The 144179-nt window shown below is 42.1% G+C and overlaps 3 protein-coding genes and 1 long non-coding RNA gene across 15 annotated transcripts; 3 read left to right on the top strand and 1 right to left on the bottom strand.

The window, feature by feature from the left end:
• The first annotated feature begins 15830 nt into the window (after window positions 1–15830).
• On the top strand, window positions 15831–17890 carry SLN (sarcolipin). The gene is made up of 2 exons (XM_068670378.1): window positions 15831–15983; window positions 17245–17890. The coding sequence occupies exon 2, from the start codon at window positions 17351–17353 to the stop codon at window positions 17444–17446; it is 96 nt and encodes a 31-aa protein (XP_068526479.1). The 5' UTR covers window positions 15831–15983; window positions 17245–17350; the 3' UTR covers window positions 17447–17890.
• Window positions 17891–35421: 17531 nt separating this feature from the next.
• ELMOD1 (ELMO domain containing 1) lies at window positions 35422–77289 on the bottom strand. 6 transcript variants are annotated; one of them, XM_068670366.1, is made up of 13 exons: window positions 77143–77250; window positions 61801–61950; window positions 61189–61283; window positions 52200–52345; window positions 52026–52054; window positions 50718–50815; window positions 47113–47242; window positions 44388–44521; window positions 43098–43166; window positions 42788–42811; window positions 40267–40317; window positions 38916–39049; window positions 35422–36768 (listed from the first exon to the last, which is right to left on the bottom strand). In XM_068670366.1, the coding sequence occupies exons 3-13, from the start codon at window positions 61203–61205 to the stop codon at window positions 36596–36598; spliced, it is 1005 nt and encodes a 334-aa protein (XP_068526467.1). In that variant the 5' UTR covers window positions 61206–61283; window positions 61801–61950; window positions 77143–77250; the 3' UTR covers window positions 35422–36595. The 6 variants fall into 6 exon arrangements, with proteins under 6 accessions (XP_068526467.1, XP_068526468.1, XP_068526464.1 ...); XM_068670367.1 differs by lacking the exon at window positions 77143–77250 and adding an exon at window positions 74803–74904; XM_068670363.1 differs by lacking the exon at window positions 61801–61950 and having other exon boundaries at window positions 77143–77289.
• On the top strand, window positions 77262–80931 carry LOC137850353 (uncharacterized). 2 transcript variants are annotated; one of them, XR_011092502.1, is made up of 3 exons: window positions 77262–77378; window positions 79761–79856; window positions 80028–80931. It is a non-coding gene; the product is annotated as an uncharacterized lncRNA (long non-coding RNA). The 2 variants fall into 2 exon arrangements; XR_011092508.1 differs by lacking the exon at window positions 77262–77378 and adding an exon at window positions 79224–79277.
• Window positions 80932–86120: 5189 nt separating this feature from the next.
• ALKBH8 (alkB homolog 8, tRNA methyltransferase) lies at window positions 86121–134549 on the top strand. Of its 6 annotated transcripts, none has more exons than XM_068670353.1 (13): window positions 86122–86261; window positions 87717–87912; window positions 89258–89401; window positions 94476–94716; window positions 95815–95946; window positions 96636–96731; window positions 98210–98314; window positions 100804–100874; window positions 117742–117848; window positions 123705–123859; window positions 124693–124958; window positions 132657–132806; window positions 133871–134549. In XM_068670353.1, exons 3-13 carry the CDS (start codon window positions 89267–89269, stop codon window positions 134438–134440), a joined length of 2028 nt encoding a protein of 675 aa, XP_068526454.1. In that variant the 5' UTR covers window positions 86122–86261; window positions 87717–87912; window positions 89258–89266; the 3' UTR covers window positions 134441–134549. The 6 variants fall into 6 exon arrangements, with proteins under 6 accessions (XP_068526446.1, XP_068526454.1, XP_068526455.1 ...); XM_068670354.1 differs by lacking the exon at window positions 86122–86261 and adding an exon at window positions 86307–86910; XM_068670345.1 differs by lacking the exon at window positions 87717–87912 and having other exon boundaries at window positions 86121–86261.
• The last annotated feature ends 9630 nt before the right edge of the window (window positions 134550–144179 follow it).

The following is a 144179-nucleotide window of genomic DNA, read 5'->3' as shown; positions in this document are numbered from 1 at the left end:
TTAATACCCCTGACATTCTCTGGCAGCTGGGGTTGTACAGGATGAGGCAAACTGGGATGTACCATGCCAAGCAAAATCCATGCAAGCACACCTCTGGACCTGCCTCCTGGTACTGCCTCCCTCCCACCAGGCTCATTTTAGGTTCTGATGTATAAACTAGGCTGAATGCTGGGTGGGAGTTGGCTTTTTAGCTCGCAGAGAAGGGGGGCCTCCCTCTGCCTGCATTAGCTTTCTGTAGCCAGGATGGTTCTGAGGTGCAGTGTCTGCGTCCCGGTACAAATTTCCATCTGTATAACACTGCACCCTTTTATAAGTGCTTGAAAATAGAAGTGGAGCTATGAATGATTTGCCTCCTCAGTTACACATTTATTAGCCTCACTGCACTGCAGGCAGGAAAAATGCCATAAGATGCCATAGCCTGGCTGCCTGAACTTGCCTAAGTAGATTTAGCTTTCTACACCTCCAGGAAACCATCAGGTAGACTCCTCAGGCACTGGGCAGTTCCCCATCCCCTTTAGCAGCCTTCACCCACTGTGCCTCATGCTCTGTGCCCATCTGACCAGCCCTCACTGACCTCAGTCCCTCAGAGGTCTGGAGCACCAAGTGCTGCAACAGCCTTCATGGAGATTTATGGAGAAAGCAGGAAAAATGACACAGCAAGCCTCACTGGCAAGAGGGCAGCTGCTTTATACCTGGAGCTACTCATGCTTGCTAACGGCTCATGGGGAACAGGTAGGCCATACAGCAGTGTTTGAGAGACCTGGCTTAGTGGTGTCACCAGCACATGCACAGAAGCCACGTTTATCTCCTGCAGATTTGGGTGAAGCAGGTTGTTCACTGCCGTGTGCACCAAGCCAGTGAGCACTATTTTAAAAATGGTCGTCGAAGTGTTGAGAGGCTGACACCTTGAAGGGTCCCATTGGCACGTTGTTTCCAACAGGCACAACAACAACATTTGGGTAACTGAACTCCTTCGAGCACTGGCACGGAGTTGTTTAGTCTGGAGAAGAGGAGGCTCAGGGGAGACCTCATTGCTCTCTACAACTCCCTGAAAGGAAGCTGTAGGGAGCTGGAGGTCAGCCTCTTCTCTCAGGTAACCACTGATAGGACCAGAGGGAATGGCCTCAAGTTGCACCAGGGGAGGTTCAGGTTGGCAATGAGGAGACATTTCTGCTCAGCAAGAGCAGTCAGGCACTGGGATGGGTTGCCCAGGGAGGTGGTGGAGTCACCGTCCCTGGGGGTGTTCAAGGAGAGGTTGGACGTGGTGCTTGGGGACATGGTTTGGTGGTGACATTGGTGGTAGGGAGATGGTTGGACCAGGTGATCTTGGAGGGCTTTTCCAACCTTAATGAGTCTATAATTCAGTAGCACAAGTCTGTTCTCAGCCCAGTGGTGCTGACATTGCAGGCCATAAGGATGCTGAGGCTGTGCCATGGCTCTGTCTTCTGCTGCTCTGGCTGCCCTGGGGCTGGGCCATCAGTCTCCTCTTTGCCTGTCCCAGAAAGATTAAACACCAACATGGGAGGCTGGATAAATCCTCAGTCCAACCTGGGAAGAGGGAATGTTCTTGCAGCCTGCATGAATGCATGAAAGCCAGGATCACAGACAAACCTCTGCCTGTTCTGAGCGAGTGGAGGCCTGGCTGGGTTCAGCACCTGCTCCCCAGGTCTGCACCTGTGCCTGTTGCCCATTTTGTGTCTGACCAGTGCTTGGCACAAAGGGTTTCTTGACTACTTGCCTTAGCACTGCAAACCAGCAGAAGAGCGCAGCGTACTTTCCCTCAGAGTCACTCTCTGCAGCAGGATGACCTTACGGTTCTTCTAGTGCCCCATTAATCCCAGGAGATGACATCCTATTAAATGTCCTTATCACGTTCCAGAAGTTTATTTTGCAAATATTTCATGGGCTGTAAGTGGAGCAGCTGTTCCCTCGCGGCACCATTAATAGCACAGACCCTCTCCGCTGTGAGCCCTGTTCCTGCCCTGCCGCAGGGCTGCCTCCGGCCCGCTAGTCCCCTGCGTGATCGATGAGCAGAGGTGCTGCTGCTGCCCCAAGCACAATTTTACACTTTTCTTTGTATCTCAGTCCCAAAGTAGCCAAATAAAGGTCCAGGCACGTCTGCTGTGAGAGGAGACCTAAGCAGGGAACATGATTATCTGTAAGGAGGTGGCAATGCAACCTGTGCTGAGCAGTCGTTTCCATCTCAGCTCTGGGGACTGTGTGAGAGCTCAGCATGTAGCTTGCAGGGCAGAAGGGAAAGGAGGACATATCCTCACTGCACAGCTCTTCTGCCATGGCTGAGCAAAGCCAAGAGGGCAGGCGGGTGCTGCAAGGCAGAGGCTGACCAACCTGGTGTGACGTTAGTCCTGTGTGCTGCACCTACTGAATAAAATAGTCCAAGGGCAGTTTTGGGGCCTGTGGGCAGGAGGCAAGGCCTGTGGATCTTGGCCAAGTGTGTGTCCTGGGTGTGCTTGGATCACAGAGCAGATGGGGCCTTTGGGACTAGTTGGGAGCACAGAGGCAGGGGCATTGTTTTGGCAGGGGGGAAATCCCAGGGTCTGGGGGGAGCAAAGACCCCCCTCCCTGTGTGCCTGAGGGCTTTGTCTAGAAAGGATGAGCAGCAGAGACACAGGCCTGACAAATTTATGGGTAGGTGAATCCTGTCCCATTGCTTTTTTTTTTTTTTTAAACCGGTGCTTAGCTAAAGTTTCATCAAGCCCATAAACTGGGATTTGCACCTAACCATAGTGAAAGATAAATGTCAGGTGTGGCAAGCTGTGCTTTGTCCCAAAAATGATGTTAAACATGAGCTGATGTTACCAACCTATGCTATGTGATGAGTACCTCCTGCCAAAGAAATTAGTGTAAAGGCTGGGCTGTCACATCTGTCCAAAAGGCTTAGCTCATGACACAAGGAGCTTGCCTCCTGCAGGAGATACTTCTGCTTTTATGCTAAGCCTGCTGGGACTGAGATCAAGTAATACAGCACCTCTTTTCCCTCACTTTCTGTGTAATCAGTAACCTGGGATGGGAATCCGGAATATCTGGATAAAATAAAATAAACAGGGTATAAAAAAAACACCGAGCAGTGAATCTAGAAGAAGTTCAGAGCTGACGAACACCGAGTCCTGAAAAGGGTTCTTTTGATGTCAGAAGGCTAAATTTCCTTCCCTCACAGAGACAGGACCCAGTGGACAGCAGGTGCTCCAGGGAGGCTCTCAGAGTGGGCACCAGTGATGCTGCAGATGGATGGCTGTGATTTTCATCCCCATTGTGCAGTCAGAAGGCTGGTCAGAAAGCTCCTCACCCTCCTGCAGCATCTGTGGTGTGTGTGACTGGGCAACAAAGGCAGTGCTGAGATGCAACCCCAATTCAAGACAAGATTTGTAGGTGGGACCAGAAATATTTCTTGCTCAGATTACAGTTATTTTACAGGCATAGGCCAGCTAAAGTGCCAAAGGCATTTATGAAATTCATGGCTTGAACAAACAAGATAACCTGGATTTGGACAGATATGGAGTAAAGAACAGAGGAGATATGTGAGGAAGGAAAACTGCCCAAATAACCCTGATTTTAGAAACAGTCTCTGAAGACTGAAACTCTGTTTGTCTTTTTGATCTCTCTGCTACCATGCTTTTAAATAGGTAAGAGTCTGAGTTTCTGCTGAAGAAATGATTTTGATGATGCTTGGTAAAATACGGTAATTTATACAATCATGGTGTTATTTGCAGTATTCTGGTGATGCCCCAAATCGCATGCATTTCCCTGACCACTCCAAACCAGCTCTGCTTTCCCTGCCTAGTGCAGTACCGTGAGAAGGCATAATGGTAAATCCCACTGTAGGTATCGCTGCTGACCAAGTGCAAACTGGCAGTGGGTTCAGTCCTGTCCAAAAATACTTGTGGCTGGATGCAGAAAGCTCTGTTGCCTGCCACTGTTCCTTGCAGCCATGTTTCATGCACCCTCTTCGTTAGGGTGCTGACAGGACAAGACATTCTTCTTCTTCCAAGTCAGATGCTTTGGGGATGCACAGGCACATGTAGCTGTGCCTTTGAGGGGGGGCAAGCTTGTTTGCTTAGAGTATCCCTTGCATCCTTCCCCCCCTTGTCCACACACACACACATGTACACACGCACACTTCTGCATTGCTCCTTGGCTGACATTTCCCAAGCACCTCCCCTTCTCCCAGGGTGGTCATACCCAAGCCATGAGCTGGCAAACCTCAGAAAACAATTGGCACTGAAGCAATCATTTCTTATTACAAGGAGAACTGTGCAGAGAAAACAACATGAGCTAGCACGGGGCGTGTGCCCTTGCTGCCCATGTAATCATCAAACAAGCATCAACCCCTGCCAGTGTGTCGGGGTAGAAAAACTGAACTTTATCTCAAGATAATGAAGCGACATCCTGCTAATGTTTCCTGGGATAATGAGTTTCTTGTCTGACCCAGCACCGATTGCCACTTGTCCCCAAGAGTGCAGCGGGCCCTGCAGGGGCTCTGCGGAGGATCAGGGCATGGTTCACTGCCTGTTCCTGCTGGTGGCAGAGAAGCTTTCATTAGCTAGGGCTGGCACAGGTCAATGTCATGTCATCCAGCGTCAGCAGACTGTTAGGGGCAGGTGGTTACAGGGCGAAGAACTGATTTTGTTCATATGACCAGGCCAAGGCAAGGAGTGTACCGACCTGTGTGCCTGAGCCTCTCTGTCAGAGAAGTTACGAAGGAGTAGGAATTCGGTCTTGCTGCCAGTTCAGCCTGACCTCCAATCTGGAAAGTGTCTCCTGTGATCCACACAGACCTGGAAGATGACAGATGACACCTCTTGTAGTGAAGAAGAGCTGAAATGGGCTTCAGAGAGGGGCAGATGCCAGAGGTGCATTCAGCCAGCGTTGTCAACACAGCGCTTTCAAACAGAGCGTGTTGGAACCACCTGTGCTTTCACCCCTCCCAGACAATACAGGTCAATCACTTTCCTGCTGGTCCAGGTCACCATTTAGGTGTCACCATTTAGGTGTCCATTGCTAGGTGTCAAAGCTCAGACTGCTTTACAGTGAAATAATGGGAGAACATAATGGCCAGCCCTGAAGGCCCAGTGCGGCCATCTGCCCATCTTCAACAGCTCTCTCAGTTCTTCTGTGGGTTCATCATGGGCCTCCACCCCTCCCAGTCCGAAATTACCACACCGCTGGTGATGTGTCCACACAGGCAGCCTGACCTGCCACCCGCCACACTTCTCCTTACACACCTGAGGAGATATTTGCACACACTGCACCAGCTGAAGGACACAACAGCCCTCGGTCCCCTTTTCACTCAGTTTGGCCAGCATGCAAGGAAAAATAGATGTATGGCCAATTTTTCCTTCTAGTGTCTGCTCTGACAGTGGGAAGTGGGCTGCCAGTGTAGGTAACTGCCTACACCAGTAGGCAGTCACTGATGGGACCAGGCCACTTGTAGCACCCTGCCAAGGGCAGATCCTGCTGCTACTTGGCACGGTCTGCTGAGAGCACCTTGCACATGGAGAGGGAAACAAGGGAGGTGCTCTGGGAACATCTCAGAGTCCCTGGGTTTCCAGGCTCACCCTTCCTGGAAGCTGGCAGCCCCTCCAGAAGGCCAGCTACAAGCCAGGGTGGAGGGTGGCGGCCTGGCACCACCTGCCATAAACACCGGTTGTGTGCTGTCTGTTCACAGCTGCAGGGCTGTCTGTGGTTGGATTCAAAGCTGCAGGGCTGTCTGTGGTTGAATCCAGGGAAAGGTACGCTGACAGCTGGTTTGGTTGCTCGCAGATTTGATTTTACTGGTTGCCTAATCAAGCGTTGGGAGTGTAAAGCACTCCAGAGAAGGGAATGAATGGTAATGTGTTAACAGAGGGTATGGTGCTGCCGAGGAAAGGTATGTTGGCTGAGCAGGGAGCGGATGGCCTTGTTTTTCCCTTATTTGTATCACACTGAAGTCTGTAGGCACAAATGTAGGTGTCTGTGCACTGCTCACTTGCTGCTCTCTGTCTGCAGTTGTATACCCTCAGGTAATGAAGCCGCCATCTGCTCATGCTGAGATGTGTTAATTGATTTTGTAGAAAGCAAAAAGTGGATTTAACTGTTCACCAGTGACGCACGAGGTATGGTCGCTAAGACAGGAAGAGGGCAAGGGATATTCATCAGAAACAAAAGAGGAAGGTTAACCTTAGTATTGTATCTATTGAGTGTTAAAAGACTTTGCTCCCTGTATGTTCCGGGCCAGCAGTCCTGTTAAAAATCACTGTCCATTCTTAACAATTGTATTGCAAAAAGCCCAAACACATCTAGTAAAACAGATGGGGAGGACAACATCTAAATGGCTTGTATCAGTTTATATCAGATGTGGGTTTTGACCAAGCAATAGGAAAGAAGCACTGGGGGAGCCCAGACTGAGGGTGCTTACTTGGGCTGCTCCAGGATCTGGATGTTCAAAGCTTTGTGTCTGGGCTGGAGCCTGACAGTCCCTAAAGCTTGGCTGTATTAGTGATAGCCTGGAGCAAGGGTCTGGGTCCTGGAGTGAGAGGGGTTGCTGGATTGTCTAGGGTATCTGTGTCTGGCTTCTCTTTTATTCCATAATTGTACTGAAACAAAACAAAGCAAAATAAAACAAAATAACAACAACAAAAACACACACACACACACACAGAAAACACACGATTTCTTTTGAATAGTTATGTACAAAATTCCGGTCTGCATAGTCTTGTGCCAAGTTTCATTTCAGATTTGCTTCCATTCGCTCAGGGTAAATGACTGATGTGATTAGAAAGTCATCAGAGACCTCTTGACTCTCTTTGGCTGTGTATTAGTACTTCAAAGATGGAAGGGTGAGTCAGTGCTGAGAGGGGATCTGCTCCTGCCTTCCCTGTGGTGTCACTGCAGACATATTAGCTTTGCTTGTCCTAAAAAAAAAAAAAATGAAATAGGGCTGCCATGCACTTAGGGCTCATTCCTGGCCTGGCTAAAACCTGTAGCAAGATTCCACTTGAATTCAAGAGAGAAGAATGAGATCCTTCATGGGCTCATTAACACCAAACACCCCTAGGTAGGAAGGAAAGCTGATTAGGCCATGACTACTTAAATTAAGGTCACGTTTGCTATCTTATTTCGTACTTTTCTCAGGAATCAACCACTTATTTGGGTTGCTATGGTTACTTGATGCTGTTATGCAAACCAAATTCAGCCTATAGCTGGAATGGTGGATGTGTGCAATTTGAAAACTAAATACCACAAACACTGCATTAATCACTCCAGCACTCCTCTGACTGCCTTGAAATCATGAAAACAATACTGTTTGTACTGAGGGTTGTCTCTCACTTGGTTTTAGTTCACAGAATAAAATATTTTAAGATGAGGATCATGACTTTTCTCACTGGAGCGAGGCTAGTTTATATTGGCCTTGTGTTTGGCTTAATAAATAAAATAGAAATATAAATATCAGCATCTCTCTGCAGAGGGTCTTTATGAATGTGGTGAGCCAGAAAAAACATATTTTAGCCACCACTTTATCTACTCATTACTTCCATTTACATTCTTAGAGTGCACTACACCTTGCAAAAGATTTGTTGTATTGCCCCTGTCTCAGGCATCTCCTGCTAACTCAAGGGTCTTGTCATCCAGAAACTCAAACTACTGTAAAAAACAGTTTCTAATCAATAACTGTTGAACTACAGTTCTACTTCTAATCAACTACTGTTGAACTACAGTCACATTGTGGCTCATGTTATGAAACGTTTACAGAGATAAACTTCATTTTTTTGCTTAAATTCAATAATATTCTTGATTCTAATACAGATATCCAGCCTAGTCTCTATGGTTTGAGGGCTGGCCCTGGAGCTCATCCCTACGTATCCTCTTTGCAGCCCCTCATGTTTTCTTGCAGTACTTCCTGGCTGGAAATATGCTGCTTCCACCTCTGAGATTTACAAATGCAGAAGCAGGGCAGGCGCTTTCTATCTGGTATTTTATTCCCCCCGGTGGAATGCGGGTTAGGGTTTCAGCTTGCTGGCTCTGTTTGCACACTGCTCTGAGTGCCCCTAGGGAAGATCACGGTTTCCTTCCCATGTACTTAGGTTTGGGCTCTATCTTCTCATGGTGGATGTTGTATTATATAAACTGCCCACTGCTGGCTAGATGATCTTCCTGATGATCTTCTAGCTGAGGGAATGACATCCCACCGTGGTGCTGTTTCTTTCTTTTTTCTTTTTCTCATCTAACTAAACCACATAGTTCAGTCCAAGAGTTCCCTGTTGGTGTTTGTGAAGCGGTGAGAACGGGAGGAAATGAAAGCTCATGCTAACAGGCAGAGTATCACCCAGAACTTGTTCCTTATTTGGCTCCCCAAAGTTATTTAAGGGCACAGTTTTGCTAGGGTTTAGCTGGAATTTCAGAGGTTTTGCTTTGTTGGACTTAGGTGGGGCTGCCTGAGGTTTCCCAGGCGTACATGGAGGGAATACCCGCAGACTCCACTCCTTTCGGATAGTGTATTCAATGCTGTGCTACCTCTCCAGCAGCCCCTGTCCTTCAGGACAGCCCCCAGCACCCCACCTAGGCATACCCCATTACACGCCTTTATAGCCACCAAGAAATGGTTCCCACTTCTTTGCGGCTGCTGCAGCTTAGCTATGTGGATTTGGGCAAGATATCATCCATCTGAGGAGAAATAATTCTGCCTTCCTGAAATGCAGCACCTTCTCTATAGCATCCGTTTTGTTCTGTGGCAAATACGAAGCGTCTTCTCCCACAGAGAAGGAAGAAGCACCGCTTTGGGTTAAGGACATCCATGCAGGCTTGCACGCTGGGTCAGAGCTAGGCCGTGAGCCTTCAGCAGCAGGTTCATCCACCCACAGCCCCACAGAGCTGCACAAACACTGCAGGCTGAAGGCACCAGGGTGTGTTGGAACAAGGGCTGGTGGCTACCTAGTAACTAAAGGCAAACCTTCCTCACAGGGACTGTTTACAGGCTGCCTTATAAATGACTCCGGAGATTTAAGAACTCACACGACAGCTGTATCAGCTAGAGCTGAGAGCTTTTCACATAGCAGTAGTGCTGATATGGTTGTTCACAGAGATAAAAAATATATTTCTATGCAGTGCCAGGACATAGTTTATTAAAGACTCACTTCTTTTCATGTAAGAGAACTAAATCAGGCTGTGGGCACACAGACACCTCACTCTGGGGTAGGATGAAGGGAGAACCTGCTGGACATCGGCAGCACCTCATGTCCTACTCAGAAATAAGCTCACAGTAACCTGCCCTGCTGTCACTGAGATAAGCACCCTGCCTGTGCTTATACAGCACAGCCTCCCTTGCTGCCTTGTGTCCATTCCTGTGCCAGGGTGGCTGGACCTGTTGCTGGAGACTTTCACTACTTTAATAGCAACAGAGGCATCAGTCAGTCTTGATATAAGAGCACTGTAAAGTTTCACTCGAAGTATTCCCTTAATGTGATACCATAAGCAAACATGAGTTATAGGGAAGTACTTCTTTACTTTATCAGTGTATCAAGCACAGCAAACTCTCATATTCGTCCCAAGGAAGCATCCTGGTGTAAAGTTCTCATGCAAGGCCCGCTGACAAGAGTAGACAGATGTCCATTAACCTCAAAGAGCTTTTCGTGAAGACCAAAAAGATTTTGGCTACCAGCTCCAAAAGATGTTTGTGAAACCCTACGATGTGTTAGGTTAGCAGGTCAGGAAAGGCTGACATTAAGGGTGTCTTCACACTGCTTGCCACTAGCAATACTATAGACCTCCCAGACTGAACGCTATATGCTGTGCAGCTGGGAAGATCTGCTGATTTTCTTAGCCTGAGACTGCAGTAACCACTCTGGTCTTCTCTCTGCCAGGCATGTGAAGTTTGTTTGAGCCTTAAAGTCTGTGTATGGAAAGCTGCTCTTCTCTGCCTGTGCCTCTGACCCTGCTGCAACGAAGATTTTCCTTCACCACCTGTGAGCAGAAATCAGTTCAGAAAACAAAGCTGATCGTATTTTCACACATTCTCCTCCCAGTACAGATCCTGATATCAATGCCTCTCATGCATTCGTCTGCTACACTGCAGGTTGTTTTTCCTCAGAACAAATGCCGACTAGATTATTTTTCTGCTTCCCTAGCGCTCTGTATTTGTGGGTGGAAGTCTGCCAGTTCAAACATACAACCTGGAGATTGCATCTGTTGCAGTAAGAAACTTTTACTGAACTGGCAGTTATCAGAACCGTTCTGCCCCTGAAGATGTTGCTGGTGTGGGGCCTGCAGCCACAGGGATTGATCCTGCATCTGCCTGCTGTGTCTTCAGCTCCAGCTAGCAGCATGTTTTAAGCTCTAACACTGTGGAGGAGAGTGGCCACGGTAACCTACTTCGCTGTGACCTTGACCCTGGTTGCTGAAATTAGCTTTGCAGAAAGTTAAGCTCAAAAGCCTCCCCATAGCTTCAGCCAATGCTGGCTGGGCAAGGGAGTGCAATGAGAGCATGTCCCAGAGCACAGTCCTGAATCCCCTGAAAGCTTTCAGTTACCTTCCAGGAGAAATTCATTATCTTCAAGGTCTGATGCTTAGCATCACAGGAGAAGTTGCCTTTCAACATTTTTCTTTAAAGCCTAGTGAAAAACAAAGGCTGTGTCCTAGAACATGGCTCTATTCTGAGCAAGTGTGAGTGTATTCAAGCTGAGAGGTAAAATACAACCATTTTGGCTAAGCTTTCTACAGCATTTCCACATTATTTCACCTCTGATATTCAGTCTCCTAAATGTTTTTCACTGTCCTGATTGTCCTAGAGGTGACTAGGTCATTGCTATTGCAGGTGAACTGGAGTTTTCATCACTCTTGGCCTGACATTTAAAGCAGCTTGAAGACAGCAAGCTATAACAGACTAAAACTGAAGCCTCCCACTCTTTCATCCTTCTCGCCTTACCTTTCTTTTGTGTTGCCTTAGAAGCAATTTTAAGTTGTCCTCTTTCCCCATTGTGTTCAGGGCTGCCTGTGACCTTCTGTGGGTCCAAACCACCGACCTGGGCTCACTGTGTTACCGTGTGGGTTTGTAACTTGGCTCGTAGTACTGCAGCTTTTATCCAGTTGGAAATGTTGGATTGAAATAACAAAGGAATGTTTTCTGTCTCATGGCTTATTGTGAAAAGAAGTCTAGAAATAATAAAGCTCAAAATGAAAACATTAACTTAATGAAATATAATAACAAGTCTAAAAATAAATAAAATCTGACAGAGAACGAGAGACTGTGATCTGGCAGCAATTATAAATGTGTACGTGAAGTGACCCACACTTTGGCTATTGCAATCTTCTCTAAAACATTTTTCCTTGTTATCCTGGACTTCTCAGTTCATATTCCTCCCACGTAACTGTGGAGATATAACAGCTAAATACCTTGCACGCCACTGTAAATATCTATATTGTGTGAAATGAATTGCCAATTGGAGTATTGTTTCTCCCCGCTGACTGCAGTGTGATATTTCATCTTAGAAGTGGTTAATCCCACTCACCAGACACCAAAAAATTGTGATGATTCCCTGTTGTGTTCCCATTGAGGTTCGGCCTTGCTAACAAGCCTGCATGAAGCAAAGCTCAACGTGAATGAATGACTGTGAGAGAGAGTGTTGTGATCATTAAAATGTGAAAGCTTTATGGACATTTTCAGTGATTTCCAGAAGGACAAGATTGGTGAGCTGCAAACATCAACAATATGGAGCACTTATGCTCACCATGCCCAAAACATAAATTCTGAAGGTCTCACAGGGCTGCCATCTCATCCTGGAGACACTGTCCGGATGGACTTACATTTTTCATCAGTGAAGTTCCCTAGGAGCTGAATGACCTGCAGTGGCAGTTAGCTCTCTGCATCCTTCTCACAGGGCTGTGCGGCCTGGAGGGAGAAAATAAATGCATCCAGATTTCTACCTCCCATATGTGCCTGTGACTGAGATGGATGCAAAGGTAGTTGGTAATCCTTTTGTGACTGGGTACTCCAAACATCTAATGATTTCCCCTTTCTTTCTGCTGATCTGATGTTCCTGCCCACTTTAGGATCTGTTTTATGCTTCAGCAATCTGAAAAAAGCACACTGGTGATAATGTACATGTCATACAGACACAGTAATGTCTGTCAGACTCTCCTCATCTGCTGGATAGGCAACTCTATATATGAATAATATGTGGGATCTCAGGATAGGGACATGGTGTGCCATTGGTTTTGGAGGATGTAAAGTCTTACTCCTTGCATTGAGGAAGGAGCTCAACAATGTCAATGCATTCAATTTTTAGACCTCTGCCTTTTAGCTAGGCTCATGCTTCCTGTTCTCCCAAAGCTCCCTTCAGAGGTAGTCAGTGCTATCTGTGGGATTCAGGGATGCTCACCCTATGGCAGACTTCTACAGAACGCAGACAGCCTGCACCTACATAGTGTGTGTTTTTCCTTCACTGACTCTATTAAGGGAGCCTCTGGTGACCACTTCTGCAGGAGTCTCTGCTGTGGGTCCTGCACCTGCCCAGCACTGTGGCAGGATGCTGTGGTGGGTGTTGTGAATTCAGCCAGGACCCTAAAAGTGAGATGTGGCAATATCCAGACTCTTTAATATGTCTTCTGCCCAGTAGCTTTTTGCATTGGTGGTGCCCAGTTAGAAGTAGTGTAAATCAGCAGATTTAAGATATGTATGTGGGCTATCTGCTGACCAGACTTAAGTGATGTGTGTTCTCAGGTCCCATGGTGAGATGTGATAGTTATGTATGAAATCACATGCTGTGATTACAAGTACAGTATTCTGCTGCAAACTCAGTTTCATACATACTCAGATATCAGTGTTTTGAGTGGGTCTTCTAAGAACATACTCATGATTACAAGAAAGAGTAGGTGCCAATTTAAAAATGAACTGATTATTAGTAGATTTAATATATACACATGTTGCATGTAGTGAAAAAGGTAATGATGAGAGCCAAAACGAGCACAGTCTGCTCTGATTATATAAGAATGGTTTTGAAAGATTATGTGCTACTTGATTAGTGGGCTAGGAAGAACTTGAGATAGTCACAGCAACTTTAAATATAGACCAGAGCCTTAAGTTTGAGTATGTGAGGCATGAAGAGGGAGCTTTGGCACAGGGCATGTGAAAGTTGAGAACCAGATCTGTCAGAAAAAGAAGGAAAATAAAAGTGACAACAAGAAAAATATTTAGCACGGTATCTAAACCTCTAGGGTAGCATTTAAAGTAAAGCCATTTAATTCGTTCTCCTTTTTTTTTTTTTTTTTTTTTTTTTTTTCCTGCTTTCTGCTTTCCTAATCAGTATTACATAACTTTACTAAATAAAACATCCTTTTAAAGATATGACCATTAAAGCTTCTGGGCTCTTTGTTTGTAAATAGCAAGGTTATGGATTTGGGGATGGTTCAGAAGAGTCAGCCTCTGGCAACTGCAGAGTCTAATCCACAGCGTATTGGAGTTAGATGTTCCAGGCACTGGCTGGGTTTACAGGCAACATCCAGGCAGGCCCCACAGCTCAGGTGTGTTTATTGGTAACCCCTATTCAGTGTCATGCTTTTTGCTCACAAGTCTTTGCGAAATAAATGTGTATGCATCTATATCTGTATGTATATAGGAGCATTCTCTCTGATGGCTTCAAAAGTATGTGTAACATACTAGTCTGGCTCTTCTAAAGCTGCTAGGGACTAGCTTTGTCCATCAGAAAGTATTTCCTAGCTAGTAGGGTCTCAGTTTTAGCAAATGAGCTGCCTCCAAGTTGCTGATAGGTTGAAGAAAGTTAATTTCTCAGCTATATGGAATATTTGAGCTTGCCATTTCATTTTTGCAATGTTAGAAATATTGAGGATGTTGTGTAAACAAAGAAATTTGACTATGAACAAGTTCTCTGGTCTAGGTCTATTCACCCAATGAACTATCACAGCAGCAGAAACAGGCCCTGATATTGAAGGGACACCCTTCACACAGTATGAGCAGTGAGGGAGCTATAAACCCAACCCTGTCTGTAGAGCCAGTCTGGAAGTCCTAATAAGCCAAATCCTAAACATTTGAAGATATTCAGTCAAAGACATTATCTGAAGATATTCAGGCAAAGACCGTTTTATATTTGTTTTGCTACATTTCATATCTAGCTATTGTGGATGAAGTCTGAGATGGAGAGAGTGCTGGGAGAACATGTGGACACCAGATGTTCCTGCTTACTTTGGGCTGAGGGGAGCATTTTGAACCTGGATTTCCCAAATCCCCCCCCACAGGACACCAGCAAAAGAGGAAATCAAATTTGCTCAAGCCTTCCCTAAGAAATCAGGATGTGGTGGCTCAGCCCAGCCCAGCACACATCACTATAGGGCCTTGCAAACCTACATAGAAATCTAAGACCTGAACGAAGAATGGGTTAAGCTCCTTCCTCTGCATATTTTAGCATAGGACTCCCACTCAGCATGTTGGCTTTTGCAGCCCTGCTGCTTGGATGTCTAAGAGGGCAGTAGAAAGGCAGCCAAGCCAACAAGAGGGAAGGTTTCCATGGTACTTGTCCACCTCCTGCCTCCAGTGATCATGTGGAGATGCTATTTAGGGAGCTCACCCAGCAAACACCAAGCCACCCTCCCCTCCACTCCCCCCGGCCACCCACAACTATTTGTTTTGGTTTATTTTTCCTGGGATTGGTTTCCAGCCAGCCAGGCTCCCTCACTGGGGCATCACGGTGACGTGCAAGGTGCAAGGGGATGGGTGAACCCAGGCAATGGGACCCTCCCAGCCAGCCTTGATACTCCCATGCGTAAATACACAAAAGGCATCAGAATCAGGAGATAATCTCCATACTGTACACCGGGGGGGTTTGGCAACGAGGATGAGGGACAACTTTGAGGCTAGCTTTACACACTTTGACTTGACTGGGATCCTCCTGCCCAGCCAGCAGCAGAAGCTGACCCCTCTCTGGAGATATTCATGTTATTTATCTGAGGCAAAGGCTCCGAGCACTCGGCCCAGGGAGACCTGTGGCAGCACAAGGCTGCACTCTGCTCCTGACTCAATCTAGCCCACCCTGGTGAGATACCCTGTCATCTGTATTGGTTTAAAGGGAACAAATTGCCATTTCCTTTTGTTTGCATCTACTACAAGCTCTAGCGGTGCCGTGGGCAAAGATAAGGTTATGTGGGGATTCCAGCTATCTGGGCTGCAAAGCGGTGTGCCTTCTGGGAAGAAATGCTGCAGGGCAGCAGAAATACTTCTCTGTCTGCTCCAGAGTCTGGAGCATTAATACCAGCATGGAAAATGGATGAGGGAGGAACATGCAGGTGAGTGCGGATTCTAAAGCGAAGGACATTGTTATTCAAACTTCCTTGTACCAAACTTTTCTATTCAGCAAATGCTCATGGATTTCCTTACACTGCATTTAAATGCAAAGCATGTTTTGCTCTTCTTCAGCTTATTTTAAAAGTGTATGCACCTGAGAAGCTGTTGGACGATAAGGATAGTATGCAGTTGTAAGCAGGAGAGCAGCAGCCATACTGTACGTAAGAAGTTAACTGTGTGGGCAATTGGAAATGATCTTCAGAGAAGCTGAAATCAACACACAGGTTTCTGCAAGTGGATCCTTCTTTCCTTCTCCTTTCCCCACGTTGGGTGTGAAGACACCAACGGGCCCCAAGAATCACCCTGTAAAATCCCATTGCCTCCGAAGGGTTGCCCATAGCCCTGCTCTCTCCAGGAGAACTAATGTGAGTAAATCAGCCCGTGGACCCCAGAGCAGAAAAAGCCTTAACCAAGTCCTGCAGCCCAGCTTAGCCCTTTTAAAATATTTTGGGGGTGATGTCAGCACCTTGGTTGCCAATGCACTTGTTGCTCTCCTCCCTCAGACTACTTTAGTTCCCAGAGAGGGACGGGGCATCCAGACCGAGTGGGAGATAGGCAGAAGCTGAGAGGAAAATTATATCTGCAGTGACCCAAAGCCCCAGAGGCAGCACCGCTGGGCTCCATTTACCTTCTTAAGGTAAAAAAACAACATCAACAACCTTGGCTTACTTATTAGGTCAGATTTTTCTCTTTCCCAAGGACACGGGAGGCTGGCAAAACAGCCTGGGAATGGAGGAATTTTGTTAACTGCATGCACTAGGCTTTTAATATTTAATCTGCAAACTAAAGCAGTTTCTATTTAAACCTTCTGTCTTCACTCTGGTATGGTCCCAAGGCTTCTCTTGTTTGCTCTGTAGATGTTACAGCCCAGTCTAGCTTCTCTTCTAAGATTTTGGTTGTGTGGCTGAAATTCTTGGTTTGTCTAGAGATTATGTCTCATTTGTTTAAAGGTTTTTGTTTTATTTACCTGGCGTACAGATGGGATTAGTGTATGTCATTCCTGATAAAGTATTCTAATTTCTCTGCATGAACTTCAAGAACATACAAAAATCAAAACTTGCTGTGATGAAGTAATTGAAAAGAATAACCAACAAAAGAGTTTTTGAATATGACTTTGACTGGGATTTCTGGAAGTAGGATTTCTGGAAGTAAGAGACAGGATTTCTGGAAGTAAAATACCTATAACAGCTTGAAAGTGCAGGAAATTCAGAAGATGCTTGCAAAAATCCTATTTCATCCATAGGATTTACTTATAAAATTTAGGAAGTTCTTCAGAAATGAGAACATTTAACCTTAGGTTCTCCTTGTACTTTTAGTGATACTGTAAATAATTCATTGCTTTTTCTTCTAACTTTTACAGAAGAGGCTAAAATTCATTTTTCCCAAGCTGTAGTATTTCTGTGCAAAATTTTATTTACAGAAAAGATTACTTGAAAGATGTTGGAAAAGCAACTGGGGTAAAAATCCTAGAGATTTATTAGCCTTCCTTTATAGAAGAACAGTTTCAATTATTTTCTTAAAAAAAAATAAAATATGCAAACAAATATAGTAGTTTAGTGAATGTTAAACAGTACTATATTTATAGTGTATATCAGTTCAAATAATAAATGGGGTTTTGGCATTATTCATTACAAAATGCACAAAGCAGAGTGACTTTCCAGGGACTGCTCACCCCTGTGAGATGTGTTTTGGGGTAGCACTGAGAGACTTTCTTGTCGAATGCTGGAAATCAAAGAAGGTGATAAGCTTCTCGAGATAGCTCGTACTTTGTAGCATTCACAGTGCTTACTAACTTCTAGGCGCAGGAACATTTATTCATACCAATATATACAGCTCTGCTGAGCTTCCTGCCTTCATACATCTGTTCTTCACATATATATATTTTTTTTCCTTAAAAGAGCCCGTGACCTGAAGGCTGAGCTCAAGGACGCTCCCAGATAAGTCCCCGAAGGCTTCCCTTTGCTCTGCCTGCCGACCTCTGCCCGCCCCTGAACATCCCCGAAAATGGAGAGATCCACACAAGAACTTTTCCTCAACTTCATGATTGTCCTCATTACTGTGTTGCTCATGTGGCTCCTGGTGAAGTCTTATCAGGAGTAAAAGACAATCAGAAACTCTCAGGGCTGGTCTAAGCCTGTGTCTGCAGACACCAGTGACACCCACTGCACACCTCTGTGATCAGCTTTTGGTCAATTCGGGATGCCGTGAATATTTTTTTACTCTCTCATCTCTGTTGCCTGTGCTAATGTTTGTAATGGGTCTATGATGGTGTAATTATTTTATTCTGCAGTGATCCAACTGTAAAATGCAAGATCCTTAGGAAATGTCCTATGTGGCTCTCCCCCAGTGGCCATGTGAATGCTGTACCCCTCTGCCCACGGTGCTGGCTTCTTTGGCGTCAGGGTAGGGTATAAACCTGCAGCATGCAATGGATCCGTCCGTGTTAGCCGGTATAAAAGGCACAGGCTTGCTTAGCAGACAGGAATGTGAAACTTCTGTTTTTGCTTGCTCTTGTTTCACTTAAATAAAGAACATGTAAACCCATTATTTTGTAGCTTTCCTGGTCTGACAGCTGTTCACTGGAAAACCTGATAGGTGCAGCATGGTACATCACGAGGTCTGGCAGTTCGCTTGTTCCTCCCACCCAGATTTTTATCTGCACTTTATCAAAAATGTCTGTAGAGTAACAGTGCCAGTGCTGCAGGTTAACTGATGTTTAGCCACATGAATGAGCTGATTCCAGCTGTTCCAGCAACTTTTATGCCCAGAGTGACTTACACAACCTATGCTGTGGATGTCGACTTCAAAGAGACTCTCTGTCTCGTGGGGACATTGTCAGATAATTGCATTTTCTGAAGCTGGGTTTTGGATGGGGATTCCCAGGGTCCTATTTTTGGCCAAGCTATACTTGGAGCCGTGCCTGTGGAGAGGAGCTGACGCCGCGGTGCTGCTGCAAGGGGGTGGCGGTCCCTGGGGGCCACCATGCCATGCCAGGCATGGGGGCACAGCCTTCCTGCTGCCTGCCTGTCGTGCTGTTGTCGCCTGCTAAAAAATCTGCAGCCAGCTTGAAGAGCCCAATGTCCTGCAGTCCCTGTGAAATCAGTGGTTAAAATTGGTGGCTAAAATCAGTTGTAAACAGCTAAAGTCATTGACTGAAATCAGTGGTTAAGCTCCCCTTATGCATTCCCCCTTGTTGTTTTAATGGCTTCAGAGACTGAGCTTCTTCTACAAGCAGATGCTTCTTCACCATCTGACCAGCTGGTCAAAAGAGGTGATTCTTCACTGTATTTAATGTTTGTGTGGCCTCACCTTGAACACTGTGTGCAGTTCTGGGCCCCACAACAAAAAAAAATCTGGTATTCTATTCTATTCTATTCTATTCTATTCTATTCTATTCTATTCTATTCTATTCTATTCTATTCTATTCTATTCTATTCTTCTACTCTACTCTACTCTACTCTACTCTACTCTACTCTACTCTACTCTACTCTACTCTACTCTACTCTACTCTACTCTACTCTACTCTACTCTACCCTACCCTACTCTACTCTACTCTACCCTACTCTATTCTGTTCTGTTCTGTTCTGTTCTGTTCTACCCTACTCTATTCTTTCTACTCATTGCTGGTGCAATGAGAAAAATCAACCCTTGTTTCCTCCTGGCTGTGGCTATGGCTTAGCAAACCTCCTCCCAACATTTCTGGGGATGACAAATTTTCTGTGAGAAAATTGAGACATTGAAATGAATTCACAGCCTGTCTCTGTGACCCACCTTGCACCAGATCCTGCTGTAATTTCTCTAATTTACACGGTCTGCTTGTGTGCATAGGCTTGGTTGTGGCACGCAGCAGTGGCTGGCGAAGGACATGGAAAAATCTATTTTTAAATATGGTGAATACTTGATAATTCAATATCAAAGACTCTCATCTTTCACAGGCTGTGACTCCTTACTTCAGCTGAATGCTACATCTTCAGCCAGCATTATCAGACCTCCCTTGAGGTTTAAAAATGGATCTTCAGGTTCTCCCATGCGTCACAGCTTTCAACAGGGGCCTCACCACTGTGCTCCTGTCCCACCTGGAGGGCTGAGGCTTTTTAGCCAGTACATGGCCATTTGCCAAGGAGAGTGATGTTGTGAGCACATTTGGGCTCATCACAGGCTAGCAATGAAGAAATTGAAGTGTTTGGGTCCCTGGCTGAAACAACGTTGGCTGGGACAGTCACAACTCAGGGTGAACCTGGCCATTTTCAGGTAGGAAGAAAGTCCTTGAGAGTTTGGGGCAGTCACAACTTTTAGTCATCAGTCTCTACATTTAACAAGAGTAAAGTTAAACACTCCAAACCACATGTTGGAAGTGCAAATACTAGTCCAACTATTTCTGTTTTCAGGCATTTCTAGTTTTTAAGCAAATTTTCAATGAGAAAAGGTCATTTCCCTACATTAAGTTCTGTCATTGGCCTAAAACTGAAGAAAATGTAAATTCGATCATCAGTAACAGAGCTGGATGCCCTGATGTTACGGCACTGTGCTGGTCCCTAGGCACATGAGACCAGGGCAAATTCCCCAGTTTGAGGGACGCTAATGTGGGTGCTTGTTGTGCCACTGGAGTCTCAAACTCCCTCCATTATCTTCCTGCTTGCCAAAGATGCCTGAGAGGAGAGAGGCGGCTCTGTGTCCCCCTGGTTTCTGTTACCAGCTCTTTGCAGCCTAAGGGAGATTGAGAACACTGGGGCACTTCTGGACTAATGCTGATTTGCCTTTAGTTTGTTGGTATAATTATTTCAGGCAAAACAGATACTTAAATTATGCTTAGGAGTTGCTCTCTGAGCAGCCTGTTCCAGTGCTCATCCACCCCAACTGTAAAAAAGTGTTCTCTTAAGCCCAGATGTAATATCTCCAGTGTTCCAGTTTGTGCCCACTGCCTCTTTTCCTGCCACTGGGCACCACCAAAGAGAGCCTGACTCTGTCCCCTTTACACACCCCTTCAGGTATTTATAGATGTTGATAGGATCCCCCTGACCCGTCTCGTTTACAGGTTGAACAGTCCCAGCTCTCTCAGCCTCTTCTTGTATGACAGATGCTCTGAGCCTGAATCACCTTCTTGGCCCTTAGCTGGACTCTCTCCAGTACATCCAGGTCTCTCTTGTACTGGGGAGCCCAGCACTGGGCACAGCACTCCAGATGAGTCTCACCAGATCTGAGCAGAGGGAAGGATCACCTCTCTGGGACCTGCTGGCAGTGCCCTTCCTGATGCAGCCCAGGAGGCTGCAGGCCTTCTGCTGCAAGGGCTCAGTGCTGCCTCATGGTCAGCCTGGTGCCCACCAGAACAGTAAGGACCTTTTCTGCAGGACTGGGTGGCCTCAGCTTGTCCTCATGTGTGGGGTTGTTCCCCTTCAGGACTTGGCATTTCCCTGGGTTGAACTACATGAGGTTCCTGCCCGCCAGTTTCTCCAACCAGCCCAGACCTCTCTGAATGACAGCACACCCGTCTGGCATGCCAGCCACTCCTCCCCTTCTGTATCATTACTTTACATCTTTATGTACATAAATTCTTTACATACATACATTTGCATACTATAAATCATTTTAATGAACCCATAACTATTTTAAGCCGCAGACTTCCTTCCCTTCTTTACAGTCAATCACACGATATGAATGATGTACCATGAAAAGTACTTATTATGCAAGCATAATAAGTATGCATGCTTGCATAATATGCATGCTCTTGGAGTTTGTATCTATATTATATATATAAATACATATAAGTGTTTGATGTGCTCTTAGATTTATGTAGTGTGTATAGGACATGAACATAGCACAGTAGTTCCTCCTGGGGAGGACTGTGAAGGCAACACTATACTCACCCTGCTTCCTCTCCCACCCCACCTACTTTGGAAGAGGGCACTCTCTGTGCCACCTCAGAAACTTCCAAATTCAGGCAAAACTGTGCCTGCTGATGAACTTGAACTGACCTGAACACGGCACTTTTTTATTGTGGTATTTAAGTACACATGAATTAGCCTCGCCCAGAACCAGAAGTTCAGTAGTGGCGTTTCCATTCACTTTACTGGGCTTTGGACCAGACCTTAGCTCTCTAATTTTAGATGTTCAGACTTCAGAAGTCTGGCTATGAGCCTGGTAATTCAGAACTGCTAAGCATTCAGCACTTCACTCCACAGCAACTAGAGGCACGGGATGTTCAGTGTGCTCCTGGGAAAAATCAGACCACCAGTTTTGGTGCCTGGATAACAACTTGGGAACCAAATGTTGGGCACCAAGATGTTAAACTTTGGCCAGGTATTTAAAAATTGTTCGATAGGGTTTACCAAAATGCTTCTGTCAAAAGTGATTTTAGCCAAAACAGGTTCCTCTGTGTTGTTTACAAGAGTGTTTTTCTCAAGGAAAATTAAATTCCAGCAAAAACATATCAAAAATCCAGCAAATGCTCCCCAGATTCTTCTCAGCCAGATTGCCTGTTGTTCTCTATCCTTAGTGAAAGCAGTTAGACATTTAGCCCACATGCATTCAAATTTTGTGGTTCCAAGACAGTAATGACTCCAGAGTACATCACAGTCTATCCTCTGCTGCCCTACAAGTTGTAATTATGAATTTCAAAGTCCTCCTTGTAAGACTTACCCCATCCTAGTTGTAAGGACTGCTAGTTTCAACCAATGCTGTGCTTGAAAAACAACTGTATCCATATCGCATTGGCTGTAGGCTGTGCAGCTTGTGCCCCTTTTCTCCTCTGTTGCCCAGGCTCCGGGTCAGGCAATGTCTGTCCTGGGTGAATTGACCAGCAACTCTCACGGTGCACCACCTCTGAGTCACAGGGCAGGAAACTGAAGAGAAAGGAAAGAAATGATTGACACTGAGGAACAATACTTGCTTCTAAATTGCTTGACTACAAACCATTGTTTTCTTGCTGACATGTTTTAGTTTGCAAACACTCACTCAAAAGTGAATTACCCATGGAAAAAAATGCACACTGTGTAAAATCTGCATGTGTGTGTTCAGCAGATGACATAAAAAAAAGGGAAAGAGCAAAACCAAGATTCTCATCTGTGTCAAGACAGCATTCCTCTGCGTGCATATAATTTTCCTCTGGACCAAACCAAGAAAAAGTTGAGCATGTATAACTTCCTTGCTACATTGCAAGTCCAGCACTGTTCTATTTATACAACTGCATTTGGCAGTGTCCCAGAGGCAACAGGGGCTCTTGCAATTCAAGAAGCACTTTGCACAGTAATTATCTATATTTTACTGGTGCAAGAAGCTAGGAAGGATCAAGAAGACTGACAGCTGCTGACACTTTGGGATTCCATTGCGGGGGCTCCTAAATCATTCTTCACCTCCACAGCTGAGCTGGCTCGCCCCTTGGGCTTAGGGCTTGCCCACAGATCAGCCTCTCACAGGTCAGGGCTGGAAATGCCTTTGGCATCCTTCCCTGCCGTATACAGCTGGTGCTCAAGCCAATCAACTCTGACCTCTTAGCTTAACAGTTCAGCTGTCAGCTTCTAAAGAGAGATGACAGCATTTTCAAGCAGGCTCCATTATGCTTATCAGCTAATGCTAATCTCTGCTTGCACTCGCTGGGCTGTTCGGTGAGGGAGGGTAAGGAAACATCAGTTCAGGCAGAATGAATGGTGTTGGTCAGTTTGTGCCCGTGTGCTTTCTGTATTGCACCAGCACTTGCCAGCCCTTCACTGCTACGGGTGGATGAGGGCGATGAGTAATAATAATTCAGCTTTGGCAGCCGTTGTTAGCTAAATGAACACATATGCTTCCTTTTACTACAGCCTGCACTGAAGGGTCCTGAAGGATGTTTACTCAGTGCAGAGATGAGACTTTGTGGAATCATAGAATCTTTTTGGTTGGAAAAGACCCTTAAGGTCACCAAGATCAGCCATCACCCAACATTACCAAGTCCACCACTAACCATTACCATGTCCCTAACCACCACATCCACACATATCTTGAATACCTCTCAGGATAGGGACTCCACCTTCCCCAGGCAGCTGGTTCCAATGTCTGAACACACTTTCTGTGAAGAAATTTTCTCCTAAGACCCAATCTAAACCTCCCCTGGTGCTACTTAAGTCCATTCATCTATTGGCTTTTTATACATCCCCTTTTGTGTCCCCAGAAGAGAAACCAGAGCTGCATTTCTCTTTCAAATGGCTGTTTTCCTTGTCTTCCACTTCTCCCTGCTTGGGAGCCAGGCAGTGGCTTTTATCTTTTGTCCTTATGGCAGTGGTACATGCTCAAAAGCACTATTACACCCCTCAGCTTCTCTGTCCATGGCTTACAAAGTCCTCGAATATGTGTGGCTGAGATGACATGAAGGTCAAGTTGGTTGGTCAGGATGTTCACACAGGCTCAGATATCTAACGGTGCTCTCACTTTCTTAGAAGGACTTAATTTCTCTCAAAGATGTGCACTGGAAGAAGGGCTCCTGGAGAGGATCCTGCCTAGTGCTTATTGAAAGCTACACTTTCCTACATGCACTTGGCACAGCTCTGCTTCTGCACATTGCTGTGACAGACCGGCCTAGATGCACGCAGCAAAGCATCTAGTGGGAATGACCTAATTCTTTAATTAGGACTATGGAACATGCTGAGCAATAAATAATCTGGAATGGATTTCGCATGTACCTCTTTTCCCTGCAGTGTTTGACCATTCTGCTCTTCAGCTTCTTGTCCACTGAAATCTGTTGGCATATCTGAAAGCAGAGGACACCATTTTTTAAATACCTGCAGCACAGTTTCGCATGTGACTGCTGGTTTCACTAGGGTCATTTTGCTGGCCATTTTCCCAGAGGATTTTGGTGGAGCTGGACCTGTTTACATCAGACAGAGACCAGCCCATTTGTGTTTTTCCAGTTCTGATCTGCTCTCTTGCCCAAAGAAGCTGTGGATGCCCCATTCCTGAAGCGCCAAAGGCCAGGTTGGATGGGACTTTGAGCAACGTGGTCTGGTGGAAGGTGTCCCTGCCCATGGCAGGGGACTTGGAACTAAATTATATCCAAGGTCCCTTCCAACCCAAGCCATTCAGTGATTCTCTGCAAAAGTCTGTTTTAGCATCACCTAGAAGGGATATATCAGACTTAGTTTTAGTTCTTCCACTCAAATGCATGTTTGAACAGAAGAAATTCACTATATGAAATCTTATATCCTAAATTTATTAAACTATATTAACAAATGTAATGAACATAAAAATTGGAAACAATAATCCAAGGGAGTCTTATATATAAATGTGAGCTAATAGGTTCTAAAAAGTATTAGCCTATGAACAGAATAAGTAATAACAAATATTATTATTTTTTTCAGTAATGAATTAAATTCTATAGTCCTAGTAGGACTTTAAATCTAGCTCAGTTTTTTTTTTTTTTTTTTTTTTTTTTTTTTTTTTTTTAATGGTATAAAAATAAGTGAGCTCAGAAGCTAATAAGCACTGGAAGCATGAAGTCTTAGTTTTTTCTCTTCATCTTAGGATTCTTCCCTATTTAACCTTACCTCTGGGTATGTCAGCTGTATTTTCAGTTATGGACCAGCATAAAGATTAAACTGAAACTATGCAATGAGGTTTAGTCAGCTCTATATCATGATGAAGCTAAGTAAATTCTCTCATGAGAACAGTAAGCAGGAACCTGTCACACATGCTCCCTTTTACCGCTGTGGTTGTGAATTTTGGCTCTTTCTTTGTTGAGGCTGTACTCACCTTCGTACAGAAAATACTGAAGAATCCCCTACTGGCTTGGGGAAAGCTTGTCTGCATAAAAAGCCAGCCCCAAAGCTATACTACTCATCTTCTAGAAGCAAAGTCATGTCACACTGTGTCCTCTGATGAAGAACAGGATGGACATCAATGAATTTCTGGTGGGAAACACAGCAAACAGCCATTTCAACAAATGAAGGACTATTTAGCCAGTATCAGATCAAGCCAAAAGGTAAACACGCTTTTGCTTCTTTTTTTTTTTTTTTTTTTTTTTTTCTGGAAATATTACCAATTACAAAATGAAGTTGGGTAGACTGGAACATCTGGATTAAAATTGGACCCAGCCTGTAAGAGACATGGTAACCAGAAGGCAACCAGTCAGACACTGTAATAACACAAATACCAGAGGGACAAAGATGATGTCAGTAAGGAAGTGGCAGCATACATTAAAGAAAGATTTTGGTAAATAAACTAACTGTTCCCAAAAATAATATAGTACTCCACTCTAGTCTGACATTTCTAATCTAAACAGAAAAAGTGCAATTAGCCCTGTGCTCTCAACCAGAACATGGCATGCTAAAGGAGACCAGCAGGGCTGTAATGCAGAAAGCGCAGAGGTCATGGAGATCTTTGGTGGGGAGGCATCATATTGGGCTCTGAGTCAAGCTACATTTTTAAACAACATAAATGGTTGTTTCTTGGGCAGTCAGACGTCACAGTCATGGCCAGCACATGGGACCAGGATCAAAATGTTACTTTTGAACAATGATGGTTTGAGAGTGACCAAAGTCCATGAGTAAAACATCCTTATGGGAATGGGAAGGCAAAAAAAAAAAAAGAATCAACAAAGCACAGGAAGGAATTACAAAGGAAATACTGCTGTTCAAAACACAGAAACTGCATCCAGATTGGAAAGACTGAAAAGAAGAGAGGGAAATTAATTACAAAATCATAAGGAGGGCAAGAAATAGATGTTGAGAAATAACAGGCCAGGTGCATTAAAAGCTAATATTGAAAGATATCAGGAAGAGAAAACCTGCCACAGAGACTGCAGGGTCTGCAGAGGATAGATGTAGAATGGTAGTGCTCAGAGAATATAGGTTTAATACAGGAAAGGTATATTAATTATCTGCAGTAGTTCTCACTGTGGAAGGGCTTAGGGGGGGTTGCACACTATAACTTTTATCTGCAGGTGATGAGTTGGAGAAGTGGTCTCATCCAAAGGGCCAGAAATCAATAGAATAAGCAGTCATATATCACAAGGACCAGATGATGTTCATCCGTGATTTTCAAGAAACTCAGATATGAAATTGCCTGCCTAGTTACTGTGGAGTGTAATTTATTGCTCATGTCAGACTTGTAGCAGAGGAAGAAAAGGTGGCAGATGAGATATCAGTTTTTAAGAGGACTACAGAGGATGGGTGGGGAGTTACAGAATGGGAAGTTTCATTTCCTTGTTGGAAAACAAAACTAAATAAAACAAAAAAAGCAAACAAAACCACAGAAAAACAAAGAAACTAGCAAAACAAAACAAAACAAAACAAAATAATCAAACAAAACAAATAGAACCCACAAACACAGAAAATGTATAGCATTTGTAGGTATATAAGTGAAAAAAAAATCAGAAAGGCTTCTGTAAGGGAACATCATTCTTTCTGTATCTCTTAAACTCTGAAAGAGTCAGTGAACATGTCAGAAAAAGAGAAATGATCAATACATACATTAAAAATAAAAACAAAAACACAAAACTAAACTGTCATGGAGTAGAAAGGGAAGTTCTCCCTTTAACTGGTTGGAAGACAGAAAGAAGGTAGCAATGAAGAGTGAAATTGCGTAATGGAAGGAGGTCCATAAGGGACTGCATTGTTTAACATGCTTATAAGTAAAGCAGATGAACAAGAAGATTGAAAAATTTGCTGTTGGCATAAATGTCATGTAGTGTTGTCTCAATACCAAATGACGAGTAACAAAATGGTAGATGATGTTTCAGATTGACAAACGTGAAGTAGGTCACCCAAGGAGAAAATCTCTTCAACACACAGATTTATGAGCATGGCAGATACTGGCACACAAGAAGGATCTAAGAATCATTGCAAAGAGCTCCCTGAACACATCAGCTCCATGCTCAGTGTTGGAAATACTGCAGAGAGGGGCAATAATAATGATAAAAAAACACTGTGACAACTTCAGTGAGAACAAATTAGGTAGACTAGGTCTCCTTAACCTGGGGGGGAAAAATGACTGAAAAAAAAGGATGGTAGCAGTAACAAGTAAGGCCATATGGACCGGCTGTTTCTCAGTCCATCACATAAACAGCAAAAGAAATAGGGACATATAAAATGAAGAAAGGCATTTCTATGAGCAAAATTGAACTGTAAAACTTGTAAGTACAAGATGTTCTGAAAGAAAACAGTACAAATACGTTTTAAAATGTTTAGACAAATCTGTGGAAGAAAAAAACCCACACAACTATAAAGAGCTATTAAATATAAGGACAGACTTACTGGCTCCACAAAAAGGTTAAGCCACAGATTGCTAACACTGAGAAGGTGTGCTGAAGAGTTGCTGAAGAGTTATTTCTCCTGGTTTACCCATCATCAGAGCAGGATGGGAGCTTCTCATTGCAGCAGGGTGAGGACTAGAAGTCAGAGCCCTTCCCACCACCCCAGCCACAGAACAGGCCAGACTGGGGGCAGCCCCAGCACAGGGCACCAGGAACCTCACTGGGGACAGGGCCACACCACAAAGAGGAAATTGTTAAGAGGTACAACAGCCTTCAAATATGTACAACATAGCAGCAAAGAAGAAACCGATAAACTCTTTTCCATGCACAAAAAAATGATGGGCTTGAATGTTAGCAAAGGAGATTTCCAAGCAGTTTTCTTGAAGATTAACTGACAGAGGCTATAGTTGAGTACTGTGCTACACTGTTGAGAGATGTGGGGCTACCAATACCAAAAGGCCTCTCAGAAGTTTTTAAGAATGTGTTGGCCAAACATCCACCTGAAATAGTTAGAGCTGTCCAAGCTTGGAAAGAGACACCATCTCTCACAGAGCTTCCACTAAAACACATAACAAAAGCTACTCTTCTTGAAGTGCTTGGAAGGTCACAGTCCCCCAGCCTGGCTCAGGAGGGTATTTTACAATGGGGAAGAATGTTTGTAAAGTGTTGCTGCAATTTACCTATGTGAACTAACAATGAGTGTGTGAATAGACCAATCTGAACTTTTTAAAATGGAATTTGGAAAGTGTTTATGTGACTAGAACAGCATTTCCCAGCATGGAAAATGCTTGCCCCAGGGAAGACAAGTGCTACAGAAGTTTTATTTCCTCCAGCCTGATGCAGCCTCCTCAGGCCTCAGTGTGTGGGAGTTTTTCTCCACGGTGAAGGCAACATGGAAAATTGAATGCAAATCTCCCCAAACCATTCCAACCCCCTTAAGGGGCACAGTCCTAGCATGATTGACAGAGTCTGATTTCCACCAGAAAAATCAAGTATAAATAATTTGATGAATGGTGTTTTCTTGGAGGGAGTTAAGAAACACACCAAATTCTTTTGTTCCAGCAGTCAACCATCAGGAAGGGGCCAAAACAAAGATGTAGATGATGGGATGAGGGGTGGCAGGCGGTCGGGGTCCCGTAGGGTCCCATAGGGTCCCGCAGCCCCAGCAGCGCAGGGCGCTGATACCAGGCGCTGTCCAGGGTCCTGAAGGGCGCAGACTGGGGATGTGGGTTGGAGACATAGGTGGGAGAAATGTCCCCTCTGCTTGGGGATCCAACTTTTACACCGAGGCGCTGCTTAATGATCAGGTCCCAAGTGTTGCAGAATGGTGGTGTAATAGCCTTACACAGGACAATGTCTTCCGTGATGTGTATATTGTCTATTGTCCAACATAAACTTCAGCTGTGGCAGAGAATTAGATGCTAGAGTAGATGTGTCAAGATAGAATCATAGAATCATTAAGGTTGGAAAAGACCTTCAAGATCATCTGGTCCAACCACCCCCCTACCACCAATGTCACCCACTAAACCACATCCCTAAGCACCACGTCCAAACTTTCCTTAAACACTCCCAGGGACGGTGACTCCACCACCTCGTGTTCCAATCCTGACTGCACTTTCTGAGAAGAAAGATCTCCTAATTTCCAACCTAAACCTCCCTGGTGTAACTTGAGGCTGTTCCCTCTAGTCCTAGTAAAGATCCTACCCAAAAGTTTTACTCACCAACCATAAATCACTGCATTCGTCTCTCAAAGAAAGTCCTACTTGGTTGCTGTTGTTTTAAGAAGGCTTTCTCACGAAAGCAAAGAAGGAGAAATTGGGAATTCAGTTCTCTCCCAGCTTCTAATGTAATTTAATCCTGGCTTATTTTCCGTTGCAACTCATTTTTCCCCAAAGTGATAAGTAGGTGTTGTTTGTCCACCTATTGGGATTCAGTTAAACTGAATGCCTTTTGATGTGCAAAATATTGCTTGCCCTGGCGGGAACAAGGTTATTGGTAATCAGTCATACAACACCATCTTGCTGAAATACATTCATATTATGTGGGCTTGTTAACAAAAATTTACTCTCTCTAAAACACAGAAATGTTTTCTACATGTCATTTAATATGAAGAAAATCAATTTATTACAGCTGCTTTGATCCTAGGAGCAGTGAGCTGTGGTACGCTGGAATTAACCCCTGGCAGAATAGAAGTTCCACTGCCTATGAAGGTAATTCATCACTCCTGGTTTCCAGCTGCCTGTGGGTATTACAGGCTCCCCCCCCACTTTTTTTTTTTTTTTTTTTTTAAGGCAGGGACATGGTCTTGTAAAAATTTCTGCTATGTGCTTATCAACCTCTCAGAATTTTAAGCATTTGATATTAGTGTTAAATTATTGATTACAGTTTCAATAGCATCACAGATAACCTAACCAAGATGACATAGGCTGCATTGCCTCCCACAGTGCTCTACCCCAAAGGCAAATCTCTCTCTGGGAGGAAGGGAACCTCTAACTCCCATCATTCAAATGTCTAAGAGCTGTCATTGCTATACCTGAAAAATAATGGAATAGAACTCTGCATAGAAGTTAATTACCATTATGTGTGAGACTCATAGGCAGTGATTATAGACATCCATAATAAATTTAAGAGAATCACAAAAGATACTGCTGATAGACAGTGATGTTTAATTTGCATTTATGGGTGCAAATTAAGAATATAGAATAAAACATTGAAGTGCCAGCATCTCTCTCTATTACTTGCTGTTCAGACAGCTCTAAAATGACTTGAACTGCTGCAGGTTCCCAAGTGCCTCTCTACAGCTTTTGGATCTCTACTGGAATTAGAAAGGAGTTTAGTGCTCCAACAGCACTGACATTTCTACATGATAACAGAGTCACTGCCTGGTTTTTCAAATAGTCTCCCAGGATACGAATACTTAGTTTAGCTTTTAACACAAAGGCATTCACACCACTGATCAAGGGAGATGTTCTGACCCACTCAGTAGATAGCTGATGTTCACAGCTCCCTTAGATCTTTCTCTTCATCCAGAAAATGAGGGTAGAGCATCATGTTGGGAGTATAGCTTTGCTGGGGCTCAGGGTCCCCTACTCTTTGCTTGCTGGATTTACCTCTTCTGGCCAGATTTGGAGCCAGCCTAAATCTGTGCAACTTCACAGCAGGCAGACATTACTTACACTGAGGCCTGTCTCAGGCGTAAAATAAAATAAAATAAAATAAAATAAAATAAAATAAAATAAAATAAAATAAAATAAAATAAAATAAAATAAAATAAAATAAAATAAAATAAAATAAAAAATAAAATAAAATAAATAAAATCTATTCTGTGAGCCAGAAGAAGCTGATTCTCCTCGGAGAGAACTTGGTGGGAGTCTGAATGTGCTTTAGGGGCAGAACAATCCTATGAACCAAACTAGCAGCTCAGCTAGAGAAGCTCTGCTTTCCCAGTGCAGCCACATGCCTGTTCCCCTTCCCCATAGCCCTCATGAAAGGGGCAAGACAGTTGGAGGCAGCAGCCTTGAGATGGCCAAGCTAAGAGCAACCCTCCTGCCTCTGGTGTCACAGTGGCACCCTGCAGGCTGGGGCAGGGCAGGATGTGAGGAGGGGGCTTGCCAGATCAACTGCTGTCTCCTCAGACCTCTAATCCTGTAGTTCTTTTTCTGCTTTTTGGCCACAGTTAGTGACACTCACATCCACCACAAAAACGTCTTTCTGCCAAAAGTGTGCAAGAAAGGGTGAAAGGAAGAGAGGCTGGAGGGGCAGTGGGGGTAGAGACATTAAAACCCGAAGCAAAGTGTAAGTCCCTTGGCTTCAGTTTAAACTAGTAAACCCATGTGGATAGAAAACTGGGGGAAAGCAAAGGGGCAGATGATGACTTGGTCAGATGGCTTGGTTCTTGTCAAGAGGGTGCCTTGGTTGGACAAGGGCAGGTGACAAAGGTTAAGGAGCTGAGCTGATTTACTGCTGTTGAGGTCTTTTGTACTGATTTTATAGGATGTACTCACTACTGATTGGCCTGTGGTGAGATGGGAACTGCACAAGCACTTTGCTGATTGGACTGAAATGAATCTGCTCAGAACAGAGCACATCACCAGGGAAGATAGAGCAGAGCACTCAGCTGCCAAATGCCTTTGACACAAATCACCACAGCTGTTTTCTCAAAGTTAGTCTGGCCTTAGTTTCTGAGACAGTCCTCTCCTGCCTCCCACTTTCCTGGGCATACTGCCTTGAGTCCAGTGGAGGATCCTTTCTTTCCATGGGACTCTTCATGGGGCTTTGCCATTTTTTTATTTTTATTTTTTCCTCCTGCTTCAACGTTTTCTCCTTGGTTAATCATGTTTGCTCTGACAGTGAGTCACAGAGCCCTCTCTACTCCAGACTTTCATCCTGATGTCCATATTGCAGTTCCAAGTTGTTCACAATTTCCTACCCCCCTCTCCCCTTCTTAAGCTTGGTGTGATGACAAAGCTCCTTCCCACTGTGGAGAACATTCCCGTCTTGTCTTTAGACCATGACCAAGGGCTCCAACTTTGCCTCTTAACCCTTTTCTTTACATCTGGGCTATATCTACATCTTGTTAATGCTTCCTGACTGGCTTCTCTAGAGAAGCACAGCCTTTCCTATTTATCCCCAGAAGTGAAACTTGCCCCCAAGTTGTCCTTGTCTTCTCAGGCCCTGGAACCGGCAGTGTTGCCATGCTCAGTCCCATTCAGGATGCTGGCAGGCAGCCTATGCAGAGCTCTCTGTGTCAACCAGACCAGCCCCATGTTAATCAGACCTGCCTCCATATGAACCCCTCCTTCAACACACACTTCAGATTGCGTTTTCTGTCAAGGACCTCCCCAGCCAGGCTGTCCTCAATTCCAGCATGTTACAGGAGTGGGCTCTGTTGTCCACTGCTTGTTTTTCACAGTCATCTCCATGTCCCTTTCTAGTTGCCCTTGCAATTGGGAAAAAGAGGCCATAAATATAGAGCAAGCTTCCTTGCGTCCCATTCTCCAGCTCTGCTTTGCTGAGCTCCCAGCTGTAGGTGTTAACCCCAAGCTCCCCTATCTTGCTCACTTCCCTTGTTTCACACTGTAAGCATTTTGGGGCACAGACCACCTTTAGTTACATGGTTTTACAGTTCTTCAATACAACAGAGCTTAAGAGGCTCTGAGAGGTCTAAGAATATGGCCACACAGATAAATCCTCTGCCATTCTCTATAGTTCTTTATGATCTAAGCCGCTCTACCCAGTTCTTGCTCGGAGCTTTAAAGCTAAATCTCTTTTTCTAATTATAGCTCCATATAGGGAAGAACAGTTTCCTTTACTAGAATAAGTAATGACCTGATTTCTATGCATGCTGCTCACAGGGGAACGCACAAAGCCAGTCCTACTATATTTCTACATGATCGTGTAGGAAGACTCCTGTCTAATCTTTGGCAAGTCTTATAGGAAGCCTGCACTGCTACAAACCAAGGAAAACAATGAATAATTCATTTTCTTATCTGTTTCAGGATTGTTTTCTGCAAAACATCTATTTTAATAATTTATGTGATTTTTAGCTGCACCATGCTGTAGATGCAAGTGCATAGAGGCGATACATTTTGTTTTTTGCAGCATAGCCTGGAGGATTCATTAGTGCAAAACTCCAGGCCGTATTGGACTAAAATCCAGGTAAGGACTTAGAGGTGAAAGTCAGGTCCATTAGCAAGCTACAGAGAAAATAGGACAGTTCTCTGAAAATCAAAGATTATCACCATCATTCTCAGAGACCTCTTCCTATGATGCCAAGGTGGTCATATGTTGACGATGTCAAGGTCATCAAGAGCCAACTGTAGGACAGAAGGAAATACAGAGTTCCCAGATGTCCCAACAGTGTTTGCCAAACACCTGAAGTTAGCATTTATAAAACTGCATGTGATTACTGTTACAGCCTGTAACTGACTGACCTCAGCCAGATCTGTCCAAGTGCAAAGCTGCAGACCGAGGTTTCCTCTAGAGCTCACACAGGAACGACTCTGATTTCCAAGACCCCAATGGATAACCCTGAAATGCTGACTGCACTCATGGATGGATCAAAACCACAGGTCACATTATGACAGAAATGCACAAGTTAACAAATGAGATGTTAAAAGCCAACTCTAGCTCACGAAGGGCAGGATCAAGAAGGAACCGATGATACAACTGCAAAAAGGAAAGCTGCACTTTGCTACCGCTGGTTCTTTGGTTTAATAGCAGCAGACCCGGGCTCATTAACCCAAGCATCAGCACTCTGTTCACACACCTCCTGCTCCACCTAAGAGCACTTCTTTCAGCTGCTGACATGAAACATGCTGACGCTCTCTGCTTGCAGCAAAGTGCTTCAGCCAGCACTGCCGTGCAGAGCACCCAGCACAGACCACAAAGCAGGTACAGGTGTTTATAAAGATTGTTCTTCTTTTAATGAGGACAGTGAACTAATGCTCTTTACCCTCTACACCACAGGAAATTTTCCAGTCCAGCTTCCGTGCTGCTGCAGGAGACAGCCAGGAGAAACATTTCTCGAAGCCTCACTGCATGAATACAGGGAACTTTCTCTACTGCTATAAACGTGTGCAGAAATACACCAGCTGCCTAAAAGCTACTCTGCTCTTAATTAAAGCAAAACCTGCACCCTGCAGGGAGTATAAACACTAAGTCTACTTTACTGAAACAACTTTTTACACTTTTTTTGCCTCTTATTTTCTCCTCTCTAGAGAAAGCAGCAACCAGTTCCTCACAGGTCACAATTGGGAGATATATTGGTAGTAGAATGAATTATGATTTTATTCATTTATTTCTAAAAGAACAGTTCAGTTTTTTTTTTTTTTTTTTTTTTTTTTTTTTTTTTTTTTTTTTTTTTTTATGCTTCAGCCTGGGGCACAGCCACCAAGAACACTCTTTGCCCCAGTTTTGACAAGGACCTTGAGAGCAAGGATGTCACAGGCCACAGCTAAAGCACAAGTGGGCAGTAAAATAAGCTCCACAGGGGAGCAAGCAAGAGCTCTACAGGAGAAAGAACTTCACACATAGCTTCATTAAATCCATCTCCCTGCAAGACAGGAAGAAAAAAATCACCCAAAGAAGCCAGATTATAGTGACACAATCTGACATGGAGCCACATGACATTTGCTGATTTTATTTGAAGTTGACACCCTGGGAAAAGGCATAACAACTGAGAAGATAACACCAGTAAAAAGGTAGCAGGGGCCTTCACGCCAGCTCCATGAACTTCCATGCAAAAGATTAAAAATAAACCAGTGCAGACTAATGTGATGCGGAAAGAATTTATGTCACAGAGATGGGGAAGGAAAGGTGAGAGGGTAAGATTCAAAACAATGAAAACTGTTGTTAGAAAATGTTATAAGCATCAGGAGCGATACCCAAACCTCCTGTTTTATGTATTATTACCATGTATTATTCACAAGCTAAACATACATGCTTTTTTATTCGTTACATTTTCATATAAAATATGCCATAGTTAATCTCTTTAACTCTATTTCTGAAGTCATTGGAGAAGACTAGTTGTTGCAACAGCCCTAGAGTTCAGTTCTCAAAGAACACAACTTTTTAGCCCTGCAGGAAAAAAAAAAAAAAAAAAAATCCCCATCTCCCATTTGAGCTAAGAAGTTTCCCAAGAAGTATAAACATTCCCCATTGCTTTATTTATTTAGTAAGCAATGCTCGAAGCTATAACCAGAAATACTAGAATGAACATGACCCAGGTCAATTTAAACCACTCTTCAGACTCAGGAAATACCACAAAGCCGTCACACCCACTTTGAACTGATCTATTAAGAGTTACTTACATCTGTATTACTGCCCATCCCCAAAATAAGACACGTAGTGCTTCAGATTAGAATGACATATAATTTATTCATATAATTCACAAGTAGTTGGACACTACTCAAAGTTTAATCTCCATATGCAAGTGATTTACACAAACATAATACTAAAATTGCTTGCTTAGAAGGTAAAAAATACCATGGGTATGAAATGCCATGGTAGATGCTGTTCAATATACTACACATTCTTTGTGTCAGACACTTTCACTCATTCATGTTTTTAGAAAAAACGTGGTTTGCCATTTTTATTTTATTTTTTTAAAGTAGTCTAGGAAACTTAGGTGGTTTTGCACTAAACCTTCTAGTCAATTACTTCTCCTAGTTCTTATGAACTGAATTGACAACCAAAGCTACAGTTTGAGTAGTTCAAAAAAATATATATATTCATTTCTGCTCCCCTGAATTCACCAAGCATGGTGTGATCAAATCACATTGCCTTCCAACATGTGACACAGAATAGTAACCCCGGTACAGCCAAAGGAACATGCAGGAATTTATGCTTCAGCATGGTGGTGTTGGTGCCGACAACCAGTAGCTGCGAGTGTGTTTGCACTTCACTAGGAATGTATTAGCATCACCAGATCATTTGGTATTCATGTAGCTGTGGAGTCTGATTGTAATTCTGCATAAATCTCTTACTGAAACTTGTATCTCATAAGCCTCATTAATTCTGCATTAAGCATATATGGCTGTGTGGAGAAAATTGGACTTTAATGTGTTTGTCTGCATCAGATTAAGTTACACACATTATCTTCTAGACGAGGTCCAAACATATATTTTGCTTGAAATGCCAATAGTTACCTTAAAACATACCAAGAAGTTAAAAAGCTTTCACAATACAAGATCCAGCTACTTATTCCACATATACAAAAACACAGCTAGAGAAATACATTTCAATTGTTCAATGCTGAATTATGAGGAAAGTCTAAAAAAATAGAAAAAACTCTGATACCTGGACATCTATTCAGAATGTAACACTGCATAATGCCGCAATATGAGCACCCATTTAAAATGAGAAATCCCCCAAGAAGCATAAGGGGATCTAGTACTTGTGACAAAAATAGATGAATACTGCACCAAAAACATGCATACAATCGCCATGGTCTTTCAGTATGCTAGTGATGGTCTAAACAGTGACCTAACACAAGAGTGAGACAGTGTTCCCAAATAAAATCAAGTGAGTAACTACATATTGATTAAACTTTCTGATGCAGCAAAATGAGGGCACAAAGCCATCTCAGGGTTCTGGAGCTGTTTCAAGATTCGCTTGTGAAATTTCTCTCTGACACGGTTGAACTCCATTATATCCAGTGGGTCCTCTTCAACCCAGAATTTGTGGAATTCATGCATTAAGTAGCCTACAAAAAGAATAACAAAAAACAGATGAGAAATAAATACAGTAAAGATTACAAAATTAAAGAAATACGCAATTAATAACTATGATGCACACAAAGAACTCTGGGCACTGAGGTCTGAGACTTCATGAACCTATAGCAGGGATAAGATTAAACCCACCTGCAAAACACCTGCTCCAACACCATATATGACACAGCTTATGAAACTAAAACATCTGGAAGTGCTTGCTGCCATAGCATTGGCATTACACATGCTGGACGTTTAACATAACAACTGCAAATTCATTTCAGGAAAAACATCTAATCTCATACTTATGTTTCCTTGATTTGGGAATATTTCCCCCTAAAAGAATTTTAGGGAAACTTTTTAGAAGGCTCACTCAGGGGCAAACTCAAGGCTTGATGAACACTGGCAGAACTTCTTCCAATGATTACAAGAAATCACTAAGCATCCTGACATATGGATGATGAGCTATTAATGTTATTTGGCCATGTTAAATGATACATGAACTAGAACATTAAACTAATGAGTAGGAGAAGATACTACTGATGATATTCCACTGGCTTTTTGTTTATATTGAAGTTCTGCCTCACTGATTTTTCCTCAATAGAAACAGCGCTTAAGTGCTTACTCTCCACTAAAAAACACATACGGGTAAGTAACTAACAGTTACAGCTTCCTCATACAGTTTTACTTGTATGTGCATGACCTTGCAGGAAGGGTTATTTAACATTTATGCCCATGATCCTGGAAAGACAAGCAAGGTGACACACAGAACAACTAGCTTTGGTAAGATATCCTTGCCTTAGGAAGAAGTTTGATGACAAATTGTGTTTAACACACACGCTTTTACTGAGGCCTTTACCCTCTTAAATTTTGTGCCACCCTTGGGCTTGAAGAGGAGCCACCACCAAGAAAAACCTTACAGACAGTACTATCCAGTGAACTGGACACAACCTCTTGATCCCAGCACCCACAGCAGATGAACCACTGAGGATGCATAACCTTTCATCCCAATACAGCAAAATTTGCAAGTTATCTGTGCTTTCAAGAAGCAATGGCATTTGTTGTAAAAGGGGCTTAATTGCTTTTATTCATTTATTTCATTATATCCTAATCTGAAACAAAAACCACACATAACTCTAACTTAAATTTCACTATTTGCAAAGTCACATTTTTTTCCTTTCAACATTAATTTGATAAGATTTATTCAAAAGGTATCTTAAGCACATCTTCAAATCTTAGCAGATATTTAGGTACTTATCTGTCCTTTATTTATCAGGCTGACCACTGACAAAGACAGTGTAAAAGCTAAATTGCTGAAGCTTCTACCAGCCAGTGTATCTAGGGCAGCAACCCAGAAGCCATCACAAGAAGGGACTTCCCGCTGCAGTATGGAATCTGCCCATATAAGGTTCTGGGTGAATGAGTCTTGAATAGCAACCTCAAATGCCTGCATTATTTAACAGAAGATGTGCAGGTCACTAATATTCGCTATCTATGCAGTCAATCAATAAAGAGTATTAAAACAGCAAAACAAAAAGGTCTGCTACCTAAATAGCCAACTTGAAAAGGTTTAGTTTTGTTTTTAATTAATAGGGAAAACAGTGCATCTTGACGTCTTATTATCAGTTCCTTGCCTACATTTTGAAAAACATTAGAAATGTAGCATCTGGTGCAGTGCCCTTCTGGCAAAGATGCACAGTAGGTCTGTGCTGTAGAAGGGATGCTCAATTACAGGGGAAAGGGCTGGGAAAAAAAAATAATTCCCAGCAGGACAAGTCCACTGAAGGGTGCAGTGAGGCACTTGAATGTAGATATCTTAAAACAGATGGATTTATGGGGAAAATACCCTTAGTTTCTTATTATTTACCCTTAGTTTCTTATTATTTAAAAGCAGTTTAAGCAGGTAGGAAGGCATTAGTTCAGGCCCTTTGTTTTGTTTTACTCCCTGGTTTGATGGTGACATGCATCACAACTCAGAAGTGGATCCAAGTACTCTAAAGCCAGGACAGTAAGACCAGCACAACACTATTTGTGCTGTGTCAGCCAATTTACAGTACTCTTATCTGCAAGGGCAGGAAAAAAAAAAGCAGGAGTACAAAAGTAGGAGTTCAAACTAGGTAGGTATCCCCCCCTCATCACTTACAGAAGGTCTGCTGAAAGTGGGTGAGTGTTGGTGCCTCTGGAGCAACATTGTAGAAGTGGGTCTTCAGAGCTCCACTCACGAGCAGGTTATATGCAAGGTCTGTTATGTTAATACCCACAATAGCAAAAGAGTAGCTGGAAGAAAGAAAAACATTTCTTGAGAGCTTGTCTTCTTTCCACAGGCTATAAGAAACTGTCACTGACATTGCAGGTTAGGTCATACTGAGGTGTATTGACTCTCCCTCTTGTGAGCTTCCAAGTGTGATGGAAAACTACAAAAACATTTGTCCTATCTGCTTTCTACTCTCTAATGGCAGTGTTTCCCTAGTGAAACATATGGTCGAAGTGAAAACAGGAGTTTCATCACCGTGCCAGTGTTCTCAGTGGAGCAGCACAGATTCATTCCTATGAAATGAAAACAAGCCCCGGAGTCCCTGGACTCACTTCTGATACAGGGTAAGCACTCCACACGGTGGCTGTGCCTGCAAGGTGACCTGACACTTGCTGTTTTAACCCATCTGCCCAACTGGAATTCAGTACGCACAGTTAGGAAAATAAAGGTTTATGCAATTGATCCCATGATGATATTCATATGGCTAAGAAGCCTGTGAAAGAGATTTAGCTGAATCACCTCCAATTTCTTCCCAACAGAGAACTAGCTACACAAGCAAAATCCTAAATCAGGGCTTGCTAGGAACAGAAAAAAGGGTATCTAACCTATGAACCAACACCCTGTCCTGCTAAGACAAATGAGCAAGGAGAGTATATTTAGGCACAGTAGAACTCAGAAATTAGAAGTTCTTTCTTAATTTGTAAACCTGTTGCATAAAGAGCTCAAGATTTCTGGCAATGACCATTTCCCAAGAAAACACAGTAAAGCAAACTTGCTTAGTTTTTGGATATTTCTTGAGGAAAAGAGTCCTTAACATAAGGCTTAACAGCAAGTTTCACAGAACAATGAAGTACTGGCATTAAAATACTGCATTACAGATTCTCAGTTACACTCAGTTATACTTTCTTGAAAGCAGATCAGAAACTGCCTCTGACAGAGAGACAGGTGAGACTTGATCATATTATGCTTTAAGAAGAATTAAACAGATATTTATAACTGCACTATTCACAGCATGCACAAAAAACCCCTTTTATTTGCTACAAGATTCCACCCCCTACTCCCAATTTTTACTTCGAAGTAGGTTTATCCTGAAATCTTTGATCAAAATGAAGATATGGTTAAGATGATGCATGTTAGCATGTACACTGAAAAAATCCTTAAAGAAGTAACCAAGCAATACCCTGCTCCCTTCAAATATGCAGCATCAGTGTTAACTGTTGTGTTCCTGGCTAAAACTTACCCAATTGCCTTATCAAATTTTTTCTTCTCCCATTCAGCTTTGCTGAATTGGCTGGAAAAAAAAAATCCAGATATTAACATGAATTGCTAGTTGACAGATCTCCTTCCAATTTCTTTGTTATTACAACATTAAACACACACAGACTATATGTTTTACTTCTGTTGATAGGGCTAATCCTCTTTAACTCTGCTTCTGAGTGAATCGATTCATATAGGGAGACTGGACATAGCTAGAAATATGTAGCTTGGTTTATGGCATCACTAGTAAACTTGGTAATGATGACAAAAGCCTACATCACTGCTCTCAGTAAAAGCCAGTTATTTTCTATATTGGCCATAAAAATAATCCACCTCAATTAATTTTGAGCTGAAAAAAACAGTATACCAAATTCCTTTCAACAAATGTATGATGATTTTAGCCTTCATGTTCTCAAAGATGTGCATGACATTCATCACTGGAAATGCAATCCACTTGAGGAGGCAAACACGAGCTTTCTATCGCAGGAGTATTTTTAATGTCCCACCAAAATAGAAGTCATTCAACAGCCAAAATTAAGGAATTTGTTGTTTAGCACAATAATGCAAATGTTTTCGAGAATACAGAAGATCCCCTCCCATAAAACAGGCCTGGAGAGGGAAGAATTAAATTTGTTGTACAACATTAAAAAAAGAAAGCTGCATGGTGCAACCATCAGCAGCTGATATTCTACTAACCAGGTTTTACCTGTATCTACTCAGAGTAAATTTAGAAGAAATCACTGCCTGCATTTATCACCAGCTATAAGCAAGCAAGGGACTGACCCTCACCAGCTGGCTAAGGCTTAGAGTCTGGTGGGAGTTTTGTCTTTATAAGGCAGCTCTGAGATTGCAGGCTTTAGATCCCAAATTATACATGTAGGCACTTGTGTGCAAGTGTCCTTCTTGACTATACTTGAATTACAGTAAGCTTATATTATACTAAAAACCATGCCCTGAACTCCAGGCAAGTAAAATATTTAAGAATTGTTGCCTTTAAGTATTAAAGATGCTGAGAGGTTCACACCCATCCTGACCCGTTACCAGGTGATGCATGTTGGAACAAAATTTTGCATCTTACATGGCTTGGTGTACAGGATTACACCAGTCTATGCTTATTCTCTAAAAACTTTGTCATTTTTGTAGGTTGTGGCATAACATCTATAAAAAACCCCCAAGCAAGTGTTGAATAATAAAAGGTGGCACACTTAGGATGTGGACAAGCAATGCAGTTCAACAAAAATAGAAACTACATTGATCATTATCACATCAGAAACCAGCACTGCTGCTAAGCAACCACACCAGGAAAACACCACAGGCACCACAAGCAGCATCTAATGAATGCTCTTTCAAGGGGTAAAAATTGCACATGCTCACACAGAACTGCAAGATGGTCCTTGGAAATCATAGGAGTGGAGAACACTGATGGGATTCTCAGCCCTGACAGCAAATATTCAGCACCTGTGTAGTATTATTTTCCATGCAAATCTTGTGTTCAGTTAAACAAAAATCTTGGCAATTTTCTATAATGCTTTTTAAGCATTGTGAAAACTCCTATTCATCACGGCACGTTAATTAAAAGCACCAATTAGCAGCGCAATACATAAAGAGAAGACCAAACCTGGGGGGGGTTGCAGTGAGAAAATAAATGTGAAAATATAAAAGGAAATTCCAGACAAACTAAATTTGAGGATTTAAGTCAAAGATCAAAGTCTATTGCACTTCCATTCCCCTCAACCCTCCAAGCACTTTTTGTCGCAGAATTAGCATTGGTAACTCAACCACAAAATGCTGGGGATACCAAAAGCTATACAGGATTCAGATGTAAACACCCTACTATGGGGGTATTTAGCACTACTGGCAGAAGAAGAGAGGAAAAAGTATTTTGAGACAACTGATTACCGTGGAACTGGCTAAGAGGCACCCATTCCCCCAGCAATTATGGAATAAGTCTTCTCACAAATTGTTGTTTGCAATACCAGCTTTTTGGCACCTGAAAGTACCCGATCTCTCAGAAATCAGGACATTGGACTAGCCAGATTAGACCAGTCATTAGTCAAGGTAGCCAAAGTATGTGAATAATAAAGTGGATTTTCAGCTGTGCTAATAAACTCTTGGCATAGAGTGCTTTTGATTATAAAGCCAGTCACAGCTGCTGTGACCATATTTGCACTGCTGAAACACCTCCCCAGAAGTTACCCCAAATCTGTTGGATTTGTTGGTTAAAATTTATTACTAAATAGCTCTTAAAAAAAAAAAAAAGTAGTGTCTTGGCTACAACAAGCAAGGTTGATTTTATTCTTTATATATTTTAGCATAGTCAGATGTACCCAGCCTTGAACCATTAGCTGAAGTTGGAATTAACTCTGCAGTGTTTAGAGAAAGGAATGGGAATCTGTGTTGCATTAAAGCTGTTCAGTTTATAACACACTAAATTACAGCATGGTTTGATTATTTACATGTAGATTCTTACAAAACTAAGAGAAAAGAAAAAAAGAAAAAAATACCTTAGTTCCTTCTTAGAGACTTCCCTTCATTATGAAAAGACAAAAGAATTAAAACAAAGGTAAATAAAAAACATAAAATCAATTGAAATCAGAAATTAAGTGAAAACATTTAATGCTAAGTTTCACTATTTCTAATATCCAGTATACAAGTTTCCTCTTGAATTTGATCAGTTTTCAAGATCAGCACTTGAAAACAGATAGCACGTGGCAATACTCACATGTCCAACAAAAGGAAAACACAGTCCCCTTCCCAGAACAACAGCCAGTACAGTACTCTCTCAGATTTTTCTTTTCTAGGCTAAAGCATTACCTGTATTTAGGCTGAAGAGAATCAGAAAGAACTTGCTGGGCTACCTCAGTGTCCCATTCGGCAAAATACCTGAAGAGAGATGTTTCAGTTAAATTGTTAAACTTTGCCTTTTTGTTTAAGTCATAAGCTGTCCATACATGCCAGTGCCAGGCCCTTTAAATATCACTACATGCACTATGCAGAATTAGTAACTTTAACACGTTAAATTAATTCAACTACCCCTCAGACCCCCAAAGAGAAAGATAAAAGCAGCCTGAAATGACAAGTGCAATCCCATAAGCTGCTAGTGAGTGTGGGTTACCAGGCTCGCCTTTCTGCCCATCCTACAGAAGATCTATTGCTTATTACTAGCGCGTGTTGACTGCAGAACTCAAGATAAAGCAGATCATGCTCTTTGATCTGTCAGATTCACTAAGCAAGATAGAAGTCAACACAGCAGACTGAAATATGTGGTAGGGAGTCACATACAGTGGAAGTTCAAATCAGGCTCTAGAGTCCAGATCCTTCACTTGTCTTGGCTAGAGAATGACAGTCATTTATTTATTTATTTAAAGTGTCCCTCAACATAGAAAAACAGAAAATATTTATTCCCCTGTCCTGCCATACCAGGGAGAGGTTATTTTTAGCAAACTAAATCTTGCATCTGTTATCTGCAGCAGATACAAGGGCTGGAGGAAATAACAGGGACCAATCAATTCTTAAATTGCTAGCTCTAGATGACACCAAACACCTGGCCTGCATGAGGCAGAGGGAATATTTATGTAAACCTCACTGCTTAATATTGGGTATAGAAAAAATTTAAAAAGCAGTCCAGCTATAGAAGTTTGCCATCAGTGGCCAGACTTCAAGTATTTTACTTAAGAATTCAGTATAAAAGTTCCAAATCAAGAAAGATGAGCAGTGACATAACCCTCCCACCTACTCACTTCCAGGGCATTTTGTTTAAAGAGATCCTCCAGATATTGGTGAAAATATATTTTACAGTTTCTCTCCTGTGGGAAGAGCGTTAACTTACTGTGTTAGATGGAGGGGGAAAAAAAAAAAGACTTAATGAGCAGTATAACCTCGTTCAATGAGAAATACTAAAAGAAGAGGGAGACCCTCCAGAAGAGAAGTCCCTCCCTCAAAAAAAAAAAAAAGGAAAAATAAAAGTTTTTTCAGTTTTTGATATGGAGTCCCTAATGCTTTTCAAAGTTTTTTTCCTACAGACTTGCTAAAAAAACCTGCATATAATGCTGCTTTTCACAACTTCAGATGCACATAAATACATCTCTAAAGGAGCATACTTACACCAAGTTATATAATCCCAGCAGACCCATCCCTCTGAAGTCTGTTTTAGGATCATCACCTTGGAAACCAATTTCACACCACTGCTTCGAAATCCGAGCTTTCAGTGGTGAATTGGGCTTCAAGCATTTCCACAACTAGGAAGATCACAGGTAGAATATAATTAAGCCTCAACACATTGGCATGACTTTCTTCTCTTTAAAGCAAGGTAAATTCTTGTGTAACAGATCTGTATTGCTATTCCAGCAACCAGAGCAGCAAAACAAATGAAATTCCTGGTGGTGAGGAAGGTTGCAGGGGGAAGCCTAACCACTCAAGTTTTGCAGCCATTTCAGCCCTAGAAGGTCCTTCTGACTTTATCTGCAAGCACAGCAACATCTCACACAAGGACTTATTTTGATCGTGCTTTGTGTATCAAACTAGAGCCTGCCTCCATAAGCACTGAGATAGGAACGGGCTGGAAGTTGGTTGTAAATCACTGGCAGAGAGGCAGGCAATCAGCCCTCAGGTCCCTAAGGCTCTGCAGCAATCTTTTCTCCAGCATCTTTTGCAAGTCTCCAGAAGGGTAATAAATCGAGGGTGCTGGCTTGGCTACCACAGAGCTAAAAAGCAAATTAGAGAACATAGAAAGAAGAAAAGACATACAAGAACAGCACTTTCCACCTTCGTTTTTAACTAAGGGGTGAATCATTCATTGATTTCACATTAAAAATAAATAAATAAAAAGGAGAAAGTGATTTAACAAGCCAGATCCTCAGCTAGAATAAATCTACTTAGCTGCACCGGGCCAGTGACTTAGTGCCTAAATATCATGTTGCTAGGCACCTAAAAGCAGCCTAAATCGACACCTGACAAACACACCTTTCTGCACATCTTATGTGCCATATTGCAAACCGATGCTTTCCAGAGTGTATTGAGAAATCAGGTGTTACCAATAAGCTGGTGAATAGGGCCTCGGGACACTTAGATAAAAGATAAAGCCTACCCAATGGAAAGAGCAGTATGCACATTTCTCAAGTAATCCACACAGAAGTTGTATTAATTTTAGCAATTCAGACTGCATTTAAAGTTGAGTACCTTTAGAAAGTTAAAACTTTCAATGATTTCACTTTGTTGTGACTGCATAAAGCATCATGCAGTGTTTAAATCATATTTAGTGTCTTCCCTGTTCATCCATTGACACTAAACACAGTATTATTTATTAGTTCAATCACATTATGTTAATCTTCCTCTCATTCATAAATTGCCCTCCTGGTAAACATGAATAAATGATAGGCATTAGGAACTTGAATTACCCATTGCAGAGATCACTTGGCAAAATACCTAGAAGCAAAGAAAATCTACTGGCTTATTCTTCCCCAGTGTGGACTGGAAGCTGAATTAAACCATTGAACATCTTTCTATTTGACATGACAATTAATTTACAGCAGGCTTTTCACTTTTGCAAGTGCTATCGCACAGGTTACACTGAAGACAGATGGAGACACTGATACTTCTTTCAGGATTAGGAATTTTACAACATAAGCTGCACTGTTTAGCTTCCCTTCTGACAAATGCTCAGGTTTTACTCTGCTTTTGTCTTTAAATGTTACGTGACTACACATCACAGCTACCATTTTCAGGAGCAGCTAAGAACCAGGTCCCCAAATGCCAGGTGGCAAGAAAAGAGCCAGCTCCTCAGTGCTCCTTACCCATGATCACCTCACACCCTACTTTTTGCATGCTGGGCAGTGCAGGTGCACAATGTGTTTAGGAATATTTTCCTGGAGCAGGGGCAGAATCAAAGGAACTGCTTGAAGTTTTCAGTACTTAAACTTGCTTTATTTAAAAACAGTAAAAACAGATTTCAGTACTTTTATTTAAGAACAAAACCTGATTTATTTTTTATTTTACGACCTCTGACAGTTATGTAAAAAAAACATTTTCTGTACAAGTTAATGTATTCACTATTCTTGCAATTTCTCTGAAGCATCTTGCACTAGCTATGATCAGAAGTAGGATCAGAAGAAATACCGGGGCTTTCTATTTGACTATATTCCATCCTCTTTATTCTCTCCTCAGTTTCTTTCCAATATAAACAAGCTCTCTAGCTCTCTCCCTGAAGCTTACAGCTTCAAGTCCATCTTCCTCAAAAAAACACTTATCTGGTGCTGTGCCAGGTTTTCCTTAAAGCATGAAGTACAACCCAATTGGTATGGTTTTCATTGTTGTTCACATATTACCTAAAGAATGGTCTAATTTTCTTTTCATTTGAAAATACATTTGGTAAATGTAAACGTGCACATTATTTCCCACCCTGCCATCGTACACTGTGAAAGCTAGCAGCTTATCAATGGGATATATGAACAACGTCTTCAAAAAACACAAGAAACTGAGGAGAAAAAAGTTTATTCTCATTATGAGAACTTGAGGAAAGGTGAACTGAAGCAGGACATGCTGCTGTTTTATCCAGAGCTCAGCACTGAGCTGTTGCCTGCAGTAAGAGCTGTATATCCAGCACCTAGACACAGTTCAGCCAAGTGACACGTGTTCATCAACAGGGACCAAGCTGCTTGCCTGCCAGGTGTTACACCCAGACTAGATGAGCATGCTGTACGGTCTGATCTCAAAGCAGGTACATGATGGAGGGAGGTGATACTATCTCCCGATGTTTTAAGAGGTTTATAAACTAGCCCTTTGGAGCTGGCATGAATAAAGGACGCCTTATCGGTATCTCTTAAGCACCTACCTTCAGGAGCATTTCCTCATGTTGCGGGTTCTCTGAATCGTACGGCTCTCGGCGCAGCTTTTCAACCTCTACAACCAGATTCCTGTACCCGACGATCTGCAGCAGGCAGGCCTGAAGAGATACTCCCAGCCTGGGGGTGGGAGAAAAAAATATAATCCAACTAAGTCATTTGCAACCAAGCCACAGCACTACAGCATACGTACCTGTTTAATTCACGAGTAATGTTACATCAATGAATTAATAATCCAGTATTTTATTTACTGCCAAAGACTTTCCAGGAGATTAGTATTATATTAAATGAGGCCTTGTGAAAATTATAGTCTTATTTAGTGCCCTACTTTGATCAAAAAATATGGATTTTTAAACTTGAAATGGTGAATTTCTATGTAGGGAAGTCTCATAAGTATACACAGCAGCTTTCAAAGCCTATTACAATCACATCACTGAATCTTCACCCCCATTCAAATGGCAGCTTCCCAAACAATGCCCTGAGACCAGTGAAGTGAACTTAAAAAGGAAAGGGGAAACTCAGCAAAAAGCTAAAAACATGCATTTTATTTCCATGCCGCCTTAGCCTGCATAAAGAATATTAAGAAAAAAAAAAGTAACAGTTCAAAGATCTGCCTCTAGGTAAACTTGTTTTTTGTTGGACTCATGTTAGGAATCACAATAACGGCTCTTTTCATTATTATGCAGATCAACCTGATGCATCCTTATAAAAAACCCGAACTTGGCTTTGAAGACTTTAAATTACAATTTGTTCAGTTTTAGTGTTTTTTTTTTTTTTTCTAATAAAATGCAAGTTATAAGCATGTCAGTTTTATATTACATTTGAATATTCAATTATGTATAGGAATATGGCCTCGATTTTTTCCTTTTTTATATATTTTAAATAAAGGCTAAAATGATCCAAATGCCTTGTATAAATTTGGAGAACACAGATCTATATCCTCACTGCTTGTTGGAACACAGGCTGTGCTGATATCAAGCTGCACAGATTACTTATCTGCCCTATTTGGTACTCTGAAATAATTTGTTTATTCCATAACACTGTTAAATTTTCCTTAGCAGAAGGATTTCGACTGCTTATCTTCTGAGATTAATCCACAGAATAAGAGATATGTCATCATTAGGCCATTTCTCTTGCCACAACTGCGTGCTATTTCTGTCTGTAACCCTTTTTGAATAACCTAAACAGCATTTCCCCCCTTTGGTGTTTATTTTTTGCATGCTTCACTTGCTATACCCTACAGTTTTATAGAAAGGCTGCATTTCAAAGGAAGCTGAGAAGCCAGACAGAATTGCCGTAGTGCATCACTAAGCCATGGCCATCATGTTTTTAACTACTTAATAACCTCACGGTAGTTCAGAGCAAAACATCATAAGCAGTGGAAAAGCAGAGCAATTTTATATATTAAAATGTTGTGCTTAAGTTCCAAGCTGAACACCATATACTAAGCAAGCAGTATTGAACTTGCTATTTAAAGCCAGTCAAGTACTCAGTGCAACGCTCTTCATGGAGGAAAGGGAATTTCTTCTTTCTTCATGGAGGAAGAATTTCTTTGTTTTGTTCATTGGGGAAGGGAGCTCTCCTCCTTCCCCAGCAGCTCTGAGCAGAGGATGCAGATGAGCTGCTGCTGCCTCACACCACCTCCTGTTGTCCCTGTGCTGGCAGTGGTGGTTCTCAGAGTGCAGGAGCAACCTGCTCACACCCCCACCCCATGTGGAGCCTCAAACTGGGAGCATTTCACAGGCTGCTCCTGTAGTTGGTGCAGATTGCACGGGTCACCACCTGGTTATTCAACCTACTCGCTCCCACCACCAGATATACACACTTAGCTCAAATGCGCTGACAGAGGGAAACTACTCTGGGCCTCCTCCCCTTCAGATCACAGCAGCCCATTGCTGTCAAGAACAGCTCGGAGCAAACTTGCCTGGGATGCTAGCTCAGCTCTGCAAAGATGCTACATGAACAAAACTGACTGCACACAGATTTGTGCAAACACATAGCATGACACATCCCCATGTCCTTTCCCCAAGGAGATTTTAAGTCTCTGCTATGCAAGGGAAGGCCAGAGCTTCTCAACAAGACAGCTTGGATGCAGGTTTTTTGATGTTTGAGACCAGGCAAACCAATGGATTTTCCTTAATCCTGCCTAGAGAAATAGCTGACCTGCTTTTGCTGAAGTTTCTCCAGAAGAGTTTTGTATAAAGTAAGTGCCTCACATGTAAAGCTGCAGTCCAGATGACTGCAATTTAGTAGAACTATAACAAAATGTAAAGGAAGGAGCAATTTAGTGGCAGGGTTTGTTTCTATGCATGCAGCACTACCTTGCACATCCCAGGCTCACATTCCTCACTGTTTTGAAGAGATCAGAGAACTAAGAGAGGAAGATGCCATGGAAGCAGGCACGGGAATGAAAGACAGTCCTGTAAAACACTGAGCACATAATTTCTTGTCCAAAAAAAATTAAGCATTTGTTCTGTGCTTGGCATATGAACAACACCTGGATTAAATAAAAAATATCAAGTTTTGCTTTCTTATACGAGGACCAGAGCACTCAAATGTAACCTAGTTCAGGGGCAAGATACAAGCAAGCACCATTCATCTGTATCCCTGATCTCCCTCTCTTGAAAGACAGCTTTTACTCAGAGGCCAAAGGCAAAGCCACAAGAAGATCTGATGATCTCTGGTGCCACACAAATATTATTTTAATGAATTTCCTGTTTCTTCTTGGCATTGTTCCACCCTGTTACCCAAGTGTCCAATATTGACAAGTGAGTACTTCAATTAGCCCAACTGCTAATGCTGCGGTTACTAAGGTCCGCAGGTCAGGCTCTGAGCTATGCACATTCTGCATTTTTTTTCTGATATGTCACCCTCACTAATTTTTCATTGTCGATTCCCGCCCCCCCCCCCCCCCCCACAATCTGAATTTCAGCTACCAGTGTCCTGTGCAACACTGAGTATCTAAGATGTGGAACCCTCCTCCTTTGCCCACTGAAACACAATTTTTATACCAATAACAGAAGTGTTACTACATGCTCTTGAAATACGTGGTTTTGAATTTAGTCATTTGTTGTTAACTTCTTACCACTAAGATCTTGTAGTATTAAAAAAAAATAAAAATCATATGTGTTGTGTTGGTAAACCTTGTGTTTTAATAACTCAAAGCACTTTTAAGACAGAAGCAATATACTGGTTTGCCAGTTACAACAGACCAATTTCTTCCCTGCCCAAAAGGCTACCTACAGCCTTGCTAAGAAGCCATCACTGTCACTTCCACGATCACCTGCCTTGGCAGTATTTTATCCCTGGGCAAGTGGTCCCCATAAATCAACGCATCAACAATGTACTAAGCATGATTCAGGAAGCAGCTAGACAAAGAAACTCAGGACTTGCCTATTACAGTCCCCACAAAAGATCGTTCATTTTTCCATCAGCTTTTTGACAGCAAAGCTTAAGCTGTAGTTTTACACTGAGAAACAAAATTCATCTTCAGATTGTGTACCAAAATAGCTATGAAAAAAGTTGTCCACAGACTTGGGTACTGAAAAGAAATCAATAATTCCCCATTTATGTCATAAGGAAGTCATGAACTTACTGTGGATTTATATCTGGGTTAATCTTTTTCAGCTCCATGATGTCATCTATAGTTTTTTCAATAGCATCAGGGTGAACACTTACTGAAGTTTGCAGACGCTAAAAAGAGGTTTTAAAAACATGCATTAATTCTTATGGAAGCTATTGTTCAATGAAAGGTAACAATGGTAAATTTAATACACAAAAGCTTCTAGCTTAAAAGCCCCGAAGAGCCAACTCCATATGGACACCTTTCCAACGTACTCAACCCTAATGACTAGCTTCAGAGCACCATCCTCATGTGAGAATTTGAGCTGCTTCCCCATGCCCTTGGAGCCAGTTATGTCCGCAACAGCTATTAGCAAAGATGATCTGCATTGTGGCTTTCAGTTGAGAAGCAGCTTCAAGCCACCCACTTCATTAGTGGGATTGCTACCCTTCATTTTGACAACCCCCTCTCCCAACATACTGCAGTAACACAAATGCATTTTTTCCTTCCTCTTGCACATCATCGCCTTGAAGATACCTCCAAAAGTTCAATATCAAAAAGTCACCATGCCTTCCAAAAAATTAAAGAAGAGTTTTCTGGTGCTCTGTCTTAAAATTACATAAATTTATACTGCATCTAAACAATTTTCTTATATAAGAATCTGCCTTTCTTATTGTGCTAAAAGTACATTTGGAAGTACCATGCCAAACTATAAACTATGTGACACCATTCTCATTAGTGTTGAGGTAAGCTTTTCAACAGCACTAATTCTCATACCAAGGAGAAATGAATGCCTGAGTAATCTTAATGCATACACAAACATTTTTTTCAGATGAGTGAGAAGCATTTATATTAGTACAACCGGTGCTATAGCAAAAGGATGAGTTGAAAGTCTTGTCCATTAGTGTATTTAACAAGAAAGCAGAGATCTAAGTTGTCTTTGCAATCTAAGTAACCCTGACTTCAACCTCTTTTTATCCTTGCTTTAAAGGCAAAGAAACAAAAAGTTGTGAAGTCTGTAAGTGACTGACTGCAGATTACAGAAGTTTTAGATAGGAGGAGAAATCCACCTAAGAAACCCTAAATCACAAAACATCACCCTTGTTTCTTCCTTGGTTTGTTGCTCCCTTGCTTCCCCCATTGTGCTGCTGGGGGAGCACAGGACACTCCCCCCAGCTTTGGGAAGCCACCTGCTGTGATGGTCACAGCATCTCCTCAGTAGGAGATGCTTTTAACGTGAGACCATATCAGATTCTACAGTGATTTTGTAGGGTGAGTAAACAGCTAACTGAACAAACTACTGGATACAACAGCAAAGTTGAACTGAGATCTTTCACTCACCTTACTTTTTGAACCTTTCAGTGATGCCTCTGTAAGAGAACAGCATTTGAAATTAGAGCGTCAGACAACTTTAAATGAATCCAATATAAATTTAACTTATTATTCCTTAAAGTCATACTATTTTTAGCACATGCAGAAAGGTACAAAGGCATGCAAACTGATTTCTTCAGTTACCTATTTTCATAGTTCTGGCAGCTCCAGGCTTTGTGTTGTAACAGATCCTTTGCAACTCACATCGCCCTGTTAGTTTCCTCACCACAAATTTCAGGCAGCGCCACAAGAACTTGCAGTAGAAGTACAGGCATACCTGGATAAACATCCTGCTCAAAAAAAAAAAAAAAAAGAAAGAAAGCCTGATAATAAGACTTGAGCAGATTTTGTTTAGACAAAGATACCACCCAAATAGAAGGTACTTCCTCACCCCAAATTCTCATTGCATAATGGCAGCTTTAAAGCAAAAGCAGCAGTCACAATACAAACATTTATCCTAATAAATGTTACAGGACCAGAGACTTCCTGAGGTTCCTCCTGGCCTGAATTATTCTGTCATCTTATGAAAGACTGAAAAATAAACATCATGAGAAATGGTTTATTTTAAAAGTTTTTTTGGGTTTTGTTTTTAAAGCATTGCAGCTGTTACCTAAGCCCACACACCACGTGCTACCACAATTACATAACACACCCCAAAAACAGGTTTCATGAGCTACATCTCATTTGGAGAAAGTTTCACTTTCTTATTTCTATGGTTATGAATTCCCAGTCCCTGCCACAATACCCAGCTGGGAGCACCAGGACATGAGATGGGGCACAAATAGCCCAGTGCCCTAGGCGTCAGAAACACATCTCAGAAAAGTCAAATTGCAAAGACTTGACAATGGAAACACTGGCATCTGGACATGGTTCTGGGCAAGCTGCTCTAGGTGGTCCCATGCCCTGCTTCAGGAGGGCAAGATGGCCTCCAGAGGTCCCTTTCAACCTTAACAACTCTGTGGTTATACTCCACAATTATATTCTAGGAAAACATCAATACAGTTTTAATAAGCTAGCTTGCTGTTGAATGGTCAGAAATAATTAGATCCATTACGTTGTCAGCTGTGCATGTGTAGACATTAGCAGCCTATTATCTCTTCTACATACTGTTGACACTTTCAAAGGAAAGTCAGTTGTTAAAAGGCTCCATAATACCCTTTTCAATTGAGTTTGTTGCTTATTCTGAAATACTAAATTCTAGATACTTAAATCAGTATAGGTTTATTAAGGTTTAATAAGAGCTATACTTCATTAAGAGCTCCACCACTTCACAACGCATCCAGAAGGGTATGTCGCAAAAGGACATTCAAGAGAAGGAAGATAAGTTCACTCACGTTAATGTCCACACAGGAGTTTAATCTGCTTTACGTTCACTTTAGCTTAATCCCTGCAAAGGGGATTAAGCTAAATAAGAAAAATAAAGCCATTTTATGCCTAAATTAAGGGCATCCACACAAGTCTTTAACGTGCTTTAAAAACATCCACTTTATCTTCACACTTTTAGTTAATTCACTTAACATTCCTGGATGCCTGTGTGTAGGCAACCCCCTTGTCTTTATGCAACATGGAGCCTCTGTTGTATATACAAAGTGAAACCTAAAAGAATAAGCAATGAACTCCATATGGGAATCAAGCTTTAGGCCAGCAAAAAAGTTTCAGTTGCTGACCTTGAAATACGTGGGTCCTCCTACTCCAAGATGGGCTTCACAGTGTCATTTCAGTATTAAAGAACAAAACCAGTTATCAGAAGGTAAATCCATCAGCAGCCAAACAGAAGTATAAGCCATTTAAAGAGCAAGTCTCATTTAGAGTCAGCTAAAGCCTTCAACTGCAACATTTAATAGTGGCTTAGAAACCAAGCCACAGGCTAACACTGGGTGTTTCATTTTTTTCAGTAGATATTTGATGTCAACCATCACAGAGTTGACTAACACCCTTTCCTCCCCTATCAAGGATCAGCACACAATGCACATACAGCCAGCCCTCAGCCTCCTCAGCACACCCCAGCTCTGTACTCAGGCTGAAGGTCCAGAGAAACGGATTCAAGAGGGTTAACATCAGACTGAAAGGTGGAATGTAGTAAAACAAAGTTCTGGGCTTTCATTGTACATTTGTAGTGGAAATTGCACTCACTTTATTTTTGGCCTGTTTTGCTTCCAAGGGTTAGGTCTCTATTTGAGCAATCCATTACCCAGAGATCTCATTTATATGGAAAGAAAGGAAGAAAAAGACTCACTTAACTTCATATAACAGCCCATATGGAAAAAAATACCTTTTAATGAACGAGAGACCCACAGAAAAGGGCAACTCCTGTAAGAAAGTTAATGCCTACACTTAATTACCTCTAGTGATGAAACATCACAACTCATTTCACTACTAATAACCTTCTTTCTTACCATGGTGTGGATGTGGATGAATTCCCAGTAGAAAAAAAAGAAATAAAATGTTTTATGTGTATCTGAATTAATTTTTGGGTTATACGTGCTGCTTTAAGGTTCAAGGACAGATTAGTAAATCAAAGAAAAAATTCCACATGGGATGAGCTGTTATCTTCCAGGGTTACAAAATCACATTCACAACTGAAATTTTGCTTTGGCGGTGTTTTGCACAAAGAATAACCAAGTAAAAATGCATCTAATAAAGAACGTCACTACACCACACAAACACTACATGTGATCCACTAAAATATACGTAGCAGCTATAACTAAGAAAGCAGACAAACACTAGTTTTGACTAGTACACTAGTTTCAACTAGTTAACTTAGAAAGCTTGCCTTTGAGGATACCTTCAATTTTCTACTACTCATCCATCTCAAGCTTACAACAGCTGAAATCTTCTGTTTATAACACAAACAGCATAAAAAGGAACACAAGTTTCTTTTCAATGGGATGTTCTTTACAAAAAGGCACTCTTGCTTGCAGAAATCCTGTAACAAAAGCACACTCAAATAAAAAAAAAGATAAGTTTTATTTTAGCTGCTAAGCACTTCAGCTCACTTCAGCAAAGCAGAGACACTGGCAGCTACAAACAAAACACAGCCTGCCATTACCAAGAGCCCTCACAGAAGCTTTGCAATGAGCCACGTGTCTGACTGCCACAGTGGCCTCAACTTGTTTGTTTTAGAGTCTGATTCCAAGCCTTCTCTCCACTGAATCTCAGCGTTTTTGGCTTTTTTCCCTGCTTGGCCTTGAAGGCTGTCTTGGCACAGAAAACAGTGTGCCTCACTATAAGTCTGTGTTTACAGTTCTTAAAAGGGATTGCACAGTGATAACTCTGTTCCTGAGGTGAGCTTCAAGAGCGGGAGTATTACAGAAAGGAAGGTGTTCTGAGGAGACTGATACTCTACTCTTCCCAGTCCTGATGCGAGCCCCTTCTCCTCCTCCAGTACCACATACTACTGTACCCATCTGCAGGTTGTGTTTATACATGCAAAAAGCTTCAGAAGAGTTCATATGAACATTCTCTCAGGTAAAACAAGAAAACTCTGCATAACCAGATGCTAATGCACACAGGCCTAACCAACAGGCAATTCCCTTGCTACAACAATAGTACACAAAATTGTACTTATTATTAGGGCTCCAAGACGAAACAAAAATGCCATTGAAAGTGAGCATGCGTTTCCTTGCATGACTAGAAGAGACTTGTGAAATGCTATCTGATATTTCAAGCTACTACCACAGTCTAAACTGGAAGTATGCCTAAAGTAACATTCAGTATTCCACTGGCATGTCAGGAAGTCAGAGTTCCTGCACAGGATTCTTGAAACTGATGAAAACTGAAGGTACTCAATCCCTTTACTGATGTTCTGAAATTAGCAGTGATTTCATAGCTAGTAACAAACAAATGCCTTGAGTAAAATGAAAGTTAATACTGGCCATCTAGTTAGAATGATTGGACTTAAAGCTAGATAAATACTACAAAAAACGAGAACAAAGAGCTAAAAATAAAAGTCAGTAGGTTCACTTACACACCGTTTTCTTTCCTATGCCCTGTTTTAGGTCCTATGGATGGGAAAGGCATTTCTGCAACTATTTTTCCAGAAGGACATACTCAGCTCAATGAGGAAAGAGTTGCACATCTATATTTCCTTACTGAGTATTCTGATAACATCTTTAGAAGTTGATGACACAGAAGTTAACCATGGATGGACAAGATGACCAAATAGGTGAGTTAGCAAATGACACCACATTGTGAAGATTTAACTAACTTGACTATCTTTAGCTTATTTGTGCACCGTAAGCTGTGTATACAAGCTCAACCAAGAAGTAACTACCAATATAATTTTTGCCATACATAAGTGTGCTATTAACTCTGTTAAAACAAGAGATTTTTATTCTGTGCTTTTTCAGACTTGACAACTGAAACCCATTTTAGCTCTCCATTTAGAGATGAAAGCAAGTCACCATAGCAACTTAAGAAAACATAAGAGTAGTTTTTAACAGCAGCTTTCCACACTCTTCTCTTGCTTCCTACTGACTTTGGTTTTATTTCATCTGATGTGACTCCAGTCAAACAGAACTTATGCTAGTGCTTACAGACTGTTTTGCAGTAGATCAAGAAGAGGTGTAAGGTTTCTAGGATTTATTGAAAAAATCTGCCTGCTACAGCTGGTTCTCCAGCTTGCTATTATTTCAGATTTTTAAGAGAAGTTACAAGCTAAGTGGAAGTGTCACTAACAGACTCCTCAAAAACCTTTTTACAGAAAAAAGGCACCAAAGGATTAAACATTTCACTGAGAAACAGCTCTATTATTTCATAAGTAATACTTCAAACTTCAGGAATAATTCAGAGGAGAACAAGTTGAGAAAGAAAAGAAACCTACAACAGCCGCTTTCTTTTAGACATAGCCTTAGATTAGAGGTATAAATATTGGAGTCCTGTAGATTACTGGCCAAAGACACTCTCCTACATATGGAGTCATTCCAGTTACTGTGCTGCCTGGTCCAAACAAGTTGTTCTTTCCCCTGGATAGCAACAGCTGTTGAGAACAGGTAGATGAAGAGGCAGAGTAACTTTAGACTCGTATCTTCAGTATAGCTGAAAGTGACACTTGCAGAAAATATCTTGGTGTCAGAGTAGCTACCACTACTAGTATAAGCACGTCCCCTCCCTTAGCTATTCTGATGTGCAATACAGCCTGGGGCAGGTGGGAATGCACAAAGTAATTTGGACCAAGGGAGAACGCATAAGCAACTGATTCAATTTATGACTTATTTTGAATTCTTGCATTTTAATTGTTCAAGTGCCTTAGGATTTAAGTTTATTAAAAGCAGTCTTATTACATGGCACCAAAGCACACATTTTTCTCACATCTTTTTAATTACGGCCTTATTCAATGTCGGAATTTGATTATAAGCTGCATTTCTAAGCTTATTTTTCACTGGCAATTTCACTCTCCAGCTAGAGCAGAGATAGTGACTGTCAGTGAAGATCAGTAACTTCAGGGTGAAGCCATTATGCATTAAGACTACCTTAGAAAGGATATCTAAAAAAAAACACATGCACAAAAAGGAAAAAACCAACAGAACCTGCATAACCAAAGACCCCATGCAAACAAAACCAAAAATCCCTCAGAACTAAACTACCCGATCCACACCTCAAGTAAATATATGTATCAAAGTAGTAAAACATCATGCTATCATTTTTTAAAAGGGATGTTGCATGGTTGTCTATTGTTTTAAATATCAGTAGGAAAGGATTCATCAACTTCATGTAAAATACATTTTGCTTATGTAAACAGCACGAAGCAAACTTCTTACTGCTTTCCTTTAAATAGGAGGCTGTACAGGTGTAACTTGTACAAAACTAAGCAATTGCATTTGTGGAAGAGAGGTCAGCATTGTTTTACATGCCCATTGCCTTTCATGTGAGGGCCCTAAAGCTCCATGTATTTGTGGATCATACTCAGGAAAGTGATGTTTCCCCTCTGCTCAGCCCTGGTGGGATGCATCTGGAGCATTGTGTCCACAGCTGTGCTTGCCAGTACAAGAGACACAGACAGAGAAGGGCTGTGAAGGTTAAGGGACTGGATTGTCTGGCCTACAAGGAGAGGCTGAGACCTGGGTGTTTGGGGGAATCTTATCTGTGTGTATAAATACCTCATGGGGTAGTAAAGAAGATGGAGCCAGGCTCTTCTCAGTGGTGCCCAGTGACAGGACAAGAAGCAATGGGCACAGAGGGAAATGCAGGAATTAAAAATAAACAATATTACGTTTAAATGTAATTGTAAGGTTCGTCAAACAGTGGAACAGGTTGCTCAGAGGTTGTGGATTCTCCATCCCTGGAGGTACTAAAACCTGACTGGACGCAACTCTGGCCAACCAATTGGTAAGTGACCAATTTGAGCACAGGAGTTGAACTTAATGATTTGTCTTCCAGCCTCACTAACCAGAGAACTATGCAACAGTTAAAGAATACACAGAACATCCTAAATAGTAATAATAGTTTTGGGGAAAACAAACAAAAAGGACCCCAACAATTTATTGATGGTAAATACAAAGCAGACTATGTAAAAAGAGAGACAAGAGATTTTAACCTAGTTATGAAAAGCACATCCATCATCTAACAGATGATCAGTAGTCACAGCAAAATCACTCACATTACACTGATTCCTTACTGATTTCCTGAATAATTTCTTTATTCACATCTGCACTGTTCCTTGTTAGGTCTCCAGGTGACTATCTACAACCAGAAGCTGCTGCAAGGAAGCTACTGTCACTATTCCAAGAGAGCAGTGCAGATTGTCTTCACTTTACAGATGAAAACTCCTCTATTCACCTATTACTGGCACTTTCTATGTTGCAGTCAACAAGATGACTTGCAGTTTATGGAGATTAAAAGAACTCATCAGTTTTAGACACAGATTATCTATCCACACAGCGTGATGTGGAATTGTGCAAATACATGTATATCTGAGCTAGTTCACATGCTGGAAGTTGTGGTACCAATCCAGTGTTCTGCCCCTTCGCTGTTCCTTTTCTGTTCTATCTTTATTTTCAATTTACTATAGAGCTATTTCCTCTATTTTAAAGGAAAGAAGTTTCATACCACAGGATCTGCACTTATGCAGCATGATGATTTTGTCAGAACTTCTTATTCTTTATTTCAGTCCCAGGTTACATGTACTCCTTCAGAACTAACAGTGGGACAGTTTATTTCATCTGTGCAGTCTCTACTCCAAGGCTGAACTCTCCACAACTTTTGAAACTCCTCTCTTGATTATCACCCCTGATTTTTTACCCTGTCCTACTGTTTTAGGGTACCATATTGGTATCTAAACTTACAGGAATACCATCCAAGTAGGAACACAGGTAAGATGAAAATTTCATAAACTATAGGTACCATCAGCACCAACTAGTCTAATTCCTGCTCCATGTTGTGTACCAAAGGAAAGCTCTTTACTACTGAGCAGTCCTCACCAGCAGTACACTGCCCTCAGCATGGCATTTGATCTTCACAAACAGTTTACAACAATTTTAAGCAAATTCCTGGTCTGCTACTATTGGTGATGGACAAACACCAGGGTACACAATATATGTTAGCTTATTCATTTTCCAGCTGATTTCCAAGGTGGAAGGCTGAACATCTTTGTCTTGTACACAAATTTGAATCTGCTTAATCTGTTATCACAAATCTGCAACCACAACAACCACATTCAGAGTTGACTGTTGCCATTAAGCAGTCTTCTTGGAGAGTGACCATAGCTCATTCATAAAAATATAAGAACAGTAAGAAGTAAGAAACTTGAGAAATACTCCTAGCAGTCCCATGTCAAAAGGATTAATCTGAAATAAGAAAAATCCATATTCTTCTAGAGTAAACAAAATAGAGGCTTCATATTTCATGGGTTTTCTTGTTTGAGGAGCTGTCTTCTATCACATGCTTCCCCCCCTCACCTTGCCTTCTGCTCCACATTCAGAACACTGGACTTCATTATGAAAGTCCTCTACTGTACCATTTCGGTAAGTTGCTTTTCTCTACCTTTGTTTTCAGCACCACCTAGACTTATCCTCTAAGATTTTAGGATGAATTTTAGAAATATAATGGAAAGAAGTAGGAGTTGGTTTCTTCAGGAGCACCACAGGAACCTAAATACCCAAAACAGCATGGGTACTGCATAGGAGCTTCAGGGGCCAATCCTCTCACCACCCTGATAAGGTCAGTAGGAAACACATTAATACTTAGCCTAATAGCTCATTAATTCTTAGCTGTTTTTTGTGAGTGTTAGCAAATAAATAATTGCTTTACACTTTTCACCTGTGCATGTTCTGCTTACAAAGTCTTTTTGCAGCTGGCTCAAAGATACCTGAAAAAAACAAACCAAGCACCCCACAGAAATGCCTGGAACAAGGCTGGCATGGCAATAGTCATTACAAATGATCAGCCTAGAGGTAATGATGCTGATACCCATAGCATAAAATATTCTTTACTATAAACAGTCTAAAAAGAGAGAAAAATAGTGGCAGATGCTCTATACAGAAGCATATGTTTCAGTCCTCTTGAAAAGGTTTCTCCCAGCCAGAAAGAATATGATTGCTTTGGCTTAAAGACAAGTTAAGCACTTGAAAAGTATTAATTTATAGGAGTGTTCAACTCTCTCAGCTGACTACAGAACAAAGATGACATGAGCTTTCCCAGTGGAAGTTAGCGTTTGCAACCAAGTCATACGCAGTAGCAAGTACTCGTTAGACATTTCTCCTAAAATGGAGCACAATCAGCTTCAAAAATATTTGTATTTCTTCAGCAAGCATCTCCCTTCTCTGCTTTCACAAGCAGCACTCTAAAAATCCATATAGCCAAGAACAAGGGGGGTGGAAAAAAAATTAACGTTTTTCAAGCACTGTTCTTGTCACTGTTTCTCCCATTTTCCCCTGACACGTTGAGCACTAGAGATCCACAACTGATATGGTGCAATCCAAGTGCATGTGACGCTTCCCACATTCTTTGTTTTTATGAAGAACTGAAGAGGAAAAGCTTGAATTTAACAGCTTTAGAGAAATCTAGGTGAACAGAAAGCAATCTGGTATAAATTAGTTATCAGTTGTATGGAAAGTGTAGAGCTAAAACACTAGACTGGCAGCAGGGAAGTAATTATAATCATTTAATACTTTCGAAAACCATACAGGACATTTACCTCAGGAAGTGTTTCATGATGGCGGTTTTGCTTGTGTTACAGGAGCCGTAATCAATTGATCACTGATAGCCTCTTCTTTGCAGGCGATACCAGTGCTGTAAAAATAGAATTGAGATGCATTTACTACCAGAGAAAAAGAAGTGGCACTTATGCTTTCTACATGGCTCTTGAAACAACACCTTTCCCACATATTTCCATGGGTATTTAAGAAATCTTATGTCAATAAATATAAAAACCATAATTTAACACTCTTCAGCCTGGGCATATACTTTGACCAGACTATCCATGTCTCTTTTCTGAGAAGTCAAATATTTGAATAAGAGCACAAAAGTAAGAACATTTAGATTTTTCTTCAAGCTTTTTCAAACACTTGTGTACTTCAAACACGTGAGGCTTACAGCAGCTTCCAAGTGGCAGTTTCAAGTGACACTCAGCTCTCCCAGCTTTTTGCAAGCCCTTTGCTCTACAGAATTTGCAACAGCACTTGGAGACATTGGGTAAAAGCAGCTTGTAAGCAAAGAGTGACTGTTGGGTCCCAATTTAGTTCGTAGAATCATCTAGTTTGGAAAAGACCTTCAAGATCAAGTCCAGCCACCAAACTGACCTACCTACCATATTCAACATACAGTATGTTAAGTGATCAGCTTCCCTGGTGTCAAGTTTTATGAAGAAGCGATACATATGATGTCTTAAATTTGACCAGGCTGACCATCCATTCAGAGATCTGGTGTCCTACAGTTACTTTTCATTACCATTACATCTCTGTTCAAGTGGAGAAGAAGAAGAGTTCAGGTCAAAAAAAAAAAAAAAAGCCAACCAACTTTTAAGCATAACCCTGCCCATGTTCCACATCCTCTCCCCCCATCACCTCTTTACTGTCGGTTTCCCAAATGCAGCATTCACATATGAGCAATAAGTAAGAGATTCATACTTGTCAGATTAGCGTCCTTCATATCCTGCAAGAGTCAGCACAACATCCTTTTTTTCTGCCAGAAAACAGCATTGTTCCACGCTGTTGGGGCAGCTTAATCTAAGATTTACAGGGAACAAGATAACACTTCCGAGTTCTGCACCAGTACAAACCACACACACAGGCTTGAAAGCTGCACTGTTAAGAAATTATTTAAGACCTCATTCTTCATTAGCACTGCAAGCAGCCTGCTGAAAAGTACCAGAAGGCCTTCAAAATCTCGCCTCTTTTGTCATACAATGGGAAGCTTTAAGTCCAGAGAACCTCAATTTTTTTTTTTTCCCCAGGATCCAACAGGACTGAGGAGATAAAAATGTTTTCACCCTACCCTTTTCTTATTTTCTTTCCAATATGTAACTTGCAAGTTTTACATTATGCTGTTTCATGTTGACAGGAACAGAAGCAGCATTTAAGTTGAGAAAAATACAGCTATCTTGTTGGATTACATCACATACCGTTTACTAAAAATATATAATCCCTGGACTGTAAAAGCTTCATTCATTTATATTGTTTTTGACTGGCTGAATCATGTTGCTGTCCCCTGAATACAGCTGTAATTGGTGCTGGCTGCAGTGACACCTTCTTGCAAGGGCAGAGAGGGAGGCTAACATCAAACCCTGATTCGTTAATGAACACGGTAGGCAGGCTCCGAATGCTTCCCTCTGCAGCTTTTGATAGGCCTTTGATGACAGCAAGCACAGGCGGCATGGGAGACAGGCAAAAACTGGAGGGGATGTAACCTGCTCCCCTTCTCCAGTCTAATAATTTGCTGTTTAAAAGGTAGTCTGTGAAAGACTCTCACAGCCGAGTCTCAGCTTTTTAGCATCAACTCAAACAAAGGCAGCTTCACCGTGATGTTTGACCCAGGAGGGCAGCAGTGTAAGGAAGACGCCAGAAGTGCCAGGAGCTGTCAGATCAACCCCTCCTAAAAGGGTGCACTGGCCTCCGCCTCAGAGGGCTGCTCCTTCTTGATTCTGATCAAGGTCCTCGCTGGAAATATATCAGGAGTAAAAAGGCAGCAAAGGGAAGAGAAGTCACACTTGCCTGCACTCCAGGATTGTCTCATCAAAGCATGGCTTGATAGGAGCTGCAAAGCAGCCCTCTCTTCAAGTAGAGTTACCAACTACAGCCAACTGTAAGTTAGTACAGGGACAGAAATCAATGCCCGATCAGCGGGCAGGAGTTTTTGGTCATTTTCAAACACATAGGACTCAGGGTCAGCATTCCCCACTTCTGCATGCCTCCGTAAGTGATCCGATGGTGGAATTTAGCAAAGACTGTGTGTGCGTAGAAAATGTTTATGCTAAGCAAATTATTGCCACAATTCACAGCCAAGTAAGTTCAATTATTCATAAGCCTGTAGAGCCACAACACCTAGTTTCCACAAATGGCTTTTCCTCACAAAATGTAATAAGTTCTTTTCAGTTGGAGAGGAAAAGAAAGAAACAGAACTTCAAACAAAATAAATGAGTACTCTTAATTTACTTCCAATGTTGTTACAGCATCTGAGCGAGCAAGAAAAGCAGCTATAGCTTTGGACTACGTTTATATCACTTTAGAGCAGTTTGTCCCAAAAGGAGAAGTATCTGTGGTCACGGAGAAGAAACTGACTCTTACACAATTTACCCTTAATTGCAAAGTTTACAACACTTGCAGATTTGGGGAGACCCAAAGATCAGTTTCTCAAGACCCAAACTCCCATGGAAATACCACTTTTTGCCAGGAAGCACCAGATTCACAGCTGAATGCAAAGAGCCAGCAGGCCCCCAGTGGGGAGCAGTTTCAAGCATGTTGGTCACAGCACCCACCCATCGCTCCAGGAGCCTGTGATGACACTCTCACATGGTGACGCTCAAACCATGAGCTTGCTCCCACTTTTCCCTCCCACAACACCTAAGTACCCCATTCACTGTAATGGAAGTGGTTTCAACCAGTTTATCTTAAACCACACAGGAGTTTGCCTTCCTTAAGCTAGCTGCAATTTTTCTTCACTGAGATGCAGTACTATTACGTAGAACAGCAAAACTATTTTGAGTTCTGTATTAAAATATAAATTCCTTAAACAAGTATTAACTATTTGGACTCATGAGGCTGTTTATGGCTTTCTAAGTAGCAGAGCAAAACAAGCATCGATCTGAAAGGTTATCAGATGCTGTAGGCTCAAAAAAGTCAAGAAAAAGACTTAAGTCACATCCTTTTCTAGAGCTGAGGGCTTGCTTTTTCCATCTCCAAGAAAGCTGCAGATGCAGTTGAGGAAAAGATGTCTTATTTAACGTAAATCACCATATTCAGAGTAAGATATAATACTAGGTAGTTATCTTCACAGTATTTATTTTGCAAGCTAATGACTCACCTGGCATATTGCAAACATTTTTAGAAGGTTTATATCCTAATTATAAAGAAGCAATAGCTGTGCTGAGGAGACAAATCATCAGAACCATTAAGATGAGCAGGCTGAACACAGGACTTTGTTAATGTGGATGATTAGATTACAATTCATCCAAACTTTCCTCCTCAAACAAAAAAAGAAGACAAGTTTGAAGTAGAAGGCAGTAACTGTACAGTCATCTTAAGTTCAGGAGAAAAAAGAAGACCTTATTTTTAGGTTTAGTTGCAGTTTTAAAGGAGGTTCTTCTAAATTGAATAGCAGCAAGCATCATGACATTGACTTCGGATGGCAACTTCTGTTTCCAGTAGCATTTCAGGTTGTCACCTTCCCCTCATTGACCCCAGTGGCCTACACACATGCAAGCGATAACCCTCTAAGTCTTATGTCATGGGAAGTGTTTTCTTGTTGTATATTTTTTGGAGATGGAGGTGTTAATGTTTCTCTATCCTGAACACCAATGTGCAATAGGTTGAACTAGAAAGGGGACGAAGATCTATGTCATTAAGTGTCCCAGGAGGTCCGACAGATAGGGACAGCAAGCTGGCCAAGAGTCAGCAGTATGCAAAGTAAGCCAACAGCACCCTGGGCTGCTGCAGGGCAGGAGAGAAGCCAGAGGAGCTGGGCTTGTTCAGTCTGTAGTAGAGATGGCTTTGGGGGACCTAACAGCAGCTCCCAGTGACTGCTACGAGGTCAGAGGAGACAGAGACCGGCTCTTTACAGCTGCATAGGGCAGGAAGGCAAGAGATAATAATGCACATAAACTGAAAGAGAAGGTTCAGCCTAGATATAAAGGCAGAACACACAAAAACAATCAGGAAGAGTAACAGGCTGCCCAGGCAGGTTGTGCAGGCTCCATCCTTGGTGGTTTTCATGCTGAACAAACCCTTGAGCAGCCTGGGTTGACCTCAGAGCTGAGTCTGCTGTAAGCAGAAGATTGGATCCTGACCTCCTGAGCTCCCTTCCAGCCTTTGATTTTCTGCTTTCCCCCAATCATTCTTATGGGGAGATCTCAGACATCCCGAGTTATGTCTATTGCATAGAGTACTCAGAGTAATATCAGGGTGCCCAAGGTCTTGCTATTTTATTAGTTTAAGAGCTACCAACTTCTCACTAGGAATCACATATAATTGGCAGTGTTTCCCATGAAATGTACCTAACAGCACTTCCCAACTTGCATTAATACCTGAGGGTGGAATAAAATTCACTTAAAGTTATTTAGCAACCCAGTAAAAACAGGATCTTTGACAGTCTTAATTGCAGTATACTCATTTATAGGTCTTTACATGTTACAGCACCTAGATCTCTACAAATCAAAAGATATCCTCGGAAACTGATCCATTGCTGAAATGGCTCCTGGGAACAGGTCACCTCAAACTAAAGTTTTATGGAGTCCAAAAGTGTTGACTCAGAAGTGGCTTTGCTCTATGTTAACAGATGCAGCCACTGGCAGGAGCCACCTCAAAGACCAAGAGCTGATACCTGTTGTGTGAGCTCAGTTTCCCAGCTCAGTACAGAAGGGAATTTTCATTTCTATGTGCTCAAGACAAGGCTGTATTCAACTTCAAGTAGAAAGAAGCCTTGGAACGAAATGTCACACTTGATTGATGAAGCTAATGAGCAAGGCTTGACTTCAGTCACACTGTCACAGGTAATAAGATTTTCTCTCCTAATCTCCATTACGCATTGACATTTGCGTTTCTGTATTTCACTAGGAGAGTGAAGGAAAGGATAGACACGCAGACAAACTTCACTGAATTTTAGTCCTGCCTAAAATATTCTTTGACTATGAGCGCATAAAACGCTTGACCAATACTAAGAAAGAGCCCTCAGTAAAAGCTTCAAATAATATCAGGGTTGGGGAGGCAGGGGAGAACATGAAGTCTCCCCCCAAACTGCAGAGCTTTTAAAGTCTCTGGTTGTACAGTCTTACCAACACTTCACATCTGTCCATTACTGCCTCTTTAAAGTGGTAAATAGCCTCAGAGATGTGTGACAGAAACAAGGAAGCTTCAAGAGGGTCTCACAGTACCCGTAAGAGTAAAGAGGGGACTGCCTCTGGAGTCAAGAAAACTCACTTGCCAAACCTCATATTGCAAATTACCTCTAACAGCATGCAGTCAAGTCTACACACTGCAATTCCTCAGCAAATAACAATCACCTAGAAACTACTAAGTAGACAAGCCACTTTTTGCCACAGATAGCATCAGACCAAAGCTCAACATCATAGAAGTCTCTCACCAATTCATTGTTGATCTTTGCCATTGAAAATAAGAAGACTATTGTTCCATACCTGACTTTTTAAAGAGAAAAAAAATGTCCTAGAAACAGAGGCACACTTACTTTTACTAATTTCTATTAGCTCTGCTGTATTACAGTGTTCAATGATGTTGAGGAAAAATATATTAGGTTGCTTCAGGTCAGCAGTGAAGAATTCACTGGGCACATTCTATTTCTAATGTGAAATTAAAGTCAGAGAGGAAGCTTTCTGAATCCCAGATTACAGTAAACTTCCAGAAATGCAGCCAGATGCTTACATATTGTAATTCATTTAAGTGTCATCTTCGTCTTCAGTGTTTCTATCCTTAACAAGCTTGTTTTCCCCTTTAAGTATTTTATCCAGAAGACAACTGAGTAAATAATATCAGCTAAAAAAAATAAGTCTCATGCTTGAAAATTGAAAACAGCTTTCAATCTATGGCAAAGTGTTTATTTTTGCTCCATGCATTATAAAAATGCATAATTTCTAGCAGTTTCTCATGAACTTTCACTTGACCCCTGACGAGTTCACCCAGGAGAACAGCAGCAGCATCTGGGTGGCTCAGGTCTGCCTACATGGCTTTCTGTGCGATGTTTCTGGCCTACTTGCTCTGTTTCCATACATACTCTACAACAGCTTGTACCACAAGGAAGTCTGTTCTAAATAAAACATCACACTTTGTAGCAACATTCCTTCAAGCTTAGAATAAATCCTACAAGACTAGATGCATAAAAATCAAGAAGAGGCAGCCTGGTTAGGTCCCAGACTCTTTAGTGCAGAAGCTCCATGGAAGAAAGAAAAGCAAAACCACCACCAAAATACACCCCAACACACACAAAGTGACTACTTTCAGTGAAGTGACAGCCTTTTGCATTTCCTTCATGGTTTCCACCTCACTGGCTAGATCAGCAGAGGATATAGATAAAGGGGAAAGATGAAGCATGGGCTTGCTACCAAGGTTAACTGAAGTCCAGATTTGCTTTAGAGCCCCATCAATTCACAATACACAGTAGCTTATGTGGAATAAACATCCTATCAATGGGTCATGCACACATCTGCAACATCAATAGAATTGCACCAGAGATGTCCACTCTGTTCTTTCCCCTACCTTTCCAACATCTGTTGTATCTACTTGGGCTAGGTAGAATAATTCCAGCTATCAGATAATGCAACCTCACAGCAAGCACCAGCCTGAAAGCATGTAGGACCATGGACTTTCATATTCGTTTGGTTAGCTGACAAAAAGACAAAACAGGGGCAGCAGAGGTGTCAGGGCAAAGGCCAGACACTGCTTTCAGGCTATAGGAAAGCAAAGCAATTTATTTACCCTGGAACTTGGTAAGGGTCAGACAACTCATTCTGATTTAACAGAAAACTGTTTTATGTGGTACCCCATTCTCCTGTCAATGCATCAAGATGACTTTGACGTGCCAATGACAACTTTTCCATGGAGTTGTCCAACGCAGACATGCAAGAGTAAAGCATATCAGGGCTTACGTATGTCCTCCTATGATTTTATAGGCCCACTGTTCCCTAAAACAAGGCTCAAGAATAACCACTTCCCCTTAAGCCAGTCAGTAGATAATGCCATGAAGTAGCATATTTGTGAAGCAGTGAGCTCCCTATGGCAAGGGTTATGCTCCAACTGTTAGCTGCCTGAGGTCATGCAATCTGCAGATGGACCACAATAAATGAGCAGCATACTATTTAATCTGTAGTCGAGATGACTAAAAATCCCACTGCACTTTTTTTCTCCTCCAAATTTCATAGCCTACTATTTTATCGCCTGTGTGCCGCTCAGTGAGATGTTCTGCATCCCCAGGGGCAGGAAACCAGGACAGTTCCAAGTACACGACCTTGCTAGATGCTCTGGGTCTTCTGAGCTGCAAGCACTTAAGTTTTGCAGGGTAGATTGCTCTAGTTTTATTAATGTCTGGGGTGAGGAGAAGTGGAATAAAGAATCTGTTTGTCCAAGGAAACCAGAAAGTTTTGTTAAGTTGCTGCTCTAAATACTGCAAACTCCATGCTTCGACTGCAGCCAAAAGCCCTTCTTTAGGGAAAAAAGAAAACAACAACTACAGCAACCCTTCTGTAGGGGGGGATGAAAACCAAAAACCAAACAGTAACATGGTCAAAACTCAGGGGCACCTTCCAAAGTCTGTCATTCAGACAGGCCTACGTACCAGCAGCTACCAGTCAACTCTTCAGCTTGCAAGATTAACAACACTTGTTAATGGAAACTAAAATTTGGAAATGTAATGGTGAACACTAGAACTGACTGTATTTAGATTCATTTCACCCTCTGTATCTTAAGCTAAACCCAGGCAGCACCAAAAATCAAACTCCGCTTCTGTCAGAGGTGGAAAAAAGCTAGGATGGAGTTCAGCGATGAGTACTTTCACAGCAAGGAGGGAAACAGTAACAAAGACATCCCACTAACATGACTAAGGAAAAGGTGATAAAAATCTGCAAGAGGTAGAGACAGGAAGAATAGTTTGAAGGTTCATACAGTTATACCAGCTGGTAGGCAAGACGGATGAGACACTTTCATACAAGGCTCAAAAAGAATTTTTCTGTGGTAATTGTGGAAGATGTTCTTACTCAAGAAGTAGGAAGATGGTCAGCAGCAAGGAGAGTGAGATACCATGGTGCCCTCCTTCCTCTGCCTCCTCCTGCTCTGTTCTGACAGGCTTTGCTTTATTTTAGGTGCTTACTCTCAGGTAGGTAAGGATCCTGGTAAGGATCAGATGGCAGAAGACTGGAAAATGGCGAGAAGACAGCGTGGGAAGGAGAAAAAGAACAAACATGAAGACCATTGGAAACTGGTCCTGAAACACTATTACTAAGGGGGAAGAAGAACAAAGCAAAGCCAGGAAGAATACAAACTAGGACAGGATGATTGACACCACTGCCATAATGCACTCATTCTTAACACAATCCAAAACCGAGAGCCTTCTTCCTTCAACATCTCTTTCTACTTAGATTAATAGCAGGGTGCAAACATTTTATAGTTCTACCCTTTACTACAAAAGCAAAGCAATAGTTAAAAAATAGTTTTATTTTGTTTCTTTAAAAAGAAGTTTCCAAAACATTTGCAGCAGACACATGATAATAATTCAGGAATATGAACTGGTAACATACCTGAGATCGTAGACTATGTGATACAGCACAATGAGCATACCCAAATTTCCTCCAGGTTTTTGACAACTGAATGATGACCACAATTTCACTTCTTGTGCTTCAAAGCTACTCCCAAATTGCTTGGTTTGTATATGTTATTAGCTGGACATTTGAGATGCATGAGAACAAGAGAACTCCTTGCTCATGCTGTGCCACTCAACTTACCCCTCAGAATCCCGAACTATCACTACAATATGATAAATGAGAGGGAGGGGAAGGCAAAGTCACTCTAGCTAAAACAGTCCAGAGTATCAAAACTTGTACTGTAGGTGGTAAGGACAAGCAAGGTTCAAAGAAGAACATGACTACCTCAGATTCTTGGAAACTTCAAAGTGGTGCCCCTCCAAATAGTTTGGGTAGACTGTATTGCCTCTTCTTAATTTGCACCCAGGGTGTGCGCCTAACTCCTCTCCCTTCCGCAAATGGTACAGCAAGAACTCCTCTTTCCCTCCTTCAGTCCATCTGTTCTCCTCAGGCTGCCTTAACACTGACAGCGTGAAGGCCTAGCAAGCCCAAATTTAGCAAACCCCACATCGATCTTCATGTTTCACAGAGGCACAACCTGTTTGATGGCACACATCCAAGCCAATGTTGATATGGATGTGGCTTTGTGAAGGCAAAGTGGGAAAGGGAATAAAAGACTTGCTCTTATAACTGCCTGCCAGAGCTGTGAAAAAGGACTACAATTTCCATGACCACAGGATTTCATTGTACTAAGGTGCCTATTCCTGTCACCTACCTGTCCACCTGATTGTGCAACTATCATCAGTACATCAAACAAACTGTTGCTACACCACAGACAAGTCTCAATACCTGAAGAATTCTGAATTATTTTTTTTAGTTTTATTTTTAAAATTTAATATAATACTTCTAAAAATCAGTGGCAAAACCTCTGTCAGTAATCAGTACAATCTGGAAATGGCCACAGGAGCCCATGCTCAATGATGTAGTACCACAGTTTTGGGGCCCTATGAAACTTACCAGTTCACTTTTGGCAGACTCAGACACAGGCACACAGTGTGGCAGATGGAATACACTAAGGAATAACACCTCTGCTTGTGAAATTGATACCCAGTTGTACACAGACTGTTTCTGTAAAGAATGCTTATTTTGGGCTTTCTTCCTTATGCACCTTCAGAAGATATCGGTTAACTGTGAGTGGATTAGCAGCATGGCACAAAGAGGTGGAGACAGGTTCTTGTATGACTGATTTTCTTGGGTTTGGTCCTACCACAGTCTCTCTGCCTCAGCATCCTTCTCCAGGAAGGAAGATGCATACTTAGCACACAAGCTACAGCTAGATCACACCAACAGAAGTGGCTCTGCCAAGGAAAAAATTGGTGCCAAGCATCTGAAACTGAAACTATGTAGCAGGAAAAGGGAGGGGGGAAGTGTTTTTTTTTTTTTTTTTTAAATAAAGAAACACCTGACGCAGATGCTGGACAAGCTCCAGCTCAGTCCCTGGGACTGGATGCCCAGTGGCAGGCAGGATGCAGTAGGAAAACTCCCAAACAGGTTTTCTCATTTATTTTCAGCTGCTCCTAGGCTAGTCTACAACGTGAGCTGAAGAACAAAAAGCAGGGACAATTGGGACATTTGCTTCAAAAAACACTGAGCTAAAACGTTAGTGTACATGTATCTATTCAGATTAAAAATGCCTGTGAAGTAATTCTGGGTGCAATGACATCAGAGGGGGATGCTCACAGGTACACAGCGTCCTATGGCCACAGCGCTCACAACTGTACCTCCCAGATCTGCTTTCACAAATCACAACTGCACCTGCTCAATCTGCAAATTGTTTTCAATTCCACTCTTTTCACCTCCTGTATTTCTCCTATTCTCTAGCCTCCCCTGCACATCTGTGGCAGAAGCTGGCCAAAACATAACAAGGCACTCAGTCCAGGGATCTGCAGACAGATTAGTACATGAAAACACCAAGCCCAGCCACTTGCTTACAGGCAGGTACTAGCTTCCAGCACTTACCCTGGATATATCTTCTTGAAGGGCCTCTCAGCCAGAACAGAAAGCTGAGAAGCGCTTGCTCACATCTTGTTGGAAGTAAGGGACAGAGCACTCCAGGATGAACTGCCAGAAGTGTTTTAAGCTTACAAAGCTGGTGTGGGGCTCTTAATTGGTTTTGTGCTGAAGTGGATGAGAACTGCTCACTCAATTACAGCTGAGAGGTACTTTCAGGAAACCAACATACTTTGTGGAGTCTCAGTAATTGAACGGGGATGCTCCTGGAGCAGGACTCCTGGTTTCATTTCATGAGGAGAGTTCAGTTCTCTCCTAGTGAGCCTGCTCTGAGACCTGAACCAGCTCATGGCAACTGGAGAAGGTCTCCAGAGGATGCGCCAAACACTCAAGCTGGCTGCGAGCCAGCTCACTGGTGTTAACATACCCATAATTTGTTTCAAGGCAAGCAGGTTAGTTTACCACTCAGCTGCTTGACTTCACTGTGAGAAGGGATGCTCACACAGTCCCACACGCAGTCGAGATGTGACTCAGGAAGCTGCTCCTGCAGCCCCTGCCGTCATGCTTCTCTTTCCACAGCCTGGCAGGAACAAGCAGCTTTTCCAGCTTGAGCTCAGGCGCTGCCACGCGTCTCCCAGCTCAGACTTGGCACACGGTGCGGTGCAGCACAACTCAGCACTCGAGCTCATGGTACGTGGATGCTGGGGATGCTAAGCCTGAACCACAGCCTCGGTGCTGCGCTGCTGTGACCAGTCCCTGCATCTCTCCTCATTAGTTTCATTTTTCATTCTGTTTTTCCTCAATTTATCCTCCTTTCCTGATTGGATTTTCATAGTCTGGCTTCCTTCCAGGTATTCCAGCAAACCATACCTTCTTTAAAGGACTGAGACCTCTTCTTGCCTCCTTCCCAAAGCCTGAATTCAAGAAGAGTAACATATTTCATGCATTCTTTTGGCCTACATCACAGAGCAGAAGATTTCAAAGGAATGTCAAATAAAACAAGCCTTCCAATCAGAGACAAGCAGATGTTCATTTAAAAAAAAAAAAAAAAAAGCTTCATGAGCCAGAGGACATTAAATCCAACAAGATTTGATCTCCAGGCAACCCCAGCTTGTTCTCCTTGCAATTTTCTGCTAACACTTCAAATGACCCCCTGGGAAAAATAAAGCAGGCCTGGCTCTGTTTACCCCTCATGCCCTGTCTGTACAACAGATTTTTTTTTTTTCTAACATTGGTTACAGCTGATCACAGCTTAACTGTAAGTACAAATTCTCCAGGCAGCATTAAAACACAAGAAGCTTTAAATACAAGCAGCAGCTTGGAGCCATACATACATAAGCATTTGTGCAACAGCATTTCCTCTGCTTCCATCCTTGTAGAGCTACACTCCTGCAAGCAAAAGCAAGAGTCCTTTGTGCAGGGAAGAAGACATAAAATAATGCAACACAGCCCTGAAGTTTCCCAACGTAAGTATAGCTTAGCTCAAGGGACTGTAATTCCAGGGCAAGAGCAACAGAAAGATCTGCGATCAGAGAAGAAATTATTGGGTTCAAAAGAGTCTGTGTAGTCAATGTGATGCTGTCCCATAGCTAATAAAGCCCTGTCTCAAGAGCTGAGCAGGCAACAGATTTGTGGGCATTTGAGTTATACGCTTAGCCCTAGCAGGTTTTCATAGCAGAACACGATTTACTGTGCATCGGTGAACCGGCAGGAGTGTTAACAAGTGTGCTGTTAGCTCGTTTCCCATTGTTTAGTGCTTTCCTGGAAGTATTTTCTGCTGGCTTTCTGTAAACAGTGATACACACAGTATCTGACGCTGTCACATGATTTCACTCCTGAAAAGTCATAGGCTTCCTGTCTCTGAGCATCTGTTAGGCTCGCTGATAATCTTTTGTTGCAGGAATGTGGTTTGCATTCGTTTCAGCTCAAAGACTGCTGGAAATATGCAAGTTACGAGAACTGAACAAGTCAAAAGATATTTCTAGATGCAACTCCACCTGTTCCCTTTAGAAATGCAACGGTATATGTATAAAAAAAAGAAAAAAAAAAGAAAAAAAGCAGGCTCTTTTAAATACCAATAAGTCTCTCGTGGATTTGCGTCCTGCTAAAAACGCCAAATAGATTTAAGTATAAATACGTACTGAATTACTGCACATAACAAGTCTCTGGCTGTTCTCATCTATGGAGACGAGATGTTCTTACCAGAGGCACACTCAGCTGCCTCAGCTGTTCCAGGCTCCAGCGGCACAAAATAATGTTCTTTAACAACACCTAACTAGAGGTTTGGGAGGGCAGGCAAACAGCGAGAGGGCTGCAGCGCAGGGGGACGATGCGGGATTTAGGGGAGAGATGCCATTTCTTCTCTTTTACTTCATTTCGGGATAAATTAGGCTAGCTGTGGGCGGGGACTGGGGGGAGATGAATGAAGCCCTGGGTTTACTAAAGCATGCAAGCCGCGGCAGAAATTTCTTTCCAACAGTTGCTAAAATGGCTCCTTTGTTCCAAACGCCTTTGTCACGGAGCCGGCTCGCTGCGGTGCCCCCCGGACCGGCACCGGGGCCACCTGGGCGCCCCCCGGGCTGGCCCCTTCGGGCTCCTCGGGGGCGAGCGGAGCAGGGAGGGGAGGGCGGGCACGGCGCGGGGGGCGACGAGCATCAGCCCTGGAGTTACTCGGGAGCCACTGCAACTTCAGCCCGTGATAGCCAGCGGAAAAAAAAAAAAAAAACAAAAAACACAAACCCACCCGGGCCAGGTGCCCCTGAAGCCCCCCCGGTGCTCCCCGCCGAGGGGGTCCCGCGGGGTAAGGGGCATGGGGAGCAGCCCCCCGGTGCCGAGCTAACTCACCGCTCCGTTACAGCCCCATGGCGCAGCGCAGCCGCCGGCCCGGGCCCCGCTCCGCTCCTGCGGCGCCCGGCGAAGGTGAGGAGGAGGAGGAGGAGGAGGAGGAAGGCGGTGCCGCCTACCGGAGGGCGAGGAGCAGCGCCCAGCCGCAGCCTCCGGGCCCGCCCCGCGGGGAGGGGACGGGGGGCGAGGGGCTGGGGGGCTCCATCCCTTCAAGGGCAGAGCCCCTCGCCCCCCCCGGGCACGCTGTGTAAATAGGGTTGCATCTAAACAGGCTGGCCCGGAATTAATTAATGAATTCATTCATGACCCGGACAGCCCGTCCCGAGGAAATACCTGTGTCTGTCTGTCTGTCACTGGGGGTCACAGGCGTGCAGCCCGAGGTAGCCCCAGCAGCGCTTCAGGTTGCCCCGTGCTGTAAGGCGGCCGGGCTGCCCGCCCCCCCTGCCACAGGAGGCTTTCTTTGAAGCCGTGAGCCCGCTGTCAGGCCACGTTCGCATCCCCGCCTGCTCCAATAGTGTCTTAGTTTGGGGATGTCCTTTGAAATAGAGGTTAATTAGCATTTTCAAAGTGTTTTCCGTGTCTGACCTGAAAATAGCGCTCTGCATGCCTGTTAAAGGAACATAGTTTAATTTCTTCCAGGTCTCCTTTTCCAGTCACTTCAGTCCTGCTATCACGATGCTTTGGACCTTAAAGATCATCCAACTCCAGCTAATTATCAACTGTTACTATAAGTATGGTGAAAATACTAAGGCCAATATGTTACACATTTAATGATGGCTAGGAAACCCTCAGAGGAGCCCCACCAAGTGATGGGCATCAGGCAGCCTTCCTGCCTCATCTCTCATTTGAGCCATGTCTTGCACAGCCAAGGAAGGTTTCAAGCCTATTTCCATGTGTGAATGCAAACAGAAAACTAATTCCTTTTCCTGTCTCCTGTGTTACAGTGGTGTTCCTATTAACTATATCCCAATGAGTTGTTTTGACACTACAGACCCTTGCTTTCAGTTTCTGAGCCTGTTGGGAACTGTTCTAGCACTAGATAGCAGAAGCCACTTTCAGGGGCTTCAGTAGCAGAGTTCAAAGATGCTTCCCAGAATTGGTTTACAAACTGAGCTTTGAGAGACAATTCACTCATAATCCTGCAAGATGAATCATGAACACTGAAAGACACGTTCACAGCACAGAAGTAGCCCGTTTTCCCAGATGCCATATTCTTGCCCACAAACATGAAGGCATTTAAAACATAAGCTGGAAAGGATCAATGACTGTAGCCCCTTCCTCTCACAGCAGATTTAAGAGATTAAATCACTGGGCATGGAGTTTCCAAAGGGCCTCCTGCCCATTCCCAGGTCAAAGCACCTGGTATATGGTAGTCATACAACGCCATTTAGGACCAGATGAGATTACTGACAAGCCCCTGTTATCCAGCTGTAGTTTGATGTACCCATTCACTCAGCATCTTAGGATGGAAGCTACCTGTGCTTATACCTCTTATGTTGAGCATCACTGTTCTCATGGAAAGTTAAAGCTAAACAACATTTTAAAGGTATCAGGGGCATGGATAAAAAAAATCCCTAGTTCTTATGATTATAAAGAGAGAACTATGCTGTACTTTCCATCTAACAGCATAATTATATTTAATTTATGGCAAATGAAAGAAACTGTGCATTACAGCAGAAATACTTTCCTCCACTACTTCTAAATAAAGCCTGTACATTAGAAAAAAAAAAAAAAGGGGGTAGAGGACTCCACTAGTTGAGCAATGTCACACTTTCTCAGCAATAGCTCATGCAGCCTGCTGTATGCAATAAAAACAAAACAAAGCAGCAAGGGCACCTGCGTGATTAATTTAGTATTGGAAAGAAGGTGACAGAAGTGGTCAAAGAAAAAAAAAAAAAGAAAGAGAGATAACGGTGAAAAATCAAAAGCTCAAGTCCCTCATAATTTTGGTTGGAAACTCTTGTTGTTGTTGTACCATTCACTGATACGGACAAGATTGATAAAGAGCATGCATGCCATGCCCTTGTGAAGAACCTGCTGTGTTTTGACAACACACAGTGCTTTTCCCAGAAGTGCCACCCAAGCATTATTAAATGCACCATAAGGAGCTACTCTTCAGCTAATGCTTTCATAGTGTTATTTCATTTTGACAAATACGATTTTTCATGCTTTAGTAATATGGACAGTGGCTAAATGCCTTAAGTAAAAAAAATACAAATACAGCTAAAACAGATAGAAGAATGAATATATTTTACCTAATACTAGAATAGTCATAAAAATAGTAAGGAAAGATAAGAACAGAATAAAAACAACCCCTATTTACATAAAGGACTTTCTTACCTCAATTGTAAAAGCCAGTAGCCTAGATTATCATTCTATTTAGATTTTGCTCAGAATAAAACATGCAACTCTCAGCATAAGTTAAAACCTTTTCAGGCAACTTTTAATCCTCCTCAGCTGCCCCAGCCTGCAGGGGACCCTTTTGTCAGCTGGGAGGTGTTGGGGTGTGATGATCCACACCTTCATCTTTAGTCCTGTTGCTAGCACTTTGTCTGAAACCTGTGGATCAGCTGAAAGTTTGTATTTTTTATTTCTTAGTGCTTGATCTTCTGGCTCTACTGAGATGGGTGCGATTTAAGAGTCTATAATATATTAGGCAATTGGTGACAGTGCTGTGCATTTAAAAGAAAATTGCTGTAATAGAAGCATACTGCTAAGTAGAATGATACTCATGATATCAAAGGAACAATAGTGGATTAAGTACTGCAGGACCAACTGCTGTGTGTTTTTTATTACTTTGAGCTGATCAAACTTTTTGCTTGTGGGGAAAAGCTCTGTATTAAAAAGGCTATGCTTTCTCCTGGTATTCTTGCTTCCTGGAAGACAAGAAGGGTGATTTCAGCTAAAATAGCTATTTGCTCTCACTCTGTATGAAAATACATCACACCTCGTGTCATTTGGAACCCCGTGCTTTGCATGAAACTGCTGAATGTGGGCTTTAGAGCTCCATGAGAAATGACCAAATGCTGGTCTGTGGTGAACTGGAGGCTTTCCAAAGTCGCAAACAGATGACAAAGGAATGCTGTAATTAGCAAGTCTGATGCTAGCTCTTCTGTCAAGATGTTGAGGGAAGAATCAAGCTCAGATTACTCAGGGTATAGGATGGCATCATGCAAACCGTGTCTTCTGGGAGGTGTCATATGGTTCAGGTGACCAGGACACTCATGTAAAAATACAGACAGGAGGACAACATTCGTCTGAGCACAGCTTATCGCAGTTTTCTGCACACGTGCATTTGGGTGTAAGCTCCCTGCCAAATAAAAAGTACAGTAAGGGGGAGGAATCTGAAGTTTGGGAGGCTGCTAGTGGGAGCAGGAATCGCAAGAGAGGTAGTGAAAGGTGCCAATAGTAAATTGTTTTCTGTACCACGTATGCAGGACAGGTGCTCTCAGTACAGTTCTTCCTCCTATATCATTATAGCCAGAAACTTTTGTACATCTGCCTGAAGCTTTATGGTTTGCTTTTAATAAATACAATGAAATATAAGAGGAAAAGGGGAAACAGGCCCCTAGGGGATTCATACAAATCAGAAACAGAACTAAATATCTCCAAATTTGCTTATATGTAAGAATTATAGCACTTTTGGAGCCTTTCATCTTAGGATACTCATGTGCTAGTTGGGCTAGTATCTCTCTTGTATGTCTGATACTGCACAACGTATCTACAAACCTTTTGATCTTATTCTGCATAATCATGGCATATCCTTGCTGGGATTTACTGGGTGAGGTCTGGGGTTTGTAGTTCATTCCTCCCCACTCCAAACAGTGCCCAGGTAATGGCCATGATCCCAAATTATGTGATGCAGTAAGGGATTCCCCTCTTTGGTCTGCATGGAAATTCAAGTAGGTGCTGAATCCATTCCTGGAACAGTGTCCTGTGCAACTGACAGATGTATGGGGACTTTCCTGCAGATATCCTCCCCCAAAATGCATTCCTACAAGTGAGCTGCAGAAAACTATAGAAATATGTTGTAAAGAACTAACCTGCTGTGGTGAAGAGAATAGTAGGATGACAAAATATGTTTCCAATCCTTACCATCTATAGTTTTGTTTGCTTAAGAAATCTGGTTCCCCAAATTAAGAACTATTTTCTTACTGTGTGTTAAATCATTGCAATATTTGAAATTTGTGTCAACGTTCTGCTTTGAAATATTGACCAGCTGGCAGCTCTTTGTGCCTAGCTCAGGACAATCATCAAACACAGAAATGTCCTGAGATGGTGTATTGCATGGCTCTTCTGCATTGATATTATTGCAACCACAGCACTTTAAACACAACCTTCACAATCATTTCTTAAACCTCTCTCCTAGATATGTTGTTTATTTACAGTGCTATACTTCATTTCTCTTGTATTCTTTCACAGAAGATGCTGTAAAGTTTAACATGGGAGACAATAGCAAAAGCATGTAGATGATGGTAAGAAGAGAGATGAAGTGTGTCAGGTTTACTCATATGGCCTTTAGAGAGATGACAGCTAAGTGAGGCAGGCAGTATGCTCATTTAGCTTACCCGTCTCTTGAAGCAAAGAATTCTACCAGAATGGGCTTTGTCTTCGTATGAATTAAGAGCACTTAATGTCATTATGTTTTAACTTAAATCAGTGTTTGATATTTTCATGTAGAAATAGTAAGAAAAAAAAGACAAGAATTTCAATTATTATATGCTAAAAGTGCTTGCATTTTTATCCTAATAAAAGTGAACAATCTTGAATATGCTGATTAACGTCAGACTGTGTCCTAATCTTCTTCATTAAGATCTGTACGAACCATATTATACATGTGTGAAGAAGAAAGAACTGTAGTTATAATAAAGAATTTTTTTGAAAACAAATTTTGATCAAGGGAAAAGAAGAGACACAAACGTTCTTTACCTGTTCTTCTTTTCCTGTATCCTCTGCAGTTAAGCAGATCCATACTCTGAATGCATATGCTGCATTTCTTTCAAGGATTACAAGGTGTTACACAAGCAATGATTCATAAAGATTCACAACCCTTGGTGAGTTGGGTAAATATTTATTCAAATGTCATATAGACTGACAAACTGAGTCACAGAGAAGTGATGTTTGACAAAAAATCCACTAATTTTGGATGAATCAATTTTTTTGTCCTATCCAGTTGAAATACTTGCAACTTCTTTTTTTTTTTTTTTTTTTTTTTTTTTTTTCAGATGTGTTGAATATGCGTATAGACCCAGAGAAGTCAATGAAAGCTGGATTACAAGAGCAAGCAAGTGGAGTGACCCAAATAACTGTTCATGATTCAAAATTTTAACTTAAATTCCTTTGCTTATGGTTGCACAGCTATTCTTCCAGATAAAGCAAATCTATTGCATGAGCAAGAGCTAATGAGACCTTCTGAGATGATTCCTGGAAGGGGCTGAAAGTATAGAGTCGCAGCCCATGGAACAGATTGCAATATTTTCTTCAGTCCTGTTGAAGAACCGAGGATTTGACCTAGGGAATTGCAAAAAACTTGAGAAATCTTAATATTATTTAGTTATGTGTAAACAACACTACGCATTTAAAAATCAGCTTTGCAGATTGTGTCTGGACTGCAAACACTGTGTCCTTAAAAATGCATTGACTGCTGAAATAGGCGTATTCACTGCCTGATATTCTATGATTGTCTTTATCTTACATTTATACCCTGAAGGATAACTGTAAGAATAGTGGTCTGCAGGTATGCAGGAAAGCAGACTGCCTACCTAGTATAGATATATATCAAGGAGGATCCCTGTGTAGAGTTGTTTTCTGAGCACCTACTAAATCCTAATTGCTTGTGACAGAACTGGGTTTTGCCAGGTTAGTGTAAGATTTTGACTGTAGGGCTAGAAGAGAATAATACAATTCAACCAGTAATTCCAGAAAATAATGCTTCCTGTCTCATTATAGGGAACAGGTGTAAAGAGCAAGAAGAGAATGTAAAGTATGTGCAGGCTTTGAAGAAGAGACGATCATTTTCAGCCTTTGTGCTTTGAATCTAACATGACTTTCAAGGCTAAACTAAAAGATGTGTTGGTGTGTTCAATAATTTGGAGGGAGATCGATATTTTGTATGTTTCTTTCAGTACTTCATATTATTCTTCTACACATTCTGACATCCTAGAAATTATACTAGACTAGCACAAGATAATCTTCTCCTGACTTTGCCTGAATTGCAAAGAAAAAGTCATCTGGGCAATGAAAGCAGCATTCCTTGATCAGCAGAGCCAACAGAGGACTCCGTTATTTTATTGGGAGAAGTGGTTCTGAGAGTGATTTATGGATGTAATCATCTCCAAGCCTAAAGTAGATGGTCCATGGACATGTCATGTAGTACTGCAATTGTATTTTCAAATTAAAATACGATGATAAAGGTGTGTAGTGCCTGATGAGAAACTGGTAGTGGCTCATTGCTTCAAAGTGCATGAGGACTGCTGTTCTGGAGCAGTGGGAATGCCAGTAGTATTCTTACAGCAGAGGAGTCAAGGCTCTGGAAATGTTTAAAATTCTAAGTCTCCAAGATTGCTTATGGTCAGAGAAAACTCAGAAGATTAAAACTGAGGGCAAAATAATTGCCTACAGTGTGTGATTTGCTTAGTATCAGTGCATGTAGGATTTCGGAGGCAGGGTACCATTCGCTGAGAGGTTTTATATAAGCAGAAAAAGCTGGCAGGAGACAGCATATCAGGAGCTGCACTGGGAGCTTTTAGTTGATCTTCATGGATATTATGCTTTCCACTAATTGTGTCTAGGGAATTTACATCTCTTAGAATCTTCCTTAAATCAAATGAGGAAACCCTCTGTCAACATTTGTGTGCATATGTCAGGAACCTTGCAAGAGCTGGAGCTCTGTACTGGCAATATTGATACTGAAAGGTCTTTAGACCTGTGGCATGCATGTTGGAATTACAGTTGTTTCTGTCTTATGCCTGAAAGTTTAGAAGAATTTTCTGAGGTCTTTCCAGGAAAGGATCAAATATTTGCTGTTCATAGAAGCCTCCAGAATTGTTCTCCATGTTCTAGTGATGTATCAATGATGATCCAGCAATGCAGGCACACCTTTGTAGTGTATCACAGAATCACTCAGGTTGGAAAAGAACTCCAAGATCCTCTAGTTCAACCTATAATCTAGTACTGACAAGTCCACCACTAAACCATGCTACTAAGTTCTACATCTACATGTTTCTTGAAGACCTCCAGGGATGGTGACTCAGTATCTGGCTATGGAAGTTAAAATTTTCTCCCTGCCAAGTCTGATAACACACGTACATTGCATTAATGCAATCTCAATGTGTAGCAGAAGTGCTTGGTTTAGTTAACCTCTGCCCAATCCTAAACATTCATTGAGCTTTTACGTTCCCTGGCTGATGAGGTCTGTAGCTGTTCCAACGCAGCGCTGAGATCTGCCTGCTCAGAAACTCAGAGAAAGTTGTATCATTGTGTCAAAGAAACTTGCTGCACAGGAGGATGGGACCTCACAATGATGGAATTGAACATACCAATAATTTTCTGTTTATGACACAAATCATACAATGTTATTGTGAGATTTATGCTATGTAATGTATTTCTAAAAGTTCTTATACCCTGAATCTAAAGATTTCAGGAAAAAATCAGCTTATATTAAAGGAAAGGGAAAACAAGTATTCAAGCACATATTATTTAATGTTCTGATTCTATTCAGAATAAAATATTTTTGTTTGCTAGTATTTGAAAATCAAGATAAATCCTGCCTTCACTGTAATAACTGGCACAACCCCCATTGATTTTACCAGGGCCTAGATTTCTCCCTGTCTCTGTTCTTGGTCTTATGCAATCGCTAAAAGATTCTGACAGATATTTGGGGGTTGCTTTTCTTTGTTTAGAAAGAAATATGCAATCTAGCATTGAACAGCACAAATACAGAATCAAAATGACATGCAGCACAGAGCCAGCCTTGCTATCTTCCTGAAAAATATAAGCCTTTGGCATTGCAGAGGTTTGTTATGGAGAATTTTACTATTGTAAGCGGCAGCAGTAGCACATTTTGAATTTAGGTCAACAGACATTTGTCAAAGTCCCTCACTATTACATGAATGCTATCCTAAAACAATCCATCTGTGTCTCATCACTTACTATGGTACTCCTTTACAGTACCATACAGTACCCACTCTCTGGTGATTTTGAGCTAAGAGGTTTCTTATTTCTGTAACAAAATGTTATTCTGGAACATATCCTATTTGTCATGATTCTTAAACTGCAGCTTCTTAAATCAAGAGATTTGATACAACAAATCCTGCTACCTTCCTGTGATATTCTTTTAATTGGCTTTGAAAATGATGGAAATCCAGTGTGATCACATTAGGCTAAAGCATGGCTTGGATTGCAGCAGTATCAAAGGGAGTGAGATTGTCTATATAACCCGTGTTTTATTGAAGGAAACAGAAGTGTTCTTATCTGTTTGCTTACTATCATATGAAGTGGATGGGGAATTAGAGAGAATAGGCAAATATGTCAAAGGTGAAACAGCTAACAGCATAGTGAATATTGTAATTTGCTCCTGGAATAAGTCATAAGCATTTTATTCCTCACCTACAAGTAAGCGGGAGCATGACGTTCTGCTTCAGAAGATGTTTCCTGATTATCAGTTATAAAAAATAAAATAAAATGAGATAAAGCCAAGTCTTTCTAACAGAGATTTTTTCTTGATTAAGAAAAATATGAAATTAATTTGTTAATTAATTCCAAACTAGAATATGTAGTGAATTTTCAAAGCAAAATATTATTCTAAAAATGGACTTTTTTTAAAGAAAAAATGAGATTTCTCCCAAAGTGCTTTTTATCAGTGATTATATTAACATGAAATGCAAATGTGTTTGAATCCATTCTTCTGTAAGCTATTTTGTGGGTTAGTCAGTGATGATATTGTTAACCATATGGAGATGTATTTTTACTTGTGGTCAGTAAGCATGGTGGTATCTGTGGGAGGAATCTGTACCCATGTTAACTGGCATTAGAAGGGACTGAACAGAGCTTCAGGGCTTAAATTGTAAAGGAAATGGTGGTTTTGATTTGACCAAAATAAGCTTATATTAAGAAAAACAAACAAACAACAACAACAACAAAAACACATGGCCATTTCTTAACTGTATTACTTTTAATTGGTGGAATTTTCTTATGTGCAAATGCTGTTTATAGAAGTTATATTGATATGCAAATTGATACATTTACAATGGAAAAACTGAAAGATTATTCCAATATGCATGCTGAATTCTTCACTACTCTTAATCATAAGGGGATATTTCAAGAAAAAAAAAAGTACACAATATGTCTCTTCTTCCCCAGAAAGCAATTCTGAAGAGAATAAAGCCGAATAAACCCAAACGATGGCTGGAGAACATAGGATTAGGCAGCTGCCAGAACCTCTTGGTTTGTGCTCTGAAATGTAACATCCCACTAAGCCTATGTTCTATTTCTTACCTACCAGCAGTGAGTCCCAGTGGGATAAAACACACGTAGACCGCCAAGTACAAGAACTGAGAGCCCACACAGTCAGGGCTTTGAATTGGAATGTGGGCACTTGAGAGAAACAACCTTTGGGCAGGTATTTTCCACTTGTCAGAACAAATGGTAATGAAGTACAAACTGAATTCATTAAAATCATCCTTTCAGTAGTTTTTGGGTTGCATGGTTTCCAGGGCTGAGAGCCTCACAGAATATCCTTATAGAGACAACAGCTGCTGGCACTGCGTGGTTGTTCTTTCCCCTGTTAATTCTGGCTTATAAAAAGACCAGACAATGCTAATACTTAGTGTCTGCAAGGGTTAACAAGCTCCCCACCATACTCTCACTAGGTAGACATTTCATATCCATGCTGTATGTGTGAGAAAACTTAAGCATAAGATTTTTGCTATCACAATGTCTCGTGAGGGTACACATGGCCTGTGTGGGTCAAAGATGGAAAGTGATGTAGGGCCACTGACTGTGGTGGAAGGAAAGAAGTGGGATGCCCTTTCTGACCAAATCCTGTCTTCACAGGCTGGCAGATGTGCCCCATCAGCTTCATATCCTCGGTGTGCTTGCACTATGGGATAGCTTTGTCTGCAGCACAGGTCATGGTATATACCCCAAGCAAAACATACCTTTTTTCCTGGGTAAGCACAGCCCTACCGAACTATATGGGGAGACTCTGAGTGTGGATCTGGGACAAAGTCATGGAGCTGGCTTCTGACTGCAGGTCTACAAGGCTCATTGGCTGCCTTGCATACCACCCACCTGGGTATCCCACATCAAATTGATCTTGAAAAAGGTTAAATACCCACAGAGGAGGTTGAGAGAGAGAAAAGAAACCAGCCTGGTAGTTAAACAGAGAAAAAAAATGCAGTTTTTAGATAATAAGCTATAGTGAGAATAGCATGCTAATAGAAAAAAAGTAGGTAATGCTGAACTTCAGTGTTTTGGAGAAAAAAGAGGAAAGAGGTCATATTGTGGTGGTGGTGTAGCATGAGGCTAGATTAGTTTATGATGGCAGAGAAAAATGAAGGGAACAGAAAATTTAGGTGTTTTCTCTCTGACTCAGGGGATGATTTAAGGCACAGTGAGCTGTGCAGATACTTCCTTCAGCAAGGCGCAGGTTGCTCAGCAGTGCAGATTTACTGAGCAGGCTTAGTGGGTTTACTCATGAGCAGAGAAGCAGTGTGGGGAAATACAAACATTGGCTTAGTCTTCATGTGGCCTTAGCTTTATTGGGGTGTTTTTGCCTTCCTCTGCCTCTAGCGCAGAGCTTGCTAAAGGTCATTTGATCAGCGCTGTCTGCAGCGGTGTCCTCTGTGGGCACTGACAACATTACAGTTCTGGGTGATAGCTCTGTGCCAGGTTTTGGGGTCCCAACTTTGGGTAGGGTATGCTGGATGGGTCTGCTCTGGTTTGTGTGTGTAACACTGTGTTTTGTGAAACAGAGTCCAGCATGAGACCAAATGCTGCTGCTCCACTGGGGATGTGGGTTCAAATGTTGCTGTGCTTCTGCTGCCGCCTCAGAGTAAGAATTCATACACTGGAAGGAATTTAGACATTGGAAGGAGGATGACGACGGTCTTGTGCACTTCAGTGAGGAAAAACAATCGTGAATCTTTGACAGCAGACAGAAGGAGAGGGCGGCGGCCACTCCCCTCCCTCCGCAAACCGCCCAGCCTCCCGGTCCCCGAGCACCGTGACACAGCCCTAGCCCATGCCAGCGCTCGGGAAAACCCATCAGAGAGCCCCGAGCACCGCCGTTTACGGGTGTCTTTTTTTCACCCAGCAGTATTTTTGCTCAGGAAAGGGCTCCCTCAGCCTTCGCCGGCCAGCAGGGACCCGTCCCGCTGGGCGGGCTCAGGGCGGGGCGCCGCCATGTCGGCGGGCGGAGCGGCGGGGCTGCCTGCCCCAAGATGGCGGCCGCCAGCCAGGTACCGCGCGGCGCCGGCTGGGGGAGAGGGGGCAGCTCCCCAGCGGAAAGGGGGCGGAAAAGTGTGCGCAGATCCTTGTTGTCATTGCTTTTGATATTTTTAAAAATAGCTACTATTTTACTATTTTTCACGCGTCCCCAGAGCCTGTAAATTTGAGGGAAGTGGGTGGGAGGTTTAGGTGCTGGCTTTCAGTGGTGAAAAAGCGGTGGGGATACCGACGGGGATGCGCTGGCGCTTTCAGGTGTTTTGAGGCGATGCCGGAACATCCAGGTTTCCCCATGAGAATTCTTGAATTTCATTTCTCCCACGAGTTTTGATGTCTCTATATATGCAGTGTCTGCCTACGTTTGTGTTTCGGTTTCCGGGGAACAAACCCGACCCCAAACCAGACGATGAGCCTGATAAGTGGGCGCAGCGCTCCCCCCGCTGGCAGCAGCCGCTCAGCTCCGCACACAGCAGCGGCCCCCGGGTGGCAGCTAAACTTTAAATTAACCCCAGTTGTAATGTCAGACCGGTTACTGATGCTGTAACCTGAGCTAGAATTGCGGGGGAGGTTGTTTCAGTGTATTTGGTCCATGCTTTTTTGTGTTTCTACCCTTATAGTCATGTTGGGCTTTGTAAAGTGGGTCTGAGATACCACCAAATACAGGTATATACTTGCTTACAGTTACATACAACTGAGCGTGGTTCCTTAACTCTGGAATTATGTCAGACTGTGGGGTTTTGAGGCTGCAGAACTGACTTGATATAACTGACAAGGCAGAGAATTCAGGCTCAGTTCAGACACAGATGGAGAGAGGGTTGTGCTGTCCCAGCAAAGGCAGGTGGTGCTGTCTGAGATGTCTTCAGGGGTTGGAGACATCTGGGTGACGTTGACAAGCATTACACAGCATCTGGGGAAAGTCTGCAGCTTTTTGAGCAGCAGCTGCAAGGCCAGGCAGCATGGGTTGGGGCTTCTCCACCAGCTCTAAATACTTTTGTTTAGGCTTCCGAGTTGTACCTTGCTTGGCCCTTGTATTGCTTAGTTCAGAGATAGTGAAAGGATATCAAGTAGTCTTTCAGCTACGGTTTCTGTGCTAGTTTGCCAAGTATTGGGCCATGACTTCTTGGCTTTTGCCTGGAGGATGTGGGAATTTGTAAGGACCTTTTGTCTGAGGCCTGACTAAACTCAGAGCTGCTTTCCCCTGGGATTGGATGGAGTCACACGGTGTATGGAAGTGTAGATACTTTGTAAGAGGCCCGATCTGTTCAATTCCACATCTTTTTTTTCCATCTGGGTCTGTTTTGTAGAGGCTTCCCAATAGCAGTCTGTGTGGTCTGGGCAAAGTAGCTACATGCTTTTCCTTCTCAACCAGATTTGCATGGTTCCACAAAGTAAACCACCCACTGTTGTTACTGTTTCTGTAACCCTATCCCATCAAATCAAAGATGTCCCTATTATACTTTCTTTTAAAGTAACTTGAGGCTGCTTATCCCCACTGTTGAGAAGATGAGAACCTGCACATAGTCAGTCAGTGAAGTTACTGGCCTCCTTTCACCCAAGTGTGGCAAGGAAGGCTAGCAGGCCAAGCCATTTGGACCAAATATGTCAATTGGGCATCCTGTTCATGGATGAGCTTGCTGAACAAGCCTGCAAATTGGATGAATCCTGGTAAGAGTGTTTGCTAACAAATTCAAAATGAAAAATAATCTTACAGAAGGATTGGTATATATATATAACCAATTGAGATTTTCAGCCTCTACTCTTTATGTTTCTGAAGTCATAAGAAATAATGATTTCAGTAGTCTCCTTTTTCAGAAACTGTTCCCTGTTACAGTTTATCACTAGGAAGATTTTCATACATTATTTGTATGTTGCATGTTAGCATGGTTATGCTTGATTTAGCTCTGAATAAGAAATTCCAGGAACAGGCAACAGACTCGTAGTAGTAGGATGGATTATGGTGCTTAGTAATTGATTAGTTTCTTTGTCATGCTCAGGAGTATGTTTAAATTTTATGTGGTCAGGATCTCTGTAAAAATTCAGTAATTCTATTTGGCCAGGAAGTCAGGGTTCAGACTGTTATGGCCATGCATGTACCATCTCAGAGTTGATAGTGGGAATGTGACACGGTTTCAGGATAGAACTGTTAGAGCCTGCTATGCCGGTAACCTTCTAGGTTTGCCAGAAATTGTTGTTAATTTATTTGCATGTTGTTTTAATTCATTTGAGACTGCTGTAAAATCTACACTGATTTCACTGTTCACTGTGTTAATTGATGTACACAGTTTTCTGTTTTTTCTCATGACAAGAGTGTGATTTACTTAAGATTTGGTCTTTGAAGGTGTGCTAAATGAGGTATGGAGCATCCTGATTCCTAGTCCTTGAGCATCAGTGTGTGCAAAAAAAAGCAATCTTTGCCAAACATTCACTTGGAAGTGTTAATTATGAAAAAGGAAGCTAAATAAGAACAGTACGTTTCCAGCTTAAGCATTCTGTGAGGCACTAACTTAGAAGCTAAGATCGTACAAATCTCATGGCAGTTCCACATATTCAAGAAGAAAGAAATCAATTGAAACTATTCTGTGAAAACAGGAGGGGTGGGCAGCATAAAAACTGCGATTGAATGTAGTGATACTGTGAATAAGGAAGTGAAGGGGAAGATAAAAACTGGAAAATGAAATCGAATACCACGGCAACTTTTATAAAGATTTACTTTACATTCTTTTAATAAAGGAGTTAATCAGCAAAACTTATAAAATGGGGAAAATTGACCTATTGACTGAGGAATAGCGTAGTTTGCCGGCTCAGTTTTGTCAGCCCCCAGTAGTTCGTAAAGTCTGGAATTACCTTTTGTTAAAGATATTAAACAGCACTGGTCCCAAGACAGACCCCATTAGTGTCCTAAAAATGACTTACAGGACAGGGAGGTTTGCTGTTATCTCTCTACAGCAGACCAACGTATTTCATTTTTTAGGCAAGATGCTTACTATATGCTGTTACTTTTGCTTCCCAGATCACCAACATGGAAGTTGACAGAACTGGTGAAGATCATTTGAAAGTCCGCAAAATGAAGAAGAAGATAATGAGGAAGCAGCTCAGAGCTCAGCATACGTTGATGAGACATGAGGGCATTGAGTGTGTCTCCCATGCCACACAGGTGATTGACGGTTCTGATTTTGATGGTATGAGAAAATGCTGTTTATCTGTGTTCCGTCTTCGCATACACTTTGTCTAAAATGCAGTTCTCCCCAAAAAAAAGCACTTCCTGAGATTAAAGGTTTTCTCTCCCTCTTGAGTTCAAAGCAGAAGTATACTTCATCAGTTTAATGTCTGCAGAGAGGCTTTGAAAATCGTTAGGTAAGGTTGTTTTTTTTTTGTATCTGAAACAGTAGCTCCTTGAATTGGGGAGGAGAAGACAGCAGCAAGAGAAATGTTACCTTTTTGAAGGAGATGTGCTTTTCTCCTCTTTTCTCTATGATTTCTTTTCTTCTTCTCTGGCTTTTAGCTTTTGTATCTTTTTCTTCTATACTTCTCCATCAAGTATAATTTGTCTCATCTGTTAACTCCCTGGTGAAAAAAAAATAGCATGTCTGTCTTAGAGATCTTTTCCACGTTGTTTTCTTCACCTAAATTGATTTAGGCTGTGGGAGTTGAACTGTTTGACTGACTTTCAGCTGTTAAACAGAGAACTTTCTCTTCACATGCACAAAAGGGGACATGGGGCAGTTCTGCTTCTTTCTTATGACAGTCAGTGAACTTTACCATAAGATGTTTTATTTCCTAACCTACCAGCAAACTACCCATCTGTTTGATCTGTTACTTTTTTTGCTATAGTAGAGAGTTTCAGGAGATCAGAAGTGGACCTGGCAAATACTGATGTAGCAGAAGATAAGTGGTGGGAACTTTCAGGCAGAAAGAAGGAATTAAAGAGGGTCTTACTCTCCTCTGTCAGTTGTGGGAAGCTGCTAACTTGGCTTGGAACATATTGTAGAGCTATACCATTTACTCTAGCTTTGTTCATCTTGATCCTAAAACTTCTTCCCATTCAGATACAGAAATGTATGTATATTTATATATATGCATACAATATGTACATTCATATATAAAATGTCCATTGAGTTTGTTTAGTCCGTGACTTTGGGCTCCACCTGTCACAACAATCTTTCAGGGCAGAAGAGATGGTGTGTGCTGTTGGATTGTTGCATGCTGAAGCCAATTCTGATTCCAACACCGCCATGCTTGTTGAGTTCTATCAACATTCATTTGTGATTATCTGGGTGACTCTTACTGTGTTACCATTAGTAGTATGACATACAACAATTATAGTAGTGATGACAGACAGTATTATATAGTAATTAACATCATGCAGCCCAAATCATGGGCTGTTCTTACCCAACATTAAATCCTCTTGAGGTACACATTGGATTTCCCCATTCTTCACTATTACCCACCAAGTGCACAGAGATCTTTGAGCAAAAGCAATCCCACGGATGGGTTCGCCTTTGCCTGAGGCAGGCATAGCCCAGACTGTCTTCCCTAGCGTGTCTTTTACGTGCACTACAGGGACTTTATCCTCTTACTTTATCCTCTTGTACACTATGTAACAGGTTTGGGTTGGCAGATCCCCTAGTGCTGACTAACCAGGTGGCTTTTGCCAAATGTGTATTCCAATGTCTGAATGTCCCAGTAGCCATTGCCTTCAGTGGAGTCTTTAACAGTGCATTATGTCACTCAATTTTTCCCAGAAGCTGGTGCACAAGAGGGGATATGATATACCCACTCAATGCCATGCTCTTTGGCCCAGGTATCTATGAGGTTGTTTCAGAAATAAGTCTCATTGTCTGATTCAGTTCTTCCTGGGATGCCACCATCCATGAGTCAGTATAGAGATGGAGCTCTGGCCACTCTTTCTGCTCAGCAGTATTTAAAGCCAGCTGGATGGCCTTTACTTCTGCAGATTGGCTCGATTCACTTTCTCCTTCAGCAGTTTCTGCAACTTGCCTCGTAGGAATCTGTAGAGCACCCTTCCACCTCCAGTGTTTCCCCACGATATGTCAGGACTTACCAGTGAACAAGGCATATTGCTTCTCATTTTCTGGTAGATTATGATGCAGTGGGGCTTCTTCAGCATGTGTCATCTCCTCCTCTGGTGATATTCCAAAATTTTTGTCTTCTGGCCAGTCCATGATCACTTCCCAGATCCCTGGGTGACTGGAGTTTCCTATTCAATCCCATTGTGTGACCAGTGTAACTTACTCCACATAGTGTCAGCTGCATGATGTGTAGAGGGCACCCTTCCTTTGAACATCCAGCTGACCCCAACAGGCCAAAGGGATGTCCCAAGCCATACGACACCATGTTGAGCAACTAATGGGGTGGCTGGCAGGGATTGAGGGGGACTGCTGCTTGGGGAGGAGCCGGGCATTGCTCAGCAGGTGGCGAGGAACTGAGTTGTGTATCTCTTGCTTTGTACAATTTATTACTATTATCATTATTTCTTTCATTTTCTGTGCTATTAAATGGTCTTTATCGCAGCCCACAAGCATTTACTTTCTTTTCCTCTCCAATTCTCTCCCCCATCCCACTGGCAGGGTGTGTGTGAGTGAATGTGGTGCTGAGCTGCCTGCTGTGTTAAACCACAACAAACTTGTGCAGAGAGTACAGAAAATGCTTGCAGGCTTTGTGTAATAAGAGTGATTTTACTGAAATTGCCCAGTCATGAGAATGTGAACAATCTCTGTAAATGCTGATGTGGTGTAGTGAAGGTCTTTATAGGTGACCTGCCTACAGCCAGTGAGAGCACTGGTTTGAGTCTCTTCATTTCCTTTGTACACATGGGCCTCCCCTTTAGTAACATTCCAGAAAATAATAATTAGTGGTATGGTCACCTTTGAAAAATGTCATCGGTATGGACAGCCTGATGTGTTGCTAACGGCAAGTGTTAACAGAGCCACTACAAAAAGCATAATCACAGCAGTATCTCAGGCGTGCTCACTGATTTAAAAAAAAATCTTTCTTGTTAATAATCTTTCTGTTCAGTTTTAAACATAATTTTCTGTCTTTTAGGGAAGTGCAACTCTACAATTTGAAACTATTGAATGCTTTGCCAGCTGCTTTCAGAAAAGGTCATAGAGCATTTATAGCATTTAAGGAAAAGATTGTGTGAAAGCTTTCTGGAAAGGTGTTGCATCGAGTCAATCTGAGTAAATTGTTGCTAGTTGTTTGGAGTTACAGGGCTCAGTCAAAACTTCAAGACTGCATCCTTATTTGTCCTTAGAAAGGGATTTAAACTTCCATGATTAGACTGAACATCCAGGTAGAGCAAATAGCTCTCTAGATGTCAAAAAAAGACTTGAATCTTTTTAAAAAGATTGTGGATTTGCGAAGTATATATGTGTGTGTGTATATATATGTATATATATTTATAACAGTCCTTTTTAAAGTTCTATTTTATTGTTTCTTCTAATATTTAGCAAACCAGCAATAGTATTACAAACTGCATACTCATTCAGAACTTTGTACATAAATCACGATGAAGACCTAGAGTAAAGCAGTTAATTGTTTGCAAAGCACATGCAGGACAAGGAGGTGATCTGAGATAGCCAACGTGGCTTCCCCAAGGGTAAATCATGCCTGACCAATCTGGTGGTGTTCTGTGATCATAAAATCATAGAATATCCTTAGTTTGAAGGGACCCATAAGGATCATCAAGTCCAACTCCTGGCACTGCACAGATCTACCCAAAAGTTTAGACCATGCGACTAAGTGCACAGTCCAATTGCTCTTTAAATTCAGACAGGCTTGGTGCATTGACTATATCCCTAGGGAGCCTGTTCCAGTGTGCAGCCACCACTCCATCCCATGATGGAGTGACTGCATCACTTGACAAGGGAAGACTGAACGATGTCATACCTGGACTTTTGTAAGTCCTTGGACACGGTCCCATGTGATATCCTGGTCTCCAAATTGGAGAGAGATGGATTTGATGGGTGGAGCATTCAGTGGATAAGGAGTTGGCTTGAAGGTTGCACCCAGGGAGTGGTGGTCGATGGCTCTATGTCCAGGAGGAGGCCAGTGACAAGTGGTGTCCCTCAGGGGTCTATTCTGGTACTGGTGCTGTTTAATATCTTTATTAGTGACGTGGACAATGGGATAAAGTGCACCCTCAGCAAGTTTGCAGATGACACCAAGCTGAGTGGTGCGGTTGAAGTAAGGGATGCCATCCAAAGGGACCTGGACAGGCTTAAGATATGGGCCCACGTGAACCTAACGAGGTTCAACAAGTCCAAGTGCAAGGTGTTGTACCTGGGTCAGGGCAATCCCAGACACAAGCACAGACTTATGATAGGACAAGGGGTATAGTTTTAAATTATAAGAGGGGAGATTTATATTAGAGGTTAGGAGGAAGTTCTTCCCTCAGAGGGTGGTGAGGCCCTGGCACAGGTTGCCCAGAGAAGCTGTGGATGCCCCATCCCTGGAGGTGTTCAAGGCCACGCTGGATGGGGCTTTGGGCAACCTGGTCTGGTGGGAGGTATCCCTGCCCATGGCAGGGAGGGTTGGAACTAGATGACTTTTAAGGTCCCTTCAAACCCAAACTATTCTGATGGTGCTCAAAGTCATCTGTGTTAATAAGGATGGGGCATAAATCCTTTTTGCTTAGAAAAGAAAGAAAGTGGGAATTCTCAGAAAAGAGTGATGGAGCAGAATTTAATGGTCTGTTTATAGAGGCTGCCTTTTTTTTTTTTTTTGTGAACCTGGTGTATGGTGTGACTGGGAATATCAGTCACTCTGTACTTAGAAAGATTCTTTGGCAAAGAAGAGAAAACTTTCATAACAACAACAAAAGAATCATAGTCTATGAAGGATTTTTTTCTTGTTTGTTTTTGTTAGCAGTAACTGGGCTCTAGAAAAATTTTATTTTGGAAAACTCCAAAATGATTCTGAAGGTGTCACTTTTTGCATACAGAACACTTCTTACATATGCCAGTTTGAAGCTTAAGTGGTCTTATAATAGCATTTGCAAGCATTTCTACCAGAATTTGTGCTAAGACAGAGGTTGTCGTAGCTTTGTATACCTACCTAATTAAAATACAAGTTTTTCGTGTGGAATATATTAAAAAGTAATCATGGGATTGCTTTGTTTTTCTTGAGAGATGATTTCTTAGTATTAGTTTTAGATCAATCAGCAGTAATCAATAACTTTAAGTTTTCTTTTATTTCTCTTCATGTAGAGCCTAGTTATTGCCAACGCTGGCCTAGGTAATGGGATGAATAGAAAACAACTTCTCAAGACAGTAGAAGAGTATGGATTGGTGGAAGCACTTCTAATGCCACCGAATAAACCATATTCCTTTGTGAAATATGGGTCAACAGAAGAAGCCAAGAAAGCCTTTGATGCCCTCAATGGAAAAGAATTAATGCTGGGAGACTCTGGCCAAAATGTTGTACTGTATAGTAATTTTGTGGAAAAAGGTATTATTTTTGTGCTTACCTATAAACTTGCACACTTCTCTTTGCTTTTGCTTCTTAGACAGTAAATATAGCTAAAAGCACACAGTATATTAAGTAGAGAAAGAGAATGAAAGCCAGAATCTAAGATTCAGCACAGAAAATAACTTTTTGTCTTTGTGTTCCATGATAGGATACTTGAATTGAACTCTTTCACTTGGAGGCATGAGGAAAAGGGTGGCCTCTTAAGTAGTTTCAAGACCATTCGTTGCTGCATTTGAAGGTTTTGTAATTAAGGAGCTAAATTGGTACCCAGGGGATCTCTGAGTACTCCATTGGACTTCTTGTGTGGTGACAGTCTTGTGATCTCTATCTTAGCTCCAAGACTGAACATAGGCAGAATAAAATTTCTGTTTTTTTTCCTTTTTCTCAAACTTTTTTTTTTATGGCTGCCTATAAGCTATTTCATACAAGAATGGTTCCTCTGTCTATGAGTTCTTATAGTGTCTAGTGAAAAGACTTCTGGGTTTGTATATTCTGCCAGTGAAAAGCTTTTAAAATAAGGACATCAATTGAAGGCCTGTATACCACAGGCATTTTCTATTTTTCTAGGTTTTGTGTTATGGCTGTCTGTATTTGGTTACAAATTGCTTCCATAGACATCAAATATCAAAAAATAATAGAAAATAAGAAATCATGTTTTTTCCTGTTAGTGGTAGGTGGAATATTAGAATTACAGTGGCACTCTGCTTTTCAGCTATAAGCAGAGGTAAATCAAAATTGTAGAAAACTAAAATGCTGGTAGAATCCTGAAATGATTGGATTTTTTTTTTATCATTATTTTGACAGGAAAATCACAGGTGGTTTTGCGTTTGGGTAGTGTGGAGTCCTACGCAGTAAAATCTAAAAAGTGCTTTTTGTGATGCAAAATTTGGGCCTTACCCTGTTTCCCTGTGTCAAAAATGAATTACTCATTCACCAAATTAGATACTCCATTGTATCATTACAGCAAATATTCCTACAGCTATAATATATTCCCATACATAGCAATAATCCTATAGGGAATACCTGGTTTTATTTTCCCTACAGAGTGACAATATTCTCTTTTTCCGTACACCCTAGTTTTCTGGAAGAATGCTGTTCCTACAAACTTGCCTCCAGGCCTCACAGTCATTGAAAAGGTAGTTTCTCCAGAAGAAGAAAGGAGAATGTTGGAAAGTATTGACTGGATAGGAGATGAAGATGCTCAAAATGGTGGGTAAAACCGAAGAAATTCATACCTCATATGATTTTATGCTGTTATTTCCTCCAGTTTCAGTTTACAAGAAAGTCTGCATGTTGATAAATGTATTGTTTGAAATCATTGTGTATTTGCTTTTGGTATTTTAGAAATTGGGTCTTATATTACAAGTCATGAACTACTGGGGCGAAGTGGTCTGAATCGATATCTTAATACAGATTTACTTGAATAAGATTGTAGTTTTTGGATGTGGCAATCTTTTCTAAAAAAAATTATGTCCTACTTAAAAATCTTTTTCCCTTGGAACAACACAAACGGTTATATTGACCTTAGTTAACGTATAACTTGGTGAAAGTGGAGGATCTTGCTGTATCCCTAGGTTATCAGTCAAATGCTATGCCAGAGGTCAAAGCAAGAATAAAGATGCATTAGGAGTCCAGAAAATTGGTACTCTCTACTTCCTGCATGTACAAAAGCAGGGTCAATTTGACTTTAAACAACAGTGAATGCCTGATGCAGTTACAAAAGGTAACAAGGCAGAAGAATTGTGTGCCATGAATAACAAGGGTTGCATAGATTGTTTTAGCTGTTAATTAAAGAATGTTTAGGTTTAACAGAGGTCAAATGGAACAGGGAAGCATAGCAATTTGCCTCTACTCTTTTATGTAGTCTAATGTTACTTTAAACTTGTGTCTTTTCACAGCCCAGAAGACTTTAAAGCATAGAAAAGTAAAACATTTTGGATATGAATTTCGCTATGATAACAACAACATTGATAAAGACAAACCTTTACCTGGAGGTAAGAACTTCCCTATAATATAATAATTTGCACTGATATTTGAACCATTATATAAAGTTTTGAATCCTCACTAAGGTATAGATTTGAGATTGTAATAAAAGGAGAATCTTCACTGTATCTTAAGCACACACTGAACAGCACTTCTGTGAATGGGATCCATTCCAGACTGCTGTGAGCATTTGAAGCTTGTTTTCCAGACACTTGTGGCCAGGAATTACTGCCTTTTGTTGAGGTCAAATCAAATAATCCCAAATTTGGGGATTATAATTGTCTTTTCTTAAACTGTTATTTTATTTTTCTTTTGTTCCATAAAATGATTTTGTGTTTAAAATTGCATATTAATTTGGGGTTGCAGTGTGTATTGCAACATACATTTATCTTGACGTGCTTGAAGCTCCAAAATTTTCCTTTGGACTGAAAGCAATCTTGAAAAGGTTTGACTAACTCTCTTATTTGGAGTTGATAGCTGTGAAGTCAGAGCAAATCAAGTGAGTCATCTTATAGTCTTAAATTTAAAAATAGTAAAATAGGGAGGTTAAACTCCTATCAAACCTGGAGGTGTTTAAGGTCATGCATGGGTACTGTGGTGCATGTAGCTTTCAACAGATGGATTCTGGTTACTTTTGGTTCTAGCAGTGAAACTGTATATAATTATAAAAGCATTGATATTTGAGTATTTTCTAGTCTTTACAGCTAGTGCTCTTTACATGTGAGCAGAGAATAAATGGAAATACTTCACTGGGGGAAGACAAAAAATAAAAATCAATAGATTTGTGAAAGGGCTGCTATTAACATGTTTGTGGGTGTTCCATCCAACAGAATATAAATGATGTCCTCTAATAAAATAGCACGCTAAAGATTCATTGAAGAACTCTTGTTCCTGTTTCAAAACCAGATTGACTTCAGCAGATTTATGTGGTGATATTTAATTCAGTAACAGACTTTTAGGGGGTAATTTTCTTTTGTTTAGTGAGCTTTCTGCAGAACTTCTGACTTTCTGCATAATAATTATTAGTTCTTGTCTGCAGCTTCCTTATTGCAGTGGTTGGTGGAAATTTTGCCCCTGATCTGATATGCTTTTATTCATATAGTGGAGAACTGGTTAGTGTTAGGTCAGAGGTTGGACTAGGTGATCTTGGAGGTCTCTTCCAACCTAGACAATTTAGTGATTCTGTGACTATATGCAGGGTTAACACAATTTGCATGTGTTAGGAGTGGGCCTGGTCTGCCTCTAAATGTGATCTTGGAGGAACGGCCTTTCTAATTGTGAGATGTCACACATACATGGTACTTGCAGATCTGACCAACAATTTTGATGTGTCTTTTAGAATAAATTGATAGCGATTATTATTAAAGATGACCTTACATATCTATGAAGTTGTATCTGTGTATTTTGCCCAGCTATTATATTTAAATGTAAACGGAAAGGATAAAAATGTAAAAAGCTGTCTTGCTTAAAGTTTTCTTTCTGTAAATAGGTCTTCCTGAAATTTGTAGCTTGTTCTTGGAGAAGTGCTTGAAGCAGGGATATATCAAACATAAACCTGATCAACTGACTGTAAATCAGTATGAACCTGGACAAGGTAAATTTTTTTTCTTTCAAAAATGTTGAGCTTTTTACCTTAATTGAAATTCAGAAGAGAATAGCATCTAATGGGATAGGATTTAAGCATTTACTTAATGTATTTACTCTGTGACCTGAGATGTTTGATATCAAACCTTATGTCTTCATACTGGTTTCTGAACCCAAGGAGCTTGTGTTCAGAAGTACAGTTTTTGATAACACTTACAGAAGTTGATGGTGTTCCAGAATGCAAGACCATAACATGGAAACTAAACAAAAAAGGATACAGGAATAAGCAGTTGTATTTGCTTTTGCACTTGTGTACTTCATTGCTTCCCCAAGCTTTACTTTCTCCCTGTAATGTGCATAGTTTCCAGAAAACAGCTCTTGCTGCTACTACGTGGTATAATGTTAGTAGGCTCTTAAGTATGCTGCAAGAAGTGTTCTCTTATCTGGGGAATAAGAAATTACTCAATTTCTGTAATCTTTCCCAGACTGGAGAGAAATTTGCTTCTCATCACACCTCTAGGGAATAAATCATGTGCTGTGCTTTTTGCTAAGGTCAGTTATCAAGGCTAACTATCTGGCATCCTCTAGAGTGGATATCTAATTTGTCCTTAGGAACGAAGGACAACAGCTTTTCTTTCAGAATCAATGTCTGACAGCTAATTTAGTGTGTGCCAAACAGGAGTCTGAGAAGCTGATCGCATTTGTTTATGTATCTGCCGATCTGTTAAATTGTTACAGTCATGTACTCCTGGCAGGGACCTCAGGAGATTAGCAGGAATTGTAGATTTCTATCAAGAACAGAAGCAGTTTTTTTAAAAACAAACCAAGATAAAGCAATACCCTTTCTGGAGTGCAAATTGTTAGGATATAAATGAACATAGAGTGCAGCCAGATTAATGCCTTTAGTACCTGTGTTATGAGCCAGATTCTGTCACTGGACACTAAACTTGAGATTTTAAAAAGTGAATGATGACTAAGCTGTATCTAAACTGTAGGGGCCACGTTGAAGACACATTAAATGAATTCATTTTTGAAAGCACTTTTTTCATTCAGGATCATAATAATGTTTTAAGTTTTGGATTTATACTTGAAAGTAACCACCCACACTTGAATGCTTAGGTGACTGTTTCTTACTATGTGCTGTGTAGGTGGAGCGTAAACAGCAGGAAGGTCAGTGTGGTCTTGGTTGAATTGTTTGGGTGATGCAGAACTGTCCTCTTGTTGCACAGTGAATTATGCTGCCTTTAGTGGGCATCTGAAAGAAGAGTTTCAGTGCTTCATACAGAAGAAAATTTATGAACAAACACAAGCAGATACGTGTCCTTGCTTTTCAAGTCTGGCTGATTTTCTATTAGACTAAATGTTGGCCTCCATAAAACAAGAGTATTGCTTTCACTGAAATGAATGAAACTCAGGTTATTTATATCTGGAGGTAAAATCTGGTGTAGAATGATGTTTTGTAGAGCTGACTGACAGTGTTAGGAAAAAATCATAGAATCATAGAATATCCTGAGTTGGAAGGGACCCTTAAGGATCATCAAGTCCAACTCTTGACACCGCACAGGTCTACCCAAAAGTTCAGACCATGTGACTAAGTGCACAGTCCAATCTCTTCTTAAATTCAGTCAGGCTCGGTGCAGTGACCACTTCCCTGGGGAGCCTGTTCCAGTGTGCAACCACTCTCTCTGTGAAGAACCCCCTCCTGATGTCAAGCCTAAACTTCCCCTGCCTCAGCTTAACCACGTTCCCGCGGGTCATGTTTTCAACTACAAAATTTGATTGTGTTAAAATATGTGGCACGGGCTTCAGGGAATGGCAGTTTCTTTAATAGAAAGAAAGAAAGAAATCGCTGTCCTTTTGGAAATTCTCAGATACATGTGGTTACTCGTACACACCCCAAAAGAATTACTACCTAGGGGTTAGCCCAGCAGTGGTGTGTAGATTTTTCTTGAGAACTCCAAAGCAGAGGGGCAGGATTTGACCTTCACAGTATCTGTTTGTAGTAGTAGGTCCTAATTCTGAAGCTGAAACCCTTTGCACCTTCATTTGCTTAGCAACACAAGGGGTATTTGGGATGATTCCTTCCTGCGGAAGAGTTTGAGGGAGAAGTACATGATCATGGATGAGCTAAGGCCCAAAGACAGCCAGCATAACGTCACTGTTAGTTTTAAGCCAAGAGGAGAGCATAATGATCTCAGGTGCTTGCTGCAGCAAGGTGACCAGTAGGAGTCTTCAGTGAGTGAGTGAGGCCTTTGGGTGCTCTGAACTGTCTTTTAGGTATTTCTATTGATTATAGAGAACACTTAGGTTAGCTGTGTGGTTAATATCTAATCTGGGTGTGTAAATCCGATGGGCTGATCCTGTCCTGAATTGTTTTGGAAGGCTCCTTTATAAATTTTGTTTGTTCAGCCCATTCGAAGAGGACATCCATGTAAATAGAGTTTGCTTGAAGAGATACCCTCTGTTATTATAACAACTTTTTTTTCCTTTTATGTGCAGGAATTCCTCCTCATATTGATACACATTCTGCTTTTGAGGATGAAATAATCTCTCTCAGTTTAGGAGCTGAGGTAAACTTATATCTGTATATATTTTGATGATGCTTTACTGAGAAGTTTCATTTTTATATTGTTTAATACAATTTAATTTGTTTTTGCGTAATGTCTATTCACACTCATCTGAGTTCAATCTCAAGCATGCAAGGTAATGTGATATGTCAATTAAATAAGCAACTGCAATGAGATGTTGTCACTGGATGATTTGCCAGTGATATCCTATTTTTAAATCTTAGCATCCAGTGCTGCATTGACCTTCCTTCATTTTGTATTCATCTTAGGGAGTATATACCCTGTTTATGTTTCTACTTCCATTTTTTCCTGTGCCATCCCCTGTTCCCTCTGGTCTGCAATATTTATATACAGTGTGTTTACAGTAAGGTAATGTAAATGGGCAGACCTGTAGAGGGTCTGGTCAAAGTCTGAACGCTACTCAGCTAGTCATGATGCATGCAGGGGTAGGCCCTGATCTCAAGAGCTTCCAACATGTGCAGGTGGTGCAGGCAAAGAGTAGGAAGGGAAGTGTAAGAACAGTGAAGTAGAAAGAAGCTATACGATGTCCCAGTAGTAGGGCTGAGAACAGTCTGTATCATCTAATCCTCTAGTTAGTGGCCATACTTCTACTCTATTGTAGAATTCATGTGCTGCACCTGTGCCATCCTGTTTCACAAATTTAGGGGTACCTACTCTGCCTTAAGCACTACTGCAGTGAGTCTTTTCTAGTTGGCCGTTGCACCTTCTTATGTTTTCCTGAGGGTGTTCATATTCTAGACATAGCTGCATGGCCTATTTCCATTAAGACCTTGTGCTTTTTGTTACAGGGAAGGTATATATTGCTGTGTGTTCCCATGGTGCTGGATAACTAGAAGTTTAACAGTGTTAAGAACAAAAGGTCATTGCAGTGGGTATTAGAGGTTTGATTTTGTTGTTAGTGGTTTTTGTTCCTGTTTTGATTTTTTTTTTCTCTGTTGAAAAGCTGCAAACCCTGTGTGAGGACAATCTGATCTGCTATTTTGTTCTGGCAGTGGTGTGTAGAGGACACAGATGTGTGTGCATATAGAGTTAGATGTACCTGCATACCAATAGACAGTGTCCTTCTGTTACGAAACAGCAACTTTGATTGTTTCTCTTGGTTTGTCTTACTCTTTAGGCAGAGGGAGGACCATGGCTATTATGAGCACTGACATTCTTTGCATCTTTAATCTGGGTTCTTACACTGACTTCTAAAAAAATGTTCAAGAAAAAAAGTAGATGTGTTACTTCTGGGACTAGGGGTGAGTCTGAGGAAGAGTAACCTTCCCAATATTGTGTGTGGCAGTGGCACTTCTGTGTTCTTGATCCCCTGAAAGGGAAGTGTCAGTGTCAGCGTTGTCCTCTCAGACAGGTTATGGATGCATTTGTTAATCTAAGCCATGGAAACATTAAGAAAAGCATCAGATTAGAGTAGGAAAGTCTAAAATTAGGTGTGATGGTGTTGCAAACAGTGTCAGTAGTCTTCACTCATTTTGTTTTGGTGTGGCAGTGTGGCCACACTTTCTGTGGCAGTGTGTTCTGATCTGTGCAACGGCAGTGGTATCTTTTAACAGTGTCAGCACCTCCATGCTAGATAGTACCTGAGAACATCCATTTCTTCATGCAGTTTCTCTAGGGAAAGAGCTGTAATTGATCTTCTGTGCAGTTTATCAATCCTAAGTTTAATTTTCTAATACATGCTGAGTATGTATAGCAGCACAGCAGCAATAGATAGATGACCCTGCCTTACATCTAATCCTATGTTGACCTTGTGAGTGAAAACGTTACTTTAGTTTTCTTTATAAAAGCTATATTGGTGCTGCTGTAATTTCACATCCTTTTCTGCCTCACTCTGCAGCCCCAGGCTTTCTTACCTTTTTCATTTCAATTAAAAGGCTGACTCTGACTTGGATGCTCTCTTCATCAATAAGGCACCATAGGCAGTGCATTTCCAGATGATTATATTACAACATAGCTTTGTGATGGTCTCAAACAGATGGCCAAAAGCAGAGTGATTTTAATCACCTGAGAAATACAAACCTTTCTGTGAAGAGGACTGCCTGGAGGATTATGGTGCTGTTAAAAATTGGAATGTATATAATTCAATCAGGGAAACAGCTAGACTTTGGCCATTTATAGATATTTCAGACACAGACATTGGGAGCTAACAGACTGTGTCCAAGTTTCAGTGCCTTTTCCTAATGGGCTATCAATGAACTTTTCAGATTCAGTCAATCAAAGCATGCATGCAATAAAACAAGCCAGTGGCACAGAAAATGCTGCTTTATTTGATGCCTTTGCTTTCTGGTACTTTTATAACTTTTTATTTCTTTAATATATTTTTGTGCACTTACTGCAACTGCTGTTTACATTTTAAAATCAGATAAAAATGTAATACGTGAGTTATTTCAGGAGTTTCTCAAAGCCTGCAACTCTGTTCCCATCACAGTTCATAAAATGTATACGCTCTGATAATAAATAGTTGTAGTAGCATCTATGTCAGCAAATCCTGACTCTTGTGTTTTCTCTATTCTTCTCCTTGTAGTGTGACTTTGTTTTTTTTTTCACTGGAATAAGTTAGGCTGCAACCTACTGGAAAAAAAATACATAAAACCTTATGTCTAGTCTTTTCTGTGTTCTTCTCCAATGGAAATGCACACGTTTAAATAAGGAGTGTCATAAGGAAAAAATCTCGCAGCCCAACTAGTTGTGTAACCTTTTTCTGAAGTTGGCTAACCAGACACTTCAGAAGAAAAAAAAAAAGAAATCAGCCTCATAATTCTTGTGTTAAGTCATGAAAGAACTTTTCTTCCCATTGTTTGTATGCTTGTCCTTCAAGGATCTGAGTTAGGCAGCTTCTAGTAACTAGTAATTGAAATAAATGCCTTGGCATATGAAAAAGGAGTTCGAGGCAGACCAGTGGACTAAACATGAGTGCCTTCATAGCCTAGTAATCAGCAGCATGGGTTTACAGACTTCTTGTGATATCTTCACAGAACTGTTTAGGTTAGAAGGGGCCCTCCTGAGTTTTAGTCCAAACCCTGCTCAAGCTAGGTCAGCTAAAGCAGGTTGTCAGAGACTGCATTTAGCCTGTCTCTGCAGATGGAGGCTCCAAATCTGTCCCCGAGCAACCTGGGTTTGACTTCTGTCTGAGGAGAGAGGAAGAAAAAAACAAAACCAAACCACACTTGTGTTATGTTCACATGGAATTTCATGGGTTTTAATTTGTGCCCATTCTCTCGTCTTGCCTATGGGCACTACTGAGAAGAGTTGGGTTCTCTCTTCTTCATTCCCTCCCATCAGGTATTTATACACATAGATAAGATCTCCCCTGAAGCTTCTCCAAGCTGAACAGTCCTTGCTCTTTCAGCTTTTCATATGAAAGATGCTCCTTCATCATCTTCACGGCCCTGTGCTGGATTTGTTCAGTAGGTCTCTGTGTTTCTCATATGGGGGAGCCCAGTTTGTTCCCAGTACTGGAAACAGTACTCCGAATGCATCCTCACTGCTGTTGAGCAGAGAGGAAGGATCACCCCCCTCAAACTCCTGGCAGTGACCTTCCTTATACAACCCAGGAGGCTGTTGGCCTTTTCGGCCACAAGAGTGCATTGCTGGCTCACAGTCAAGTTCATCAGGACCCCAATATCCTTTTTGGCTGAGCTGCTTTCTAGCTGACCAGTTTCCAAATTGTGATGGTGCCTGGGCTTATTTCTAACCGGGTGCAAGACTTGGCACTTCCCTTTGTTGGGCTTTATGAGGTTCCTGTCTGTCCCATTCTCCAGCCTAAGTCCTTCCGAATGGCAGCACTGGTGTATTGGTCAGTCTGCCAGTTTTGTATTGTCTGGAAACTTGCTGGGGGGCACAGTCCCATCGTCCAGGTCACTAATGAAGACGTTAAACAGTGCTAGCCCCAGTATTGACCCTTAGAGGACACCACCACTGACATGTCTCCTACTTCCCTTAGTGCCAATGCCACCGTCAGTGGTACCTTGCAGTCTGAAACAATACTGAAATCAGGCTTTTCCTCTGCAGAATGAGTTTATCCAGCAAGAAAGCACTTTGGACTATTCTGTTAGGGGAATCATTGTAAGTCTGATTTGTTTCTGCAAAATTCATTTATGTTGAAGAAGGAATAGTTGTTGGCATTAGAATGTACTTTTAAAAATATGAACAATCTGGAGAAGGGGGTGATTTTCACAACACTGCGTTTGTAGTATAGCAGATAACCTCCAGCAATTCAAGTTATTAAACTTCCACGAAATGAGGCAGAAATGGAGGTGTGAGATTCTCATTCCCATCTTAGTCACATGGAACAACTTGGTCTATCAAGAGGCGCAGTGAAACCAAGTGGCTCAATTTTGTTCTAGTTGCTGCAGTATGTTGTGCTTTATGGAGTTTACAAGGCATTAAATGATTTGAAGGAGAAAATGTCACTATTACTTTGGGCTTCTGTCTATCTTACAGAAACCACTATACAGTTTGAAGGCAAAGCAGTGAGACGTGATGCGTCTTGTCCCACAGTATTCCAGGAAAGGTGAGAGTGTCAGGACGGGGTAATCACTTCTCGGGTTTTGATCTATTTCTTTGGCATCTCCTGGGGAACTGCAGAATAAAGTGAGACTTCCAGAATGTCCCATGGGCTTCTAATGACATTTTATAAATTATCACGTTTGCCCTTTTTATATGAGCTGATTTCCAAAAAATATTAATGAATGTCAGTTTTGATGTTAGGATATTGGATATAGTTTTCTTCAATTCCGAAGTTGCCATAGTGGGTAAAGAAAGGTAGTTGGGTAAAATCAGTCTGCAGTGATTTTATTAAGTTTAATGGTAAACCATATATCCTTGTGTCTGTGAATCTGAAGAGAGTGCTACAAAGCAGGGAATAGTCCTTTCCGTTAAGAATTTTCTATATTGATTTGATTTGGGTGTTATTTTCAGTGCTTCCATTTGGTGTCTCTAAAGGTACATAACTTCACAATATTTCATCTTAGGAGCCTGGCCAAGTTTGCAGCTGCCTTGAAAAAATCCTAGTCAAAACCCATGTCAAATTTCCCTTTGCAGGCTTGCAACAGGAGCTCGATCAATATTGAGATCTGTTTTTCTGTCTTTCCTAATTTGCCATTTAACATGCTGTTATGTAAACCCTGATTCATCGGAGTTTTAGAAATACAGAGGTAATGTTTCCGTGAAAGTGCCAATGTGAGAGTCTCAAACTCAGAAAGGAATTTTCCCTTCCTGGCTGCAGATCTCACCCCCAGTCAATAGGAAGAGGGAGTGCAGTGTATCACCTGCTATCAGCCCTGCCTCATTCTCTTGGAGACCAGGGGGGACTACCCCCATGCCAGAGGGTGAAGCCAGTTGTAGTCTTCCTGAGGGGTGTCTTATGTTGGCACTGTGCTCTAATTTTGGTGTTCTGTTCTTTTTTTTCCTAATATCTGTCCCTGATATGAAAATCACAGGCTTGTCATTCTCTTCTCCTTAGCTTTTGCTTTTGCCCCTTGAGTGCCTTACTCTACTTCCAGTCCCTGTGCCTTGTCCCAGCAGAAAACTGACATCACCAAGGAGAACTGCTCTGATACCCTGCTGAGGCTCCTAACTTCCGTGAAAGGGAAACCTCAGGGTTTCGAGACAGACATGTGGCTCAAGGTTAAACAGTGAGGCTGAGGGCGTGGATCATCCCTGTCTTCTGCTTGACTTCTGTTCATCTGAACACACATCCATCATGCCCTAGCCTGCAGATATTAAGGGCCTTGATCTGTAAAGAAAAGTCGTGACTCTCTTAAGCCTTGAAAGCAGAGTGATATTACAAAGACGTACTCCACTAGATCTTTTGAAATATGAATGACCAGTGGTAGTCATAGAACTGATAGAATGAGGTGCCCTGCTATTACTCTTCTCCCAGGCTGGGAATTGACCGTTTATTCCTGCACTTTTGCTTCTTATTTGTTAATCTATTTCTAATCTGTTTTGGTGAACAAACGCAAATCTGTAGCTGTTGTAGCAGCAGCAGCTGGTCTGTAATAAGCTGCTTGACAGATCTTATCAGAAGCCTTTCAAAAGCCTAGACTGTATCCAGCCATTGACAGTAGGTACCTGTTTCAGTTCTTGCAGGAGCTCTAACAAGGTAGGCAGGTACTGGATGTTACTGTGTTAACTGTGTGGTCTCAGTCATATTTTGCTTATTTTGGTTAGTAGCTGATTCAGTTTTAGGGGAAGGCACAAAACATCTTAACTCATTTAAGGAATTACTCTGATAGAGGCTCTAAGACAAAGCTTTAACTCTGTCCATGCTAGCAGCATAGTTGTAGTGGGTGAAAATGTAATAGTAGCAATCCATGTTTAAAAATGAGATTGGGTTGGCAGGACCAAAGTGTCTCTTGGCCTGAATGGAAGACATTCATTTGAATTGCTAAGATCTAATGCTGAGTTCAGAGGTTTGCTCAAATGATTGTGGTGGTATTTGTGAAGCTCAGTAGTGTGTTTTTCAGATCTATAAGACAGGTTTATTGAGCTGTAACCGACTGTCATGGATTTCATCTGCTTCTGAAGAAGAGCAGTTTGCATCAGTTTCTGTATCATTTAGTTGGAAACCCAAAGGGGGTTGCATTTGTAATTATTTATCAGTTAGCAGTTTTTACCATTTAAAGTAGTTTCTCATTTTATAAACTACTGAAGAATTTCTCCATGTGAAATTTGTCCTGAGCACCACAAGTTACATGCATCAGGCTTCATAATGTGCTGATGCTCTTCATGCTTACTCTCTATAAATGTCCTGTGTGTCTTTTTCTGCCCATGTCATTCCACTGTTATTTGAAATTGGATCCCAACAAAGTGAACAAGACCCACTGAAATCAAGGGAGAGCTTCCTGATGATGTAAATGAATACAGAATTGAACCCTCCAAGATGAGCAACAATGCCTGCAGCCCTTCATGGGAATTTTTATAGTAGTCTTACTGTGTTTTCAGGGAAAGATGAATATTCAGTAAATGAACTATTCTGAGTTTTTATTTCTGTGCTGGATATTGCCTTACCTTTTTCATACAGGATCCTGTTCACAGATATCAACGTGTCTTACTGACATTTCCACCTGATCAGTTATTTTGATCTTTGCAAGGGTCATGAAAGCCCACTTTCATGTACATTTTTCAGAGGGAGTCTGTGCTGCAATACTTAATCACCTCCTTCCACTCTCCTGTAGCATTGGTTGTTTATAAGGTCTTCTCATTGTAGAAGCTGCATGACAGTAATGTGCTGTGAAATGAGACAGAGCATAGAGAACTTATGTTCCCCACTACCTCCTTGGCTACATCAGAGGAACAAAATCAAAGCTAAACTATGAGAGAGCCCGTATTTTAAAGTTTTGTATGTAGAAATAGTCTGTTTTCTGCTCTTCCATCTTGGTGAGACATTCCAACTTCCGTGTGTCTCTTTGTATGAGTTGTTCCTGTGGTGAGTCGCAGACATCTGACATTTACTACTGGTGGGCCAGTATTGGGCCAATAGCTCTGGAAAGCTTTATCTCTCGTCTTTATCACATTCATGGACTCATATTGCATAGATTTGTAGAATCGCCACAGGTAAGAGACAAGTCATACCAGCCTCCCTTCCTTTCCCTGAAAGAAAGAAACTTGTCATCTGACTTGCATTTCAGTAAAGATGTTCCCCACACTGCAAGACCTGATTGCTCTTAAATTGGCTAAAATCCTGTGTCAGCCCTGAGGAAGAGCAGACCATAGTTAGATTGCTGTAGGAATATGCAGAGTGTGCTGTGACTTGAGGTCTCTCCCCTGGTTCTGCTAGGATGGGAAGTTGTCTTACTCTATTCTCTGTAGCAGTTTTGTGTTTCTTGCATGTGGTCCATTATTTTGGCTACTGAAAGAGGAAGGCAGAGCTGCAGCTCCTCCTGGTTCCTATCACTTTGCTTCTTTCCACCCAGTTGGTTGCTCTTTAGCATCCTGCATTTTCTTTGAGTCCCTGGTGTTGAGAAGGGAATGTGGGAAGAGTGTTGCTGTCCTGCCCTCCTCTGGCAGTTATATCAGCATTTTGTTCACTGCTGGAATGAGAGAAAAAAGAAACTGCAGTTAGGATGATATAATTTAAAAATGAAATTCACTCGGTATTGCATGGAAGAATATGTAGATATGCTATGAAAAATATGACATAGTTCCATTTAGCAGGATTTTGTTTTGATTGTAAGAAAACTATGAGGGAAACACATTTCTAAAATGTTTGTAGTCTGCAGTAGCGTTTAAGATAATCTGACTGCAGTCCTAGCTGCTAAATAATGAAGGAGAACTGGGTAATCACTTTATCAACTTGGTTTTGTTTTAATACCACATGTTATCTCCAAGCTTATTTGCTTTTTTTGTAGTGTGCTTATTTCATATGCTGAGGCAGTATTATTTCATTTCCAGTTCTCAGTTGTCTGCTGATGCTTTACTGTGACACACAAATACATAGATTGAATTTTTCAGTGGAATCAAAGAGACCCTCTAGAAACTGTCTCGCAATTCCATAGATTTTGTTAGAGACTTCTAATTGGTTTTCATATCATATAAAGTACAAAGTTAGCTAAAACTCTTGAAAAAATGGATTAGATTATAACTCGATATTGTTGTTTATAAACTAAAATCTGTTTTTTTTCTCTTGCTCCACTTCACTCCTCCCATGTACCCTTCACTATGATACATGAACTACTCTGCTGTGGTGGGTTGGATTAACCGTATGAAGTTACTATTAATTCCTGTGAAAAATGTAATCATGTAATAGAAGAAAACTAATACAATTAGTATGTTTACAGCTTAATTTATTTTTCAGCCAAGTTTTAGGTTGTCATTCGTTAAATGCTGTTCTGCTATATTTGCCTTTAGAAGCCTCTGTTTGTTTGAGTAGAATTACTCTTTTTTTTTTTATTTTTTTTAAGAATTTTTAATCTCTGGAAGAGATTTATCAGTGGAAGTTATTCTTATTCCTCACATTATTTTTAGAAGATTGGTACTTGGTGCATGAAATGAAATCCTGGTGTCTGCCACAAATTAACAGCAAACAGACTGAGCTCTAGGGCATTAAAAAGTCGTTATCTTTAGCTGTTGCATTTCAGCAGCAGTTCAGCTCTGGAACTCAATAGAGAAATCTAATTTCATTAGGTGGTGATGTCATCGCTATTGTTGCAGGAGCCTATTTTAAGACTGTGGCAAGTTTCATGTAGAAATGACAAACAGTAATAACAATCACAAGTAGTCTATAAGCAAAGAAACAAGCTTCACTTGTTAAGCTCCTGCTGTGGTATATTGTCACTCCTGGACTTAGATAATACCTGTAAGTACAGCAAATGGGGTTTGAACTCTGCCTGCCTTTATACTCTGTGAGCATCTTGTATACTGCACCAATTTTGTTTCTGGTTTTCTTTTCAGCTGTGTTTAGTGTTTTAATATTTTCTCCACAGAGCTCTTATCCAGTGGAGTTGACTCTGGAAATTTTGAGTGAGGAACTAGCAATTCAGAGAGGTTAAAAGTGTGCTGGAACCAAAGCTATCAATCCTGTGATATCGATACTACACTTGACAGATAGATTCTGCATGGGGGCAGAGAGAGCTGTGCTCTTGGAGCAGAAAGTGGAGAGGCAGCCTGTTGGGGAAGGGCAGGTGAAGCTCTGGTCTGTTTGCTAGGGCTGCAGGAGAGTGTTGCAGGGAACCCAGGTTGATGGTGCAGCTGAAGGCAGGGACAACTGCATGTTTCAGAGTTCCTTGTGCAGTGTTCCTCCTCCTCCTCCTCTCTTAGAGCTTACACCTCTCTGCAGTACATGTGCATGTAAGCCATCGATTGTAAATTCATGGCCAGATGCTGATGCTGTGGTAGAGCCCTTGTGCATAACTTCCAGCTGCAGTATGTGAAGACACTCATTGAGCAAGTGAAGCAGTTTGAGGGTACGAGAGAAGAAATATATGGTACTTGTGATGAAAATCAGCAGCATTAGAACAACACCTATCCAAACATCAAAATATGTTTATTTCTCTTCGTTTTACCTACTTGAAAATAATATGTATATTTCAGATGTGTGGTACATTCATAGTAGAATTATAGAATAGAATCATAGAATGGTTTGGATTAGAAGGGACCTTTAAAGATCACCCAATTCCAACCCCCTACCATGGGCAGGGACACCTCCCACCAGCCCAGGTTGCCCAAAGCCCCATCCAGCCTGGCCTTGAACACTACCAGGGATGGGGCATCCACAGCTTCCCTGGGCAACCTGTGCTAGGGCCTCACCACCCTCTGAGTGAAGAATTTCCTCCTTAGAGCTAGTTGAAATCTACTTTTTTTCTAGTTCATACCTGTTACTTCTCTTTTATGAGGTATGATGCAAGAATTAGTTTGAAAAAACAGGATTTGGATGTCTTGTGTTCTGTCAGTTCTTTGTTATTGTTGTGGTCTCTGGGACTGTCGTTAGATGGAGTCACGCGAGCGGCTAGCTTTGCTTCAGTCTCAGGCTGAGCAGATGCATCCTTTCATCCTGCTGAATTACAGATGCTCAGCACCGGGCTGTTTACGTGCTACTTCCTCAGTGTGTAGGGGGCAAGTTCATAGTGACAATAGTGCAGGAAGAAGTTTTAATTCAGGCAGGACTGTTTTAAACAGATTTGAGGCATCTGGTGAATCTATACTGTTAAGTGCTGTGTTTAATAGTGTCATCAATGGTATTGAGTCCAGGATTAAGACACTTAAAATTTTATGTTGGCAAGTATGGGTGTACATGTGCACTTCATGCCTGAGCTCCACTGATACCAATGGGGATTGAGTCAGGCCAGCCTGGGGAGTGATTCAGGTTATGCTAATGTAGGCACCTAGTACCTGCTTTCACAGGTTCCAGTGCCCTAACAGGACTTTTAATGTAAGCATTGAGTTTATGGCCAAATGTAGTTGTCCTCATCTTGAACTGAATCCTGCCCTACTGCTTGGAGTTACCTTGGCTTCCTGTACCACAGCATTACAAGCAGAAAGCTGAGACCTTCAGAGAGTAGGATTTGATGAACAACCCTGGTGTTTGTGGTGAGTGAGGGAAGATGATCTTCCACTGTACTGGATGATGAACATGCAGTGTGTTTTATCCATGCCATGAAGTATCTTGAACCTGTAAGGACTTGGAGTGTTACGACCGTTAGGAGGTCTGTGCTACACTAATAAGTGGTGTGAGTATCACCCCAGTTGTAAGCATTTCAGGTCCTCCTTTCCGGAAATGAGTCTCTCATTACTGTAAGGGTTTCCTATCCCACATTTGGCAGTATTTTTTACTCAGCCAAGGACTGGTTTGTCCTGTATTGATTATTATTGATGTTATGTGGGGGCACTGTTCACAGTCCTTCACGCTGCTTCTGCTCCAGAAAGCTTGCTGTTAAAGACTATAATTGTCAATGACAGGATGATAAATGTACAGGTAGGGTGGCATGGGAACAAGATTAGGGATGAAGAGTTCTGCACATGTATTTGTAACCTCAGGAACATGGAAAAACTTGATTTACAATGTGTTTCCACATATGTTTATAAATGACCATTGAGTTTTAAAAGGTGATATACTCTTTTTGAGCCCCCAAATCCTTTCTTTTCTACTGAGATACTGAAAATCTCTTTTGAGATCTTACAAGTTTTTATCATGTGTAGGAAAAAAAGTGGATACATCAGAGCAGCATGTGCACAGATGTGCATGCTAGAACTCTGTAAATGTCATCAAACTTGCATAATAAAGTTGCACTTATTACAGAACATCTGTGTCTGTGTTGAAAAGACTTGTTCAGTGGTTTCTTGGTGGTCATTTGGTATAGCATTAAATGTGTAAATAGAGAGAGTCCTTGGGTCGTCTTGGCTCTAAATTGTGAGCAGAATGAGCCCTCTGGAAACCACTAGGATTAGGATTTTGCCTTTTTATTGTAGTCATCTTGTGCTCTTTCATTGAACTGTAGTCCCAGTACAGAGCTAACAGTACAACTTACACAGTATCAGGAAAAGAAGATGAGAGATTTGATGCGTGTGGGGCATGCTCTGCTCTGGTGTAGGTGGATGCAGCTCCCAGTATGTCAGTGTAGGACTGCCTGTGGATGTAAGGGAAGACATACGACTGAAAGGATGGAAAATATTGCAGAGAAGGCTAAGTCAATAGAAGAAATGAAATGGAGACTAACAGCATTAGCCTCCTGCTTTCTGTGTCCTAAAATAATTTAAGCTAAGACCTAGGGAGGCCATTTTTTAAAGATTTAAAATGGCATGTTTGCAAAATTGAATAAACTGGATGTTGAGAACTTGACAAAGTCTCTGTCTCAGGATTCGCAGGAGGACGTTGAGGTCATATGCTGGGGTTGGGTAGGTATTTTTCAGAAAGGACGATGTTATACCTGTAGTGGAAGAGCGAGGGAAGCAGTAGTAATGCAACTGATCCATTGTACTGTAGGTAAACATTCAACCTGAGCTGGGAGAAATACTGCTATCTTGTTCCATGGATACAATCTCCTTGTGGTTATCAGGACAGTTAACAGCAAGGTGAGACCTCAGAAGGAAAAGAACGCAGTACGCTGATTTTTGAAATAATTGAGGTCTAGGAAATGAATGCTTAAAAACTAAGAGGAATAAATAAAACAGGAATAAATCTAAATAGTATATATAATGTATATGGATATAAATAATATAATAATAGGATGATATAGGAATAAATAATGCATTGCATGGATCAAATATTGAATACAATTTTTGAAGAAAGAGAACCTGGAAGTATATTAAATATCTGATTAGTGTCACTGTAGTGTCTAGATAGATAAGCAAGCTTAGCATGAGTTGGTATGGTTTAGCTTAAATCTGATCTGGGTGAGGCCTGTTGCATGTGTTAGAGACTTTTGAGGTAGTCAGTAGTGAAGTAATATTTCATCATCATGATCATTGCACTCATCTTCTGGAGCACGGCTAGAGACCATGATAGTGGATGTAAATATCAGGTTACATAAAATAAATTTCCTATGAGATAGGTTGGGAAAGGTAATCCTACTCTCTGCCCCTAAATATTCAGAATATTCCTAAATTCCAAATTTTGTAAGTTAGTATGGGTTTTGCACTCAATGAAAGACACTGAAAGTTATTGATTGATTCCCTGAGTCCCACATAGGCCACCAGGCTCTCATCTCTGCACTGTGTTGTTCAAGCTCTGTGTGTGGGCTTTAAACCTCTCTACTGTCTTTGAAGTAGAAATTCTTTTTCATCTGTTTTACACACGGGAAACTGCTGTGTAGGCTAATAATGTGTGTTTTCTCTCTGAAAATTCAGTAAATAATGTCAGAGAATGGAAAAATATTCCATGTTGCACTTCTTTGAGTTTTAGAGTATGTTTCATCTAAGGTAGTCTATTAACATCAAATACAAATTGCATCGGAGACGAAGCTTAGAAAAAACCTGTTGTTCCCCACTGTAGCAGTGAAATTCTTATTGACGTTGTCCTTACAGTCCCCTTGCTCTACGTCTGTTTTGCCTTTGGATCAGTACTTATTTGATAGCCCAGTCGTTCATCTCCTTTCCCTTGCACTTTCGGGAGGTACAGTACTGCAGCACTGAAAGGTAGCACAGACTTCTCGTTCCCTGAGGAGTTAAGAAAAACATACTTTCTTCCCTTTTACTTTCATGCTGGATTCTTTTCTCTTTGTGTTTGTTTAGCTGTATTTTATACCAGAGGAACAGTGTTTGTGATGTGGGTGTTGCTTTGCTTTGATGTTTAGCCATCCTTGAAAGCTGTTTACTGCTTCATGTGCTCCCTTGTCATGAACACTCTTAAATAACCTGGCATCATGACAAGATATTTAAATCCACGAGTAGGTATTATTAGCTGTTTGTGTTTCTTTCAAGTTTTTGGTGTATATATAGAGAGACACTTCTTCCACACTACAAAGAAAGAAGGTAGAAGTTGTGTAAGATCAAAGCATCTACTCTCTTTATTTTTGAATGTAATCCCTGGGTGATGCACCATGGGCTAGCAGGAAATTTGATCTTTATTGACTCAGCCACCTAAGAGAAAGAAGTAAATAGGTTAAAAAAAAGAAATTGGAAATAGCTCCCGTGGAGCAAAGCTGTCATGAAGCGGATTGATTCAGCAGTGACAGAGTTACTTTATTGACTGTGAGTCCTTAGTAAATTAAAAAGCGGGCTGAATGCGTTAATCTTTTGTGTGTGTGTGTGACAGTGACAATTGAGAATGCTCTGTCAGGATAAAGACACATATAGGAGTGTGGGGATGTTATCTGCTTCAGTCAGTAATAGGCTTTTCAGAGATAAGAACGGGGTTCTTCAAAACCCTTCTGGGTTAAATGCTCTCTACTGTACCATAGACAAAGACCAGAAGTACTTTGGCTTGGTTTTTAAGCCTTCAGGTGCAGGTATTATATAGATAAAGGCATGAAACATTAACGCCAAAATTGCACTAATTTTTCTTCAAATGTTCACAGTGGGTTCCTTAAATTTGATTCTCTCTCTGAACTGCAGTGTCTAATTTGTTAAGAGAAAATTGCAGAATTTCCGTATTCTTCAGCTAAGGATATCTGTCTGCTTCATAAACAGAAATCAGTTTTGAATTTGGATTTTTGACTCTTCCCATTACAGCTAATTACTTAATGTCATTGCTCATTTGCAAATAAATTAATCCTTTATTTATATTTTGCCCCAAATCATCATTGCTTGACACGAGGATGAAATACATTTAGAAGGGGAACAGCCACACACTGTGAGATAATAATACAGAAACTTTTCCTACACAGGAGAGTAGGGAGCAGGGCCAGAGCTGGGATCCTTTGCTGGTGAGGATTAGATTTGCCAGATACTTCATACAGCCTGAAATGTAAATCCCCACATGAAAATGTGAAAGGGGCCAAGGTCCTCTTGCAGACCCTGAAGAGAGATGGGAACTGGAAGTGTAGGGGACCCCACAGAACGGGCAAGCATTGACTCCTGGAGAAAGTGTAACTCTTGAATGTCATCTGCAAGAACTGGGCTTTGTTGCTACTACTGACCCAGACAGCAGATAGGGGTAACTGAGCCTCCAAGGAAGGAATTTGGACAGTGTCTCTCTTTCAGTTTATTCTGCTGCGCTTCTGAAGAACCCAGTCTCATGCTCCTTACACCTGTCCCTGAGCAGCAGCTGAACAGAGAAGCAAAAGAGGCTGAGGTGTCCTCTCATCCATTTAATCCAACCACTTCTCTCTTCACTTCTTCTCATGCCTTTCCCCTACTTATGTTCTTGATCAGTCATCCTCTGGTTTCTTTACCTTACCAGAGTGCTGCTTTTCACAGAGGCATGTGCCTAGCCACACTTTGTGTGGCGCAGCCGCCCTGTTAGATCTGTGAAGCTTCTTTACCTGGAAGAAATTACAACGTGCAAGGGAAGGAGTATATTAGAAAGTGGCTGCCATTCATTTTTTTGTGTAGCTGTTGAAATGTTTCGTAGTAATTAATCAGAGCTCACAGGTAGGCTGTATTCCTGTTTTTCCGTGTTTCTCTTACCCTTTCTGTCCCACTGTTCGTCATGCTGATTTACTTCCTCAAATTTATGTAGTTCATCAGGAGCAGAAGCTGGCGCTCTATGTAGCTGGTATTAAAGCATAAACAATTTTTTTCCCTAAAAATGTAAATGGCATTGTAGTTTGCTCCAGTGTGCACAACAATAAATAGCAATAGTTGCAAGTGATAATTTATAGTGTTTAAAACAGTCTTGTTTTATTGTCTTTTTTTTTTGTGCTGAATGACTAATCATTGCACCATTGTTTTCTTTTGATTAATGCATCTGTATGCAGAAGCAAAACTGCTTAATTTCTTTCAATCTGGTGTAGCGTAGTAAGTCTGCTTTTAAATTGCATCCTTAGTAGGTTACAAATCAGGTGGCACCACTTTTCATGGTGTTTGTTCTCAGTGTAGCTAGAACCATGACTTGAATGATTTTTGACCACTGTTTTTTTTATTGTTAAGTCTTAATCATTTGGCATGCTTAAAGGACCTGTTCCTTGTTTTTCACAGCAGGATTTTCTCTCATTTGGGAAGTTTTGTAAAGCTGAAAGCATTACCTCAGTATATTGCCATGGCTAGAAGCCAGGTGGCACATAAGAAAAGGCTGCTCTGGTAGCTGGCATCTTAGTCAGGATCTTGGGAGACTCCTTGTCCTTTTTGTGCTGCAGAGCTCTAAGAATGTGGACAGGTTGGAAATGATTTGTCTGCCCTAATACTTGTTCTTTAAATGTTATGTATCTACCCTGAGTTAATTGTCTCAGCTCAATCTGCTGAGAATAAATGGGCATTTCCAGAGGGCTTGGGGTCATCCCACATCACTTAACTGCATTTTAGACTATGATGAATTGCCCTGCGGAGATACTTGTCTCTCTCTGCATAAACCTTACAAAAAGGCAGTAGCTGACTGCCTTAGCCCAGATGTGTAACTTGGATAGCAAATGACCCCTCTCCTTAGGCAGCTGCCTTTAGTTGTAAGGTAATCATCTCTTCTTATATCACAGGTACATATAAAGATTAAGCAGAGCTCCCATGATCTTGCAAATGAAGTTGTTATTGTGTAAATAAACTATTTATTATTTCAATTGTATTATTTATAAGATAACATGTTTAAAAATTTTGTGACAGCCTTAAATTTTTGAACACACTGCTGAAAGGAAGGGATCTTAAGGCTTGTAGGATAGAAACCTTTTGTTTCTTTAGGACATACGTAGCTGTTTTGTGGCAATGTTCTGATTAACACATTGAAGAAACAAACAAAGCTTGAGACTTGGGAATGCCTGGCATGTATATGATGCTCTGTAAGCCATGTTCATTGCTGGTGGTTGTTTTTGTTTCTTTTTAGATTGTGATGGATTTCAAACACCCTGATGGCCACACAGTGGCAGTTTTGCTGCCCCGATGCAGTTTATTGGTGATGTCTGGAGAATCTAGATACCTGTGGACACATGGGTATGTGTAAGAGCCCTTGCGTGCTGATAATAGGAGGAGAAAGTATATTATTCATTTGCTTTGATAGTGTATTAAATTTTGTTATTCATTTGCTTTGATAATGTATTAAATAATGTATTATCTGTATCTAAAATTACTCTGTATTTAAAATTACTCTGAAAGAAACCAAGAGGTTTTAAGATAACTATACACGTTCTCTCCTCTGTCTAGATGCTGCTCAGGTTAAACTGAAGAAAAAAAAAATGGGAATTTTAGGAAGCTAGTTGTCAGTCCACAAGGTCACAAAGGGAAGTCCTCCTGGGCTCTTTCCCATTGATTTAGGACCACTTTAACTACTGATAAGGCTGCAGTATAGTGAACATGTTTGGGATCTTAGGAAAAGAGATTTCTTTAAAGGTGTCTTGAGGCTTTGCTTATTGTAGAGTTTCAATAAGATTTTTAAATCGTGAACCACTGGGAAATACTTACAATAGGAGCACTGAAATTGACAAAGAAAGCTGAAAACTTGGTGAGGATTGAGAGTGACAGTAGTGTACTTCAGAGGAATAATATGTAAACCCTTGTATTGTGTGGGTAGTTAGGGTCTGGCGGCTGGAAGATGTCGTGATGTACGGAAAGGTGGAGCCCCTCCCTTGATGGACAGTAGCGTGTGGCCTGTGCTGTAAGCAAGCGGAAGTGACGCTGTGGGCCTCGGGTATATAAGCCCATGTGACTCGACAATAAATGCCATTTGCCATCCACCACGTTGGTGTCTGTGAGCCGATGGACCGAGCGGCCTGGGGTTGGCCGCCGTGCCGTTCCTGAACCGGGTCGCCACTGCCCCCTGAAGGCAACAAGTGGTGCCGAAACCCGGGAAAACTCCTGGATTCGGGTGAACGGCGGCCGGAGCGGCGGGACCAGCCCGGCGGGGAGGAAGCTCCCGGACCAACAAGGAAGATGGAAACCCTTGTGAAGGTCGTATCAAAGTTGTGGAAGCTGTGGGGTGGCTCGGCTGAGGAAGCCAGGGATGCCGGTGGGGACCCAGAGCCTGGGGAAATCTGGGAGAGACCACGGCCATGTGCGCCCCAGTACGGTGCTGAACTAGAAGACGAAGAGTCGGGTGAAGAAGCCTCCGGCGGGAACGGGGATAAAGCGTTAGGTTTTACTAACAAGTGGAAATGCGAGAAAGAGAACGGTTGCGGGGACGACCGGGGAGGAGGTAGAAGCGTGAGAGAGGGGCAGAGAGCCGATCGGAATGGCCATCCGAAAAAACGCTCCTGTGGCGCAATCGCCTCGCTGAGATGGCGGCGGGGCGAGCCACGAGGCAGGGAGCGGCCCGACCGCAGGGGTGGGGGGCGGGGCCGGAACTCGATGGGAGGGGACCGGAACTCGGAGGTGAGCAGTCAGCCGAGCTCCGACTCCGGATCAGATACCGATTCACATTCGGAGGAGGAAATGGGGACAGATAACAAAAATATCCCCATCCGAAATAAAGCTGCACCGCGAAGCGGAGAAATTCCTCTCACAGATTGGAGGAAAAATAAGATTGCGTGCACCATCTTGGCTCTATCGGCCATGCTAGCGTTCCTGGTCTGGGTGACAGACGGGGGGCAGAGGGTTCACTCACCAACAAACCCTAAGGATGTGCAAGCGATTGTTAAAGCCATTGTGGATAAAGGGCTTCATTCTGCAATGGTCTCCACCCTCATAGATGGTGTTTTCAGGGGAGACGACATGCTCCCGTTTGATATAAAACAAAATTGTAGACTGATCTTTGACGGGGGTGGGATGATCATTTTTAAACGAGAATGGGGGGACAACTGTATGAGACAACAGGCCCAAGTAACTGGGACGGATCACACACTGTATGGCTCTAGCCTGCAGCGGCTAATGGGTACGGACCCAACAGTGATCACCCCCCAGGCGCAAGTCCAGGGCCTGAGGGCCCACGAAGGTATGGCAATTCGTGCGGCCAGAGAAGCTCCAAATAGCCGACACCCCAACTTCAGAACAAAACTAATGAAAACTGAGTTTCTGTTCACAGGAATGGATCATCGGGCACCCCTGTAATCTGTATACCCCGGTGACAAGAGAAGACAATAAGTCAGCAAGCGTCCTGTCTAAGCCTGAGAGTTCCACACTGGCAGAATCCAGACAACAGCGAAGCAACCTCCGTGGGTGGGGGGCTGCAATGCCTTTGTGTGATCTTATCTTTGGACCTTGTATACTAAATATGTTTGTGTTGTTTGTTAAAAGTTGGTTAGAGAAAGTTAACATTATGTTGGTAGAACACCAACAACTACTTTAAGAGTGTATTTACTCAGGGTTACCAGTTACCTCTTAGTTTTCTCCTGGTTATTGTGCCTTATGTTTTTTAGTTAAGTTATGATGTCTACATCTTAAGATTGTTATATTTTAGCTAATTTGGTTGTGCATAGGGAGGGGGGAAATGTGGGTAGTTAGGGTCTGGCAGCTGGAAGATGTCGTGATGTACGGAAAGGTGGAGCCCCTCCCTTGATGGACAGTAGCGTGTGGCCTGTGATGTAAGCAAGCGGAAGTGATGCTATGGGCCTCGGGTATATAAGCCCATGTGACTCGACAATAAACGCCATTTGCCATCCACCACATTGGTGTCTGTGAGCCGATGGACCGAGCGGCCTGGGGTTGGTCGCCGTGCCGTTCCTGAACCGGGTCGCCACTGCCCCCTGAAGGCAACAGTATTGGACAAAAATGCCCATGATAAATGTTTCTTCCTTTGTTTGACCCAAGCAGTCACTGGTTACAGCAGTGAATTGGAGAGACTAATTACATTGTGTAAATTAAACATCAAATCCTTTTATTGGCAGACTTTCTGCCTTTTAATTTTACTGGTTAATTTGTATTATGAAGAAGGGTGAATATGAACTCCCCAACGATGCTTACATTGTTCATTTTTATAGAGCACTTACACTACCTGTATATTCCCTCGTTAAATTAAATAATTGTAAAAAGAAGCTGGTACTCCTGACATGCATTATTATAGAATCATAGAATCACAGAGTCATTAACGTTGGAGAAGCCCTCCAAGATCATCTGGTCCAACCATCCCCCTGCCACCAATGTCACCCACTAACCCATGTCCCCAAGCACCACGTCCAACCTCTCCTTGAACACCCCCAGGGACGGTGACTCCACCACCTCCCTGGGCAACCCGTCCCAGTGCCTGACTGCTCTTTCTGAGAAGGAATGTCTCCTCATTTCCAACCTGAAAGAAGTCCTGGGCAATGAAGTCCAGCATTATAGACTTCTTACTCTGTTCTGTCAAATACTGTCAGTCTTTTTTGGAAGGGTTGTCTACAAATCTGAGAACATACTTGCTTCCATGTCAGTGATGTTGCTGGCCTGGGGACCAGGAGTTGGCCCAGGGGAGCTGGCAGGGTATCTCCAGCCCTGGGACTTTCTACCCATATATTCCCATTCCTGGTGCTTGTCTGCCTTCCTTAAAAATAGTTTTTCTGTATGATAAATATTTTTAAAAGCAGTAGCGGGTCCAGATGCTCAACTGAGGTAGATGGGTATTGGAATCTCTTTATTTCAGAATGGGTAACACTTTTTATGTTTTTCTTTTATCTTTTTTCTTATTTTTTTTTCTGAAGTACCTATTGTTGCAGCATCAGATATTTCTCTCAGCTTCACCTGGTGCACTTTGTTACTTAATGGGCATCTTCTGAAACCAAGGAGAACAGAGATAATAGGGTGGGCTTGCACAGTTTGCCAGTAAGGAGCAAGTTTTCCTTCATGCCAGTGAAATACGCTGTTGCAATTAATGAGATGAATAATCCAGCGAACAAGTGTAGTTAATTCACTTGCATACATAACATCAACATGTATTTAAGATCGTTTGTGATGCCTTTTATCTATTCCCCAGAAATCAAATCAGAGAGCAAAAGGTTCATTTTTGGAATCATTCTGGAAATGTATTCACTTTGTATGTTTGGGTGCCAAGAGAACTAGAGATTTTATTTTAATTAACCCTGTTAACAAAAGGTGCACAGGAAAAGGATTTTTACAGCATTTTATTGTTGACATTGAGAATATTGTTATCAGTCCAGCCTTTATCTAGCATTCTTTCTTGTAGCATGGACAAAAGGAGAAAGCATGTAGATTGGAACCACAGAGCCCAGAAAAAGAAGACTTATATCTGAAAATATTCACAGCATTCACAGCTTATTGCTGCAGATTCAAAAATACTTTACATAAAGAGAAAATCAAATAGCAAAACTGCAAACTTGGGATTTGAAGTTCTGCTGTCAAGGGAATCTTGGCCATTGTTAGCTGGTTATTTCATCGTAGTTTCATTAACTGCCATGGACAAGGCAGTTTTCTTATTAGATCCCATGCTTCTCGTGGCTGTCTCTGGGAGCTTTCTGCTAGGACTGCCCTGTGTTGTCTTTGTGCAAGATCTCCATGGACCATCAGTGATTTCCAGACAGGAAGGACCTGTGCTCTCTCTCTGTGATGGGACTAACGATTGGCTTCCCTGCGGTAGGAAAGGTGACATACAACAAATTGCTGGCCTGCTGATCAGGCTGCCTTCTTGGCATTCACATCATTCTTCTGCTTGGTTAAGCACAGGCACTGATCAGCAGTTTCGTGTGACCTGCAAAAAAGTTGCAGTAGCAGTAAGAGTTGAGACTGTTCTGCTTTACTGAAAAATATCAGAGACTTTTCCCCCTGCTTCTAGCTCAGCTTATGAAGGTTAAACTCAGCTAACCAATATGGAAGTCAGTTTTATACTGAGAGTTTTTCCTTCTGGGAATCAAGGACTTTGAAGTCAGCAGCTCTGAAGAGGCTTCACTGAGGCCAATTCCTTAGAGATTCCTTTTTTTTTTTCCTTGGGAAAATTTCTGCATTTGTCTCCTTGATGACTAAGTTCAGGAAAGGGAAATGTATCAGTGACAGTAGCAGCTTTGAAGTACCAAGCTATTTCCCTAAAGAGTTTTGATTTTCTTCAAAGAGTATCTACTTTATCCCATGTGCAAGCGATAGGAAGCCACATGTGGGTGCAGCTGTATCTCTTATCTCATGTTGTTTCCCATTTTACTTTCTCATTTTCCTCTTGTCAATTTTAAGAGATCTACTGTAGAGCTATTCAAAATTCTACATTGTGGTACTTTTTGCGATGTAAATCTCTTCATAAAATTGTTTGAAACTTTTTTCACCTCCAAAAAATGTTCCAAGTTGCTTTCATTTTATGAATTTTATGCTTCCAAAAATGTTTTTGTTTTCCATTAAGATCTGTGTCAAAGCCAGAAGTAGCTTACAAAGCTCTGTTCCCAGTTCACTTGATTGATAGATTTTGGTCAAGAAAGATGAACAGCAGAGCTGCACCCTTCAGGCATTTTTGCAGATCTCTGAAGTGCTAGTCTTTGCATCTTCTGCAGTCAATAAATGGAAAAGCAATTCTGTTGCAAAGCAGGCTTTGTGAAAAGGCTCATTTGTAACAAGAACCTTCAATCTGCCAGTTTAGAGCTGGTCAATACTATTCTAAGTCCACAGCCTCCATTTTTACTAGTGTATTTTATCTTTAATGAATATATTTCAGATAAAGGCCTAAAAATAATCGAACTTATGGAGGGAAAGGAAGTAAGGGAAGGGAACCGTAGTTCCTTTCAATTAAATAACACTTTAATTAACATCATTAGTTTACGTGTCACCACTTCTTTTTTTGTTCTCTGAAATTGAATAAGCTGAAAATAGAAGCAGCAGTACATTAAATGGCATGTTGTAATCACACTTGTCAGAGCATTTAAGAATTGCCTTGTTATAAAGATGGATTGTTTATTTTTTTCTGATGCAAATTAAATTGTTCTTTGATTTTGTGTTACTTTGTTTTAGGATTACACCCAGAAAATATGATATCATACAAGCTTCTGAGCTGGGACAGAAAGTTGGAACAATCACTGCTGATGTTGGAGATTTAACACTAAATCAAAGGAAAACAAGGACATCGTTTACATTCAGGAAAGTGAGGAGAAGCCCTTGCAACTGCAGTAAGTGTCTTGAGGTGTTCTCCCAGTCAAAACTGTTATTTGCATATCCTCAATATGTAAGCACATTTCTTGAGCAAATTGGTTTATGCCTTTAGATAATTTTGGCGGTCCTGGGAGTTGTCCCTAAACACTACGGGGTTAGCCATGCAGTATGGTTTGAATTAGTTGCAACTGTGTGGTTGCTGGAGTTTCGGTATACAGGAAGGCATTTGTCTAATACTGGAGTCAGATGATTCTGTATTAATCTTGTGTTTTTTGGGACCTTAAGTGCTGGAAGAATGTAATATAACAGGAGTAGCTACTATTCTTCAGTTCTGGGTATTTGAAGGGGACTGTAGTTTTGTGAAAATAAGTACATTAGAGCAGGAAAAGCAGTCAGATCTGCAATGATAGAACCATGTAAGTGCCTTAGGGCAGTACAGATAATAATTGATAGATTGCTCAGTTGTTATGTGGAACCTGAAGTCCAATTGTGCCCTCAGAACAGCATTTCATGGGAATTTCAGAGGCAGAATTGCAATGGTGTGGTCTCTGATGCTAGGGGCACTGTCTCAGTTTTGAAAACACAAACCTTGTTAATAGAGTAGGATGAGTGATCACTGCAGACAGCCTCTGGTACACATGGGCAGGTTGCTTGCTGTAAAATCATCAAACGGTGCTGCAGTTTGACCTGTGTTTCAGTTCTTAAAAGGTAAAGGAAGGAATGAAACACTTGTTGCAATTTAATATTTCACTTTTATTTTTGTTTTGTTTTGCTAAGTAAGTTTAATTAATATGAAATGACTTTGTTTAAAAAAAGATGTTCTTGTTTGCATATCTGTTGGTACATCTAGTTTACCCATCTGTCTGTGACAGCCAGAAAGGACAGCAAAGACAGGTACAACCATCGTTTCCCCACAATGAGATGGAAGCCTCGGAGCTGGAGCAGGAATATGTCCACAAGGTGTACGAAGAGATTGCCACACACTTCAGCAGTACCAGGCATAGCCCGTGGCCCCGAATTGTGGAGTTTCTCAGGTCGCTACCAGAAGGGTCAATAGTCGCTGATGTTGGTTGTGGAAATGGGAAATATCTGGGCATCAACAAGGATCTGTACATGGTAAGTAGTAGCCAAAGTCATTTGTTTTCATTAGTGCTAGCGTTTATTCCGTTGTGCAGTTGGACTATGTTGGAGCTTCAACTGCAGGAGGAGTGCCAAGAACAGAAAGCTGTTGCCTGATCCAAGATCAATTACCAATTGTGTTAGGCTTCCTGATCCATTCGTGATGTGTTAACCTTTCAGAAACAATTTTTGCTTTGCAAGTCAGAATATGTTAATAAAAAAAAATAAATTGTGATGGGTGCAGTTGATGGAAAATTTGTAATGCATGTTATTGTTTTTTTTGTTATTATTAAGTAAGATTATTAAAGAGAAAATAGTTGGGCAATTTGAATTCTTCCAAGAAGTGGCTGATGTGTGGGAAATGCAGTGTACAGGTTGCTGAGGTCTCCATGGACATTCCTTGTTTTAATACATCTTCAGTTCCCCTTGGCCTGACGGCATGGCTCATTTGTGAATGATGCCATGGTTGGCCTTCCCACCTGAATCTGTGCATAGTCCCGGTAAATATGCCAACATAAAATGTGTGGGGGAGTCTCAACTTTAGCACGTGTTTCTATAATCTCTCCCTCACTCTTTTCCTCACTTTTCAATAGTCCTGATGTCATTGTTCCTGTGTTCTCATCACCTTCCCTCTCACACAGTCTGTGCTTAGCTCAGTTTTACTTCTCTCCCTTCCTATTATGGGATCATGAAGCACATACAAATATGGACCAACAGACTGTTTCACTGCAAATGTTTCAAAGACTTTTTTGCAGGGTCAAACTTCTTGTTGTTCCTTTTACCCAAAACAAAACTTTGAGTGGTGTACGTTAAGCTGTCCCCTGTTCCAGAACTGGTTCTTTCATGCATTTGTACTATGAAACACTTAAAAATCCATCAGGCTTGAAAGATTCTATGCAAGGCAAAACATTCATTATCAATAATAAAAGTCAGACTTGTTTGTCTGTTGCAACAGAGGAATGAGAGTTTCTGTACTGCTATTTATATTCAGCTATAAGACATAAGTTGTTATTTACAGCCCTGTCTGTATTTGTAATGCATTTATTTTCATTACAGCTCTTATAAGATAGGAGAAAAAAAAAAAGCAACTGATTTATAAGGAGGCATGTTTGTGCCTGACTGCAGTAGCCTGAAAGTAATTATTAATGTTCAATACATTTCAGTCTTTTGCTCCCAACTAATCGCTTTCCTGTAAGAAAAATCAGCAAACCTAACTAGAGGGAGGGGAAAAAGGTTTTCCAGGACTTCATGTAGGTCATCTAGTGCTAGAATGAATTTGGGAAATTGCTGCTGTATAGGTTTCTGGTAGGCTTTTAAGGCAAAGTCTCTGTGAGGTTCGGAAATTCCCAGGACCAGGCTGTGTTCTGGAGCCCACAGTTAACCAACGGAGGGAAAGAAGGATCATACCTCTACTGGCAGTCAGCTGAATGCCAGCCCTGCCCTTCTGTTCCCTTGGGTGTTAACTCATCTCCTACATGCCTGCAGAAGTCCCAAAAGTGCAAAGTGAGAGTGAAAGAGGGGAAACTTTTAAAGCAGTTGAGACGGTTGAAAATTAGCATCTGGAGATGGTTTCCTCCAGCTGGCCATTTACCATGGGTTGGGCATGGATTTGAGGCTGAGGGGGTGCTTCGTGCTTCACACACCAGGTGCATTGTTGGGGTAACAGGATGGTCTCTAGATACAGGGCACCCATTTCCTCCCTCGTTTACTCCTTGTAGCTCGTGAGCATAAAGTCAAGGCAGAAACTTACTCATCTGCATCCTTCCTTCACAGGATTGCTGTGCCTCTTGGTAAGTTTTTATGCACAGTGCATTGGAGCTCTGAGTCTAGTTGGGAAAGAAGAAAAACAGTACAGCCATGCAGCTTGGAAATGTTTTTCTCAGAAATACTGAAAATTGGGCAGAGGGACCTGAGGCAAGCACTTCCTGAGGTCAAGTGATGTACTTGAAAGGTTACTGTACGTTTTTAGACAGGATGCTTCCAAGTAGCAACTCTAATGGTGGGTCACAGCTAAGGTATCTCTCTTGATGTTTTAATCTTCAGGCAGTGCCTGAAAATGTCTCTGCCGTGGCCTGAGCAGTTGAATTTGCTTCAGTTTCTTTGGATGATTACATAGAGCCTTACCTACCCGGGTATCATTGTGTTACAATGAAATGCGCGCGAGTCCAGCTATGCTCAGTGAAAATGACAGCACTGCAACAGCTGCGTTGTTCTGACACAGTCAAGGAACAGCAAATTCGTGACAAGCACAAGTTCAGGTTAAGAATGTTTGAGAGAGAGAGTCTGTGTCTGATGTAGTTAGGGCAGAGACTGGAGAAAATCTCAGACTTCTAGTCTCAGATTACTTTTGTTTCTCTGTCTCCCCCAGCTATGTTTATATTGGAAGGAATGCAAATAGAGATGTCTACAGGTTTTTTGTTTGTTTTCCTACCCAACCTCATTTGGGGGGATTGATTACTTTAACACTATATATGTAAGCGTTTTCAAGCTTAATTTTCATATATATAAGCAGAGCTTTTATTTTTACAGAACGCAGCATTTCAGCCTTTCCTGTTCCCCCATCACCACAAGGGTTTCCTTCCAGAGCCTGTTGACATCATTGCAGTGTATCTCATCCATTTTGATGAGCTGTAGCTCTGTCTCCCAGTGTCCAAGCAGGTGTGGTGATGTGTAAATCACCACAGAAACGTGCAGCATCCCTGTGGGGCTAGTGTGAGTGGAAGCCATTGAAGCCTTTCAGTTTTGTGGTTTACACTTGCAGTTGAACTGATAAACTGGTGGGACAACCAGTAATAACTGACCATGCATTGGGCAGCTGTTTTTCTTTTTATATAAGAAATGACTCAACTTGCCAGAATAGTGATGCTAGGAAGAAAAATGATGACAACACAGGAGCCCAAATGGTTTGTTTTAATACAGACATTCCTAGTTCTGCACTGCATGCCATTTGGAGGTACTCAGTAATGTTGTCTGTATTTCACATGACCTTGTAAGTCACCCCATGGCAGTGAGATGCGTATCTTCCTTTATTTTTCCCCCCTGCATTATTGTCCCAACCTGTTACCAGCTGGAACATGTAACATGTAAGTTCTTACATGTACATGTAAATTCGATTTTGTGAGGGTGTGTGGAAGAGGGACTGTGAAGATCAGCTGCATTAATGTTGCGTACTGGTGAGTGGTTTTTAGTTGCAATGGATCCATGTTGCTTGAGAACAGATTTCTATCTGAAGGACTTAGCAGTGAGTAAAGAATGGAAGGACAAAACTATCTGGCCAAGGTATACATAGAGTCCGGTCACTGTATGTTTCAGTGATAGCAGGGTGAGGCAGAGGAACCTTTCCTGCCCTTTTCTCTCACTGAATTAGGAGTCATTAAAGCGATTGGAGTTCTGGGCTCAAAAGGAACTGGACAAGAGCAAGACAAAACCAGAATGAACACTGACTTGCTCAACTTGGCTCTGTTGCTGTGTAATTGAGGAATGAGCTTCCCGGTTTAGTCCCAGCAGTTTCCACAGGCACTCTGACTGCATGCGATGGAAAAACAAAACACTGCGTGAAGAGAACGCTGAAGGCCTGGCAGACCAACTGGAGCAAGGAGATTTGTCTTCCTTGCCGTGTCTGCGCTGGTGTCTCTTCTTCTTGTGTGCATGTGTGCTGGAATGTAATTTGGTTCCTTGAGGCTCTGGCGCTATTAGTTATAGCTGAGGTGTTCCTCCAGGGAGCCACATAATTCCGTTTGCTAGTTGGATTTCAGAATTAGATGTGGTTTTCTTCATCAGTTTCTAATGTGCTGAATCAATCAGGTTCCCAGATACTTAAATGAACTAATTCAACCAGGTAGAGTTAGTAATAATGAGATAACATAGAAAGAAAATATATAATGGTGGGCACTGCTGACCTGTCTTTACCTATCTTTATTTAAGCCTGTAAGATTTACCTTTTGCAGATTTGCAGTACTGTTACAAAGCAAGCTATTTATCTAGTGTCTTATGGCCCCTAATGATCAATTCCAAACCACTGCATTAACAAGATTTTATAAAATTTAGTTTAACAACTCCTAGCTGAAATGGGGTAGGTGAAGTTGCCTGAGAACCTGAAGGATCGGGATGGAATTTCTGCCAGTCTTATCCCTTTCCAAGGAACCCAGTGCAGAGCTGCTGGAAACTCAGACAAATCACAGGTTTTACATGTCTTTCTCCTTTCCCTTCTTCCCATCTTTTCTTTGTCTTTTTTGATGCTTCTTTAATTTGTCTAAAGGTTTGATAATACACATTTCCTGGCTTAAAACAGGAGTTGGATGTAGATAGTTTTATCCAGATAAAATGAAAATCAGTGGCAGATATACCTGTAAAAAAAAAAAAAAAAAAGCATACCACGAGCCCAAACAAATAGGTGTCAGTGGCCACTCTGACTCTGGAGCTCCTGTGATCACAAAAAAAAAAACAACAGTGAAGAGGTTTGTAGGTGCCTGACAAAAAGGCAGGGATGTAGGGAATGGCTGCCTGGAGTAAAATTGGTGAATCCTGAGAAGCAGACCTCCTCTGGGGGAATACTGAAAGTAGAGCAGCTTGCTTGGAGGTGGACTGGCTAAGAGCTGGGTTCAGCTGAACAGTCAGCCATGCTGTTGGGGATACATGTAAGAAATTGCATGGCTGAAGCAAGCAGTTTGATCTGGAAAACTTTGAGAAAAGTGTAAGAAATATTAGAGAAGACTCAAAGATAACGAGAAATAGGGAACCTTAAAATGTATACAGCTTGGTTCATCAAGGAATATGCTAGATAAAGATTTTCTTCTTTTTGGACACTGAGCTAATGGCACTTTCTCTACCTTTCTACGTGGTTCTAGAAGAGCTTAGCAAGGACAGTATCCAGTGCTAAACTTCGATATCAGAAATACAAACTGGCGAAAATTAAAGCATTCCAGTTTCATTTTGAGATTTTTTAAATGATTTGTGTTTTACTGGAGAAAGAAAAAAAAACTATTTTGAATCAAAACATTTCTTTGGACTATTTTCTGTAAATGAAGCTTCATCACATCAAAGCCTCTACTTGCTTCAGAACTAGAAATCTGTTAGTAACAGGACTGGGAGAAGTTGAGTTTGAGGTCTCTGTCTCTTGCTGTAAATGTTTTCTTATGGGATGTCCATCTTGTTTTAGAAAATGCCCTGTATGTTAAAAATCGTAGATAGAGCCAGTTTCTACCTATAAGCTGGCACTACACTGCTGAAGTTAGCTACTTTTTGCTAGGTTAGTGGTTTCTAAGAGACTGAAACCAACAGATACTGGTTTTGAATGAATGCGTGTTTCTTGTAAGCTACAAAATACAGAAATGTGGTGATTAGAAGTCTTGTTAAAATATTGTGGGGAGGTTATTGAATAAGGGTGCTAAATTTGGTTAGCTCCAGCACCAGGCAGGTTTGTGGTGACTGCCCATGTTCAGCATTTATGCATGTATATGTAGCACTGATTATAAGGTAAGCATTAAAACCAGTTTAAAGGTAAGCCTAATATACCTGTTTCAGAGCAGCTGTGCATCCAAATTGATCCATTTCAAGGCTTCCATTTTCCTTGCAAAATGGAATCTTTTTGCTTGGATGTAGATCCACTTTAACCAGTATGACATTACAAGGAAGCCTGACTTCGTAATTATTTGATGTAATTTAGATGCAAATGAGGACTTCACATTCTGGCAGTCGTGCCTTTGTTCTTGTTCTCAGTTCACTGAATTTCATCAGCATACAGCGTAGTCCTTTTCAAGGTCATTTTAGGAGGGGAGGATCGAACTTCACTCTCCAGCCTGTTTTTACTGTGATAGTGTAGTGCCCGAGCAATTCTTTCTGGGAAAGCCTGTGGAAGTTGCAAACGCTCTTCCTTCTTTTTCAGTTTGCATCAAATTGGACCCTTTGAGCTTTATTAAGTACCCCATGCTAATGTCTTAATTGCAAAAGTAGTTGAAGGCACTGGTAATGAGGTGTGGAATCACCAGCATGCAGGTTGTCAGCTAAACCTGCCTCTTGATGAGAGTAATTTAAAGACACTTCAGTTGGTTTCCAGCATGAAATGGTGGGGATTTATGTGTACTTCCAAGTAGACAAGAGTTCCCTCTTTTATTCACTTCATGCTTCAGTAAATTCTGAGAAGAGGCCAAGAAATAAATGGGAAGGAAGCAATACTTGGATTGATCTTGATCTTTTCAGGTCCGTTCAGAGCTAATTGGCAGGATGATATGTACATAGCCATAGTGCTGGCTTTCTGGAAAATGATCCTTGGTAGTCAGACTGGCATTTCCACAACAGTTTCATTTACTTTGGACCAAAAGTCAGGGGCATCAGTAGACAGAAGCTCACTTGGAAGATTTCAGGAAATCTGGCTGGGACAGAATCATGTTTTTCTTCAAAGTTATGATGGTAGGTGGAAAGCTAAAATAAACTGAACTGATAAAATGAGAAGTTATGTTGGAAAATAGATTTATCACTGCAAATAGACTAATCATTGCAAAAGAGATTTTGAATTTTAGCAATGCTGTTGTCTCTACTGGGTTGATTAACCAGAGCAGTTTGCTATTCTTCTTGCATCAAGGATAGTTTAGTATTCTTTTTGCATCAAACAAAATAAACACTGTCAGAATTATTTATATAGGAACCTGAATCTGTGCTCTAATATTTGCTTGTTGCTGATCATTGAAAATCAAAATAAACGTAATATTCTGATGCAGGCTGAGTTTGATATATATATATATATATATATATATATAGCTTGGTAGCGGGGCTTTGGTTTGAGTAGTGAATGTGTGTGGCTGACATGCAAATGAGTGGTACATGCCTCATGCCGTCTCTTAAAGAAGAGTCTTGACTAGTTTGGATTTATTGTTTTTATGCAAATGTAAAAAAACAAAAAAAACAAAAAAAACTTTTTCTAGATGCTTTTTCCTACTATCTTTGACTTAGACACTGGGTAAGATTCAAAGGGCAAAAGAAACATTTAATGAGGCGTTCTGAAATGCTTCCTGGGGATCGTTTTGTTTGGACTGTACAGGAACATTGAAAACTTTGTTGTGCTGAATAGGAAAGCTTAACCTTTTGTGCATTTTGGTGCTGAGGTTGAAAAGGACTGTACCTGAGCACTTTCTTACACTGAAATGACAAAACCTGGATGATTAATGAAGCTGTGAGAAGCTCAGAGATGCCACTGAAGTCGACACTTTGGTGTTTGTACTTGAGGATTCAGCATTTGTGAGTTCAGAATTTGGCTGCTTAAAATGTCATCGGATTATAAGTGGCAATGAAAAGGAAATGACAATACCAAGGTTAGGTTGGGTCATCTCTTCCTTTGCTGTTTTCTGGCTCCTATACCATTTTTGAGACCAATTTTGAGAAATGTTGTGCTGAAAGCTGTTTTGTCGTATGCTGGTTCAAAATCAAGGTGCTATAATGAGCTGTCTAATAGCCCATCTGTTATCTTTCAGTTTTAAGTAAACACTTTTTTTCTTTCTTTTTTGTCTGTACCCAGGAATCCTGTTTGCTGCTTATTTGACACTTTTCTCATGCTCACTTGCTTTTTTGTTTTGAACTAAAATGTGTTACCTTGCTAGGAGACTGTGATGACTCCATTAGTGTAAGCATCGAGTGAAAATCATTTTCCAGTCTTGTAATTGTCCTCTTAGGAAAAGCTTAATGAAACGCTTTCTGTTACAGATTGGCTGCGATCGCAGCAAAAACCTTGTGGATATTTGTGGAGAAAAAAATTTCCAGGCTTTTGTCGGCGATGCCCTGTCAGTGCCAATGCGAAGTGGTTCCTGTGACGCCTGCATCTCTATCGCCGTCATTCACCATTTCTCAACAGCCGTAAGTCGCCCCCCTGTGCTCCACTGTACTGCTGTATGGCTGTGCACAGCTGCTAATGGTATAAAAATCTGCTGGTTTGGGCTCATGGGAGCACGAGGGAAGAACAAGTGGGGTGAAATTGAAGACTAGCGTTAGCTATTAATTCAAATAAGCAATTGTCTGAGAAGAGTTAAGCTGTTACAGTGCTGCTGCCTTTGAGACGTTCTCTTTACGTTCTCCCTGTCAGGTGCACTTGCTCCTCCTGGCACTTGGATCTCTGGGTGTTTCTGTTTCATTTTGTTCTGCTTAAAATTAATGGCGCTGGGGAAGGGGCTTTGCTTTGGGAATCAGCAGATATGTTACTTCCTAGCTCAGATCTTGAACAGATCTCATGGCTTTTCCTATGTGCCTTCATTCTTAATCTACAAAGAACAACAGGGAGACTGGTCATTTGTCTGCCTTCTCTCTGGGTTGTGTGAGCTTCTCCTGTTTAGCCTGGAGAAGAGGAGGCTCAGGGGAGACCTTATAGCTCTCTACAATGATCTTAAAGGAGGTTGTAGTGGGAGGGAGGTCAGTTTCTTCTCCTAAGCACAAAGTGATAAGACAGGAGGAAATGGCCACAAGTTGCACTAGGGGAAATTTAGGTTGGTTACTAGGAAAAATTTCTGCACGGAAAGGGGTTGTGAAGCATTGGAACAAGCTGCCCAGGGAAGTTGTTTAGTCACCATCCACGGAGGTCTTAAAGAAATGTGTAGATGTAGTGCTTAGGGACTTGGTTTAACAGTGGACTTGGCGGTACTAGGTTAAAGGTCGGACCAGATGATCTTAGAGGTCTTTTCCAACCTGAATGATTCTGTGATTCTAAGAGTTATTTACCAGTGCCTGGCCATTAGTGGATTATGGTGCTCTGTACCCACACGTCAGGCAGAAATGGACGTTGCCCAAAATGCAGAGTGGAAAAAATTCCTCTGGTCTTCATTGCATCAGGGGGTGGGCAGATGGACAGCAGTAAGCAGGATGTGCTGCCAGGTCTGTTATTGTGTCTGTTTATATACTAACTTCCCACTTCTGCTTTTCTGTTTTAGGAAAGGAGGCTGGCAGCTCTCCGTGAACTAGCCCGGCTTCTGAGACCTGGGGGAACAGCACTCATTTATGTCTGGGCAATGGAACAAGAATACAAGAACCAGAAGTCTAAATACCTTAAGGAAAAGCACGGCAATAAAGACAAGGAGGAGGAAATCAGTTCTGGCATGGCCCAGAGACTGCCTGGTAATCAGATGCCTGAGAGCAGCAGCCAAGACTCAGCGTGTACTGACCAACTCCTCGACAACTCCAAGGACAAAGGCTGTGGTGCAAAGCCAGTGGCGGACTGCAGACTGCCTGTTCACACCAACCGAACCTCCTTTCACTCTCAGGATTTGCTGGTTCCCTGGCACCTGAAAGGTGGCACTAAGAAGAGAGGGGAAAGTGTTGAGACTGTGTTGTTTCCAGCTGGCTCTAAGGAATCGCAAGGACCCAGCCCTGTTTTCCACCGCTATTACCATGTCTTCTGTGAAGGCGAGCTGGAAGCAGCGTGCAGATCCCTGGATGGTGTGAGGGTTCAGAAGAGTTACTATGATCAGGGAAACTGGTGTGTGGTTCTAGAAAAGTTGTAGTCCTTGGTATTTCCTCCATTACCTCTTTTTTTCTGGAAGTACTTTTAATGCAGACTATAGCTATCACCTCTTTTAAAATAACAGAATAAAAGGTTTACTGAATTAGTAACTATCACTGTGTGCCTGTGTTAACTAAATAAGGACCAAATTCAGATATTACCTCCGTGGAGTGTTTATTTCACTTCTGCGAATTACAGGGAAGAGGATGCAATGAGTAAAATACTGGCCATGGAAGTCAGTAAAGCCATGGTTGAGCTTTTAAAGACAAAAGGCCTGGTTCTCCATTCTCTTACACCAATTTATGCTGATATTGCTGTAGTGGCCTTGTGGTGTGGTGCCAGCCTAGGTGGCCCTGAAAAATTCAGGAAAAAGATTAAATTAAGGGCAGAAGCAGTGCAAATTTTCTGCAGGGTAGTTTCAACCCATAAATGCTGATAGCTGGAACGAGTTTTATTTATTGTGCTTCAGAAGAACTGACGCTGAGCTGGCTGACTCACAGTTACGCAGCCGCTGCTGCCGTTGCCTGCAGTGACCAGCACAGAGTCACAGCAGGATTTATTTAACGCAGCCCTCGTGCTATCAAAGGGGCAGGCCACCTGCAGTGACTTTCCAGAATTAAAATATAATGGACTCGCTTTTTCAGGGTGAATGGCTATCGGTGTCTCTGAAACCCAGACCTGCGGGGCTACACCTTCATTGCCCTTTTCACTGATTCATTGCCTGTGGGTAGCTCTACAGCATAAGCAGGTCAATGCTGCTGTAATTAACGGCATCTAAACCAAGGTGCCCGTAGTGAAGGACGAGGGACAATGCTTTTAACCTGAAACAATAAATTTGGATTGGATATCAGGAAGAAATTTTTCACACTGAGGGTGGTGAGGCCCTGGAACAGGTTGTCCAGAGAAGTTGTGGATTCCCATCCTGGAAGTGTGGAAAATGGGATTGGCAGGGCTTTGAGTGACCTGACCTACTGAGCCCCCCGAAGAGCACTTGGAGAAGACGATCTCATTCCTCAGCTGCACGTACTGACCCTGGAGCAGCAGCCTTGTCCTAGCTGATTTCTTTTGTTTGAGCCATGTGGAGGCAAAGAGGCAGGTGAGCCCTCTTGGGCACACTTAGGAGTCGATTTGCATATATTCAGTGCATACCACGTAGCTGGTAAGCAAAATCTTCCTGTGTGTTTGTGGACTGGATGGTGAATTTCTGCAGGAGAAGCCTTGCTTGCCCCTTGCTAACATCTGTGGTCAGCCTGCTTGTAGGAGTGATGTGAGCAAGTCCTGGTGTCTTCAGGTGAGATGTGCAGGAGGAAACTGAAGGCTTGCCCTTGCAGGAGCATCAGTCTTTGCTGGGTGTTTCAGCTCGGTGTGTGTCCCAGCACAGCCACGGAGGGCAAGGGGCTGAGCTCAGACCCTTGGCCAAGAGGGGAACTTGCTTATCCTTGCTTCTGCTCACAGCTGACATGCCATGGGCCGAGGGCAGTGCTGGGAAGACATGCAGGAGTGTGCTGTGCTGGTAGTTACTTACATCACAAGTAAAGAGAAACACCGAATAATGTATGTTCAAGCTATGAAAACTGAAGGAGTTGTGGCAATTAGCTGTGAAGGACCCTCCTTGCGTGCTGCTGGCACTAGGGCACAGCGTAAGCAGGTGCACAGGCACCTCAGTCAGAATGTGAGCACTTTGTGGTGCCTCTGTATTCACCACTGGTGCTGAGTTGGGCATGGGCTTAAACACTATCCTAATCAAGAGCCCTGCTGCAGCAAACAAACCCTGAAAGTTGAGCATGGACTTGGTGTAGCCAAGTGATGTTACTGGTCGTGAACGCAGATTCTCACGTGGAGAGTGCCACCTTGGGAGATGCAGGCTGACGGGCTAAACTTGCCGTGCATAATTCCTTCCCAAAGGGGTTTTCCTGGCATTCCCAGTGAAGTTCTGCACGGGGAGCAGGGTGCTGCTTGGCTGCGAGCTGGAGGCCTGGTCCCAGCAGCACGGCAGCTCTTCAAAGACGTGTGAAGAGTTGAAATGACTCCGACATCCTCCAAGGCTTGGAAATGTTCTGAGATTTATATTTGATTATAGCCAGACAGTCTCTTCAGATGCTCAGAGAGGATGAAAATGCCGAGGGAGGACGACAGGTAGATGTTAACAGAATCTGTTGGGGAGGTTTATTGAGGAGCTCGTTACCCAACAGAATTACGTGCCACCACCGATGCCCTCGGCAGCTCTCGCTCACCCCTGTTTTCTCCCTGGGAGCGTAATGAGCTGAAGCTCTTTCAGGTCAACAGTTGGATTTAAATGTTACAGGTTTCACAGTGCAGTGGTTTTCATAATAACCGTGATCCGTTTTTTGGCCTTATTTAAATAACAAATGCACTTAAATGGTTATTCATTTGTGGTCTAGGAGATAAAGGGAAGGCAGAGCTCCACATGGGTACGACCTGTGCTCTGAATGCCAATGTGTCTCCTGCTGCAGTCCTCCCCCAGGGCCAGGCAGGTGTCCTCAACGTGCTTCTCAGTACACCCAGCAGGTGGGGATTCCTCTCTGCCCCAAATACCACCGTTTATTTTGCTCTCAGCACATGCAGGCAAACACCTGGTGTGGGGACCAGAGCTGGCAGCTTGTTCTGGGGGTTGCTGTCCTGCTTGTTCTGAGCCTCTGGTGCCAGGGACCTCCAGGGCCACCCCATCCCATCAGACACAGCGTTTGTCCATGCATGTCTCGCACTGTCCTTGGCAAAATAAGTGCTCCAGGGCAGCAGAATATTGTCATGCTGGAAGCTAAGTGTGCAAATGATGCCATTTGCTGTCCTGGGGACAGAGAAGAAAATTAAGCTTGCAAAGAACCAAAGGCACGTCCTGGTGTGGTGGTGCCTGTGACAAAACTCCCCCGGGTCTCAGGGAGGCCAGGTTACTCCTGAACTGCTCAACTTCAGCTTTGTAGGCAGAGGCTTAGGAGAGCAGACGGCAAGGGGTGGCACACTGAGCTGCGTGGGGACCTCGGCCTCTTCTCAGGGAGCTTGAAGGACTGGCCTCAGTGGAGTGAGCAGAAGATGAATCACATGGAATCACAGAACTGTAGGGGTTGGAAGGGACCTCAAGAGATCATCGGGTGCAACCCCCCTGCCAAAGCAGGTTCCCTAGGGCAGGTTGCCCAGGTAGGTATCCAGACGAGCCTTGGATATCTCCAGAGAAGGAGACTCCACAACCTCCCTGGGCAGCCTGTCCCAGTGCTCCGTCACCCTCACTGTGAAGAAGCTCTTTTGCATGAGGTCTCGTGCTGCTCCTCGTGGCCACATGAATTCAACAGAGGGGAAGGCAGTGGGAAAGGCATTTTGAATTCTTGGTAGATTCATATGTCAGTCCTTGATCAAAGCATCAAAACCTACTTGGGAAGCTATCTCTGGTGATTCCAAAAGAGCTTTCTAAGAGAATGTTCAGGGCTTCACTGAGCAATGAAAGTCTCAAGTGTGTGTTAGTTGCTTTAAAAAACAACCAAACAAACTGGTGCCATACTTGTAGTGAGGTTCCTCAAGATTTTTATTTTTGTGTGCATAATTTCCAAGGTGATTTTAGTGAAATCTAAAATGAAAGGTGCAGTCAGTGAGAAGTTCTCCATGTGAACAAAATGCCACTTCCACGCTCAAGAAACTAAATACAGAAACTTTAAACTTTATTTTTAAGTAAATTATTTGCTTACCAAATACACAAATAAAAAGTCAATACAGAAAAATCCCAAGTACAAATCCTCAGAGCAAATCATTCTTCAGCCGTTGGACTGTCTGGTTAGCCTGTTTGTTTGTTTGTTTTTCACATTTTATGTGAATCTGTGAGAGCTTTCAATGCACAAAATGTACAAATTTCCTTTTTTTACTGGAGACTGTATTTCTGAAAGCTTCTAAAATGGGATTTGGTTGCCTTCTCTGCCTTGCCTTCTGCATAGTTATGGTATGTACTGTCTTGTCCCCTTATTTCTCTCCTTTGCAGTGACGCTAGAAAACACTGGAACAGGGTGCTATGAATAGTTATTCCCTGCCACACAGCCGGCTGACTCACTGCTCCCCTCGTCTGCATCCGTATTTTCTGCTGCCGTGATCTGTACCTTCTCTGCAGCGCACGCTCTCTGTGTGGTGTGAGTGTAGCTGGCTCCTCGTCTGCGGCTGTGTGCATCAGGTTTGGTTCCATGTTGCACGTTCTTTGCTGGCAAAGGCCCGCTGAGGTGTGTCCTCTGATACACTGCAGGTCCCGTCCCTCAGCTGTGCTGAAAACTGCTTGAGAGGGCTGCACAGAGGAAAAACTGCGTGAGCTACACAATCTACAGGAGAAAAGAGGCCCGAGGCAGCAGAGATTCCCCACCTGAAGGTTATTCCTGCAGATCTGTGCTGTGGGTCCCCACAGCAGAAGATGCAATTTGTCCCGCTCCCAAGGTTTTGCTTTGCCTGATCTCTCTGGGTTTTGTTGCTGTTGTCCATTTGTTTGTTTTGCAAGCATGATGATGTGTTCATAATAAGCTTTTTCAAAAAGTGACAGATGAATTATGAACCATCAAAGGAATGAAATTCAAACCGATATTGTTGTGTTGGCAAACAACGCTCCATTTTCTTGCTTCTGGAAAAGCTACTGCATGACAGGGAATGGTGAAGCCAAATGAGGACGTAGGAAGATGTGCACTTTGGAAGAAGCTGCCAGGTAGTCCCTCTTTAATCCTACAGACATCAGTCTGCTCCTTGTAGACAAAGCAATTAATCTGTACAAGAGATGCAGATATTTAGGTCAAGGTCTTTTCTCCCAATTTATGTACTCAGTCATTTGAGAGGTACAGGAACAAAATGTCTGGAGCTGAGGGTAATTCATCTTATCTCAGACGTGTCACAGGCTTGTTCAGAGGGGCAATATTTTAGTGAAGGTTTGACAAACAGAATAGTAGTCCAGTGCTGGGGCAGAGAGGATTCAGCCATATTTTGTGTTGAAAATAAAGGACCTCCTGAGCACATAGCACTATTTATCCTGAATGTGTATGGTGGGTCCAGAGCACTGCCTTGAGTTACAGGTAGGAGGGATCCACAAAGCAGAACTGCAGCTACTTAGTGCAAATGCTTAGGCCTGCAAGGCTGTGATGTGGGAGGTTTTGTCAGTGCAATTTTAGTCATGTTATTTTGGAACCATCCCCGTCCTCCCTGTTCCCTTGTTGCTGGGAATCGAGGTGCAATGCGTGCATCTTAGCAGAACATCCTGATATGGGCTAGGTGCCCTTGACCAGCTTGATGTTCGAGTCAGTCAGAGGAGGCCATGTAAAAGGCCTCAGAAAGAACTTTTGGATTCAAGTGGCTGTGAAATAAGGAATTCAGAAGAAAGAGCTCACTGTGTTTCAAAACTGACAGAAGGAAAGGGCATAAGGGCAAGAAAGATGATCCTGGCAGTTACAGGCCTGTCAGTCTCACTTCAGTGCTTGGTAAAATAACAGAGAAGATTATTCTGGGAGTTACTGAAAAACACCTAAAGGACAACGCAGTCACTGGTCAGAACCATCATCAGCTCACTAGGGTAAGGTCATGCCTAACAAACTTCATTTCCTTTTACAACAAGATCACCCAGCTAGTTGACCAAAGGAAGCCAGTCGGTGTAATCTTTCTGGATTTTGATCCTGTCTCTCACAGTATCCCTCAGGACAAATTAACCAGAATCCAGTTAGATCAAAGCACACTAAGATGGGTGAACAGCTGGCTGATGGGTCAGGCCCAGAGGGTTCTGGTAAATGGGGTTACGTCAGGCTGCTGACCTGTCACTAGTGGGGTTCCCCTGGGCTCCATTTTAGGACCAGTCCTTTTCAATGCTTTCATAAATGATTTGGATGAAGGACTTTGAGGTTCTTGGAGCAAGTTCGAGGATGATACCAAACTGGGAGGAGCTGTTGACTCCCTCAAGGGTGGGGAGGTCTTGCAGAGAGATCTGGACAAATTAGAGAGTGGGCAATCACTAGCAATATGAAGATTAACAAGAGCAAGGGCTGGATTCTGCACTTGGGAAGGATCAACCCTGGTTATCTGTAGAGAATGAGTGACAAGATGCTGGAGAGCAGCCACACAGAAAGGGATCTAGGGGTTTTGATCCCCACAAGCAGAACGTGAGCCAGCAGTGTGCCCTGGGAGCCAAAAGGGCCAACTATACACTGGGGTGCACCAGGCCCAGCACTGCTGGCTGGGTGAGGGAAGGGATTGCCTTCTGTGCTCTGCGCTGGTGCAGCCCCACTGCTTCCTGCCCAGGAAAGTGGCTACAGAGAGCCGCCAGACCCTTTCTGCCTGATTTAACTGCAGGAGAGGGAACAAGGCTGGTAATCCCACAGGGATAGGTGTGTTGTATGGCATTAAGTCAGATGACTGTTTCTCTAGAGGTCAAGACATCATCTGAAAAGAGTCCCTGGTATCTCTTTAGAAAGTGTGGCCACTTGCCAAGGACCACTATGTCTGGGATGCTTCTCTGGGGGTGGCTGGGTGAGGACCTGTTCTTCACAATTCACCTTTCTTCAGGGATGTGTGGTACTTCAGGTTACAGCCTTCAAAAAGATTTTCTTACCCCCACGAGATATTGAATTTTGTGAGAAGCAAATGGAAAAATACACTTTTTTTTTTTTTTTCTTGTTAATGAGTTCTTTCACTGCTGTAGAACATTTTCAGAATTTAGGGCAAAGTCCTTGCAAGTGCCCAGATTCTGCTCCAGCAGGAACAGTTAGCATGGCTTTCTGCTCTGCAGAGATGCATGCATTGCTGTGCAATCAGAAGCAGCCTGCTGTGCTAGTCAAACTTATTTCTTTTATTCTGCATTCATGATCTGACTCTGAATTGTGTTTAGAAATTTGCCCATTATGGCCTGATTCCTTGTTTTGCTCCCAAGGCAATTCTAGCATTCCCGTCCCACTGAAGGAAAGCTGCAATAAAAGCTCTTTCCCTCTGTTTCCTCCCTTCTGTCCAGATCTGCTCTGCAATGGCTGATGGCCATCAGTTTCTGCCTCCTCTAAGAACAGACACAGAGGTGCTGCTTTGCATGAAGCCACCAGGACCATGAAAATGCCTGAATATACAAGCAGCTTATAAAAAGGGATCAGCATCTGTGTCGTGTGATGGTCCCCAGACCCTCCCTGCTAATATCAGAACAAAGGAAGAGACAAACAAACGAACCAAACCAAACAAACCAACACCTCAGCATTTACCTAACATATTTGCAGATTAAGGCAAAAGCAAACTCTCAGTGTGTGTATCATTTCTTTAATTGGAGAGAGAGAACATCTCTGGCAAGTCTTACCAGAGGTGTTTACGTGGCACTGTGTCAGAAGTTGCTGTCACATCTGGCTGCTGCCAGCTGATTTATGTCTGTGCACTACAGTTGCTCGCTTCAGCGGTGCCCCAGGCTGGGTGAGTCAGTCTGGTACTTGGTCCTCAAGCTCCCTGTGCAGTTCCAGGGAGATTCAAAAACCTAAATGAAATAACTCAGATACATGCATGGATGTGGGCTTAGGCAAGCGGTTGTAGGTTCTTAAAATTCTGTGGGTTGCTGCTGCTAACTTCTTCATATTAAGCTCTGCCAGGGAGGATTTTTTAAAGGCATTTTTGAATGGAAACTAGGAGAATAAGGAATGGGTGCAAATGTTGCCAGTTTGACATAGTCTTAGTGTCTGAAACACAGCAGAGGACTGCATTACTGCAACTTGAGGGTGAAAAAGGAGAAAAAAATAACTGTATGCTACATTACTCTTCTTCCCTGCCAAATATCCCCCCCTCCTGTCTCTTAAAGGACTATTTTAATCAATTACAAGGTTGCTCTAGAGCTATGCTTTCCAAATGTCAATGGCTTATGGGCCAGAAAAATGAATAATACAAATGAATAACTGATATGTTGCAGGCAATATTGTACTTGGCTCTTCCTCCCTGCCCAACTTGGGGTGCAGTGGCTGTGGGTCTTTGTGCCTGCAAACCTGTCAGCACAACGCTGTGGACAGCATGCTTTGTCTGTGAAGGCACAGCTAGGGGGAGTCAGTGCTAAATTCATAGAATTACAGGACCATTTAGGATGGAAAAGACCTCAAAGATCATCAAATCCAACTGGTTATCCTAGCACTGCCAAGTCTATCCCTAAACCATGTCCCTAAGCACCACATCTATGTGTCTTTTGCATTCCTCCAGTGACGGCGACTCAACCACTTCCCTGGGCAGCCTGCTCCAATGCCCCACAACCATTTCAGTGAAGAAATTTTCCCCAATATTCAAATTAAACCTTCCCTGGTGCAACTTGAGGCCATTCCCTCTTGTTCTATCGCTTGTTGCTTGGGAGAAGAGGCCAACCCCCAGCTCCCCACAATTTCCTTTGAGGTAGTTGTAAAGCGCAGTGAGGTCTCCCTTGAGCCTCCTCTTCTCCAGGCTGAACAACCCCAGCTCCCTCAGCTGCTCCTCATAAGACTTGCTTTCTAGACCCCTCACCAGCTTTGTAGCCTTTCTCTGGGCACACTCGAGCACCTCGATGTCCTTCTTGTAGCGAGGGGCCCAAAACTGAACACAGTACTCAAGGTGCAGCCTCACTAGAGCCGAGTACAGGGGGACGATCACTTCCCTAGCCCTGCTGGTCACACTGTTTCTGATACAAGCCAGGTTGCTGTTGGCCTTCTTGGCCACTTGAACACACTCCTGGCTCATATTCAGCCAGCTGTCAACCCACACCCTTATGTCCCTTTTCACCAGGCAGCTTTCCAGCCACTCTTCCCCCAGCATGTAGTGGTGCATGTGGTTGTTTTGCCCCAAAACCATTGGCAGGACCTGGCACTTGGCCTTGTTGAACCTCGTGCAGTTTACCTCAGCCCATTGGTCCAGCCTATCCAGATCCTCCTGCAGAGCCTTCCCACCCTCGAGCAGGTCGACACACGCACCTAACTTGGTGTCATCTGCGATCTTACTGGGGGTGCACTCAATCCCCTCATCCAGATCATTGATAAAGGTACTGAAGAGAACTGGTCCCAGTACTGAGCCCTGGGGACACCAACTGGATTTAACTCCATCCACCATGGCTCTGGGCCTGGCCACCCAGCCAGTTTTTAATCCAACCAAATGTACACCTGTCCAAGCCATGAGCAGTCAGTTTCTCCAGGAGACTGTGGGAGATTGTGCTGGTTAGCAGCAGTTTTGGTAATGCAAACGGTGATGCCGATTCCTCCTGACTCTGACATTCCCTGCCATAACCGATAGGACAGCCAAGGTTCTGCTGAACCTCTGAACTTGTTATACAATTTAGTTTTGGGACCTCTCAACACCAGAACAGTTCAAACAAGTTTCAGTGGGAGTCAGGCGTCTCTGCCATGTTACACAGAAAAGGCTACACCTTTCTGCCTGCCACATGCTGCGGGTTAAGGAGCTGTGTGTCCTGGTGCTGTCCAGAACATGGACTAAGAGCTTGTTCTCCCCAGGCATCTCTTCTGCTTACTTGGACACTGAGGTGTAGAGAAATCATGGTTCTTGTCAAGGAAGGGGAGATTTCCTTCCAGTAGCTGGGCTATGACAGAAGATCTAGCAGTACCCCTCTTACCTCACCCTTCCCTTGGATCCAGGCACATTGAGCCAGGTGGAAGGCTTGCCCTATATAAAACAGCCTATAAAGGATGGGTGTTGCTTGATCAGCTGCCTGCAGAGGACACTAAAGAAAGAAAATAAAGATGTTGAAGGGGTCAATGATTGATAGGACCTACAGAAAAGAAAAAAAA

The sequence above is a fragment of the Anas acuta genome, chromosome 1, assembly GCF_963932015.1.
Source record: "Anas acuta chromosome 1, bAnaAcu1.1, whole genome shotgun sequence".
Classification (NCBI taxonomy): Eukaryota; Metazoa; Chordata; class Aves; order Anseriformes; family Anatidae; genus Anas; species Anas acuta.
This window is presented reverse-complemented; position numbering and strand designations above follow the sequence as displayed.

What these genes read in the sequence shown, in the direction of transcription:
- ELMOD1 (XM_068670363.1), bottom strand. An exon ending in TGAAAGGTTCAAAAAGTAAG is followed by an intron (nt 50,816 to 52,025) that starts GTGAGTGAAAGA and finishes ACCTCTTTTTAG; the next exon opens with CGTCTGCAAACTTCAGTAAG. An exon ending in ATGAGGAAATGCTCCTGAAG is followed by an intron (nt 44,522 to 47,112) that starts GTAGGTGCTTAA and finishes TGATCTTCCTAG; the next exon opens with TTGTGGAAATGCTTGAAGCC.
- SLN (XM_068670378.1), top strand. Translation starts at nt 17,351, where the DNA reads ATGGAGAGATCCACACAAGAACTTTTCCTCAACTTCATGATTGTCCTC.
- ALKBH8 (XM_068670345.1), top strand. An exon ending in AGATGAAGATGCTCAAAATG is followed by an intron (nt 95,947 to 96,635) that starts GTGGGTAAAACC and finishes GTCTTTTCACAG; the next exon opens with CCCAGAAGACTTTAAAGCAT. An exon ending in AGACAAACCTTTACCTGGAG is followed by an intron (nt 96,732 to 98,209) that starts GTAAGAACTTCC and finishes TTCTGTAAATAG; the next exon opens with GTCTTCCTGAAATTTGTAGC.